Source organism: Ixodes scapularis, unplaced genomic scaffold, assembly GCF_016920785.2.
Source record: "Ixodes scapularis isolate PalLabHiFi unplaced genomic scaffold, ASM1692078v2 PGA_scaffold8__174_contigs__length_109621045, whole genome shotgun sequence".
Taxonomy (NCBI): Eukaryota; Metazoa; Arthropoda; class Arachnida; order Ixodida; family Ixodidae; genus Ixodes; species Ixodes scapularis.
The window spans coordinates 51,051,375-51,195,100 of NW_024609883.1; the positions used below are offsets into that span (position 1 = coordinate 51,051,375).

The window sequence follows — 143,726 nt, forward strand, 5'->3', positions numbered from 1 at the left end:
CTTCGGAATTGAGCGGAGTTGCCCTTTAAATTATGTGCTGCATGAGAGCGAGACACTAGTCTAGAGCGCTTGGTCAGCTTGGTTTCGAACATAGAGTTATTATAATAAACGCGTACATTACAATAACTAGGGTTTCGAAGTGCACGGGGCTTCGCGCTGTCCTCCCTGAAGGGGTAGCAGATTTGGCCGGGTTTTGCTGGCGACGATGGAAGGTCACAAAGAGGCGATTATAAGATTTGTGGAAATTATCTAGGAACAACTGCTAACATAGGTTCCGCGTAGCTCCGGCCCAGTCTCATGAAGGCACTCTATCTCAACACTGTTTCCCATTGGGTAACGCCGAGAAGGCCTGTCCAGAGAAAAATTGGCGGCTCCCTCGGCGTTGGGAAAAAGGTGGGAAGTGATGTTTTTAGTTGTTTTGCCCGGTCCCTCGAAGGCCATCGTGGTGATATCACACACCGCTTAGTGATAGTTAGGGGGCGGGGGAAAAAAAAAAAAGAAATCATGTCTGTTTTGTTTTTTTTAGCTTTGGCTAGGTAGCGCAAGCTACCGCCCATTACAACGGGTATAGCGAATAATATCCATCCATCTTTGCTATCCATTCATCAATCCATCAAATTTTGCAAAAAGACGGTTCGCCGAAAGTCGAACGAACCCGACGCGCCCGACGCTGCCCGACGTTCGACGTCGAGCATTGTGTGCGGGAAAAGTGCGCGACACCCCTATTTCCCCTATCCGTTCGCACTCGGAACGCGCTCTGACATCGGGGCACCCTACTCGGAGTGCTCGGGCAGCGCCTCCTGCTCCGCATTGTCCTGCTCGGAGTGTGAATAGGGACATCATCCATCCTAATGGTGACCTATTGCTCAGTGCCGAAATGCACTTCTCGAAATGCGCCTGGCGTCAGCTTTCACCGGTACCCAAAGACGCCATGGCTACGAAAAGCTTGGGTCTTCAAATTGAGAACGGGCAAGACACCGTCAACGACGGCTGTCGTCTGCAGCAAGCATTTCCAGGAGCAGGACTTTGTTTACCCGGTCTACAAGTCTCTGGGTAAGTTCTGCCCCGACCGCTTCTCTGCCCAGTGTGAACGTGCTTGTCACTTTTCTTTTTACAATTAGGCTACAAGTACCGAAGGTTAACGGCAGAAGCAATTCCGTCCATGAACCTTCCCGCGCGTCCACAAGGTGCGAGGCGATCGAGCGAGGGATCGGCGAAACGGCAGCGTAAGTGTTCCAGTCTGTGTAGTAAGTTTTCAGAATATTCGTTTGCACAAATGCAGCTTCCTCACTATACTTGTTTCCATTTCAAGAAAACAATGAATGTTTGTGCATTGTTCATACGCCGCGCGAAGTGGTTCTTGTAGGAAGAAGAGATGCCTTTGGCGTTTGAAACATGTACGTCTTGGTGAGATAACAGATATCCAATCTAAAATGCAGCTCCGCAAGAAGCCGGACTTCTTTTACTGCGGTTTTTGAGGTGCAAACGAGTGAAGACCGTTTTACTGAAAGGGGGCAAGAGAAAAAAAGGGGAAAGGGCTACCGGTGCTTTCCTTCTTGCTGGTGTGTTAGGAACGAGTGGAAAACCCGGATGAGCGCTTAAAGGCCCGTTCAGACACTTGCGAGTTTTTAAGACCAAGGGCTTTAGAACCTCTTAAAAGGGCCCTCTGCAAGGACTTTTTTACTGGTCTTTAATTTGCATCGAACCTGTGCGCACTTAAAGGGGCCCTGGAACAACTTTTTGACTGGTTTTTAATTTGCACCGAACCTGAGCGCACTGAACGTAGTAACTTAAAGAAACTCTTCTTTTCTCAAATTTCGCTTTATTTTAAATGTTATAGGCAAATTAAAATTACAAAAACAAGGAAACAATAACCTCCTTCATGACGTCCGTGGTCGCTTGAGCGGCCGGGAACTAGAGGAGGGGCAGTGAGCTTAGCGAGCGCCCACGCTAACGCCCTCCGTGTCGACAGCTCGAGAGGGCGCCACGAAAGCACGTGTTGGATAGGCTGTATGAAGCGGGCGGCCAGGGCGGCTTCCATAGCATTTGTGTCTCGATTAAAGACTAATTTGCATAGCACTTCATTGGCCACATACGACAGCAAACGCGGTGTAAAGATCAGTTCAGAACGGGAGCCACTTCGCGCTGCCATACCGCCAAATGGCCAAATCGCCAGCCAAGCCCGCGTTGAAAGCCTTCGGAACGCTTGGAACCGGTCGGATCCTCAAGCCAGTATATGACCACAGCGCCGCCACGTACATCCGGGACCTTTCTACGGTCTGTGTTTGTCGGAGCCTCATCCCACTATCCTTTTCTAGTATGCGCCGTTTTTTCCGCTCCTTGGTGGCGGGTTTGTCGACGGGTCTTTTCTTGTTTCCGTGCTTTATAAACTGCATTTGTTTCTTTTTTTATCTAAAATACAGAACGAAAACTAATTTCATACATAATTGAAATGGTTCGCGACACTTTTATTTTGTATTTCGACTAAAAAAAAGCTTTAAGCGGCTCTGACCAGTTGTAAGCCCAGGACCAAAGACGTCACATATTGCGCGCTTTCGACAACGCGGGACGCCCTCGTAGGTAAAGGAGGTTTCTGCGTCGTCCAGTTAAAATATGACTCACTGATATTTATTTACTCTCTCCGTGCCCGCTGGCTTGCTTGAACCCCAAGAGACGTGAAAACCGCAAAAAAGGTAGACGCTTAAATATGATTGCAGGGCCCCTTTAACGCAATAACTTAATTAAACTTTTCTCGAATTTTGCTTTATTTTAAAAGTTATGGGCAAATTAAAATTACAAAAACAAGCAAAAAATAACCTCTTTCATGACGTGCTTGGTCGCTTCAGTGACCGTGAACTAGAGCAGGGGTAGTAAGCTCAGCGAGCAGTCACAGCTGCCGCACTCCATGTCGACGGCTCGAGAGGGCGCCACTAAAGCATGTTCTGGATAGGCTGTATGAAGCGGGCAGCCAGGGCGGCTCGCATTGCATTTGCTGCGCGATGAAACACTAATTCGGCATGACACTTCATTGGCCACAAACGACAGCAAACACGGGTTAACAATCAGTTCATAACGGGAGCTACTTCGCGCTGCCATACCACGTTTATGGCCAAACCGCAAGCCAAAGCTGCTCACCGAAGGCCTTCGGAATGCCCGCAACCGCTTGGATCCTCCAGTCCATACGACCGCAGCGCCGCCGCATACATCCGGGACCTTTCTACGCTCGCCACTCATCGGTGCCTGATCCCACTACACCTTTCTAGTATGCGCCGCCTTTTCCACCGCTTAGTGGCGAGTATGTCGACGGGTCATTTCTTGTTTCTGTACTTTCTAAACTGCATTTGTTTCTTTTCTGATTTAAAAAGCAGAACAAAAACAACTTTTATAAATAATTGAAACAGTTCGTGCCACTCATATATGGTATTTCGACTAAAAAGAAGCTTTTAGCGGCTCTGACCAGTAGGAAGTCCAGGACCAAAGAGGTCACATATTGCGCGCTTTCGGCACTGCGGGTCCCTCCGGAAGGTGGAGGAGGTTTCCGCGTCGTCCAGATAAAATATGACGCACTAATATTTAATTACTCTCTCCATGCCCACTGGCTTGCCCGAACCCCAAGAGACGTGGAAACCGCAAAAAAGGTAGACGCTTAAATATGATTGCAGGGCCCCTTTAATATCTCTTGCGACGAGAGGACTCACTGGCGCCACCTATTGAGTAGCAGTGTAAACTTGGCAGTCCCGCATATTTTCTATTTCTCTCGCACATCACCCTTTCTTTCTTGGCTCGAAAAACTTTTGTCAGCATTATAAGCGGGACGAAAATACAGCGCAAACAAAACGACGGACCAGTAGAAGAGTATACACACAGACAAGGCGCTGACTTACAACTGAAATTTAGTAAGAAAAACATGAAGGCCACAAAAAAAAACCTGAACAATCCACCACACCTACGTCACCACACAGCATGTTCCCATTGGCCGAGATATTCTATCTCTTTTTGATAGAGGGCCACAGAGGGGGCGCTGACACACGTGCCCTCCCTACATCGTGATATGTAAAATGCCTCCGTTATCTCCCTCGTCCTTTTGTTGTTGTGTCGCATTGTTATTGTTGTCTCTTCAAATTTAGGGGCGATCACGCTGCCTTAACCGACGAGTGCGTCGATATACTCTTCTGTTATTCAGAAGAGTCATTTGACGGCTTCCGCGACGAAGAGTAGATGTGTAATCGTCACCTTTTTAAGTTGACTCAATAGACTGTTTATGCACTTTTTTCCGTGGAAGTCTCATATTCACACATTGGCATACTCTGGCTCGGCAAATGACGGCCATTTGCCAAGCGTGTGAAACGGCCACCATTTTGATTTCAGTGGTTGAAATGAACCAAGGAAGGGACCACCCAATGGTGTGCCCTTTCTGCATTTTCGCTCCTGGTTGTAGCAAGTGCCCATCCCCCAGTTTTCCACAATTATCTCCAAACTTTGAGCGGGCGCTCGCTCGGTATTTAATGGTAAAAGTAATTGCGCACGAGCTGGTGAATGAGCAGGGTAGAAAACCCTTCAGACCTTGTCGTGTTTGTCCTGGATTTTTCGTTCCTTAATCTCATGACTGTTCTGACGGCCGCAAACTATTCGCCTCCTTTCAAAATTTTTCCCTTCGCAGTTATTTGTATAAAATAACTATTCACTTCCTATTCGCATCAAATTAAAAAAATCATTATTTGCACATCTCTATATGGCATCTATGCCAAACTAATGGCGACCTTCTTCAAGCTGACAACGGAAGAAGCTGAAAATACTACCAGGCAAAGGATATATGAGGCCTGTACGTTAGAGACGTCAATACAACAGGACGCACAGATCGGATACAATGGCTGCGTAAGCGTTTGTTTCAAAGTGTTGTTCATTTCATCTCTTGGCACAAGTAACTCATGCCTTTTGACGGCGGAAATTTAATCGATGCGCTTACGGGTCGTCGCTCTGTACTACTGAGTTCTTGTGTTCACACCATTGAAACTAAAACAAATCAAGAAAGAACTACGAGGTGATCAAAGAACCAATTCTCGTCTGCCATTGAAGCGCGAAATCAGTAGTGCCCAATGAAATACTGTTTCATGACCACCATTTTGTCGAAATTGAAACTGCTTTTTAAGCCACTAGATGGCACTGAATTTTGAAAATTTTGTTAGCCATTGTGGAATGAACATCGGTACCGAAAAGCGACCGCCATTACCTTTCTTGCATTCGCGCCAGATGCCGAATGAGTCCCCGGCTCGACCCCGAGTCAGTATTGACTTTTGTTCTCATTTTTAATTGAAATAAATACTAGTCCAGTTTTTTTATAACAATTGTGAAAGTGCATTGTTTGGCTTGAACTGCCATTTCCAGATAAAAGAGGCGCTGCTGAACCTCCTCAGCTGCCACAGCCTCTGATCTCCCCAGAGCTGAACCCCTTGACAACACAACAGGATGCGAGGAACAGTTCCACTAACTGTACAGTGGAGTGTGCCACAGCCGAAGCAGCACGAGAGATGGAACATGCGGAGGACGACGGTCTGTGTACGAATAGCTTCTGGCATTTTTAGTAGCTTTGCAACAGTTTGATTTAGCTCAGTTTTTAGAGAAAAAGAGCAATATCCACTAATCCAACGAAAAAGAGCTTGCTGGTAAGGTTGCAAAAAGAAACGAAAAGCAGCAAGTTAACTGATGTCACCAAGAGAGCCCATCGGGACACGATTCAAACCTAGCGAAGGTTATTTGCAGGCAGGATGATCACTATCTTTCTGTCTTTTCCTCATTTGCTGTTAATTGTATTTGGGCTTTCTCTTAAGTGGTTCTTAATTTGTGGCACAGAAGTAAATACAACATCAATGAAAACAGTGAGGCTGCAGGCAAGTTAGTTAACGTTTGCAAGATGTTAACTAAGCTGAGACGGGCAAGAAGACATGTACAAGTCTATCGCTTGCATCTCCCTTTAACTTCCAAAGGTTTTTGGTTTTATTACACTAGTCCCAGGTTATTTAACTGCACGATAAATTTAGCATGTTGCTCTACCAACAGCTTTTCTATAGACCGACACGCGGAGCGACTCTGTTTACCAACACGGCCAGAAGGCCGCGCATGCGCGGTAGCTATGTGGGCAAAAGCAGCCCGGCTCTCCGTGTTTTCGCCATTGCGTTCTACGGCGTGCGCTCGCTGTGGACGTTGCAGGGAGGCTTGTGTCTTTATTTGTGCGTCGTATTTAATCACAACGTATGTCGTATGCTGTGCCCGACTATTTGAGCTCGCTGCCCGAGCCTAAACGGCAGCGGTATCGAAACAAACTGTGCGTGGACGGCGTTGCCTATGTGGATCCGTACGCCGTAAGCAAGGCCTGCTGGACTTCCGACGTAAAGTTGCTGCCACCGAAGTCGACGGCTCACGTCGTCGTTTATTTAGTTTTTTTCGCCAAGCCAGTTCACGGCCGACACGGTGCAGGCGTACAAGTCTCGAGGCCTACGATTACTTCGAGTCGGTTTCCGCACTGCCGGCGGGATCAGCAGACTGTGGGTCTGCGGAAGTGTGTGTATTCGTTAATTGATTAAATACACACGGCGTCTTCAAGTCAAGGTGTGATATTTTTCCTACCCTCATGACCACAAGGCATGACAAGCAGTAACGCTTTGTTTGTTCTGCAGTCTTGGCAATAACACGTTACATTAAGTAATGGCGTTGCCGGTAACGCGTTACTTTTTTTTACTACCGTAGTAACCTACTCGTTCCGTTTTCGACAGAGTAACGGGTAACGTACTTACGTTACTATTTCAAGTAACGTAGTTACGTTACTCGTTACTACTTCGTGTTTTAGGCGTCAAGCCATGTTTTTCTTTGCGTTTTTTCTCGTGAGTATTTAGATGAAACCGTAAAAAGAGATAAAGTAATTATGTTCAGTTTCTGAATGAACATAATGTTTCTTGATATATATGACCTGTATCGTCAAAACCGTAAAATGTGCTCAATCATAATTTAAAAAAAATATTAACACAGAAGTAACGCGCGTTACTTCTTATCAGTAGCGGTAACGCGTCCCTTTTATTTTTAGGTTACGTAGCTCAGTAACGCGTACCTTTTATTTGCAAGTAACGAGTAACGTATTTCGTTGCTTTTTTCAGTAACATACAACACTGCCGTTCTGTCGCCGATCCCCTTCTGCTGGGTAGAATGGGCGTACCGAGCCTTCGACGAGCGCTTGGCCGATGCTTTGTGCGCAACACTGTGGGAACAAAATCCGGGTGGTCTCGATCAGACAACGGTTTCCCTGCACATAAGCAAGCCTCGGGACGGAGATTGAAATGGAAGCCGCACTTGCCTTCAAGGAAGTGTTTGCCGCACAAACGGTCGTTCGCGCGAGGCGACCATTCTTTTCGATCCACGGACATTATCCACCTTCAATGCCTTTCAGAGTCTGCCGGGAACTTGTGGAAACACACTCCGCTGCTTTTCTTGTACATTTCGGTGCAATTAACGGCAACACAGCTTCGCGGCATGCTGAAATGCTATGACGCCCATGCGAAACGTGCGCGCTTTTGCCCACACCCCCCGGCTCCGGCGTGATCGCAGCGCCGCCGCAGCTCCGTGACGTCAAGCCCGCGTGTCGGTCTATACTTCAGTCTTGTATGGAATCTGTGCTTGAAGTGAAATAATACAGGCAACTTGCCCCAGTGCAATACCACACACAATTTGTCAACTCACTTAAAAAGTTAGTACCATTGATTGGCTGAGATGCAAACTTATTGTTAACCTCGCTTCTTTTCTTCTTTTTTTTTCCTATATCAGTGATTTCAAGACTATGTACCATCCTAACCCCTCCTGAAATGTCAGCTGGACCTTCAGCCGAAATGGGAGCAAACGCCTCAGTGGTCCCTGTGGAAGGTCTCGGTGAGCTTCTTGCAATATCTGAAGCTAGCTACTATATTGTTGCGATACTTTACCACTGGCTGCCAAAGCTTGCATGAAGTGTCGAGCTGGAGAACGACCAGCGGCTTAACGGGCGTCTGCCAAGTCGACCACTGCTGCTCTGACACTGCCAGAATTGTGGCCGGCAACGCATGACTCTTTATGACGTCATCGGGCGAAAATTAACGTCCTACTCTAGGACGCTGTAAACACACCAGTCGGCGACTTAAATCAGGCACTATAGCTTTCCTGCAGCTACAAAAATGGCGGATGTAGTTTTCGGCGCACTCTTAGGCAGCACTGTTCACTTTGCATATCGTCTGTTGGCAGCAGCCTGCTTGTTTTTTTACTCGCCTGAAGTTCTGGTTCATACATTTGTGTTTCGCTGTCTCTTGTAACCACTTGATCAATGGATGGACGGATGAAAGGGGCTGAACCCTTTTAATCGGGTGGCTGCTCACATCCCCTAGGCGAAGCCTTTATTTCAGCCATAGACCTTTCTGGAAAATTCTGCGAGTCTTCTCGTCAATCCGACGCTGCGCCGCACGTCACTGGGAATTGTGGGGCCGGTCTGGTCTGTGCTCGGGCTGTCTTGTACTCTCTGTGTGTCCTGGAGGTGGCTTATTTCCTTCTCTCTTCCCACTGCGAGTTCAGAACGCGAAGGAAACCGAGCAAACACATCTCAAAGCCTATACATACCCTGCTCTGTTACCATCTAGCTTTCTTTGCGTTCTGAAATCACGAAAGGGTAAGCAAACACAAACCACTCCTCGTGCTGTACGTCATATTGCCGTAGTTCGTCGAAGAGATGATGGAAGGTGCTGCACATTTCTGGAATGGATTAACTAATCTCCAATTAGAAATTAAATATAACTGTAAGGTTTAGCCTTTTAATGGTATGCCTCTCAAAGCACAAATAATGGAGCATGGTAAAGAAATTTGGATCCCTACTAAGCACGAGCATTCTTTTACCATTCTTCATAACCACATGTGTGTGCCCCTTCGTAACTTGTTGCACATGCAGTAACCGCTTGTTACAACAAAATCCTTTTTTTTTTTTCAAATTATCGCTTTTATCAAAGTTCATCCTGGTCCCGACCAAACTCCATGCATTTTTAACCGAATTACTTGATTTTTTGCTATTTACTAGATAGAGTATTTTAAGGGGTCCTTGAAAGGGGACCTTTACATGCCCTTAAAAGTCCATGAAAACCCTTGAAGTTTTTTATTTTGTAGCCTGTATAAACCCTGCTTAGAGGGAAGCTACGGAGCTTTTTGGAAAAAATGAGTTAGAAGTGAATTCTAGTGTATTTTTACCCCGTGATCCAGAATACCCAAACCATTTGCTGCGTAACTATTGTTAAACGCGAGAAAAACTCGAAAGACAGTCGCTGTCCGTGACGTCATCGACGGATCTTTTGGCTGCCCAAGGCTAGGGAGGCGGGGCTTCAGTCCTATTTTGAAATTGCTCGTGTGGCTCTCCGGCGCGTTGCATTGAAATATAATTTTGATATCTGTTATTCCAAAGGCCAAATAAACGCAATTCAAGCTTTTTTTCTCAAATGTAGAAGTGCCCCATCTTCCCTTTAATTTCCTTGAACTTAGCCACTATCCGTCTCAAGATCCTTTACCCCTCCTTCTACCTTCATAAAAGCCCACCTCAAGCTTCTCACACAGAGAACAAGCAGAGCTGCCCTTCTTCGCATCAGCGAAGCTCTTGACGTCCGTCCAAATAACACCATTGCTTGCACACTCTAATGTCTCCCATTGCCTTCCTGCCTTTACGACGCATCACCAGCTACTGAAAGAACCAGGCCTATCAGCGAGAAAAAGACCGCCAAAATCGAAATAAAGTCCAACTCTACTCCATAATCTAATGGCCGTGCAGGCCACCGGATCTTAGAGTTCTGGTCACTATTTAAATCTACCGGTACACTTGAAGGAACCAATACCAAAAAGGCACTTAGCTTCGCACATCAACCACCGCTCGGAAAATATGTCCGCTCTGGATGATATCCAGAAACCAAACTTCACACGGGTCCTTGGAAACCCTTGAATCTTTTAGCTATAGTTGCAGGTGCTGCCTTTCAGAGTTATAAACCACAATAACTATATTATGTTTTCTAACATTTATATTAGTAGGATTGTGAAAATATTCAGATTTTCAAAGAATGGTTAATAAGAATACGCTATTTGATATTCTCTTTGATATGAACTGCAATATTCATAGTTCCCCAAGTTGATCGCGGTGGGTTGGCCCCGTTGAGCGTGCTTCTTACCGAGCACCAGTCCTTTGTGGGGAAGTAACACCCACGGAGCTCACTTCCACGAGTTTTGCTTCTCTGCAGTGCATGCACTGGTGCTCGCTAAGGAGCGTGCTAAAGGGGGCTAACTTGCAGTGTCTTTGGAAAAGTACCAATGTCACAGTTGTTTGTTTAGAAGAAAAGCACACTTTCAAAGCAGGATGGTGCAGGCCAGAGCCGTATATGGGGAGAGTTTGGTCAGTCTATGATCTCGCCGCCGTAACGCTCTCCTCTCAAGTGACCCAATCAGCACGCGGCGTAGAGCGAGAGGCATGAGCGCATGCGCGTGAACTCCCGGCTGCTCCCACCTGAGTGGGGAGGGCCGCCATCTTCGATCATTCTCCCGGCAGAATGTGTGGGATTGGCATCTAAATCTCGGTTATTGCCTTTTATATCGCTGGCTCTGGCAAAGAAAATGACATTCTGTTATTCCTCGGTGGGTTAAAAATAATAAATGAAGATTTTTCGGCGTATGGCCACAAACTTTTATTCAGGCAAAAAAGAAGTCGGCCCGTAGCAGACGACGCGTAGCCTCAGCAGTGCTCTTCTCCGACCAGTCTCCGACGGCGTTGCTGAAAAATGGCGGCCGTCTCCTCTCTGCTCCCTTCTTTCTCTCTCGCTCCTTCGGCGCTCTCCTCCCTTTCATTTACTTTTCTCCTCTCCGGCGCCTTCGTCGCCACCCCCACTGGCCAAACTCTCCCAATATACGGCTCTGGTGCAGGCAGGCACCTGGTGTATATTAAAAAAAAAAAATCTTTAATAAGTTGAGTTCAGTAAAAATTTCAAAAATTAAGCTGAGGCTATTATTCAAGAGTAGCGTTAGGCAGAGATGCCCTGAAAACCTGCGTGAATCATTCGTGATTGTCTATACCCGTTTTCGCCTCAAGAACCATAGTAAAAAAAGTCCGGCGCCACGCGGACCATTACTAATTTCCCCTTTTATGTGGATAATTAAGATACATGTGAGTGAACGTTAGATTATATATGTTATCTTGTCCAGACGTACACGTTTCAAACGCCAAAAGCATCGCTTTTTCCTCCGATAACCAAATCTCGTAAGAACTATTTCGCGCCGCTTGTGAACAATGCGCAAAACTTGCTTTTTTCTTGAGGTGAAAACGGGTATATTTGCTTTTTCAAATTTGAGATTGAAGTAAGAATATTTGCATATAGCGAGAAGATTTATAAGTCTCCATTAATTAGGTCCAGCGGGGCATCCCTATTTGCATCTCCAGCTCGTTACTCGCCCTCCTGCGGCAGAAACGGGAAGTACTCTAGTGAGGGTCCCTCTGGTCTTCTGCTCAGCGGGCATGGCGGAACTACTCGCGATCATGGCTCGCGAAATGTCATTTTAGAATGCAGACAATACTCTTCACTGCCCCAATGTAGTGCGGCAGCTGGTGTGGGATTGTACCTTGCTATACTGCCTCTCATCCTGCAATGGACTAAAACCCAATACCACAGGCTGCTGGATCCAATCACGAGCCTGTTAGAAACCGCGTGGTATATTTGCTCTGTCATGCGTATCAGTGCGCCAAGACTCGTCATGCGGAGGTGAGCTTTTCGTCTGCTTATCGAGCCCTCCGTCTGCTTGCTACTACTGAATGGATTAAATACCGTCTGGAAGCAATCTGGCAAAGAGAACCCGGGATCAGAACCAGTGGCCATTAAGAAGTGAAGACGAATCGCATCGAGCGTTCGACACTGGAGCGTACGTACAGATCACGTGCGAAAGCGAGGTACAGGTCTGGGTATGTACACAAAGATTGGACTGGATTGGATTGTTATGGCTAAGGCGATAACTGACTTTATGTCAGTGTTGCCTGCGCACCCTCCAACTTCCCCAAGCAGTTGACGTGTTTACGAAATATGGCACGACTAAATACCATGTACCTTCACCTCACCAATATAGAATAGCAGGCTATCACAGAGAACCACATGCGTAAGGCTAGTGCCCTTCGTACTTTCACTATCGCAATTTTTTTTACACTCTTTTGCAATGCGCATGCAAGCTTTTCTGGTGTGCTCCGCCCATCAGCCTTTGGGCCTTTGTCCATTGTAGGGTGAGACAAAGTATAGAGAGTTTTAGTATTGCGTATAGAAGCAAACGCAAACACTGTGCGTTTGCATTGGAGTTGCGTGCTCCACGCTGCGCATGCACATTGTCATCGTGCTCCAATCCAAGATCACAATTTTGGGCTCCGCGCATGCGCAGTGTGAATCGCGCAATGCTAACACGCAGTGCTTGCGTTTGCTTATAAACGCAGCACTAAAACTCACAACTGTTTTACTGGTTTCCAAAGCCAACGAAACGTGCTGCAGCGAGCAGACGTGCAAGCGAGCCGGCGTTCCTTGGAAATGGAAAAACTGAGATTGGAGAAACGACAGCGCATAAAAATTAAAGAAACTAAATGTTCTGAAAAGACTGGTAATAAAAAAAAATGAAAAAATTAAATCATTTTTTTATGTAATTTTTTTTCATTTTTGGGCATTTGATTCGGAAAGATTGGCAGTGACTCTGGAAGCTTTGCCGGTTGCCAAAAGTCATGACTTTGATAGCACCATATGCTTTATCCACGATCATGTAATTTTACATGGATTTCTCAGATTAGCCATAATGTTTTCATTGATTTTATACTGGCCGGTATAACCAATTGTAATCAAAGTCGTAGGTCACAGAAGGCATGCACACAATATTAAAAATAGATAATAAATATGATGCCCATTTTTTGCGGCTTCTTAAAGCTGCAAATGCATTGTTTTGCGGGGAAAATGCAACACAGCCACGTGACTTCCGCCACCTCTTTCCTCCTTTATATTTCTTCTTCCTCCCCAGTCCGGTTTCGAGCAGTTGCATTTTTTCGACTTTATTAAAAATATATGTGATGCTGTAGCAAAATATTGATTAAGTAGTCTTCTGACACCAAAATAAGTCACCTGGCAAAAAATAAATTTTGGTGGGTGTCAGTGTTTCTTTAAGGGGGAACACTTCCCAAAAAAGAATTTTTAAAAGAAGTTTTTTTTTTTACAGATGTCTTGTTTACATCTGCCAACATCTAGAGAGTATTCCCAGAAAGTTCCATTTGTTTACAGCGCATAGTTACTTTTTATAAATTATTCTCAATCCACCGATGCAAAAGAAAAGGTAGAGGTTTGAGCGCTTTGAATGCGTTTTTCTCCAATCCACTTTTTGGCATAAATTCCACCTTATAAAACTATTGTTTCACTATGAAACTATAGACCTTTTCACCCTCCGCCACGTGGGCGCTGCCATCTTTGAATCACGTGATGCGGCCGCCATTAGGTTGCTTCCACTTGTTGCTCCGCTCTCCCCCCGCGCCTTGGCGGATGAGTTAAATTCGTGTTTTTCGTCGCGTTTCCCCACGTTTTGTACCTTCCTCTGGAAAGTGTTGTCTGATACTGTGGTCACGTACGCACGCACCGACCTAGCGGCTCCCGAGAGAACTTTTCTCCACTCGATCGAGCGGCCCCGGAGAGCGTCAGGTTACCTTACCCGGCTCAAGTGCTGCGTCGTCGACGGATGTTGCCGCACGCTTACATAAGTCCGCGCAACATCCATTGCACCACATTAGACAACATCTTGGCAATCACACCATAGCACTGCAAATACTACTGTATCATCTGGCTGACGTATTGCCTCGCGATTGCACCAGTTCACGCCATCGCGAGGTAACCCTCAGCTAGGGTTTAAAAAGAAGTCGGACAGAGGAATAAAGAGAGACGAGACGGAGTGAGCAGCGAGACGGCATGGGACCAGCGGCCTGAATAAACGCCGACAACACTCTTTCATCATTATTATAAATTTGGCCAAGTAATAATCAGTTAACGAAATAAAGTGTTAGTGTTCTCACCAACCGTTCCAGACCAAGTCTAGAACAACCCGAGATACTACAATACTTATATTTACCACGTAAGTACATTACATCATGATGTGGACAACTTCTGCAGTTAGTTTTGTAACAAGTTTTGACTATTTTTACCGTCGGCGTGCCGGATACGTGTTAAAAGGGTATATGGGAACATGAATCAGCATTAGCACTCACGCGCATTGAGTGCGTGAGCGCTCAATGTGCGTGAGCAGGAGGGTTCAAAAGTCGGAATCCTGTGAGAACTCAGGTTTGCTTACTAATAGTGATGGAACATTCGCAATAGGAAGAACAAGATAAGTTTATATATGATTGCGCATTTAGGATCTCAAGAAAGGTGACAAAATTACTCAGCATAAATAGCCACGTGTGTTTCCTGAAAGCATCGTGTTTTGTATTTAACATATTGAGAAAAGTTGCTTTTGATTGCGGTATAGGGGGGAACTCATGGACAAGATAGAGTACAAACATTTAATTTGATTTTTTTATGCTAGGAATAATGGTACGTCAACGTCAGACAGTTTGTTTACAATATCACCTACATCTGTTTGACGTTCTTAATCGTTTTTGCGGTATAAATATTCGCTTGATTGGTTTATATATGAATTCCAACAAACTGTATGCCATCCCATGCCTTTTAATTGCCTAAATGATTTCCTCAAGATAACCACAAAGTTAATTTCAATTATTTAATTAAAAAAATATTGCGACTCCTCGCGTAAGAAACTGTCGCAGACAGCTTGAGAGTGCCTGGGGTACACAGTATGTGACACCGAAGAGAACCTGTCCGCATGAAAATCGTCCGAGTGTAGCGTTGTTGACGGCGAACAGGGAGTTACTTTCAGTATCTGGCGACGCCGAAATCTACAAAGCGCATCGGTTCAAACCAGTAAAAAGCTTCCTACATAGGCCCATGGCGTACCTAGCTCCTGGCGCTCGACTTCAACCAAACTTTCCATATATCACTTCTTTTGTGCCCTTTAATTTATTTGGCATATATTACGAAAGATAAATTTCAGACTACATTTTAGGGGCTTTCACCTATCTTATAGCTTGAAGACATTGTAAGCAAATGCCCATACAACGAATAGTCTATTTCATGAGGCCAATATTGTGAAATGTTGTTAATGAGTACTTCAGTTAAAGACATTTTCTAGTCGGCCTAGTTTGGTCCATAAAAATATTTCTCTAACTTAATTTTTTAAATAAAACAGGCCGAGGCAATATCACTTCTTTTTTATATTACCTATGTCATTATAGAAGACTTTTCCCGTGCGAAGTTCATAAAAACTTGGCGTACAAAAACACAACATCGAGCAATAATCTCGTCCTTTCATCTGTTCTTCATGATTCAGGAGATAGTTAATCATGATGTCGACCTGCTTCTTCACTATACTCTGTTTCATACTTAGTGTGCAACGCTGTCAAAGTTTTTGGTGCGAGCATGGGGCTTGATCTCGTTGATCATTTGCACGCGGTTTCGCGCAAACAAAACCATAGATGAAGCCACGCGCTTGCGCCAGTAGCTTTGACAGCGTTGCACGCTAAGTGTGAAACGGAGTATAAGCGCTCATGCATTGTAGTTTGTTGTAATACAAGATGAGCAGTAGAATCTCTGACTTGAGCGCGAGCTATCAACCTGCCGTACCACACGGTGCACGAGCAGCCAAAGACACGGCGGCAGACGAGAGCGTGCTGGAGCAGCTGGAGGTGGAGCTTGTCCTGCTTCTTACTTATTTAATTTCCTAGAAACTAGTGTCCGCGGGTACGGCCGCGTGTACGGCCGCGCATCAGCGCGGTTGTTTCACCGCCTAATGTGGGCGAAATGAACGATGGACATAATCAGACGCATATGTTGTTCGTGAAAGTTCGCGTTATGTAGGCTTGAAACCACTTCCTGGTTCTCAAAGTGGCTCAGTACCGTTGTTTCAGTCGCTGTGTGCTACAATAAATAAATTTGTATCACAAAAGCGAAAACGGCATGAAATAGCAACACAATCGCGTGCACGTTAAAACCGAAATCAAACCAAATTGAAGCAACCTAATGGCGGCGAGTGTGCCAGCGCCCTCTACCCTACGGTCAGAAAACTGCTGAAATGAAAAGGTCTATAGAGACTTAATATTTGCTGCTTATTGGGTGAAATTTTATGGAGCCGGTTACTATGAGCTGAGATTTAGCATTTGCATGTTCCTTTATTATGAAAAATTGTAATTTGCAAAACTTGGTAAATGTAAAAAAGGTTTCTTTCACAATTCTTTTTTACTTGGAAAATTCATATTTTCTGAAATTTCTTTTCATGGTGACCAGCAACAGGTTTTCAGTATGCATTCCACCAGAAAATTATATGATTATCAGCACCATTTCTTAATGATAGATTCATTGAGCAGATTCTATGCAAAGCTATGCTTTACTTCGTTTGTGGGGGTATGCGGAGGGCAAGTTCGTCTGGTTCTTGCGCAGGGGGTAGCGGTGACGTCAGAACAGCAAGCCCTGATTGGCTGATCGCGAACCCCTATCTGAGCATCGTCTGCTCCTTTGCAACGTCGTCTGCTCGCAACGTTGTCTGCGTCGGTCTTACCTTTCCTGCGACTTTCGGAAGTGCAGAGGCCAGATTCACGAAACGATCTTACACCAAAAATGTGCGTAAGACAAAACCTAAGAACAAATTCGTATTCACGAAACGAAATTTTCGGAAGTTCTGCGCAGGTTACGACGAAATCCTACGACAGCTCCGAAGCCGTCTTACGCATTTCTTTCGATCAAATCAGCAAGGCCGACAGCGTCGCGGTCGCGACGACCCACAGACGTTTATTTTTCTATGTGCGCTTCTCACACGTCCCGACTTCAAGCAGCAAGAAAAAAAGTAAAAAGCACTTGAAACAGACCACGACGAACAAGAACGCTGGATCCACAAACACCCGGGAAAAGCTCCAATGGCCACGATTCCACCGAACGCGACCAAGCGAGCTTCGGCAGTTAGGCCTAGCAGGTACTCCGCGACTCGGCGACCGTCGGCCCACAACCGGCTGGTGTGCTGAATAAAATATGCCCGCGCGACCCTTGTGAACCCTTCCCGTATTATACTTTGATCGCTGACCTTAATTTTAGATTAAGAGGTCAATTTCTTCCTCTTGTTATCTCCTTGTTTCCCGAGGCAACGGTGACTTTCGCCGGTGAAAAAGCGGTGAATCTCCGACAGACGCAGGAAAGGTAAAGCAGCCATCGCTTTGACTAGCAGACGTAAAGGAGACGACGTTAACTGCGCCAACCCGCTGACGCCGTTAAAGAATGAGGGGTCTCGCCGCACACGAAAGGAGGGAAAAAGTATTTGGGAGGGAACTTGCGGACACTAACACGCTCACTCTCGGTTCTTAGCAAACAGACCTCGGCGCCTCGGGACACCTCGCCAGTGAGTCCTTTGACTTCCCTCCTTGATGCGCATCTGCTAGTTGTTAGACAAAAACAACGTACCGCTCGAGTTATTTCGTCTGCCCTCTCTGAAAAGCTCGCTCGTAAAGACCTGCACTTCCGAAAGTCGCAGGAAAGGTAAGACAGACGCAGATGATGTTGTGAGCAGACGACATTGCAAAGGAGCAGACGACGCTGAGATAGGGGGTCGCGATCAGCCAATCGGCTCGGCGTTCTGACGTCACCGCTACTTCCTTTCTCATGCGCAGAAGACGAAAATGAGCCCACTTGCGAGGCGTATAGAAACTCATAAAATTGGTTTACATGGCTAAAACTTTGCATGCCCTTCCTCTATGTGGCCACAAACACCACCTGCAAATATCACACCGATTGAGTGAGCGGTCAAAAAGTTGACATTTGCATGTAGTGTCTCCCTTAAATGGATACTACAACGAAATTTCAGCACTTATTTTTTGGTCTATTCTTGTTCAAAGGAGCAGTATCACATCAGGTATACTTAATAAAAAAGACACAAAAAGGAAATTTAAAACAAATTAAACGATTAGCGAAGAGGATGTCGCTAAAGCCTCGTTTGTGATGCCCGCCTAGGAACCTTGACAGCTAGTGACGATGCCTGTCTCACCTCTGGCCACCACTAGAGAAGAGGGGAAGGAGGAACTCCCCTCTCACCGGGACTCTCTTATGCGTGTCCTAGACGTCGCTATTGTCCCTCTACAAGATCATAGAAGATTAACCCATCACTCAAAATTTGTACAGAAGCAGCTTTTGTGTTAGTTGCGGTGGCCCGATCGGTTGGCGTGCTTCGGCCGCTTCAGTGGCTGGAACGGCTAGAACATACTGTTGTGTTGACGTCAGCCTCGCCGAAGCTTTGTTCATCCCAAAGAAATCAACGTCACGATTGCGCTAGATGTCACAAGTGCCAAAAACAAATCTCGCGCCTCTAATCATTCTTTGCAGCAGGTGGAGAACTCATTGTAGTTTACATAAAAATGTCTGCAGATTAAATAATGCTTTGAGTAAAAATGGCTCTAAGACACTGAGCATGATATTCAGCATGCAAATTTCTAGCGTAAATCTATTTTTAAAAAAATTGCTGGTTCTGGAAGCTTTGGTAGTGAGCGCGGTTATAGACCGCGGGCACCAGCACAATCCCCTGGCTTGAAAGCTCATGGCCACTTGTGAATTCGTGTAACACGAACATGTCTTCATGCCTCTCGAATTTCGAATTACAAAAGGACTGTGTCTTCAGATTCAAAGTAATGTCTTGATTGCCATTCTTTGGTTTCCTTTGGTAAATTGCAGACTGAATGCCACACTGAATAGTAAATGTGCCAGACTTTTATGAAAATTGTCTTTTTGGTGGCTAAATAAACAATTCTAAAGACCAGGACATGATATATACAAATTTAGCTTAAAAATAAGCAATGCTTACAGATATATACCCAGTAATAATGTCCTAGGACATATCGTCACGAATGACAAAGGATGAAGCGGTGAATAAATTGAGAAATAAATGTTTAATTGGGCAAACTTGTGCCCATAACAAAATGGAAGAAGGTTAGCGTCACTGGCGGCGTAACAGCAGGATCGAGCGCTGGGGCGAGATGTACTCCGGCTCGCTACGCGGAGCCCCTTATGTACATGCATGGGCCTTTAGAACGATCAGTGTAGAAGGTTCGGCACGTAGAACTTTCAGACCTCGAATAAACAACAGAATTCTTGAATGCACCAGGATGCAACACTTACAGAAATAACAAAAAGGTGCCTCTGCTCTGAGGCATCGAACCTTGGCCCTTTGTGTGGGAGCCAAGCACGATAAACATTTGGCGACGGACTGCCTATTTTGCTAGCTATATGCGCAAAAGTATTTATAAATGCCCCCCCCCCCCCCTCCCCCAAAGTGCACTCGGATTGTTGAAAAAAACAAAGAAACGCCACATAATGGCCGGTTTTATATACAAATGAGCTACCTGCCCTTTATATTATAAAAAAACGGCCATACCAGTCAAAAATTGGGCAGGTGGCAACCCTAGCTGATGGGGTGGCACACTGTTTGCTTATTTGGCGGGTTTGTTACTGCTGCTTGTCTGCAACAGCTTTTACACATTGGCCACTGGATTGACGAGGGCTTCTTTGGTGCATTGCTTAGGCAAGCCTAGTGTGCCCTTTGCATTGCAGTGCTAATTGTGCCTGTTTTTTGTCGGGACTCTTCAGTTTCTTTTTCGTAGACATAGGGGAAACTGAGTCACTTGAGCACCTTTTAAGGAAACCCGACATCACAACTCAAGCTGGACAGCAGCACGGCTGTTATCAGCTTACAATAGGTGAATGGGTATTAACGGTCGTATCTTTATGACGAGAGGTAGCTTGTGCCGCTTAGCCTAGAGAACAAGTATGACCTCCCCTTTTGATCTGCGTCGGAGATACACGAGTCAAAACATGCACGGACCTGCTCCCGTACAACAAAACGCAATGTCAAAAGAAACTTTTAACATTTTGTTGTTTCCGTGCATGCTGCCTTAGCCGCTGGCATACAGATGGCAGCCTAACTTGCTGAGCCCTTGGCGGCTCCAACGAGGCTTGGCACAAACTCAAGCCTGATATAGTAATGCCTTTTCCTCAAGTAGAGCGAAGTGGAATGAAGTGATACATGGACTTCATGCAGCACAGTCTGGTTAGATGCCTATGATTAAAGCTAGAGAATTTGTTTTTACTCTATCAGATACCTGCTTGGGTAGTTCTCCTATTCTTCCAGCAGATAAAACAAAGCCTGTAATCCAATTCAGTCCACCTTGTAAATGAATATGTTGTCAATGAAATGTCTCAAGAGCATGTTACTATGAAATGGCACAATGTCAACCAAATCTGTGTCCATGAAAAGCTGTCCATGAGATGAAACAATATGGACCTCATATTTGACTATTTAGGTCCTGGGATTTGGGCCCTATTAAAGGGGCACTCAAGTGGTTTTTGGGGAAGCTACTTTTTGGTGCGATGGCGTTAAGGAAGTGTCAGTGAATGAGTGTCTTCAGTTTTAGAAGGCAGGACCGCGTATTAATCTCGCAAGAATAAAATATGTGCGGACTCTTTTCTGTTCCTGTGCCGACCAATGAAGTTATCGTATGTTTGAAAATTTTGGCGGCCTTTGTAAAGTTTCGTTAAAGAGACAATTTTTAGTTCATTTAGATATGTTATGCATGATAATTTCACAAGATGTAAAATAGTTATAGTTTAGAATACGCGATACTGCAATTATTGTTTCACAAACAAGGGACTATGTTTTCTCCTTGCCTTCCTCCGCGGGGGGTGAATTTCCCGTTCCCTCGGGATGCGCGGAAGCGCACGTATCATGAACTCGCGCTTCAAACATGGCGTCGGTGGGGATCGTCGACGGGGATGGCGTGGTGAAAGTTCATTGTTCCGCGTAAAAGCGCTATCCTTGACTGTGAATTTTCGTCGTGTGTCGTTATGATAACCCAGCACATACTAGAAGGGGAGATCCACCTACTCGTGCGGCGATGTCGTGGCTGCACTCTCAAGACAGCAGAAACGTCCGTGCTGTCGTGTTTGTTTACTTCGACTACAGTGGTGCTTCCAAAGCATTTGTTTCCTCGAACATCGCCCGGATTTCTTATTTGGCGCATTTCATGCGTGTGCTCAAGTTCAAGGTATTACTGGTGCGTACCATATAAAGGATGCGAATTTTCACGCGTTTTCATCACCGGAGAAAAGTGATTAGTGTTAGCAATCCTGAACGCTCGCAACATCTATCTGATCACGAAATTATATTTCTACGTTGCTATATCGCTGCTAAGATTACATGTCTTTGATAATCGTAAAAAAGCCGTGTGGCGATATTTGTACTATTGGCAAAGTCGTGTATTAGAGTCGTGATTGTCCAAGACGGCGTAGTGAATCTTTTTCTTTTTTTCATCCACTGTACCCTGCGAGCCTATCATGAAAAAAATTAATAAATGAAGTTTTAGGCTATAGAAAACTGTCTGTCTATATTCTGTTAGGGCATTGAGTGGCAGTGCATCCCCTTTTTAGAGGCACCGCTGAAACAGCTGACGGCGGCTTAGAAGCGGTCGCCGTGCTGCCGACCCCCTGCGCTTGTTGCAGCGGTTGCAGGTGTGTGTATGCGCGGCGCAGAGCGGTCGTTCCGGTCACTCCGGTTGCAACAGACGCAGTCGTAGGTAACACGCTCGTTGCACAATTCTGAACCAGCCTGCCGTCCTCCCGAGGCGAAAGTCAACGTGGTGACATCGTTTGACATCACGTACCAGAGGTTACGCTGCAGTGACAAATGTTTGTTTGGTTACGGCTTGCCCTAACCGCAAATCGAAGAACGCCCGAAAAGGTCTGCGTTTCGTCGTCCTCGGAACCCAAACACGATTCCGAAGCCCTGCTATCGTCCACATCGCACGTCGGAGTGGCGTCATACGAAATCATCCGCAGGTCGGTTGTCCGCCGAAGAATTTCAACCTCTAACGGCGTCAGGTCCTCGAGCGTAGAGAACTCCGCCATGATCAAAGCTCGAATGACAAAGAGGTTCGGCCGGTGCGGCTCCCTCGGGATCACTGCGCGACGGAACGTCGTTCAACGCCATTGGTCCGAGATCGTTTTGATAGGCGAGCGGTGACCAATGAGTGTGGTTTCGTTTTCAAATAGATCCGAGGTTCGGCGGCCTTCAATTACATTTTTAGTAAAGAAATAATCACCGCATGACTACATTTTCTGGTTTTTAGGGATACTTAGAGTGCCTAGATTCAGTTATCATCAAAACGCGAACTCAAAAACCACTTCAGTGCCCCTTTAATATTCTTGACAATGTCTTTTCTAGGCCACAAAGGAGCACCTCTGGAGGAGACAACCTGCCCATTGGAAACTGCCAGCGACATCCAATTTAGCTGTTGTTTCTGCAACTATGTCACTAGAGAACAGCGTGGAATTGTGAGCCACCTAATTGCTCATGCTAACGAGCAACATATCAATACCCTGCGTTGCCCAATGTCATTTTCTGCAAAACAGGACTGCAGCATTCGCTCTACGGGCCACATGAATGAAAGGCCTTTTGAGGACCATTTGTGTCCGGCAGCATCCCATGAAAATGGTGACCTGTGCAGTTATGAGCAAGTGGACGCTCAAGAAAAGTCTAAATGTCAGCTCTCTCCCATGTCACAGAGTTCCCAAGAGCCCATTGCAGCTAAAAAAGTGTTTCAGTGCCCCAACTGTCCAAAGACCTTTCTTAGAAAGCAGTCCCTTGTACGCCACAAGTGTATACACACAGGAGAGAAACCTCACAAGTGTCCATACTGTTGCCGCACCTTTGCTCGAAGTAGCACTTTAATAACTCACGTAGAGACACACACTGCTGGAAAACCCTACAAATGCCAGCAATGTAATGAGACCTTTGCTACTAGGAGCCAGTTGGCCAGACACGCTACCATACACACAATCGACAAGCCTTTCAAGTGTCAGCTTTGTCCTAGCTCCTTTGTTGTGAAGAAAACTTTACAAGTGCACATTGGGAGGCACACTGCTGAAAAACCCTGCAGATGCCAGCAATGTAATAAGACCTTTGCTACTAGGGGGCTTTTGTTCAGACACATTGCCACACACAGAAACGACAAGGCTTTCAAGTGTCAGCTTTGTCCTAGATCCTTTGCTATGAAGAGAAATTTACGAGAGCACATTAGAAGGCACACCGGTGAAAAGCCTTTCAAGTGTCAGCACTGTAATAAGGCCTTTTTTTCCAGCTCTAATTTGATGAAGCACACTTACGTACACATAATCAAAAAGCCTTATAAATGCCCCCACTGTCCCAGAGCCTATACTCAGAGTGGCACTCTAGAAGCTCACGTAAGGATGCACACTGGTGAAAAACCTTACAGGTGCTGGCAGTGTAGGAAGGCCTTTACTCACTGCACCAGTTTGACCTGGCATGTTAACACACACATAATCGAAAAGCCCTTTAAGTGTCAGCTTTGTCCCATGAGCTTTTCTGCACAGCCTCTCCTGAGCATTCACATGCAAGGACATAAGGTTGCATCTCGTGGGGCTTCTGTGGCATCAGAAAAAGGGGATAGGCCTTTTAAATGTCCGCAGTGTCCCAAAGCTTTTTCTGTGCGATCTCGCTTGACCATTCACATGCAAGGGCATAACATTGAGTCTAATGGGGCTCGTACGGAAGCATATAAAGGTGATAGACCTTACAAATGTCTACATTGTCCCAAAGCTTTTGATTGGAGTACCTCCTTGGCCATCCACATTCGAACACACACAGGCGAAAAGCCTCACAAGTGCTAGCAATGTCTGAAGGCCTCTTTCTAGAGTACCTTTCTGGGTAGCCACATTTAAACACACACAGGCAAAAGGTCTTGGAGGTGCCAACAGTGCCCTAGGACCTTTGCCAATTAAGCTAGTCTGACCAGACAGATTCGAATCCACACACGCTTGAAAGGCCTTACCAATATGAGCAGTGCCTCAAAATCATCACTGTGCAAGGACATAATGCTGGTCAGTCTCATGTGGCTTGTATGGATACCTATACAGGGAATAGGCATTACAAATGCTTACATTGGCCCAAGGCCTCCAAGTGCCGTTCCAATCTGGCCAGCCATGCAAAGACCACCATGCAAGTGTCACGAGGGCCTCTCCTTGCAAGGCCACTTCTAAGAGGTGGGGGAAGGTGCAAGGGAGAGCAGATTGGTTTGAGAAACCAAGATGTCTCACCGACTGTCAACCCAAAGTTCAAGGTTCTTCAGTTGAAGGAGAAAGTCACCGAGGCCCATGGGAAAGCAGTGCCCCAAGTCAGACATCTGACAAGATGGGCCTGCGATGCTTTATGGTTCGTGCCAAATGCCAGGACCATCTTAATGCCGTTTACTACCAAATATTGATAAAATCAAAGCTGAGTTGAAGAAATTATGTGCTGCAGAGGGAACAGTCTTGAAAACAGTGATTTTTCACGGGTGGATTGTAAACAAAGACTGTTTGAAATAAGGACCTAATGCAGATAGCCAATTTTCTATCGGCGCCTGATAGCTTGATGTCCTTCACAAAAAGCATGTTTTCAGCTCACAATTTCGGCGAAGTTTCTTGTTCCGCGACATGGGGCTAAACTACTGATGTGCCGTGCTAGCTTCACATACTGTAAACGACTTTTCGCGGGCTCAAATTTTCGCGAATCGAGCCAAAGCTGAAAATTTGAAATTATTCGCGGGTTTTAATTTTCGCGAATCGAGTGGAGCTTCCATAGCTTTCACATATTGCCAGAATTTTTCGCGAAAAATTTGCAAAAATTAGGTCCTTGCGAAAATTTTGTCGTTTACAGTATGCTGTCCGAAAGCGATATGGACATGTCTAGAGCCACTAAACTATGCTTCGGTGTAGCGACACCAACCATTTTGTTGCTTAAAATCATTTCCGACAGTTATCGAACTTGCAGCAAACATTTTTCTTTCCCTTACGAGTGTTAGAACAGCCTGCGACGGCATAACTATATCGCCTGAGGTTACTGATGCCACATCTGGAGCTTATGAAGTTGCATTTTCGAATCAAGAGTATTGCCAATTCTGCTCTGAAGCATAGCTTATTGTGTGGGTCTAAATATGTCCGCAATCAACCCTCGTGACGTCCCCTCATCTTATAATAGAAGAATGTTTAGACAGCTTAGCCCCAAGATGTACCTCAGTGCTAAACGTCTAAACTGAACGTGAAAGCTGCCATTAAAAACACTGGATGGAAGGTGGGGAGCGGTGTGGAAAACCCCAGTTTTTACAAAGAAATGCTGAAAATTATTTAGCCTGTGATGCAAATGACTCCTTAGACGTAATAAGAATTCCAGTGATGGTGCTGTTTGAAAAATTTAGGGACAAGGATTTAGCAGTGTTACAAATGGCCAAGATGCAAGGCATTATAGTTTTGCCCTTTTCAGTGTTTTGGAATGAAAATTACCTGTAAAGAAGGGCGATGAGCATTTTTAAGTGTTAGAAATGTGTCGCCGGTTCTTAACGAATCAACCAGGAACTTCTTGTGCACTTTAAAAATTCAAGTACCAGCTTCCGAATTTTTGCTTGCTAGGGTTTGCTTTTGCAAGTTTAATTATTGAGACAGTGATTGAGGTAATTTTGTTATTTTTGACGGTTTTATCTTTCATTGCTGAGGTTTAGGCTTCCCAGCTGTGTGACCCTGCGGGAAGTGGCTGGAGGTGGTGAATTTGTGGCACCATGTCTGTTGTATTCTACTTTGCTTGCCACGGCCAAGGATGACTGCCAGTATATGAGAGTGTGACTTCACTTGCACTTCATGACACTGTTGGTAACAGGACTTCAGCACTTCCTTGTGTTTTGTTAAAAAAAAAACATGCCCCACCACACTATGTAGATATTGGAAATAATCGAGTTTCGATAAAGATACAAAAAAAAAGAAAGAAAACTGGCAATCGCTCTTTCGTGTTATTACTGTCGTGCTGTGTACATAGATGGTTGCATATGTGATGCACGTCATTGCTGTTGAAGAGAAAGCTTTTGACAATGAGTGCTGGAAATGTTGCAGCCAAGTTTTGAGACCCTTGTGTGCATTATCCCTTTATCTGTTCCTTAGACTCGGGTTCCCAAAGTGGCAAGTTCACTAGTTCGCCCATATTTTTTTGTCTTGCGCTTGAAGATCTCCGATCAGACGTATGAATTGCCAGAAAGATGGCTGCTCCGGTTCGTTGCACACGACAGTTCGAGACGCGCTTGCTACCTTGCTTCTGACGAGTTATTCCTTTCAGCTCTTCCCAATTCTTTCGGGTATCCCAATAAGGGAGGCTTGGCCACTATGCGTCAGCATCTCAATGGTGCTTAGCTGCGCTCGATCGTGGTAATACCTTCCCACGACAACGGACATTATGAGTATATGGTTTTCTGGTTTTTTAATTCTTATATTTCATTCAACTATGCCAGTCTTAGAGGATTTTATGTAAAGTTAGTATTTTTTGGCTCAACATTGCCTAATTAATGCGGCTGGGGGAATTTGGTTGACTCGTTTTCAAATGTTGGCAAACATGCTCCAGTTCACTTGCGAGGAACTCCAGTGGATGTTATGAGCCATCCTGGCAGATCAAGCACTGCATACATATCGCGTGACTATGCACCCCGTGCATTGCTGCATCTTTCCCCGAGGTCACGCGACGCTCGCATAAAATGCCAATGCGTGCAAACATTTCTACAATTGCTCCCATATGAAGTGCCGTTTTAACTAAATAAATATCGTAAAGAAAACATTATGAACAATTTTCCTTTCAAGGAATTTAGGAAGTTTTTGTGGAAAACAGAATTGCAATTTCTTGTATCATATCATGTATGTCCAAGTCACCAAATATCTTTTTGTCGTGTGAATCCACTTAGACATAAAATGTGTAATGAGCTATAGTGGTTATCTGCAATTATTTTTCTTTTCATCTTATGTGCTTGAATGTATATGCATTTTATTGTCTATTTTTGTACTATGTTGCACATTTTGTATTATTCACTTGTTTTTCATAGTTTCTGTAAAAATGCCGAAGTTGTGCAGTTTTTTCTGGTTTTACTTATTTTTTTTGATGAAACTTTGCTGCTGCTTGTATGGGCCCCCAGACACCCTCAAGCTGTCTTTGACGGCATTTCTTCTGGGGACCCCCAACGACATGTTGGAAAAATAAACAAATTGGAATGAATGGTTTGTAGCGTTAGCCGCCATTTATCGAAAGGTGAAATGGGAGTAGCTCATTTCTCCCAGAGCTCGTTGTTTGTTTCCCCAACACGAGGCCCGCTGACTCGATTCTTTATGTCTTCCTCCTCGATAGAGCACGGAGCACGGCGTAATGTAAAAGGAGCGTCAAATTGGAGGGACGCAACGAGCCGAATCTCCCGAAAACAGTCGTCGGAGGATGCAAGCTCGACCCATTTTTAGCTTCGTGTTGAGCAGGTGCTGAACATGTGCATGCTGCATCGTTCACACGGGCCGGAGTGGCCAGAACCGTATATGGGAAGAGTTTGGCCAGCTCTATGATCTCGCTGCCGTAACAACCTCCTCCCAAGTGAGCCTTCAGTCTGCAGCACAGAACAACAGGCGTGAGGGCATGTGCGTGAACTCCCGGCTCCTTCCGGCTGAGCGGGGAGGGCCATCATTTTCATTCATTCGCCTGGCGGAATGCACGGGATCAGCATCCAAATTTCGGTTCCTTCCTTTTATTTGCCAGGCTCTGGCAAGAAAATTATATATTGTTTTTGCCTCGGTGGCTTAAAAAGCTAACGAATGAAGTTTCTCCATGTTTGAACGCAAACTTTTATTCGAGCGAAAAAGAAATAAGCTTGTAGCAGACGACGCGTAGCCTCAACAAAGCTCTGCACCGACAGTGTGTTGCGTCAAAATGGCGGTCGTCTCCTTTTTGCTCCCTTCTTTCTCTCGCTCCTTGGGCGCACTCCTCCCTTTCCTTCACTCTCCTCCTCTCCAGCACCTTTGTTGCCAAACTCTCTTAATATACGGCTCTGGGAGTGGCTACACGAGAGCCCCTTAATTGAGTGGTGGAAGAACAGAATCCCCGGCCGAATGCTGTTTCATCGTTCGACCGTGTCGTCCTTTCCGTGGGAGTAGTTCTAAAGCTAGAGCTGCTAGGGGTGCGACGGTTTGGTTTCGTCCCCAATAGTAGTTGTGTCTTGGTGGTCCCAAAGGGTCGGCGTGGTACGGACGGCCAAAACGAGTCACTCGTTTTGTGCAGTGTACGAAAACTGCGTGGCGTTCGTTGCCTTCACGTATGCACCGCTTGCGTCGAGGGTAGGCCATTCTCTGTCCTTTTCGTGCCCAGCCATAAGTCTCAGGGAGCATGTGCAACCGCGTGGCATCCCTTGCCGCGTTTACAGGAATGCGACTTGGTCGCATCGACTCCAGTTGTCGCATTCAATGCAGTCGTGTGAATGGCATAAAGCCCTAGGAAAACACGTTGCTTTCTAGTTGCTAGACAGAAACGGATTGAGACTGCGAATGCGCATTCATTCGGCTCGTGTAAACGAGCGGTATAGCCAGGGGGGAGGCTTCTGGGGCTTCAACCCTCCCAGAAATCGAGCCGACCCTATAATATACACGTGCATTTTTTTTTGCGTCTCGTAATTTCTTGCAGTCAAAGATGGCGGGCACCATCTTTACGCTCGTCGAAAGGGCCTCCATGCCATATGCTTTAACCTTGAGATGAGACGCGGCAGGGCATCAAGTCCTTTGCATAGGACTTGATGGGCATCTATGTGAAGGCTCGTTCACACAGTTGCGTTTGACTGCATTAAGACTGCTTGCATTGAGCTGTTGCTGTGGCGACCCTTGCAACGGGCCAGTGGGGAGGAGCTGTGCTGTACGACGCAACGCAGTCGACGCAGCTGTGTGAACGTGGTGTGAACGAGCCAATGTTCACCAGTCAGCTTCTTTCTAAAGATGATTGGAGTCGATGTGCTTAAGTCACATTCATGTAACTGGGGCTCCTGTCACTTGCGAGTTGGGCGTTTGGGTGTAGGATGTGGCCGTTGCATTGCACTCTCTTTCATCCGGTTTATGTGAGTGGAGTGAAGGCGAAGCTGGCAATGTGCAGTCAGTCTCCTGTCACGGCGCTCAGCGAAAGGCCGCGTAGAAATGAGAGAGGGAGAGACTCGTGGAGAGGAGGAGAGATTTTCGAGGGAAAGAGGGCTTGACCACGCCACATTGTCTTCAAGTGCACTGCACTGGACGTTCTTCATCAAGGGAGTGCACCCTTCCGGTGTGGCTTTTCGTGGCCCGGACACACACAAAGAAATCGATGGTGAGCCGGGGTGCAGTCCCATCAAGCATTGCGGACTGGGCCCGTTTGCTCGAAGCCAGTTAACTTTTACCGTGGCAAAAAGTTCATCGCCCTTCCCTACTAGGTACTATTGGGGAGACATGAAATGCGAACGGAGGAGTGCGTGGCTCGCGGTACAGGCTGCACCACCTGGAAGTGAGAGAGAGAGAGAAAACCTTTATTTTCGTTCCGAGTCCGGAGCTCCCTGGAATTGAGCCTAGGGGCGAGGGTGCTTGGCCTACTTCGATGTGTTCACGCCCTTCGCTCTGCCCTCCCCAAGCTTCGGCATTGCGCCTCTCAGTGCGCTGAAAGCTATCACCGCTATCTTTGCTGGCTCAGCACGTGCAGTGCGAAGGAGCTCGCCGCACGCGCCGAGCGAGCAAAAATAGCGGTGATAGCTTTCAGCGCACAGAGAGGTGCACCGCCGAAGCAGCACAGCTTACTGTCATCGCCGAAGTGCCATGTGCGAAAGGAAGATGCGGCACATATAGAATATGTGCTGCGTGTAGGGATGCTTTAATTACAAGTATAAGCAGTCTTAAGGGACATTGACACCCCCCAAAAAAAGTTTTTTAATGTTTTGCCGGGCAATCATTATGGTGTACCAGAACACTACCCAATCATTATTTTGCCACAGTGTCACATATGTTTTTAATAAAGTAAAAAAACACAACTGCTTGAAACCGAAGCTGGACTGGGAAGGAAGGAGAAATATAGAGGAGGAGAAAGTTACCGGAAATCGCATGGGCATGCACGTCTTTTTTTCATTCAATGTATTTCCAGCTTTTTAGAAGCCACAAAAAAAAATTGGTATCATATTTTATTTATATTTTTAATATTGGGTGTGTGCTTTCAATGACCGACATTGATTCTATTTGGTGGTTGTGTCTAAACCATAAAAAAACGGCACGTGACCACAGAGAAAAGAGTGAGCGTGACTCAAACCGGCCAGTTCTTTATTGGCGGTTTTCGGGCAGAAAGAAAACAAATTTTGAGCCGCAAATTGTGCTCTGGGAAGTTGGTCTCTCATATGTCATGTGCAAATAAAAGCCTTGGCGAGCATAAATACCCTGTCAGCGTCTTTCACAGGGGTGAGAGATGGGAAGAACACGATCACTTCGATCTGATAAAACCTACCGGACGGAGCGCGCGCAAGCTTGCAAGGAATCCTTCTACGATCAACCATCCATCTCGCACGTGACATGTCACGCGCACCAATCGCCAGAGAGATTCACGTTGGGCCAACCGGAAGTAGTCTGGTCCCCCGAAGTTCCGCCGGTTCCGCCATTGCTTGTTTATGTTTACCTCGACCACCACGACGTTAGTTTACCAGGGTTTACCTTCAATGCTACCTTCAAGAACGAGGTTGAAAGGTAAGCATCTCGTGCCTTGAGCGCCTTGAGCGTTCGGCCAAGGTGCCGTAGGCGTCGTTGTTGTTTACACAACGACAACGAAATGATAACACGTGAAGAGAACAGTCGAGTCGGAGCCGCCTCGTCAACATTTTTGCTCCACGTTACGTGAGCTTCTTGGGGTTGATCGTGCCTCGCCCGCATTAACGCTCGTTCAAAATGAATATTTGCAAAAAGTCGAGAAGGCCAAGTCAAAGCCACAAAGCTACCCGCTGGTGGTTGTAGCCTTGTCATCGTGGTACAAAAATGTTGACGCCGATGTGTCTTTACCTGTCATTTGTGTGTCTGTTTCTTTTTAAATTAGAATGTATTTTTTAACCCATCCGTTAGAGCTTTTGTTAAGTGATTCGTAAACCGAGAGCATGCCTAATTTGCATAAATGAGCGCTGTACAGGCTCGTTCACACCGGCGATGTGCAGCAGTCGCGCGGTAACTTTCATCGTAAAAGCGACCATCGCTGAAAAAAAAGCGACGCATTTCGAGCAGTCGCTATAGCTGACCCGACTTTTTGCGATGCGATCTAGTCACGGAGTGGTGGAGGCAATGTCAGACGGGCCTATGAGCCTGCACCCACGATTGCCTCTATTTCTTCTACATCGCCAACACACACCCCCGTAGAGCGGCAGAGCCAATCAGCGGCGTTCGGAGCGAGAGGTTTAGCGACTCGCTCGCGCCAACGTAACCATCCGATATTTTTTTGTTTTTTTGCGATGCATTGCGCGCGTGCTCTACATCGCCGGTGTTAACGTGTCTTACCGGTTGGCGTTTGAAGCAGTACATTTTTAAGGACGAGACTATTTTGCCGGCAGTGTAGTCCGGGTGGAAAAATGCCGGCCGTTTCTTCCCATTGGCTGTCTGCAACCACGTGACTATACTACCGGCATATTTTTGTGGGGGATATTGTGCCGACAGCGGGCATTATAACGCGCCCCAACGATACACGTGCAACGAAATGTCCCTACAGCATGCAATTTGAGTAACAAGTATCAATGATATGTGCGTTTCGACAAAACTTGCGTTTATCACTGGGGCGTATGTTAACCTACCCAGCCCACCAGTTCATGCCGCAACTAGGTGACAGTATGTGGCGGCTCCTTACAAAAACGTTAACCCACCTGGTTTACCCGTACACGCCACTCGCAGCGGTTAAGTACCCCGTGGACTGTGCAGACATACTCAGCATAAACTGGAAATCGGCGACCGTACATGAGTGCAGCCAGCCAATGATAGGGCACTTCTGGCAGTATTTCTCCAGAGCTGCTGTGCCGGCTGCCAGTAATATATCCACTCCCAATTTGAACCGAAAAAAAACAAAAAACAATAAGGTACTAAGCGCGAGCACGCGCAGCGCATGTACCTACAAACTCGGCGTATTAACCAGTTAACCATATGACGTTCCAATCTGGTAAAAGGACTCTTGAATATATGTCGGTAGTTTCCGCTGCATACTCCACGGAGGCTTGAGTGGGATTCTAAACCACGTATGTAATGTGAACCGGCTTATCTGTTTAATAACTTTTGCTTAAATGGTAGCAGCACACATAAGACCTAATGTCAGTGGACTCGTTTGATTTACCTGCAGTGGTGAAGGTGATAGATCTTACGAGCTCGTTGTTCACCGCTTCACACTACTTATGCATTTTTTTTAGGGGCAAAGCTGCTTAGGGTCTAGCCGTGTCCGTCTGGCGTCCGTGCTCACATCGATCTTGCTGGTGCTCGTGCTCGTGCTCGTGAGCTCACGTGCTCACATGCTCGTGTAGGGCAAAAAAGAAGAAGAAAAGATGTTTGTGCAGTCGACAGGATTTGAACCTGTGCGGGGAGACCCCAATGGATTTCTAGTCCATCGCCTTAACCACTCAGCCACGACTGCGGGACGAGTAGGGGGCTCTGAGATGTGGTAGTAACTCAAGATCTGGGGATGTCATGGATAAAACCTTGCATGTAGCCGCTCAACGTCCATACAGGAGAGGGCGCTGCGGTCAAATGCGCGTATAATCATGTTAAGCTTTGCATGCATTGGCTCAACGTTTATAGACGAGAGGGTGCTGCGGTCAAATGCTCAAATGCGTATATAACCACGTTCCATACCACACATTCTATTTCTGACATGGATGAAAACGAACAAAGGCTCGGCATGCTGCGGCTCAGCGTCTACGCAGGCAAGCACTTCTAGAGCTTCGCCCCAATCAACATCATTCACCACGTAGAGATGCAGTCAATTTTTTTTTTTTTCAAAATGTGATTAATTAAATGCTTATATTCACTTAACAAAGCAGCGTGTGCATACATCTGCCTAGTCGTCAGGTTAGCGAGCTCGAACCCGTACGCTGCATGATTATGTTTAGATTTTGGTCTATGGCTATACATGGTAGCCCAAGGCAAACATAAACAAGCCGTGGCAAAACTTCCGGTTGCCTGGAATACTTTTGACCAGCTTCTTGTGTATGTTTGAATGAACAAGAATGAGCAGCGCGTCTTGTAAACTTTTCTCGGCGAAAAATCAGAAAAGATGTGTCGAAAACCGGACGTAAGATTGATCAATCTGTGTTTCTGGATCATACGGCACCAAGAAAAAGCATCGCATCTCGTTTAGTTTGACTTCCGTGGTGAAAGTTAAGTGGCCCTGCCTGATGGCCCGGTGGAAACTTGTGTACACGTGAGACATTCAACAAAGTTAGATGCCGACAAATCAACGGAGGCATGTAATTGTTTCCTGGTTTTCGTGTGCAAGAGAGCGTGTGCGAGCACAATGTCACTTTGTCAACTGCGCGTCGTCGCCGTGACTGTTCAAGCTGGCCAAAAGACAAACTATGCCACGTCGGATGTAGTTGGAGAAGTGTGTGAAGGATTGTGCCACTCGTGCTTGACCCTGACTGGGAAAAAGCGAGCGGTGCTTTTTCGTCGATGCGCAGAGATATCGTGATTGTCACAATGTCGACCTGTCGCGGCGATCCCGTGTATGATATTCACGTGGATGCAGTTGCAGACGCGGACGTGGAAAGGCTAGTTTAGGATTCTAGAACCCAGGCGATAAGGCAAGAAAACAAGTTTCGCGTCCGACTTGTTACAATCACGCGATGCTCCTGGGGATTCCATGTGTTCAAACCCTTTGTTCAAAGCGCCAGCGGGTAGCTTTGCTCTGTTTGTGCAGACTCAGACGAGCGCTGTTGCATTTGACGACGTGGGTGAGTAATAAAATCAAAAGGGGGGTACCAGTGGTTTTGTGCTATGTTTCACGTCTTTAATTGTGTCACAAACAAACACTTTATTGCAAGCTAAAAAGAAAAAGAAAATCTGGCTCTCAGAACTTCAAAATTGTTGTGTCTGCAATTGATATAACCCGAACCTGGGGTTTGGTTCCATATAAGAAGGTCCCTCCCATTCTGAAGTCCTCTGCTGACACTTGCTCTCAAAATTTCTGTTTTTCTCCTTATCTTTTTTTTTAGTTCATTTATGGGTTTTTGATCGAGTTTGGTCAGGACTTTCACATAACCCGTCTGTTCACTAGTGCACGTGCACCCAAAAAATTTACATCGGCAAATAAATTTGCTCTAAAAAAAAATAAACACTTACTTTAATTATGAAATATTTTATGCAGTACTGTGCAATCCACTTATGATGATACTAGATATAACAATGTACAGCTTATAACGATCAGTTTATGGAGTTTCTTAACTAGAAACACTAATTTTCTAGTCCAGAAACAACAATAATCAGTTACAACGATTGAATTTGGGGGTTTTCTCATTGTTATAAGTAGATTGCATTGTACCAAGTTGGTCTGTTATGAAAACTTGGGTTCAGGCTTAAATAATAAGTTAGATTTTTCGACGTCCAAATGTTTGAAATTGACGAATATTAATTAATCTTTCAATCAATCTTTAATTGTATAAGAACTAAAGTGTTATCTGTTAGGCGATGATGTATACCTAATGCTGAGCGTGAAATCAACGTTTGTTTGACAGAAACTGCTTGCACTTGACGGCAGTCGCTCACAGCATCTTTTATTTTGTGAAGATCTGCCACGACAAAGTTGCCCAGTCAATTGCAAAGCATTCCAGCACCTCAAGTAGCCAGTGGATGTGCAAAACATAACAAAAGGCCAATTTAATTGTGGTACACACGAAACATAGCAATGATATTGCCCTTTAAAAGCATGCAAACGGTACCCAAACTGGCAAAGTTCCTTGCCCCTTGTCATGGTAGCCAGAAGTGACCGAAATCCCAAAACACCAAAAAATTGAAAAAAAGTGGGACAGGAGTTGGACGCATAATCCAATAGATCATTGAATGGAATATTTTAACCACTCAAGCCACATAGGGGATCCTCCTTTGAAATTAAAAGAGCAGAAGAGGTTTTGAAATACCTTTTATGAAATTTTCATGCGTAGGAAGCCAACATGTTTTTATTTACTCCAGGGCCCAGGACTGAACCATGGTAGTGCGGTGCTGCATCCCTTCCCGCAGAAGGAGAACCCGAAGAGGCATCCGGGTGCGGGAAACAGGGGTGTCATTTCACCAGTTTCCCTCAGACTCGAAGCTCTTTCAAGAGTGGATTAAGGCACTAAATTGTGAAGGATTTACACCTAATTTTGATTGCCACAGAGTCTGCTCGGATCACTTCAAGCAGACAGACTACATTGATGGCAAAAGACATAGGTGCCTAAAAAGAGCTGCAGTCCCGAGTATCTTCAACAGATCTTCAGAGGACTCGCCACCAAACGAAGCATCGTGCTCAGATCATCCAGAGCTTCGAAAGGAAAGAGGTAAGAGAAAAGATAGGGCCACGTGGGATGAGCCACACCACTAAGGCCGCTGCATGGCATGTACTGCAGCGACCATGTGCTACAATATCGGTGACCGTTCGGCGCTGCTCCTTGCCTTTTTCTGGCGGTCGGGTGCTTCGTGGCTCCGTCAGGGAATCTACAGGCTTTATAGAATAAAGGAGGCAAGAATAGTAGTAGAGATTTGTAATACAAGTGGTACGGGTTGGTGGCACAGAGCAGACTCCTCAACAGTTGCAATAAGTGCAAGCACTGCATATAAATTTATAGTACAGTGACTGGGGACAACTGACCCTTTTTAGCGGTTCAAGAAGGTTTCCAAAATGTTTCGAGAACATCCAAACAGATTGTAAAAGCTGTGGCACAGCTTTGTGGTAACACGCCGGCTTCACACGCAGTGGACTTGGGCTCGAATCCCGAAGGCGGCGGGCATTCTTGTTTAAGCATTTTGCAATATCGACCACGAGTGCACTACGCTATCGGCAACATATCTTTTTACAACTGCCGCTTCAAAAAAATATGTTGTCGATGGAACGTCGCAGGAACATAGGAAACCAAAATTTATTGCTAATTGAACTAAATGGCGCGAGAGCTCTCTTTGTCGTGCATATATCCATTTCTGGTCAAGGTGCACAATGTCGTGCGTATGGCATCACTCTGTTAATAAAGCAGACTCTCTCAATCGTCACACTGTGTGCTTGAAATTATTTGCTGCAAAACACTTCATATTCCCGGTGCAGAATACAAGTTATGGCGAAATTCTCGTTAGACAATGTCACAGTTCTTAAGTTATACAGTCTGTATTTCTCTGCATAGATGAGCCCAGAATCTGCTTTTATAACTTTTCTTATCAGGTCATGGCACAAACAAGTTGTAATAACTGTCCAATGGAGCATGCGAGCAGCTGTAGCAGCACAAACAATGGAACGTGCGGAGGATGACAGCTCGTGTACGAGAGGCTTCTGGTATTTCATTAGCCTCGCAACGTTTTGAATTGGCTTAGTTAATTGAGTTAATAAATATAAAGCAATTAATTCGACAAGTTAGAGCACGCTTGGGAGGGTACAAAAATAAATGAAAAGAACACTTTATAAACACACGTTCACGGAACGTGCGTTTATGAAAAGCTGTCCATGAGATGCAACAATACAAACCCCATATGGGATTTGGGCCTGGTTAATTATTAGTTTTGACAATCTTTTCCAGGTAATGGAGGAGCACCTCTGGAGGAGACAACCTGCCAATTGGTAACTGCCAGCGACATCCAATTTAGCTGTAGTTTCTGCAACTATGTCACTAGAGAACAGCGTGGAATTGTGAGCCACCTAATTGCTAATGCTAACGAGCAACACTTCAACATCCAGCAGTGCCCGAAGTCATTTTCTACAAAACGGGACTGCAGCATTTGCACTAAGGGTGACATCGGTGAGAGGGCTTTGGAGGACCAGTTGCATCCAGCAGCCATTTGCACTAAGGGCGACATCGGTGAGAGGGCTTTGGAGGACCAGTTGCATCCAGCAGCATCCTATGGAAATGGTGACCTGTGCCGTCATGAGCAAGCGGATAGTCGGGAAAAGTCTTATCTGTGCCAACCCTCTACCTTATCACGCGGTTCCCAAGCGCCCATGACACTTAAGGAGCGGTTTAAGAAACTGTTTCAGTGCCCCAGCTGTTCAAAGACCTTTCTTAGGAAGCAAACTCTTGCAGTTCACAATCGGACACACACAGGAGAGAGACCTTACAACTGCCCATACTGTCCCAATACCTTTGCTCACAGTTCAAATTTAAAAGTTCACGTGAGGACACACACTGGTGAAAAACCTTACAAGTGCGAGCAGTGTAATAAGACTTTTATTAGCAGTTCCAGTTTGACCCATCACGCTAGCATACACAAAATCAAAGCCTCTCAAGTGTCAGCTTTGTCCCAGGACGCTTGCTCTGAAAATTCACATGGGGATGCTCACTGGTAAAAAACCTTACAAATGGCAGCACTGTAATAAGACTTTTCTTTAAAGCACTATTTTGGTCAACCATGCTTGTGCACACAAAATTGAAAGGCCTTTCAAATGTCAGCTTTGTTCCAGGTCCTTTGCACTGAAGTGTAAGCTAAAACTTCACGCTAGAAAAGGAACATTGATCAACCATGCCAGCATACACATAGTCCAAAGGCCTTTCAAGTGTCTTATTTGTCCCAGGCCCTTTTCTGCTCAGCATTGTCTCATCAAGTGTCTGCAGTATCCCAAAGCTTTTTCTGTGCAATCTCGCCCGACCATCCACATGCAAAGACATAATGTTGAAACTCATGGGGCTTCTATGGAAGCAGAGGAAGGGGCTAGGCTTTTCAAATGTTTGCAGTGTCCCAAAGCTTTTTCTTTGCAATCTCACCCGACCATTCATGTGTTAGGGCATAACATTGAGTCTCATGGAGTTCATACGGAAACACACAAAGGTGGTAAGCCTTACAAATGTCCACAATGTCTCGGAGCTTTTGGTTGGAGTACCTCCTCGGCCATCCACATTCAAGTGCACACAGGTGAAGAGCCTTGCAAATGCTAGCAACGTCTCATGGTCTTTGCCCAGAGTATTTGTATTGGTACCCACATCCAAACACACACGCAGGTGAAAGGTCTTAAAGGTACCAACAGTGCCTCAGGACCTTTGCCAATTAAGCTAGTCTGATCAAGCACGTTGAAATCCATACCTGAAAGGCTTTACCTATCCGAGCACTGCCCCGGAACCTTAACTGTGCAAGGGCATAAGGCTGATGAGTCTCGTGGCTTGTATAAACTCTCAGGTAGGAAATACAAATGCCTGCCATGCTCCAAGGCCTTCATGTGCCGTTTCCGTCTAGTCAGTCATGCGAAGACCACCACATGTGTCACGAGTGCATGAGAATTTCTTTTGGCTTCTAAGGGGCGCAGGGTAGCAGAGGTTGGTTTGAGAAATCAAGATGTCTTGCGGAATGTCGACCTGAGGGTCAAAGTTTTTTTTGGTTGAAGGAGAAAGTCATTGAAGCTTGTGGGAATGCCGTGCTTGAACAGTCTGAAGACGTTCGACAAGCTGATGCTTTATGGTTTGTGACAAATGTGGGCGACATCCGTAATCCGGCTAGAATCAAAGATGAATTTAAGAAACTACGGGCTTCAAAAAAGAAACAGTCTTGAAAACAATGCAGTTGCACAACCATGGAGATTGACGCAGCATGGCCTATGTTGCTTTTTGCGCCATTAAACACCTAATAATCAATCAATCATCTACCACCATGGAGATCGGGACATTGCAATGAGTGGTGCTGGCTTTACGTGTGCCATCTGAGAGCAATATAGACGTGTCCAGAGCCACTAAGCAATGCTTCAGATTAGTGGCACCAACCATTATGTTGCTTAATTTCTTAATTATCTGAAATGGCAGGAAACACTTCTGTCTTTTGGAATGTTAGAAAAGCCTGTGACATAGCAAGACTACTCCATTGCCCTATAGTACTTCCGACGCCATATCTAAACCTTATGAAGTCACATTTTTAAATCAAGACTTTCGCCCGTTGTGCTCTGAAACATAGCTTACTTTGAGTCTCTAGGCACGTCTGCGGTCAACCCTCACGACGTCCCTTCAATTTGTACTGGAAAAATGCTTGGCCGGAGCCCAGAGGCATGCCTTGGTGCGAAGCCATCTGAATTGGACATGGAATCCACCGTTGAAAACACTGGAAGGAGGGTGGGGAATTCTACTGAAAGCAGTTTTTCATGACGAGATGCTGAAAATTGTTTTGCATGTGGTGTGAATGACTCCTGCGGACGTGATTAGAGGGATTTTATAAACGTCGAGGAAACGCTAGGGATGAGGATTGAGTATCGCTACTCGTGGTGAAGATGGGCAACTGGGGAATTTATCCTTTGCATGTTGTGACCAAGGGGTGGGAAGTGATTGATATCCTGTTTATTTTGAGGTGCCAAAAAAGAATGCTATACTTCGTTTCAGCTTCAGTCCAGACGCAGCCGATGCTACAAGCGCGAGCATGTTGCCCAGAACAGTGCTTGCACTGCACGAGCGCGCGTGCTTGGCAGGGATGCTGAAAGCCCGGAGCTCGCGCTTGTAGCTTTGGCTGCGTCTGGACAGAAGCTGAAACGAAGTATAGAAGAGAAGAGGTGATGGAGCATTTCAAAGAATTAGCACTCTGTCGTCAGATTTTGAGCGCTTGGAAAATTCTAGTACCAGCCTCGGGGGGTTTTTGCTTGCCGGGGTATGCTTCTGCGATTCCAATTGGTGCGACTGCGGTTGGTTGTGGTGATTTGGTCATTTTTATCGGTTTATTCGCTTTTTATGGTCAATGTTTGGGATTTCTAGCTGAGTGACCTTGTGGGAAGTGACCAGAGACGGTCGATCTGTGGCAGGTGTGTGTTTTGTTTTGCTCGCCAGGGCTGAGGATGTTTGCCAGTTCATGGCAATTGTGATTTCACATACACTTCGCGACACTGTTAGCACAGACACAGTGTTTGGCAGACGTCAAATTTGACCACCCAAGTTATTTTCTCAGATAAGCACATTCCACCAAGTTATTTATTTTGATTGTGATGGAGACAAAAAAAGCAGCGATTGCTTGTTTGTGTTAACACTGTCTTGCGTGTCAAATGGTTGGTTTCTTGTGGTGAGTGTCATTGCTGTCGAAAGGAGGTGGGGGGGGGGGAAAGGGGGAGGGGAGGGGAGAGAAAGCAAGGGAAGGAGAAGGAGAAGCATTTCACGGTGAGTTGGAGTCTTCTTTAGGAATGTGGAAGTTGGGAATAAATGTGGCAGTCAAGTTTGAAACCTTTGTATGTGTTCTTCCTTTATGTACTCCTCAGTCCCAAGTTTCTGAAATGGAAAGGAGACTGTTGAGCAGGAATGGGGAGTGTTTTTATATTGCTTCCTTGTATTGCATTATCTATGCAAAGCCATTAATAACCTTACGAGTGGCCTCGGTGATGAGGCATTAGCCGAATGGGGAACACTTTGTGTGTTGTTAGGCAAAATGAATTTTCCGTTGGGAGCTTGTGGCCTGCATCTTGGTTTTCGGTCTGACCAAATGGGTTGGTCAGGGTGCGTTATCACTGGGATGTGACTTAGTTTCTTTTTCTAGCGAAGGTGGTATCAGTTGGTTAGTTTCAACCTTCTGATGGTCTGATTTTCTGTTTTGGGTAGCATGGGAAATTCCCATTTTATGTGTGTACAACCATCTCGGTAACCACAGCGCAGGCTATCGCAAGGCAAGGTTTGCCCAAACAGGCAGCATGTTTGTTACCCGTCAGTCGACAGTCTGAACTTTCTGTTTTTATTTCGACTCGGGAGAATGTGCCAGATATTATCAGTGTAGAATTGCTTTGCACTCGTCTTTTTATGAATGCTGGTACCTGAAAAATTTGAGAAACGCATATTTCAAGACCAGTATTTGTGCCACAGGTAAAGTGTGCTCTAGTTCTTCTATTTCTGAATACCCTTTAACCCCATTTTTGCGAGGGCCTAATTTGTGATTTTTTGGCGATTTGCAAAATATGGACAAAATGGACCATGCGAGCATATATTACCCCTTGGCAATGAATACACAGCGTACCACTCTGAAGCACAGAATTTTGTGTCCACGAGATATTCCCAAAGTCTTCCCTTTGCAACGTTCCTGAAAAATTGAGCCCGCAAAAATTAATTCGCTTGGAGCATATCCCAATTTTAACCCAATGCAATGTATTTTAATATTTGCATTGCCAAACAACATTCTAGTTTTTCTGTTCAACTCTGCTGCTCACAGATAAAGTGTGACTACTACTGCACTAAATATAACCTTGCCTAGTGCAAACAGCAGCACCACTTAATTTGATAATGCGGGCAAAGTAATGTGCGTAGAGAAAGTATGTCGAGTAAGAGAGTGCAGGGAGATTCGAGGCAGGCGACTCTTGAAAGTAGAGAGGAAAACTTTCTAGTCTAACCAAAATGGAGGCTATGCTCAAAACAGGCAAAGTCTACACGTACTTGATGCACGAGGGGTTTGAATACAAGACGGGCAAACCACGCCCAAAAGCAGAGGCTAAGTGATGAAGCCGAGCTAGAGCTGCTAGATGAGCTGAGCGTGATTCTCCGATTATCCTGTGGGTGCTGCCATCTTTGTGCCTGGCCACATTTACGATTTGAAAATGCATTTTCTCGAGCTTTAGATGCAGTCCAGAGGTTCGGACGATATTGTTTTGCTCTGTCGCGAACCGTTCCAACATTTGTGAAGGACGGAAAAGTCGTTTGCTGCAATTTCAGACGAGGCTTTGGGCGACTGACGATAATCATTTTGAGCACCAAGATGGCCGAGATGTCATTACTTTGAAGTGCAGCTTTATTTAGTAGAGCAAACCATCTCTTTGGAAGACAGAATGAAAGGAGCTGAAAGGAAGATGTGGGAGGAAAAGAATACGTGGAAAACCGGTTCTTAGCATGTACAGGCACAAATGCAAGAACTGAGGAACAAAAAAGAAATGTTAATTTCTCTGTTCATCTGACTGCTCTTTAAGGCCACAATGGAAGCGCTGGGGATAGAAGCATATAGAGCTAAATTTGAGAGTGCAACAATGGAAGATGAGACTTCAAAGCAACCCATGGGCCGAGAGTACTTCCATTGGCTGACAAGGATGGAAGGTAGGAAGATAGAAAGCGTTGCAGCCGGAAAGAGAGGGTGGAAAAGGTGTGCGAAAGTGTGAACACACAAAAATTATTGCTATAGACAATTTTCGCAAAATTTTGTAGGTGTCCAAATGAAACGTGGGTCCACTAACCTTTCGTCAATCAATCTGTCGCGGTGCTACGTATTTGAAAAGTCTTACCATTTGCAATGCGTTTTGCGAAACACACTTTCAACGCTTCAAGCTTGTGCGACGACAGCCAAGTGTCGTACTGGAGGCGCTTTGGATCGTGCCACGCGCTTTGCGTAATGTTCTCGTCGCAAGTTTGCGCCGGGAGTAGTGACGAGGAACGAAGCCAATGGGTAAACTGTGCAGTTTTTTTACTCCACAACAGAGAAACAAACAGTCTTGACACCAGGGGGGGCCCCGTTCAGGAGAGCTCGCAGTACTCCGTCCAGCCATGGTTGGGGGGCCCCAGGGGCAGGACCCCCACAGACCGGTCTTTGGAGGCTGTGATCAGGTCTGAATTGGGGTCGTCAGGGAAGCGTTCATGCCCAAAGACAGATGTCGCCTACCCCAACTCAGTTTTTGACAATTTCACGAATGCTAGCTGCACGAGTAATTTGGCAGTGAAATATCTAGAATTTCCTTTGACTTTGCAATAATTTTCTTGTTTGGAGAACATTTTTTTTTCACCTCGAATTCCCCGACGTTTCCCAAACTTTTCCGACCTTGACTAAAAGTCATCCGTTCCATTCACAATATTCATTTCCCCAAGTACAAAAGTTTTATCATTTGGGAATTGTGTTTCCCTCAAATTAACCATTTGCCAAACTTTTCTAGCCTTGACTAAAAGAACTTAACCTCCCATTTCTGCAACTTTATAAGAATTTCTGCAGGAATTCTCATAATTTTTCATCTGGTGAATGTTTTCCCTCGAAACTTTTGACATTTCCCAAACTTCTCCAGCCTTGGAATAAAAATCATTTCTCATTTCCCATAGCTTCAAGATAGTCTTCATTTGGGGAATGTTTTTCCTCCTCAATTTCCCCAACATTTTCCCACTTTTCTAGCCTTCGCTATAAATCACTCCTCCCATTTCTCAGTTTCCCCACACTCTACGAGAATTTCTGAATTAGAGAATGTTTGTTTTTCCCTCGCATTCCCGGACATATCTAAAACTTGGCCAGCACTGACTAAACACTCCAACTCCATGTCTTCCCAGTTCACTGGTGTTCATTTGTAAACAATTGAATCAGCACCCACTATTGGCTGGCACCTGTGCTCTTCGTGTTTAATTCTTTCAATTTTGTTTTTCTGCCTCTTGTTCTCAAACACATGTTACAATACTTAGCTTCCCACAAAGAAACATTGGCTTTCCGGATCGCGGTACATTGCGGAAGAACAAATGGACACACTACTGGAAGTCTACAGGGCACAACACCAAGGCCTCTCCTGCAATCGACCCCCGCCAAACACGGTGAATTAACGATATAAAAATTAAATAGCGCAAAAGTTAGACAAAGGACAAGGGACAGAACATGTAGACAGGACAAGCGCTAATTCTAGTCTTTTCAACTTCTTCTTTCTTTAAGCTCTAGTCTTTGCCTTCATTTCAGCATATTCCCCGGAATTAATTTAGTTACGCTGTTCCCTTTCTTTTCTTTCCTTTTTGTTTATACCTTTCAATTTTTTCGTTTTATTATAAATCTTCTTTCTCCCTTTTTTTGGTGTGTTTATATGCTGCTTCCTTCTTTTCTATTAAAACACCAGTTGTGAGTTAGCGCCTGTCCTGTCTACATGTTCTGTCCCTTGTCCAACCTTTGCGCTATTTAATTTTTATATCATGCATATCCAACTAGCCCACCTCAATATCTTAGTGAATTAACGGACATCCTAGCAGACCATGTTGTAACAAACACCACAATGTCCCTCTATGCTATTTGATGATTACACGAAAAAAAGTCTTAGCCAAACATTAAGAAAAGTTTTTTTTCTTTTTTTTAACTTAAAGGGGCACTGACACCCCAAAGGTCGTATTTATTTTTATTGTCTAAAACGATGCAAGTTGCAGTCATAGACACGCAAAAAAAACCGCACCGCAAAAAAAAATTTTGCCGCGCGCGCGCGCCTTTTTATTTTTGGCGTTTGATTTTCCCGCCTCTCGCCTCCTCGCTTCTTTTGATCGGTGACGTCAAAAATCAGGAAATTTAGAAGCTTTGTAGGCGACATCTCTATAACATTTAATTACGGCAATCCTAAAACATGTTTTTTAACGCAATTGCGAACGCACTACGGCCCTTCTTTTTGAAATACCAAAAATCGGGAGTTCGTTGTGGTGCCGTCTCCTGGATTTGTATCCTCCAACGGAAAACAGGCGACACCGCTCAAAACCGGTCCTTAGCAACGCCGCCGCTCACTCCTTTCCTCCTCGCTTTGGGTCGCCATGGCAACAGCAGGGAGTGGTGAAAGAAAGGGGACTCTCAGGTCTCCGCAATTTTTGACGTCAAGGCACCGGCACCGATCGCGCGGGAACTTCGAATTCGGCATTTGGAAATTGTTTTTTTACTTTACAAATACTGAATTCCCGAATTTCAAATTTTGAGGGTAATGTCCCGGCATCATTTTCAATCGTTTCGGATAATAAAAAAAAATATGATTTTAATGTGTCAGTGCCCCTTTTAAACAAGCTCATAGTTTCGTACCTGTGATAATAAATGTGCCACCTACAGACATCTATGTTGTAAATTGTAATGCGATATACATAAAGAAAAGGGCTTCTGCGGCCCCTGATAATGGCCAAAAGCACCAACAGATCCGTGTTGTCCATTGTCAAATTGTGAGGCAGGGCAAAGGATACACTCGTCGTAGGGAGAGAGGTCCATGTCCTGGATGTCCCCCTTGTGCCAGTACACCTCGCCCAGATACTCGTGCCGGTCGGGGTAACGTCGGTACCTGGCACACAGATGGCACCAGTTACCACTCTGCCGTCCACCAGTACTTCACTAAATTTCTCGTAGAGTGACCATACGAGCAACTGGATTACTTCTTGACGCAGCGAAACAACCAGCAACTGTTAGTTTCTCGGGTTGTTGATCATTGAAAAGGGGACGTGCTGTTCACTTAATATACTAGCATAGAACTGATAACATCAAATAAGAAAGTCTCACCTAGGCAACAAACATCTGGGCAAAGCATCCTGTAACTACCACTGGAATTGTTTTTATAGTGGTGCTTATATATAAAAGATGAGGATAAGTTGTGTGAACCACAAGCAATGAAAATAGTTTGGAGAGATGCTTAATTTGGAGTAATTGCTCTATGGTACCTGGCGTCCAGTAGTACCCAAGAAGTTTAATAAAATATCACTTGATTTAGTGGTATTTGATTCTAATTAATCACTTTCCTGGTAGTCTGTATATGACTATTAAGGAAACTAGACAAGATGATGCACGTAAACAGATGTGACCTGCAATGAAGTACTATGTAAGCAGCCCAAGGACACTGGAAAACATTACAACAATAAGTATTACAGGACTGCAAATCAAACCAATTACCTATGAGGACAGGCCTTAATTATGAAATAGTATCTATTAACCTTTTCCATGGAAAATAATAAAATGCAGTACAATAAGCCTCGTAAAATCACCGATTTCAACTAACATTTTTAATTATGTCGCATGGCAAACTGAAGTTTAAAAGAAAGTCAGTTTTCCACAAGTTAGGCTTGTTCTACAAGAATACTTCAATATTTTTGCGATACACCTTCAGGCTGAAATTCGAGAGAGGCAATTGCAGCCCAAACCTTAAGACATAGCCTTTCAAGCACATAGAAACCATTAAATTTTGTTTCTATTATCCAGGTACAACACATAATTTTATACTTGAACATCGATACATGTTCAGCGAAAAGCAAGCGTGCCTCAATTAACCCCCTCCTCTGTTTCAGCAAGGTAGAAACCTTTCCTTTCATCAGGAATCAGCTCCAATGGGACCAATGGCATTCAGGCACAGTGGGGAGAGATAGAGAGCAAGAAATAATCAGAAAGCATGTGGGGTCATGCTGAAAATGATTGTGTTTGACTCTCTGAAAAAAAAACCTTTAAAGCCTAACAAGGGTCTACACTTTCACGAAAACCTAATCTGCGAGGACCCCAACAACAACAAAAAAATACTTTAGTCTAACAAGCCAAAAAAATTTTTTCGGAAAAAGATCGCTATGAAGAACTGAACACTCAAGGCCTTTCCCCCCCTCCCCTCTTTTGTTTGGTCAGGTGTGATGGTGATGCAGAACTCAAAATGTTTTTGGGATACGAAGGCTGTCTAAGCCACAGCTTTATCATTAAGAATATTAGAATCAACAAAGCACAATGTTATGGTCCCCAAAACAAAAAAAATAAAGTGACGTAGAAAAGAAAAAAAAGAAATTTGAAAACAGGGCTAGAGAAAGTAAAACCGCCGAAGTGACTTGCAGAGTTTGAAGTGCCAGGGAGACTTCTTAGTCGTGACCAAACCGGTGACCGACCAAATGCTCGGGCCTCACCTCCTGACCACCCCGCGGTCGCAGGCGGTGTACAGCAGTCCCCCGTTGGAGGTGTAGCGCATCTTCCAGACAGGGTGGTCTCCGTGCTCCCGCAGACGCTCTTGCACCCCGACGTCCGGCACGTAGCCGGACACCGCGTCGCCACCGACCAAGAGCACGCCTGCATGCGAGCGTTGCCCCGGAGACGTGAGTGCCGGCTCTCGTCTCCGACACTACGGTCCGTAGAACGCGTCTCCGACAGGCGCGTTTACCACGTCCTAAAGCGGTCCCTCGCTTTCTGCCCGACGTCATAAAAGTATCACGTCGTTGCCTGCCGCGATTGTGGCAGTGTTGCAGCGGCGGTGGATGCGTGGCAGACGCCCGTCCTCCTGCAGGTCGCTCTCCAGCATGACGGTAACGGGAGCTCCAACGGCCCAAGGTTGAAAAACCGGAGCGACAGTGACCCTTGCACTTTTTTCTGGAACCTCCGCGCCCGACGACAAGGACTGCGACGTCCGACGGCGCGACACTTTGGCACTGCTTTCGACGTGTGGGCACAACAGGACGCTAAACGCGCCGGTCGCAGATGCGTTCTGGGCACCATACCGGTACTGCAGATGCCAAGTTCAACTCGAACGAGAGCACCGAGGCTGGTTTGCATACTGGCAACTGCTCACAACTTCTTGTGATACGCCAGGATTGCGGTAGTTCAGTTCAAACTTGGATATTTCAAACTTCTGGTTAATTCAAACAAATTTCAAAATGTTGGTTCTCTCGTTATGTTTTTAACGTATTCGTAAGCTACTTAATTCGAATAGCATTTTCGTGTAATTCATGCTTTTTTGATCTCGCGGCCCTGTTGAGTTTGCTTCTTTCCGAGTACCGGTGCATTGCCGAGGTGCAGCACTTGCGGTGCTTGCTTCCGCGGTTGTTGCTTCTCTACAGTGCACCAGTGTTCGAAGGCAAGCACACTCAACAGGTCGAGACACAGGAGCTACAAAAACGGGCACCATGCGAAAATTTCCATAGCAACTTGCGCAGACACTGCGACATGGCACAGGTCCACATTACGGCGTCCGTTCAAGTTGCTATAAAAACTGACGCACGGTGCCCATTTTTGTCGCTCCTGTGCCCCCTGCTTAAAGTACACATTGGACAGCTCCTTGGCCCAATGAACAAACTTCATTTTGTTTTCCATTGTCACAGGCTGTCTAAACAGTCCATGATAAAACAACATTTTTGAGGGATAAACAAACTTATGCCATACATTTCACAAATGTTTCATGTGTGGCACACCTGCTCATGTTCAGTAGGCCTATGAGAGGAAACCATAAAAATGTCTGCACTGTATCTGTAGCCATTTATAACTTCATCACGCATCATATTTAGATGAATTTCAGATGATTCAAACGAAATCCGCGGCTTCTTGAAGTTTGAATTAATCAGTCTACTGTGTAGAACGTAGAGAGAATGTGGATAACACATTCGCATGCTGGCACCATTTATAAGGTGGCTCTGGAACCGGATTTCATTGGAGCGGAGTTACGAGGTTGTTGTATTCCGGGGCAGGAACCGAGGCAACACTCTGCTTGGGCAGTCCCTTGTATGCGTCGCAGCTGCTGCCCAAGGGGCACATTTCGGTTGGTGCCTACGTACACAAAGACCTCCTGTTAAAAGAGGAAACCCAGAGAAAAGACATCGGCACCCGTCGAGCTGGGTGATAAACTAGCATCAGGTGCTTCAGTTTCTCAGAACGCGAGGTCTGCTGCAACGCTCGCCATCCCACGTGCTGGATATTTGGGTGAATCTTTGGCCGGCCGTGTGAGGGGCCCACCACTCTGTGGGGTGAAGAGTGGTGCCCGTGTGCGCCTTTTTTTCAAAGCCTTCCTCGAGCTCGGAATCATTGTGTTCTGTCGAGACGCCTGGGCAGAGCGGAGATCGTATTCCCACTTCCAGTTTTGAAATGGCGAGGTGTCCCCGTTAAAGCCTCAAAGGGGAGAGTGAGCTCTCGTCGGATTCAATAGGAGTGCACTGCCGATTGTACTCAATGGGATCTGTGTTGAACCTCTATTAGGCAAGACAGTTGGTGGCTCGCTGGTTTTAACCCTGGGGCAACCGCGGCAGGGTTGAGTCGCGAGCGAGCTCGTGTGGAGCTAACTACCGTAACGTCCCGTAAGGGCACACTACCCGAGAGATTGCATATCCCAATTTTCTGGCTAAATATTATGATGCACCGTGCATTCACAAGGGCGCCCATAAAACATCTCTGCCATCGTTGCCGCGAGGTCGCTATGCAGTTGCCTCGCCTCAGACACGATCCCATGGTCGTGTCGCTGCCGCGCCGATCGGGATCTCGAATTCGGCTCCCGACGTGCCGCTTTCTCTCCTAGCCACTGGATGGTGCTGCAGGGGCCCCAGGGCGGGCGAGGAGAAACCTCCTCGCCCATCGATCGAGATATAGTCGGTGGACCAGGGGGCGAACAGCCTCTTAGGACTCCCGGCGGTACCGAGACCAGGCAAGTGTGTGCGACCAGATCTCGGGTAATCGCGAGACACGAAGCCTGAGGGCCCTCTTTGTGTTTAGCTTTGGCTTTAGGTATGAGTGTGAATATTGGTGTAATGTTGCGTGCCTTTGTAGTTTAGATTGAGTGTTGTGTTTTATAAACCAATAAAAGGGAGCAGGATCCCGCTCTTGAGAAAGAACCAGGCAGGACTCGGGTTGTTTGACGGACCACGTGGGATCTGGTGTATCGGCCGCGGTACGCGATTTCTTACAATATCTACAACATAAAAATTCCAGAACATTGCCCACCCCCTATTCTCGTCGGCCAACGACGGGGATCGTGTCAATCACGTGATCTGTGGCACTGGTACATGCGACAAGAAATTTTGTGGCGGGTTTGTGCGTTTTTGTCTGCGATCTGCGCATACGATATTGGATCCCATGACATGCGAGTTATCCGTGCATGTTTATTCCACTGTGAAGCGCAAATCTGCTGTGTCCACGATTTGCGGTATCGGTTCCCATGACTTGCGAGTTTGCGGCAGGTTTTCGTGTGTCCTTTGCACCGCGTAAGGCGAATCTGCATCCGCAATGTGCGATGTCTTTTACCATGACGCAGGAGTTCGTAGCGAATTCTTGCGCGATTGTCGGTATTTTCTGTGCGCGCGATTGCCGGTACCAGTTTCGTTTCACGTGGTTTGTAGCGGATGGCCCGGTGTTTCATCATTTCTTTTTATAATGTTTTGCTGTCACATCCTCCAAGATATCCCACCCCATGTTTGTCTTCTCTTCATTTTGGGTGGGCGGCCTCACAGGATTTTACAGTATGCCCGTAAAATCCTGAGATGCCCCACCCTCGAAAGATAGCTTACCCCCGTTTTTGGTTTGATTTGCTATATTTTTTTAAGCACCGAAAGATAGCCCACTCCTAATAATAATAGTGTTGGGATCAATGTTGGCCTCGGCGTAAATGCGGAGAGTTAGCTATGGCGGGATATAAGCAAACGTTGCTGACTGGGAAGTATAGTCATCTTTGGTTTGTTTCCCATAGCCACTATAACAAGCTCGGAAGGGACAGAACCTAAAAATGACAATTTTATAAAACTTTTTTGATTGTACACTGAAAGTTAGCCCACTCCATATTTTTACCCGATTTGTTCTTGATGTTAGGTGGGCTATCTCTCGGGATTTTACGGTAGGTTCGCACTACCGCGGTGCGCCCGCAAGACTTTTGCTGTACGCAGCATGTGACCGAAGTTTGAGAGCCGCCTGCAATGTATTGTTTGTAACTGAATTGCTTCACGACCAGTAAACGTCTTCGTTGCTAATAATTACGCCGAGTCTCCGATTTGCGTAAATCCCCGCCGTCGGTGAGGAACAAGACTTCGAGAGCGTCCTCTAGCAGCCCGCATCACCATCGAGAAAACACCACTTTGAACAGGGAAAAGGGCCTTCCTTGAAGTTTTTTTTTCAGTATTTTCAGTTTTCAAGGTGAAATTTACATACTATCTATAAAAAAATTGTTGTTTATAACATCATCAAAAGATGTTTCGAGCCAATAGTGATGAAATGATGTGCAAAAAAGGTAGAAAATACACAGAAATTGCGAGTGTCCCATGGCAACCCGATGGATAGGACCAGCGCATCTCTCATCATAAGAGATCACAAGAGGTTGCAACGCCGTGCGTCCTAAACAGGTCACAAGTATGTGGGCAAGCTTTACATTTAGCACTGAGACTGAACAAAGTGGCAACTTACGGCCTTAATCACAGCCGAGATGCCAGTAATTTGACGGAGGCACGTTACAAAGAAAGTGCCATGCCCCCAATGATGGTTTGATTGAGATTCTTCAAATTTGGTGGAGGGTTATTGCGGAAGACGTTTCGGTTGCTCGTCAAAAAAAATCTTCATATGGTCAAAATTAGTCTTCAGCCCTCTGCCAGAGCATGCCAGATGCCCTTCATTGACTTGGAATGTAAACTTTAAAACTCTGCATTTGTACACTGTTATGTCGGCGGTGGTCGAGCGGTGGGCAAGAGGTGGACGGCAGTCAGCAGCTGCTGTACGTCCGTTGCCCTCTCCACATTTTGAACACTCTTTCGAACCTTCTAACTCGAGGTACTCGTAACATTTTGAGTTTGGGTTTGAACCTACTACAGCAACTGAAGATGCTTGAGCTGGCTCAACTCAAGCATTCTGTATTGCACTGTGGCATAAAATACAGTCGAATCTCGGTAATTCAAACTCAAAGGGACCGAAAGTTTGTTTGAATTCCCTCTCATAGGGACGCATAGGATGGGACCTGCATGTTAGTTTGAATTATCCGCAAGTTTGAATTAAGAGAGTTTAAATTAACGAGATTCGAGTGTAGGGCATTTTAGACTGCTCGAGCTGCACCGAGTCAACTCGTGCTCGGCGCAACTGGAACGATAAAGAGTGGATTCCAAGAAGGCCTTCCCGGAACCGCAGAGGCCTCCGTCGTGCGGTGCCACTCAACTGTAAAAACCGTCCTCCGCTCCAGAGCCGTAGGCCTCGGGGGTGGCAGTCACCGAGTTGGCGCCGTGGCCCACCTCGAAGCCATGCAAGTACCGCCCGTCCAGCGTCGTCACCTGCAACGCAGAAGGTGTCTCGTCCTGGTGCGCTCTGGGAGACGCTTGACAAGCACTGCAAGTTTAAACACCTACCAAACACTGTGTTGCCACACTCGGTAAACGTTGCAATGCTTGTTGAACATTGTGCTTAGATGCTTGGCAAAATGTGCTAAAGAGGCTCCAAAGACACAATGTGCTTTTTTTTTATTGAACTGTGTGTGGATATTCAGAATTTCAAATAATTTACAAATAGTGTCTGCTATTCGATTCAATTTGCGGAAAGCTTTTACTAACCAAAGTATTCGCGTTTTTTAAGTAATTCAAAAGTTATGAATTCCTGGTTTTTTAGGTGTCAAACTTCACCACTTTTATGCACCAGTGCTCTTGCTTCAAGCTTCACCACTCAGCACCAGCGCATTGTGCTCGAAGGTTCACTGATTTGCACCGGCCTGCTTCAAGGAACGGCTGCCGTGCCCGGACATTTTGGTTAATTTGATTCGGTCAAAAATTTTTGCTCTTTATTATGATGATAATTTCTTATTTTGGTGATAATTCGATCATTAATTTTAATGGACAGTGCCAGAAAAAAACATCAACCTACATTCAAATAAGTAAGGTAGCCACGATTTGCCCACTATGCTACATTATGCTTTACTGCAAGTCATCATACCAGGGTCTTTTCTTAATGCAAGCATCTGAAATGCCTTCCAAGCAACATAAGCTTCTTTCCACAGGAATGTTTGCTGAAAAAAGAATTCCAGCTGTGGTCTTCTAATTAAGCATCCATGCTCAACTCGCCTCCACTAAAAAATATTGGTATTGAAACATAATTGATTTGATTCATGGTCAATCATTCATATCTGTATTTGATATGTAGTTCAAACTATGATATTTGCACATCTCTGCATAAAGGGACCATAGAATGAAGCCTGGCAGCAGAACACTGAATTACCTCCTTTTCTGGCGTGCGATTAGCTCGTTGTGACACACCGGGCCCACTGCGTGGGCCCAGCACGTCACAATGTGTTACAAGTCTTGGTGTGCCAAGCTTTTTTTTGCAAAACGTAGCGCAGTTAAGCAAACACTGATGACTTTTCCATGCTCTTCAAAAGTGAAGCTCTTTTCTGAGCACCAACAAGCCAAAGCCAGAAAATTGTTTCACGGTTCCTCTAGTGCACTGTTCATTTCTTCTCCCGAATTTCAGAGTTATTTCTTCATGCAATGTGGTACAGAGACACGAGAGTTGAAACCAAGATGCTTGCTTAGAATCCCAGGGAGAGAACTAGTCAAATTGAGTGCGCTCAACTACTGAAGAGAGACCCGTCACCATGGTGTAAAAAACATGTTTAGGCGATGCCACTCCATTTAACAAAACGGTCAGACAAGGATCGGCAAAAGCATCTTTGAAAGGAAGTAAGGGCTTTCTTTCAGAGATGCCACGCACGACAATGCTCACGCCATCAAAGTGCAAAAAGTGAACCAAGTTCACCCATTGAACGTCGCCACGAAATAACACAATACATTCTGCATTTACACTACCTTTTGCAACGATAGTGTGGGAAAGGGGTGCATTTTGGAGGCGCTTTCCATACAGCGACGTTTTCATTACTTTACAAGGACACATAGCAAAAGAGTTTGAAATGAAGAATGGGTGCCGAGGGCCGGTTTTTTCCAGCACTTAATGTTTTCATGAGCCTTCCGCAAAAAACTCTCTGTGGTCACTTTTTTAATTGTAACACACAGCCAAGCTATCAAACTCCTCGATTGTTCACTTCAGGCTGGTTCGTACACTTGTGCCCGAGAGCAATCGACTGCATTGAAACACTCTTGTAACCGCTTACGAGAGAGCATAGTTGCACACTGGGACCACCTAGCAGGTGTCCCTGGAACCCTTCTGACCTGCATATTTAGACTAGAAGTTTTTTCGATACTTGCGCAATCAAATCTATGCGCTATCCATGAAACGTGGTCGCTTATAACATTGTCAGATAGGTGGCGTCAGTGCGTTCTCTCGTCGTAAGCGGCGATGAGCAGACATGGTGCAGTCGATTAACGCGAATGTGTGAGCCAGCCTTTCCTCGTCGGCTGCGCTCCAAACAAATGTGGGGCCCCAAGCTCTGGAAAGGAATCGTAACGCCACTTGGCAGGCGCACCTTGGAGACACCGTCGACGGAGAGGGACAGCACGGTGCTCTGGTGGCTGCGCACGAAGGGCCAACTGCTGTGCAGGAACAACAGGTCACGGATGATGTTGTTGTGCAGCTGCACGGGGGGAAACAATGGGACGTTGTCCGTCACGAGGCTGGACAGGACACTTTCCATACATTCTTTAAAGACGTCTTCCGCACAAATAACGGGATGCCTTCTGTATGAATTACGGGACATGCTTCATACAAATAACAGTTTGTCCTCTATACAGAGCAGAGCAACAAAAAGCAGCGGATATGCTGACTTATTCTGACTTACCCAAGCACCAACATTGATTGATCGTGCCGCAGACGCTCTGCTTAGGTGCCGGCGACACGCTGCCATCTTTGGCTCGCGGCACATCGCAAATTTGAACCTTGTGCCACTGACGGTCTGCCGATGCTGCCAGAATGCGAAGCCATATTCCGGCATGCCCCTATTGGTCTGTAGCGGCTACTGGCAACACTGCCATTTTCAACTCAAGATCACCCTACCATGCACCACCGTGGCAGTGCTTGCAGACGAAACAGAATTCATACAATGTTTTAGAGCCAAGCAAACTCGAGGACCACCTCTGTGCCACTAGAAGCGAGCACCTCCAATGCTCTAATAACTCTGTTCTGCTTGTTTGATCTGATGGAAAGGTATTGGACAACTTTAGTGGTTTGCCAGAACCCCTAGTTTATAGAGTACATTCACTGCTCTTGTCAAGTCTGCTTTGCACCGGCACTCTCGTGTCAAGCATTACCACTTTGCACCAGCACATATGCAAAAAGCTTCACCACTTTGCAACAGCTTCTCAGAGGAGCAGGTTGACAGGAAGGGACACCCCAGTCAGCTTTATGAGCTCAGATATTGGCGGAGGTGGGCACTTGACATGCCCTTTGCTTATATTTCTGTATTTATTGACTATACAAATCGTTAGAAGATGGTGCCGCCTAACCATCGTGTCACCGCCGTGCCCACGCCTGAGCATGGCAAAACAAACTCCCACAGTAGACTAACAGCAGCCATGAAAGCCGGTGTCACGCCAGCCACTTACGTTGCTGAATAAAGTTATCTTCAAAGACAAAAACATAGCAACTGGCGATGAAGTACTGGATCCCAGACATGCGACCAGCCTGGACAACATGAACCCCAGATTCAAGCGGGCAAGTGATCCGAGTTGCTATCGGTGAAGCAAAACTATGCGAGCTTCCTGTGTGGGTTCTTAGACTATGGCGATGTTTGGCGAAGGGAGGCATACGATAACAAAGAGCCTTGACTATCTTACATAGAACGGATGGACGAGTTCTTCGATGCGAACAACGTCGAAGACGACGAAAAGGAAAAGTGGCTTTTCCTGTCGACCTTTGGAAAGAGCACGTATGCAATGCTTCGCAGTCTGCTAGCACCAGTTAAATCAAAAGAGCAGTACAAGGAGCTAATGGCTACCCTGATCGACCACTTCAGCCTGCCTCAATCACAAACTGCCGCGAGCTTTCGCTTCAACAAAAGGGTAGAGCTTGAGAACAAAAGCGTTGTTCGTCGCCGAACTTCGGCAGGTGGCGGAACCCTGCAGCTTCGGGACAGCTCTCAACCACATGCAGAGGGACTGCGTCATGCGTGGCATCCGGGAAAAAATTGAGCAAGAATGGATGTTGATGGAAAAAGAACTTAGCCTTAGAGAAGGCTGTTAAAATGTCGAGGAAAGCGGAGGCCGCTGAAAGGAATGTGACAGAGCTGCAGAAAGGCCATGCAGAGGCATCTACTTCTGGGGCTCGGAAGAAAGCCAGCAATCGTTTGAAGTGCCACGAGAGAAAGCACCCACAGGTACCCACTGAAGAAGAGGGCAAGATGCAAAGCCAGTAGTGAAAAAGAAGCTTGAACCCTGTATCCATTTTGGCTCTTAGGATTACGAGCCTCCAGAGTGCAAGCACCTTAACTCAATGTGCTACAAGTTTGAGAAAGTTGGACTCCTCGCAAGCTGCTGCTTGTCTAAGACAGACAAGCCTGAGAAGCAGTCCACAAAGGAAGGGAACAGCCAGGAACAAGTTGATAAACTAGTCAAGTACTCCCTGCACCTACTGCAAGCAACGTCAACGTGGAAGCAACACTGCGAGAAGGAGCAGAGAAGGAGGGTAGGAGGAGGAGGAGAGAGTACAGAGGGGGAGCAAGGACATACCCTCCCCTCCTCAAGATCTGCGCTCTAATTTCGCATTACAGAGATTTGTAAACGTCTTTCATTTTTTGATACTATCCTATTCCATCACCCTACCCTGCAGTTGCATTGGGTAGGGTGACTTATTTAGTCCCATTTATTGGTCATCCCTTCCAAGACTTCGTCCAGGAAAACAAGACTTCATCCAGGAAAACAAGACCAAGCACCTCCGGACTCCTCCTTTTCATCCAAAGTCGAATAACTTGGCAGGACGAGCCTGTCCTGCCAAGTTGGGACATCTTGCACACAAAGCCTGGGATGTTTTCCGTACAAATAATGGAACATTCTCTACACAAGCGCCACTCACATCGTAGACGAAGTCCAGGGGCAGAGGCATCCTCAGGTCAAACAGAGTCAGGCCCTGGAAAAATAAAAAGGTGTTCTCCTACGTCTTTCCCCATTTACCAGCACACACATATCTCCCTTAACACTACCCAGAAAAGTCAAGTTCTGTAGCGTTTGCTTGATTTCAATCGAATTTTCAGTGGAAGTTTACATGAGTGGCAAGACCATCCCTGCCAAATTTCTTAGTCCTATATCACTTCTGAAACTTGTTATGAATGTTACAATATAGAAGTCAGTGTATTCGCTTAGAAAAACTATTGTTTTAAAATAAAATAAAAAATTGTTATCTCTATGTGTAACATACCCTCCGTGTGACGCAACCAGAGCGCCGCCGCGTGGCCGTTACCGAAGGCAGGCATTGAGAACCCCGACGAAACGAAATCACGCCGCATACTTTGGAACACATAGAAGTCGGAGCGGTGCAGTTGCACTGGGTTGACAACATGAACTGCTGCGTCGTTAGGCACTGCAATAGTTATGCGTAGTGTCTTGTGGGGACAAAGTTTCATAGCTGCTCAACTTGCCAATGTTTTGTGGGACAGAGACAATGACGGACCCGTGCCGTACACGACACAAGATATTTGGTATCCAGATCATATCTGCCACTGTGTCGGCACAGCTGACATTCTACACGGCCGCTTTGCGCTCTGCATTTGTTTTTGTAACATTAACGCCTTCATAGGTTAGTGGCGATGGGCGATCTGAAATACCTTGCCACACTCGCAGGTATGCAGTGCCAATTTTATTGGAGAAATGCCCTCTAAAAATGTTTCGTCCCCATCGTACCTGTCCATTATATTTCCGAACCAGTACGGCATGCAGTCTGTACTTCTAAAGAAAGATTCGGATGCTACAAAAAGGGACAAATAGAAATCTAAGAAAAACTATAATGAAACTTGGAATCACGGGACAATCGACGTTTGAGTATGGCAGTTCATCTGATGTACTTTCTTTTTTATCAGCCTTCTTTAGGACGTGGAAATCGCCTTTCTTATCATACGGGGTTGCCGGTAGGCAGTAGGTGACTGCAAAACAAAATGCTGGAATCGTTTCTGATCAAATTAATGAAAAATAACTAGTAGATTTCAATAAAAAAATTTAAAAAGAAAAATATAATTTTGCAAAAGTTAAATAAACCAGTTTCAGATATATATATACTCAACGACGTAAAATGACGTCCTTTGAACTCGGGCAGAGTTTGCGAGCTGTTTGATGACAATGACTTTTTCTTCCTGCTGTGTGCATGCAGCAAAAGCAATAATAGTGCGGAAGGTGGCGACGTAATTTTATGAAAAATTAGAAACCTTGTAAAGGTTTCTTCTAAAAGAAGAAACCTTCTAAAAGAAAACGTATATATACTGACTGATGCAAGCCGCCACAGCTTTGTACGCGCAAAGGCGCCGCAGGTTGCTGAATGCGTCTCAGTGTCAAATGCCAGCTCCTCCACTAGTGGCACTATGCGTGTTTTTCAAAGCGCCCCCTATAGTTCCCGCACAAAGCATATAGTCATAGGAATACCCATAGCACATACCCAGCTCGTTATTTTTCTATATTGCATTATTTTTCATAAGCATAACTCAAGATTAAAAAAAATGTTTTACATGTCTGCGCTTTTTTTACAAATGTAGATGTTTTTAGCATAAAAGAATGTTAAAGTAGAAAAACTAATCAGCCAGGCATGTTCCTCACAAAATTCTGTCCCAGAAAACCACCTAAAAATAATTCTCTATTGTGCAATAGGAAAACAATAGTTTTCCTAAAGTGAAATTTATGCCGAAAAGTGGAACGGAGATAAATGCATTCAAAGCGCTCCAATTCCTATCTTTTCTTTAGCATCGAGGGACCGAAAATATGGCATTTCTTCAAAATGAACCTTTGTTTTTGCAGAAATTGTTTTTTTCTAGTTATAGTGTCCCCCCTTAAGCATGTAAAATGACTTCGACAATTCACTCCAAACTGTAGTCATAGAACACTAAAACCGATTGGCATTCAGTACCGTAGCACTGGTATCTCGTACATGAGTGTAACATCGTGTTCTACCTGACAATAAAAGTGTCGGGTAGAACGTGCGCACGATCAGGCCTCGTGCAACAAAGCCAGATCCTGTTCGCTCCGTCGAGCTGCGGTGACCTTGACTGAGCTCCCCAAACGTCCCTTTTGTGCCCATTGCGGGCCACAGTCGTACGAGCTCGTCCAAGGATACCTTCATCCTGTTTCCTTCGACTGGTGCAAAGAGAATACTCTCGAACCGCTAGAACGACGAGCGATGTTACTTGTTTAAAAGATTGAGGCTTGCAAAATTTCAGGGGTAATTCGAGCACAACGCGTGGCTTCTGAACTTTTTCCGACCGTGTGCAAACATGCTTCAGACGTGCCCGAAAAAGAAAGAGAATGTTGTGCTGGAGAACATTAACTCTGCTAAACAAGTGGAGGGGCCCCTCAGTTGGAGTGAGGTTTGTGAATTCGACGGTCAGACTGTCAGAAACATCACGAAAGAAGGAGTAAAAAAGAAAAAGGAGCGACAAACAAAACAAAAATTGAGGACTCATACTCCTGCCAAATGATAAAATTTGATGCCAGTTCCATCGACAGACGGTGTTCAATTGCTCAATCGGCGTGCACCACTCCTGGTGCAGCGCAGTGCGTGCACGATGCTCATAGTCAGGATCGTAAACCTATTTCGCCAATCAAGTAATGGCAGCCGATGGTACTGACATTAAGGGGAGACGCGGGTCTTAAAATGGTAAAAAAACGCGATATTTCATGTTTTTCAAAATTCACATATTTGGATTAATTGTAGTCTAAGGTACCTGCCTGCAAAGTTTCAATGTCGAATTCAATGTCTAAGCATGAAAAAAATGATATTTACAATGTCCCCGCAGAGCCCTAACACAGCGAGTTCAATGAAAACAAGTGGAACTTCGCGCCCCGCGCGTTTCGCGATCTCTCGTCGGATTGCGGCCATCTTGGTCTTGTTGGAAAGCCGCTTATTTTCCCCACGTCCCCATGCCATTCGTTATCGCGACAACATCGGGGAACGTCCGCATTCCGCGGGTTTCGAAGGCCCCAATTGCGATCGCTCATTGGCCGGCTAGCAAGGTGCCCGTACGTCAGAGCACGCGCGGCGCCTAGCGCCCCTGCTATTGGCCTAAACGCGCCCCTCCGCTCTTTTTCTCCTTTCCTCCTTTCCGTTCCCGCGCTGCCGAGAGGTGCGTCGTCTGCTCCTGGGCCCGTCTCCTTAGGCCTGTCTGCTCTGTTTCCTCTGTGGTAGAGCGCACGTTTTAGTTCCCGTTTGCGCGCTTACGTTGAATATTGTTAGTTCGTTTTCCTACGAAGTCGCGCGTGTTTTGTTTTGTTTCGCTTCGAGTTCTCGAGATGCCGGACGACGCTCGGTTGAAATCGAGCACGCGGCAAGCGTTCGGAAGGAAGAGGAAGCGACCGTGGAACAAACAAGAAGCCGAAGCTGTCTGCTGCAAGTGCGCCACCGCGATCGGTACCGCTGGATGCCTTGGATCTTCCGAAAACATCAACCGGAGACATCGCGACTCCATGCAGCAGCGGCAGTTTGTCGAGCTTTGCGAGCGCGGTTCGTGTCGGCACCGCATACTACTCCACGGCCGAGCAGGCGCAACGAGTCGCACGATCGGACGAATGCAAGCGTGCGCTATCGGAAAAGTCGGCGACCCAGCGCAAATTCGACCGCGGCGTCACCACAAGAGGCCAGACGCGCGACGCTGGGACACAGTTCATTGTAGTGGACATGAAAGCTCTCAAAGCATGGAGAAGGACAATCTGCGTTTGCGTAAGGCCAACGCTGCCCACCAGAGCAGCAGCAATGCAAAGCAGAGGTTCTCCAGGCAACACCAAACTGGAACAGCTGGGGACTACAGTCCTGGACAGCTGTGAGGGGGCTCCCCTTTCAAGTGCTACACGTAGAAAGGCCCTTTTCAGGGCCAAACAAAATCTGCTTTCGGAACGTGCAACCCTTGGTGCCTCCTCCCGTTGTCCCTTATAGAGTCTACTCATTCTTTTATAACTTTATCTTACATTGCAGACATTATTTCCCAGTTTTATATTATTTTTTAAAGGTTCTTGTGAACGGATTGCAGAATTTTTCATCTCAATTTGTTCAGATAGAACTGTGCTTCATAATGCTGAACATTTTTGCATGGGATCCCTTACTCAATTTTATGCAATGAGTGTCAAAACTTCAACTGCAATTTTCTCAGCTTCGCATTTTTCGTCTACATGCCTAGCCTTACGGTTGTTTTCATGAAATTATTCTTCAAGGATTTCTATAAACTTTATACCGTTGAATTCAGAAAGAAGTGAACTGCAGGGTGATGCTATTTTTGTATGACAGTATGGGCCCGAAATTTTATTATTAGTGATAATGTGACCTTGTTAGGCTTTGTAAATAGTGTACTTGACCTAATTAGACTAGTTTTATACAATGATCTATCTTTACAAAAATATAAATAGCATCATCTTGCATGACAGGTCTTTAGCTACAAATCCATATCACTTATGCAAAAAAATTCGTATTAGAAAGTTCCTTAATGAGTCGTAAGAAATGACCTAATTAGGCTTCATTATTTTCTTCGTAACTCAAAAAGTAATTGAGATATTGCAGAACTAATTGGATATTTGAAAAGAGGAAGCCAAAACACATATACACACTGATTTTCACTATAATCCATTAATAAACAAAAAAGTCGGTTTTAGAACCAGTGTCTTGCCTTAAATTTTACTGTGTGGCATGGGTATTATTTATGGCAGGGGGTCTCCAAACAATTTGGCTGAAGGGCCGGATTAGGAACCTGTCGCAGTTTCGAGGGCTGGAAAATAGATGAGATAGTATAAACAAGGAAATGCTAAATCAATAAGCCTAAATCAGCATTTGAGAACAAAAATTTTAAGTACATAAGCAACAAAAAAAAAGTAAGGTGGATGAGTACATATACTTCACTTTTTAAATCCAGTTCTTGATTCTAATTAGGACATAAAAAAATAATTGTGACCCAAGAAACTCACAAAACATAGATCAAAGTGCATAAAAACTTTGGCTTATTAGAGTGATGGATCCAATGATCATAACTATGCAATAGTTATGACAGAGGACACTAAACACGATATACATGAGAACAGATAGAAATTATAACACAGACATAAAACAGGAGACTATGAATAGTAATATTGCCGATTACAATGTACTGCAACAAATAATATGACGAGAGAACCCGCATTTTAATGCAGTTTCCCCTCATTCTTTCCGATTTATTCGTTTGCATTTTTATGCATGCCGCTGGCACCGTTTTTTCTTCGTTTAGTCTCCTAACCACGGCCTCTGTGGGCCGCGGTTAGGAGACACCCTGTTTATAGAAACTAATTCAAGGCACAGACAGCAGGGACGGAGAAAATTTAAGCCATCCAAGTAAAAAAGCAAGACAGAAAGTAAATGTGCTGGCAAGCTTTCAGGTCATGGTAGTACCTCTTGCATGCCAAAGGTTCTGGTGACGGGCAGGAAAATGGCAACATCTATGCTCATTCGAATAGCAATATCAAGAATGTTTAAAAGGAAATATAAACTTCTTGGAAGCCTCCCATGGCAGCTGACTGTTATGCAAGGAGACAGCTGAAGGAATCAATTAAGCCCCTCGGCTATTTTGGGTCCTCTGTATGTCGGCTGCCAAGAGTTTTTGCTCTATCAAAGTTCTTCTTTCCAGCTTCAATCAACCTCATGTTTTGTTATAGAATAACCAATTTATATCTATCAAAAAAGGTGGGGAAAAAAAACTAAGGCATTCCTCCGGTCTACCACTCAGGCGTCCCATCTGCAGAATGCATCGAGGTCGTGTGACGTGATGTCATGCCCCGACTTGACACCTAAAGTCACTAGATCTAATATCTTTATTGACATTGTCACGTGACACGACATCACACTGCAAGTCACGAGACACAGTGTTGTCATCCAGCTGTGGGACCACATGCCCACTGCAGCGTCCCGTTACGTTTAGCAGGACGTTAGCCCGCTGAGTTCGGCTGATGATGGTTCCTTCCATTGGTATGATATGGCTACGATAACGAGACATCTACGCAAACAGCGACCTCACATCTATTAAGATGGATTCTACATAAGAAAAATGTTTTCACCGAATATTGACCAGTACTCTGCCCCATTCCAAGTCACAGCAAACCGGCGAACATGTAGAGTGAACAGTCGGGCTGTCTGTTGATATTTATGAGATGCATCTGTTAAGTGGGAACACTACGTGAAAATTGTGATTTCTTTTTAAAAGTCCCATTTCAAACAAGTGTTCTTATCAGCTTTCAAGTATCCTAATGAGCATGGTCAGAAACTTTCACTCCTGCAACTAAAGTGTTTTTTATGGAATAAATTATTTTTGACATGCTGGCACCATCTAAACTGCAGCATTCTGGACTTTCGCACATATTTATCTCAGTTTCACTCTTTGGCATAAAATCTTGGTTCAAGAGAACTATTTTACAAAGAATTGATGTGTACAGCCAGTTTCTGAAGCTCCCATAGTGAAATTTTGTAAGGAGCGTGACCGTGAGCTTAAGTTCTGCATTTTCATATATTTTTGTTATGAAAAGTTGCAGTATTTTCAAGCAAAAAGATAAACTTTTTCTTCTCATTTTTATTTTCTATTAAAAATTACATAATTTTTCTAATTTATTTCAACAGTTGCACGACATGAGTGTTATGCTGTTTATTTCACCAAAAGAACTCGCCATTATCATTACCTTTTTGAAATGTTAGTTTTTCTCAGGGGGTGCAGTGTTTACTTCATACGCTTTTATGTAACTCTTTGAAGGATAAATTTGTAAACTGAAAGATCTGCATGTCATCCTCTTTCCCCCCTATGAATGTGCCCTACAAATTTCATACAAATAAGACGAAAGGTTAAAAGGTTCACCTCCTTAACCAATAGGAACAATAATCTGATTGTTTGCTAGAAAGATAGAGCCAACTCAAAGGAAGACTTCAACAATGGCAACATTTAGACTCATTCCCTCTGCACTGTCATTTTCTTAAAAAAAAGTTTGTCCAGCATGGTCGCTGCACTTCCAATTTTTGGGGTGCCCAGATACAACGGAGGTGTATGGCAAACAAACTGTAATCATGCGACTACCCACCTTCCCGTTAACACAGCTGCAGACGGCCATGTTGGGGCAGATGGGATCTGCTGCCAGGCTCGCTCGATCCCGTCCGTTGAAGGCACCTTGGAGCAAGAGCATGCACCTTGTGACACCTTTGTACCTTCCTCATGCCTCTCTATGTCGCTGATAACTTCAACTAGCAAACATTAAGTTCCAAAACTTAGCCATCTGGTTGGGACTGTGGGCACTACATTTTGGCAGGGATTGAGCACTCGGCAATGCATAGTTTATTGTTGCGGTGTGGAAAACACAATTCTTTCTTTTTCCAACCACAGAATAGTTTATGAATATTACAGCAACAAAGAGGATTCCTGTGACAACCCCCTAAAAGGGACCATTTTTGCCTGAATATTGGCTTAGAAATTGGTCAACAATTAATTAAGGGCTAAGCAATTGTTCAGCAATTAATTGGTAAGATAATCGCTGACCAGTCAACATAATTAGGCAGATTAGGATAATCTATATGTTAATCAATTAATTTCACAGCCCTAGTACTTACCCTAGCCCTTTCCTGACTGCGCCCATAGGCCATCGATCATCAGCGATCTATGGTTTCCAAGCGCCGTCAAGAAATTAAATTTAGGATGGAGAATTATGTTCCACAATCTCGTAGATAACCGCAGAAGTCTAGTTTCAGTTCCAAGGTAGGTTTAAGCTTCATCACAAGCTGGTGGGCTGTCAAAAAGAGTCCTGGGAACGGTGGTTGCACTTGTCTAACATGGCTAGCTGCTTGCATCAGTCTTCGTAACAAAGACAACATTATTTACATAATTCAACTGTATTGTGGAATACTTTTTAGACCTCAAGAGCTACAGGGACACTTTAAAAGATGTTATAACCATTGCTCAACAGATGGTTGTCGGTAAGCATCACTGTAATTTCCAATGCTGTCCTGAGCCAGCGTGCACGTTTTATGTTCCCAACAAGGCGGACGAAAATGCTAAATATTAAGGAACTGGAATCAAGGCTATGACAAAACCAATGCAGAACACAAAAAGAGCTATCTGCTGGGGATGTGGGCTGTATTATCTCTGCTACAACAATACAACCGTTTCCTCATTGAAAAGCACACGTGTTACGAAGGCTAACTCTCCAACGAACCAACAATAGACGTCAGTTAGGGTACACCCACTTTCAGAAGTAATAGGTGTAGGTGTGGGGCACATTTTATATAGTCTGAATTTTTATTTTTTTGTTGTTTAATTTGACACAGCTGTAAAAGTTTGAGCCTTTATATGCCTTCCACGCATATTTTGTATTGTCAAGAAATAAATTTTTTAAATACTTTTTTCAGATTATACTAACCTGTTTCTTTTAAAAGAACAACTAATTGGCCATATTTTTAAGTGTCATATACCTCCATACGCAAATTAGGAGACAAAAGCGTTTGCACGGATCATTTGAATATTACTGCTGTTCCAAATGGTTTCAGACAAGTCTGGTTAAAAAGAAATTGCAACTCCTTGCGGGCCAAAATGAATGCAGACTAACATCATATACATAAATTCAATGATAATGGCATGACCCTTTCCTGAATGACACTGATTTTAGTACACTGTGTAACACTTAAAGCAAACAAGCGACTGCTGTTTCTTGTTTCTCTCTTAGAATCAAAAGGCTGCCTTCAAAGTAACTAATGCAGCTTGGAGAGCTCAATTGGGGTACAAGCCTAAGCAGTAAAAATTGGTCTTCACCAAGCCCCTTTCAAAGTAAAATTTAAAAATGGCACCAATGTTGTGTTCGTAGTAGCAGTGTCCAGCAGACACTCTAGAACACTAAAGCTAATGTGGAGTGCAAGTTTGTCTGCTTCTTTTGCAGGGGTTGTGGTGACGTCAAAACGCCGAACTCTGATTAGAGGATAGTGGGCACACATCGAGGCAACTTGCTTTGAGGTCTACCCACTACCCTTCCAATCTGAGCCAATCAGGGCTCTGCGTTTTGACGTCACCACAACCCCTGCGAAAAAGAGCAGACAAACTTGCGCTCCGCATAACAGGCGGGAGTTCAAATGACACTGTGAGATTGGAATGATCGGTAAATCAGTTTGTGATCCCATGAGTGCCATGGATGGTTTGCCATTGCACAAATGACATTTGACTAGATGTCATTAGCATTTCTGTCCGATTATGGAGCTCTAGCCCATCTTCTGTAGACACATGTCAATGGGTGCCGTTTAGTTTCCTGTAGTACCATGTTTTCACCAAAATGTTGAGGGTTAATTGAATGTTGTTCAGTCGAAAGCACTTTTAGGCAAGGGGTGGTGCTTAGAAGAGTCCCAGAATCCTTGAGCTTAGATACTGATAATGAGGGCAGAAAAGTGTGATGCAGATTGTGCTAGGGTCCTAGTCAGGCAACCTCTGTCGCTGCTTCTTGCCTTGGCTCCGAGGCAATTTCATATTGTCCGAAATTCACGATAAACAAATGAACCAGCCGAAAGCTGCATTCGCTAGTCTCACCGGAAGATTCAGCGAGGCTCGCACCCCGAAGGTGGCACGTCGTCAAGAAATCAATTTATTTACAAGTTTCTTTGACCCTGGCTCCCTTTCAACCACAAAACCCGATGACAAAAAAAAAATTCCCAGTTTCACCTGTTTACGCCATTAGAAGAAAGGTTGGCAAAACACTCACAGTTGTCATATGTCATAACCTGCTCCCCACGCTCCACATCGATGACCGCCAGTCTCCGCGCCGTCGTGGCTGCCAGGATCTGAAGAAGGAACGGACGAATGGTCACTTCCTTTTACACGAGAAAGCAGCTGGTGCTACCCGTACTCCATTTCAGACTGAGTCCGACCACGACTGGCGCTACGACCTGATGGACCCTATCAAGCGACGGCGAAAGCGCATCGTCGCAGCGTTCGTCGTCTTTGTGCACAAACTGTCGCGGGCTAAACTGATCGGGCAAGGGGAACATGGTGCAGTGATTGGGCACTTTTCTTTCTGCACATCATTGGTTCAGCTAGTGACAGCAAACGCACAAAGACGATGAACCTTTGGTACTAGTTGAATGGTTCCGTCAGATCGGATTGGATTGACTGCGGTGGAATCTAAAGCGAAAGGGGGTACGTAGCCGAACCTCCGGAAACAATGTGGGCTGAGCAAAGACGACAGACTTTCGCCCTTTCGGTCACGCCGACTACGGAACTCACCCGAGAACCGTCGCTGGTGAAGCGGACTGCGTTGATGTTGCGTGCAAGGCCCATGGCAGTGATCTGCAAGGTGGCACAAAGCCCCACACAAAGGCTCACGTAAGTGCATAAAACCACGAGAAAAAAAAGCAGACTTAATTACACTCATGTTTCGTTAATATGGATCTTTTTAATATGGATACCCTCCTATATGGACACCATTTTCGGAGAGAAACTGGGAAAATACATGCTTTTTTATCTCGTCAATATGGACAACTCACATTATGGACGATTTTTTGGGGGAACAGAGGCGTCCATAGTAACGAGACATCACTGTATAGTTTAACACTTCCCTAAACCGCTCATTCTATATTGTGCTCGTATAGGAACAGCTAGAGCCACTGCGTAAGCTAAGCTTCGAAGCAATGACTGTTCAGCCATATTGTTGCATGAAACCCTTACTGCCGGTTACTCAAAGCATTATCTGTAATGGCAGGAAACGATTTACTATCCCTCATAAATATTGAATGTTGGAGCTTCCTGACAGTGCACTTAGAGTTCAGGAAGGCGCATTTTCAAATTGCAACTGTCGCCAATCGCGCACTAGCCAACAAAAGGGCAGTGACCACACCACTGTCGCGCAATCTAGCATCTGGAGTAGCCATGCAGCTTGCACGGCAGGTAGCGAGCAGCAATAGAGCAGCAATAGATAATAATCTGAACTCGTAAAATACAATAAGGGTGTCTCTAACTTTTTTTTTTCCCAGAACAATTTGAAACATTGTTGGACATAAAGTGGCAATGAAAGAAAGGCCGGAGGAGTTCGAAAGAGAAAATCAGACAGTTTAATGTTTAGACGGTGCGAGGTCGTTTACGAGGTATTTCAGCCTGTTCAGCACAACTTTTAACCTGAGGCCTTATAACTTGCATAACGCAGCAACAGTTACACTAATGAGCGCTAGTACTCGACTGCCCATATCAAAACAATACTGCCTAGCTACGTTGTGCTTGACCACTAGTCACTGGCTCTCTGCAATATTGACCGCTGGGATGTCCTTTTAAATTTTGAATAGTCTGCGGTTTAAAAATTATTCTTAAAAAAATGTATGTTTTTTTTTTTTAATACATACTACATAGGCATTGATGACATATGCCCCTGAACATCTTCTCTCAAGCTCTTATGAAATGCAAATGGCAGAGTGTGTGGCTCTCATCTCATGTTGCATCATCCAGAGGCTCCTGGAAGATCATAAAAATGATCAGCAGAGATGGTGGCTGTGAATGTGGGTCCTGCTGACACCTCATAGGTAGCAAGGTCATGGTACTGAGTCACTTCCACAGCCAAAGAGCAGGCTGCACAAAGTACAAATTAGACACCAGCGCTGCGTGTCAGCGTTCCGCTGGAACTAGTGGCCCGACCGATCCAGCAGATCGAGGCCAAACACAGACTCGGCACTCATATCCAATATGTTGCCCACGCCGGTTACTTGGAGACGACATAGGAATTCATGCTATCAAGGAGCTACTGGTAAAACCTGCCCTGCCACCCCCCCCCCCCCCCCCCCCCCCGGCTCCAACTCTACTGCACACTTTTATCAGCTTCCAGGGACCTCAAAATGGTGCTGCACGTATCGGAAGCCACATGCCCTCTCGTTAGAATCCTCTTAGGCACCAATCTTCGTCGACCAACAAGTTCGGTGAACTGAAAGTCAACTGATGGCCTCTTGTATGGCGGTGATTGAGGCTATCACACTGCACGCCTTTGAAACCTCATGTCTCTCAAGCCAAGAGTATTTTTATACGAAACTGACAAATGTTTACCTGATAGCACATGAGCAGCTCCATCTGCTGTGCCGAGTAGAGGTTGACCTTGCCATCGTACGCGCCCGAACAAAACAGGTACCTGTCCTGTTGGCATTCAATGAATGGTGTTCTGTTAGTGAGTGACTTATTCTAACTTGGGACATCTCACTCTGCAAGATGTAGATTCACACAGCACCAACAATTTTCGTGGCACAAAATAAACACCAGCGAGTAGTTTTCCCGGCAGCATACACTCGTAGGCAACTTATGGAGCGCGACGAGTTCTTACGAAGCTGTCACAATAGTGGACAATGAACATTCATACTGGCAATAGAGGCTAATCATCCGCCTTCACACAAAGTGGTGACCACATGGTGCGCGTTAAAGAAGATCTCGCGCAATCTAGGAAGTATGATAACACCTCGAAACGACAGTGAACTGGGAGTGATAGCAGGGCGCTTGTCACATTTTTATCTGGCCCCTGAGTCACTCCTATACTAACCAGACAGATTGCAAAACGGATTACATACCCGAGCTTAGAAATAAGCTGTTCGTACGGTTCCAAAAAGCGGGCCTTTACCCGCTTGCTAAAGCGATGAGCGCTGGACTATACTTCTGTTGCGGTTACCAGAAGGACATTAAACCGAGCGTGCGCAACCTGCAACACTCATATCAAATTTACGAGTTGCGCGTGTACATCAGCGCAGTGGTGGTGGAGGGAAGATATCAAGCAGTCAATTTCAGAAATAGACTGCCTACATCTTAAGAATAGAAAAGGGCATTTGGCCAGTACACCTGAGCCGTCTGAGCGTCGATGCCCTCTGTTCGCGTATTCAGTGGCTGGCTACGTCGTCGCGCGCTGGGCGAATTGCGATCACGACGGGACTGAAAATGCACTTACCCTGGGGCTGAACGCGACCCCACGCACGCTACCTTGGTGGTACCGCAGGAAAACTGGAGTTCCTTCCCGCTGCATTGCCCCTGGTCGACCGAAACACTTTCACTACGTGACCAAACTGAGTCCGCATCTCCCCGACCGTGCGCCCAGAGTCATGTCGCCGATCGCACGAGCACGGGCGCCTCGAAGACCACGCTCGGTCGGGTCGTCGCAACCACACAGCTGACCCGTTCACAAAGTTACGCGCACGGACACTGCGAGGCCATACGGAGGATGGCATCACGCGAAGACGAACGGCCGAGATGTTGTCGAACGCCTTGCGCTGCCAGCGCGTTCATCCTGATCGCGTGGTTCGCTCAGCGTCGCTGCTGGTGCTGTCGTCGATGGCGAGATGACGGGGGGTCGTCAGTCAGACGAGAACATTTTTGCCTTTCGTCACTCGGGGATCAGGAAGAACGCAGCATTGCTGTGGGATCGAAGAGGACGCGAATCGGACATCCGACGTGAAACACTGACGACGGACATTTTGATGCGGCCATGGCGATGGGACGGCCGTCGACGGTGGGAGTTTCGTTCGCTGACGCGGATAGTTTCGGTTTCGATGCTGCAGCGTTGGGCATGTGCACGTTCGGGTGGTTTATATTTACGGTCGGTGATAGGAAATAAACTTTCGCGCAACGCAATGTACAGAAACAAATAGGACATATTGAAAATTATATTATTTGGAGGCAAACGAGAAAGTGGTATCCGTAAAACGCGCGATGTTGGCTTGGAACTACAGTGCTTTCTGTGAAGTATCTTATGAATAATTAGTTCCCAACCAGTCACCCACACTCAATCACTCACATGTGATGCCGCCATCGTGTCCAATCTGTGCACTACGCACTACGCATTCACATTGAACAAAAAACGCGCGTTGCGGTCCATGTCGGAAAAAGACGAAGCAGTCACACAGGGCCCCCTTGGGGCCACCCGACGTCGACGTCTTCTCGGCGATCCTCGCGTTTGTCGAGAGAACACAACATTTTTTTTTTATTCGTCTGCTTTGTACATTTGGAGTTGCCTTGCCTTCCTCTCCACTGAATGGATGTGCAACGGCGATGATTATACAGGGTGCGGCCGTAAAAACTTTCAGATTTGGCACGCCTAGCAAAAATCGAATTTCGAACGTACATATCTGAAATTGGGCACGCGAACGTCATTTATTCCAAAGTTTTTTGCCTATTTTTTTCAGACGTCAACTCAGGAGTAGCAAATTATTAGAAAGATAACAAAAATGGCAGATACCCGCCCGTTCGCAGTCTGCTATCTGGTTCGCAACGCCGCTCCCAGGTGGCGCACTGAACGCAAAAACGCGGGAAACGCCGCACGAAAGGCTGGTGTCGGGCGAGATAAGCGCGATAAAAAGTGATTTGAACGAAATATATGAACGATTGTTGAAATTACCTGTTTTAAGTTAAGTTTTGACAGATCGTCATGCAAGCAAGAAGCAACACTACTCTTTTCTCCTAAACGCATCTCGATACAAGTCATCTGGTTCCCTCTCGCGTTCAATGTCACCGAAGTCCTCTTGGAAGGCAAAACAAGCACATAGGTGGTCACACGCGGGCGTACCGGGCCAGCTGAGTTTTGTCGACCACGCGCGATGGATCGTGCGTGGCCGGCGTGACGTCCGTGGTTTTACAGCGAAGCTGTTATGCGCGAGGATCTGGAGAAAAAGGCGTCCGCGGATGTTGACAGAAGACACCCCATTGGTCTTGGCAAGTACGAATAAATAAAAATAAAAGAAGGGGCAACCTATGTGAGTCAGCCTTCCTTGGCATTATTAGGCATCGTCCTCGAGGTCGTCCGAGAAGTCTTCCCCGAGGTCGTCCTTGAGGTCGTCCTCTAGGCATCGTCTAGACGTCGTAAAAATAACAGCTTCGCTGGTAAAGGGGCTCTACAATTTTTATTTTTTTTTTTATGATTTACGAAACACGCATTTCACTTTTCAGTTATGGCGAAAGCAAGCGGTGCCCCAATGAAAGAGAAAACGTGCTCAACAGCGATCATGTCATCGAGTGCAGCATTGCCCCAGAGCCGGCGATCAAAGCTCTCTGCAGACAGGGAACCGATGAAAACTGGAGGACCGTTCACACTCTTGCGATCTCTTAAAACAGGGTTCCTTGAAACATCTGGTGGTTAAACGTTTTTTTATTAATGAAAGGGTTATGTCAAGGCTTCTTGATAAATATCATCTAGCCTTCTTGAAACATCTAATAGCGAGTTCGTTTCACGGCACTCGTGCCCACGCGTGCCCACTCGCAGCGTGGAATGGGTTCGTTTCGGCCGGCACTCCACGAGTGGTTGCACTCTCCGAGTTCGTTTCAGCGCTGACACCCCACGCGTGCATGCACTCGCTGCACCGAGAAAATCGGGAGTGCGCCAAAATGCAATCCCGTCATGCCTCGCTCCGGTGGGGCCGGCGAGGAGCGGGAGCAGACGACGAGGGTTCGTCTGCTACGATGTGTCGCGGAACCGAACGAAAAAAAAAAGAGATTTTCTGATAGAAATCGCGTCCCGCGGGCAACGAAATCAAACGCGAGCTTGAATTGTGAGCGTCTGCTATTTCAGGAAGGAAGCAATTGACAACCCGTGATTTATTTGCAGGTTTTAAATCGCTCTGCTGCCGCACAAACGCTGAAATATACCAGTGTGTAAAGAAATGCTCAGAACAAACGCAACAGCGGCCCCCGAGATGTCTATCACCATCCGTGTGCGGGTGAAAAATTTAAAATTTGTCGACAAAACTCCCCCAGCAGAAACCTCTGACTGCCCAATAAGCATCAGAGAAAGCTAAAGATGGAGACTTTACCTGAGGATTGGGCAACATCATCATGTTTAACGTTTACCTACGTCAGCTAACTTGCCCCGTCGTATTTTGTTCGAGAAAGCTCTCGTTCTCGACGCCCTTACCAAGGCTAATATCTAATCCTGACGATCCAAATCGAAAGTCCCAGTTTTGCTGGATATTCCAACAGGCTAGTTTTAAGCCGTACCCTTTCAGTGGTTCACGAATAATACCATGCTCAAACGGATCAAGCTTCTGCTCGGACAGCATCATCAGTTTTCTTCAGTGTAAACGGTTATAAGAATTGAAAGATAGCAACCAGCTGCTTTGTAGACAGCTGGTTGCGGAAATTTACGCCGTCTGTAATTATCTCTACGGCAGCCTAGCTGCTTGAAGTCATCGCAACTATAAACTACAGGTTGCAGAGACCAACGTTTGTAGATAAACGTTGGTAGCGACTGCATTCTCGCATTCCCACGCATCACTCCGAACAGAAAAGCTCTAGTTTTGGTTTGAAGTCGGTACCTCTTCTACAACATAGATGGCGGCAGCGTCAGTCTTCTGCACTCGGTGCATTTGGCGAGTTCGTTTGAGTCCAGTTTTCCGTGCAACACTCTGTGAGTGCGATGCATTCTGGGAGAGAACTTGAACGGTGCCAGTGCGTGTGAAACGAACTCGCTATTACAACGAGAGGACACACTGGCGCCACCTATTGGATAGCAGTGTAAACTTGGTGGTCCTGCATATTTTCTATTTCTCTCGCGCATTATCCTTTCTTTCTTGGCTCGGAAAACTTCTGTCAACGTTATAAACGAGCCTTTCTTATAGGTATTACGCACATTTGACTTCGGAAATCCCGCAAAACCTTCGCTCTTGTGAAATGCAGTTCCAGGGTCACCGCATAGATGGCACCAGAGTGCCAGTGTGTCCTCTCGTCCTAAGAAATTTTAAGAGGTTTAACAAGTTTCGTCTCTCTCGGTCGTACTTGGTTGCAAGAGTGTGAAAGGGTGTTTATACCCCATTCAAAAGCATCTGCGGTAAGCATCAAGTGCGCACCATATTGCTACAAACAAATATGCAGCGAGTGCGGACACGATGCAGCGATTCCGAAATGCAGAACAGAACTCGTAGAGGCTGAGACAGGGCTTAGCAGTGGGAAAACGGGTGTGTTGGTATCGGTAATCACATATGAGGAAGGAAAACGGAAAAGGATGCACAAACATAACTTTCGTTGTATGTGTTTAAAGGGGCACTCACACCCCAAAGGTCGTATTTTTTTATTGCCTGAAACGATACAAGCTGTAATCAATAGACACGCAAAAAAAAAAAAAAAAAAATACCGCATCGCGTTTTTTTTTTTTTTTTTTGCTGTTTTGCGCGCGCGTTTTTTGATTTTTTTTTGGCGCTTTTCTCTCTGCTTCTCACCTCCTCGTTTCTTTTGATTTCTGACGCCAAAATCATGAAATTTAGAAGCTTTCTAGGCGACATATCTAAAACATTTAATAGCGGCAATCGTAAAACATGTTTTTAATAGCGAGTTCGTTTCACACGCACTGGCACCGTTCGAGTTCTCTCCCAGAATGCATCGCACTCACAGAGTGTTGCACGGAAAACTGGACTCAAACGAACTCGCCAAATGCACCGAGTGCAGAAGACTGATGCTGCCGCCATCTATGTTGTAGAAAAGGTACCGACTTCAAACCGAAACTAGCACCTTTCTGTTCCGAGTGATGCGTGGGAATGCGAGAATGCGGTCGCTACCAACGTTTATCTACAAACGTTGGCAACTGCAACCTGTAGATTATAGTTGCGATGTCTTCAAGCAGCTCGGCTGCCGTAGAGATAGTTACAGTAGGCGTAAATTTCCGCAACCAGCTGTCTACAAAGCAGATGGTTGCGATCTTTCAATCCTTATAACTGTTTACACTGAAGAAAACTGATGCTGTCCGAGAAGAAGCTTGATCCGTTTGAGCATGGTATTATGCGTTAATCACTAAAAGGGTACGGCTTAAAACTAGCCTGTTGGAATATCCAGCAAAACTGTGACTTTCGATTTGGATCGTCAGATTAGATATTAGCCTTGGTGAGGGCGTCGAGAACGAGAGCTTTCTCGAACAAAATACGACGGGGCAAGTTAGCTGACGTAGGTAAATGTTAAACATGATGATGTTGCCCAATCCTCGGGTAAAGTCACCATCTTTAACTTTCTCTGATGCTTATTGGGCAGTCAGAGGTTTCTGCTGGGGGAGTTTTATCGACAAATTTTAAATTTTCCACCCGCACACGGATGGTGATAGGCACCCCGGGGGCCGCTGTTGCGTTTGTTCTGAGCATTTCTTTACACACTGGTATATTTCAGCGTTTGTACGGCAACAGAGCCATTTAAAACCTGCAAATAAAGCACGGGTTGTCACTTGCTTCCTTCGTGAAATAGCAGACGCTCACAATTCAAGCTCGCGTTTGATTTCGTTGCCCGCGGGACGCGATTTCTATCAGAAAATCTTTTTTTTTTTTCCGTTCGGTTCCGCGACACATCGTAGCAGACGAACCCTCGTCGTCTGCTCCCGCTCCTCGCCGGCCCCGCCGGAGCGAGGCATGACGGGATTGCATTTTGGCGCACTCCCGATTTTCTCGGTGCAGCGAGTGCATGCACGCGTGGGGTGTCAGCGCTGAAACGAACTCGGAAAGTGCAACCATTCGTGGAGCGCCGGCCGAAACGAACCCGTTCCACGCTGCGAGTGGGCACGCGTGGGCACGAGTGCCGTGAAACGAACTCGCGAACGCGCTACGGCCCTTCTTTTCGAAATACCAAAAATCGGAGTCCGTTGTGATGTCGCCTCCTGGATTTCTATCCTCTCTCGGAAAACATGGCGGCGCTCGACACATGTAGCAGAAGGTGATCGGTGAGTCGGGGAATCGGACAAAGTGGTCTTTTTTTAGGTGCTTGGCGACCTCTCAGATTTGGAAAAGGAAATCGTCAAACGGTCGAAACAACTGGGTTTGGTGTCTGTGTATCGTAGTTTCGGTTGACTCCGCCGGGGCAGCGTCGTCTGCTCGAAGCGATAGGCAGCACGGCACGCGCGCAGGAAACCGATTTCCCGGTACGCCGGCGCTCTTTTCTCCCGCTCCTCACATCTTCGCTTCGGGTCGTGACTCGTGGTGACACGTTTCGGAGCGGAGGCGTGAAAGAAACTCGACTGGCAGGACCCCTCAATAATTGACGTCACTTCACCGGCGCGGATTGCGCGGGAACTTCAAATTCGACATTTGGAATTTTTTTATTTTTTTTATTTCACAAACACTGAATTCCCATGTTTCAATTAATTTATTATTAATCAATTAATAAGACAGGTAGGAAACGCCAGAAAGCCAAGGTGGAGTGGTGTAGAGGTTAGCACACCCGACCGGACATTGGGAGGCCCAGAGTTCAAATCCTGGCTCCGCCGATTTTTGGCTTTCGGCGGGTTCCTGAAAACTTTGATTCTTTGATTCATTTGATTAAGTACGGTTCATTCATCTGCACATATTCGTTTATATATATATATATATATATATATATATATATATATATATATATATATATATATATAAATTGGCGATTGAATTAGCGTGTGACAATAAAAAAATTGAATTAGTGTGCCATCATGTGTGTGTTGTGTATGTGTCATCTGTGTTCAAATTTCTTGTCTCTGCTAAAATGTATAATACGCGTGCAAGAATACGTGTGCAAAGGTGAAATAAGCGTTGTTCATATGTGAATGTAATCAGCGTGGAAACGATCTACCCCAGCGAGAACATATTTTTTACCAATTTCGAATTTAACGTTGGTTAGCGTCACCTAGGTGTGTAAGGGCGCAATTTAGTAATAAATGAGGTAAGGGCGCAACATTTAGTCCCAGTGGCCTAAATGGATGGGTGCAAAAGTTAGTCCTGAGGGTTCAACTTTGAGGGACTAACGGTAGGGGAGAAAAGGTTGCTCTTGTTAGCGTTGCTCCCCTAGGGGAGCAATGGTTGTGTCAGCTCATTTTCTCCCTTGACGGAGAAAGTCACGCTCCCTTTTTTCTTAGAGTGTATGAACTAGCCATGAACCAAGACTGATCAAGACTTCAGATTGGGCGAGTTGACACTCCTGCCGAACACGGTGCTGCTGTTGAAGTAAAAGTAGAAGCCGAAGTTTATCATGCGTTAGTGAGCGCTGTGTGAGTGTTTTTTTTTTGTGTGTGTGTTTAGAAGCTTGAGTGACAGTTTTTTGAGTGCGTCGTAACGTCGACCAACATAAGACTTACCATGAAGACTGCGCAGCGCGTGCGGTAGTCCTTGGCGTTACCTATGCCCCTTGTCGCCCCTGTCGGACTGCGGCTAAAGCCCCTCTATCCTGGGAAGAGTGGCGCCATTCATTGTTGTAGAAATGCTCGAGGCACGTGCCGCGCGCCACTTCTGGGAAATTCATGGCGTCTGAAATCTGGCTCAGGGCTGCGCTGTGCCGCCATGGTCTTCCCAAGGGCTGCACGCTGCACGTGCCTCGTGCATCCGCGCACCTTGCGCTACTTTTGAAACATGAAGGGACTTTAACTGCGGCTGGGGCTGGCGGGTGTTGTGTTCGGTGGTGGGCCGGCTGGGAATTGTGTGGCGTCTTGCGTCGACAGCACGTTAGAGCCTGACGCAGCACTGTCTCTGGCGGACTCATTACTAGACCGGGCCGGCCGGGGCTTTGGTCGCCTTCCGTGAAAGGAGAAATGATGTATAGCTTGACTTTCCTCAACCAACATCCCTCCCCTTTTTTGTTCCTTCCTCTTCCTCCTCTTCCTTTATTTCCTTTCGTTGATGCATACGTATGCACTTACGGGTCCCAGGTTGGGTACACAAGCCATTCCGGTATTGGCAGCGTTTGCGCAGTCGCCAGGATTCGAACCTGTGCGGAAAGACCCCAGTGTATATCTAGTCCATCGCCTTAACCACTCGGCCACGACTGCAGGACGACTAGGGGCCTCTGGGATGTGGTAGTAACTCAAGAGCTGGAGATGTCACGGATGAAACGTTACATGTAGCCGCTCAACAGGAGAAGGCGCTGCGGCCAAATGCGTATATAATCGCGTTAAACTTAGCATGCATTGGCTCAACGTTTATAGACGAGAGGGCGCTGCGGTCAAATGCTCAAATGCGTATATAACCACGTTCCATACCACACATTCTCTTTCTGACATGGATGAAAACAAACGAAAGGCTCGACATGCTGCGGCTCAGCGTCTACGCAGACAAGCACCACCAGAGCTTCGCCCCAATCAAAATCAATCACCACGTGGAGATGCGGTAATTTTTGTATTAGTATTTGCGCCGTATATTTTCCTACAGCGCAAGACCAAAACGATCTTTTAGCTTCCGCATCAGAAAAGCTACAAATATTTCGAGGAGTTTTTTTTTTAGGTTCCACATTAATGTGCTGCCCACGGACTTGTAGATCCCTCTCAATGGTTTCCAATCTAAACTGTTAGAAGTTCCAGATTTTGATACACAAGAAGCTACGAACGAATCTATACAGGGCGTTTCCGAGAGCTGCTCGGGCGTAAAAAATTACGTATAAACAAGCCAAATAAACTGAGTGTAATTAAACTCTTCGCAAATGTGACTTTAGATGGTGCAATTATCATACTGAAATTTTGTAGGTGTAGGTTGCAGAGGAAAGAAAAAAGTGCGAGAAAAGAAAAACTTATTATTTTCCATAGAGGGAGGAAAACAAAAGCAAACCGCCGGACTGACGCTGTTTCTCATATACAACACCACGTGGTACAAAAGCTTTAAAGCTTTTGAAAAATGAATATTTTAAAGGAGATCCAGCGTATCTGAGCGTGTGTGGTATAGGACAGGTGAGTAGAGGCGTGAACCACATGTTTTATTTCCTTTTTCTCCCGTTTTACGGCAAATAGTTTATTTCTTGTATTTTCTCCTCAAGCTATACACTTAAGCAATTTGAGTAAACCCTGAACCGGCTCCGAATATCTAAAGCCGGGGTCGCACTGCATCATGCAAAAGACAGTCGGCATACCGATTCAAACGCGAGCCACCGCGAGATCCGTACTTGGAATATTCCGCGTGGCAATGAATTCAAGGAGAAACTTGGCACGCGGCATTCGAACCACGGATATTGCATGCGGTGACGCGTGTTTTCAGACTCTGCTTTGTCTGATGTATGAGCAGTGTGACCTCTGCTTCAGACGCGCGCGACGGTTCTCGCGACGTTCAGAAGAGCATGTCGTCCTTAGGGTGCCTTCATGTGCGAGGACATTGAGGCACCCTAGTCGTCCTCATCGTGCATCTTGCATATTACACCATACCATAATCACCATTACTGGACGCGGCACCACGTCCAGACTGGTGCTTGAAGGCCAACCGGTAGGGGCCTCTTGCCTTTCTGCCAACTCCCGACTCTCCCGAGCCAAATAAACGAAATAAAATGAAACGATAAACAACGCACCACCCAAAGACCGCTTCGTGGGAAGTTTATTTGGGCTCAGTTAGTTGGTAGGGCTTGTTTGCAAAACTTTTTGGGCCCCATAGCTCTCGAGAACTGCATGTACAGAAGAGCTATAAAAGACACCGCGCAGAACCCTACGTTAGGAGCAGATCCTTCTCAATATCAAAGTTTGGGCGGAGTAGTCCCCTTCTTGACCTCCTCCCTTCCCGACGGAACGAGCGAACCCCTTCGGCGGACGCTCAAGTCGACGCCCGGTCGTCACAAGAACGATCGGAGCCGTACCGTAATGTGGATCGTCCGCGACCCCGAAACCACGACTCCGACGGCGGCAGGTGGGCAGCGTCACGCACCGCGCCGTGGCGAGGTTGCGTTCACCGGACGGGCCCACGCACTTCGTTCCTCCCACCTGTCCCCCGACGACTCGGGAGAAGCTCCGATGGAAGTTCTGCGGCGACAGCTGTGCTTCTCCAGGGAGAGCAGCGTCGACATGGGCTCTGACCACGTGAGTTCGTAGACCTCCCCCACCCCGGAGCACAAGGACATTCCTGGACAGAATGAGCTGGTGTGGACTTTAGCGGGGGGCAGTGATGAACGGATGCTTGACAGTCGCCGCTTCTCCAAGTCGTAAAAAGCACTCGCGTCAGGTGCACTTCCTCGTACGTGGGCCCACATCTCCAGTGGTTTCTTTCTTTTGCGCTGGGGTGGGGATTCTGCAGTTCGTGGTGTAGCTGGACTTAGAAAGATGTTTTTTGCGCGGCTAATACTGACACGAAAAGGACGATTTATATATTTTTCAGAAATTATCGTCGTCGCGGTTTTTGCTCTCGTGTTGGAAAATCTCCAACGGTTCAAGACACCGAGAAGGAGGGTAATATTTTCCTGACCAAAGAAGCTTGTATATGGGTTCTTTACACTATAATTCTACTTTGAATCTTGGAAAGTTTTAGAGCGCTATGATCATGGTGTTTGAATGCAAGATAACCTTATGTTGATTGTGGAAAATACAGGCAAGCGTGTGAAAAGCGCTTAATAAATGTAAAAAAGTATTTTCTCTCTCTTCCCTCTCACTCTCTCGGTACGCCACGGTGAAGGTCTCCCCCTTTCCGCCTCCAATTTTTTTACAGTGCCGTCAGCCTTGACATGCAGCATCACCGCCATTTTTTTTCGCATTTAAATGTCTCATGCATGGTAACGGTATTTGAGTTAGTCAGTTTTGACGTTGTCACTAGAAAACGGAAACATTTCTCACCACGTATCTTTCGCCGAATAAATTTAAAAAAAAAGAAAAAAAAAATGCCCCGCACACTACTTTTAAAAAGTAAACTTAAAGCGTAGGAATCTAAGATTGGTAAGTGTGCATAGAACGCTGAAAGACTTTGAGTATCTGTAGTAACTTCCGCGCTCCAACTAGCTCCGTCTCACAATTAAATGAAGAAATGTTGATATACATGGCTATTGAAAAACAAAGTAAGACTGCTTAATTATTGAATGAACAAACTGACATACCACAACCGTCATGACGCGAAAAACAACAACTTCCCATGTTACACATATGCATATTAGAAACTATTATGTTGACGCCATTGGTGACACAGATGCGAATAAAACGCGGAGAGGAAGTCGTCTGCTTTTTGCACAGGAGTTGCGGGGATATCAGAACAACGTCGACTCGTTGTTCTGATGTCACACATAACGCTGTAATTCAGAGCACAGCCGACATGAGGAGTCAGTGTGTTAAATTCATTGATCGCGGAGGTGAGAACGCCCTCTCTAGGAGATTTATGTGCACCAGAAGCACGGACATGTTTTTCTGGTTTTTCATGTGATTACGGATGGAATATGTCTGCTTATTTAGGAATATGCCTGCTTTATTTTTGAACACTCAATCTTTTTAAAATGGTCCTCTACTCGAAGTACCAATCATTCCCTGTTTGTAAAATTTCTACCAACAGTCTTGAAGCATTGCAATAATCAATGACCGGAATTGATGCGCGTATATCTTCTTTTTGTAGATGCGATAAATGATGGGGACAGGCCACCAGAACAACCTGTTAACATTACCTTTTAATTACATTAATTAATATTTCTAAATGCTCTTTGATAATATTTTGTTTTGTTCTGAGAACATTTCACATGTCGCGTGATGACCGCATTGACATATCTATACCCTGTTTCACCTTTGATGTACCGCAGGAAAGGCTACAAGCGCGAGCTTCTTGCTCTAGGGCACATCTTGGTGGCACAAGCTCTCGTGCATTAAGGGAAGCTGCCAACGCTGTAAGCTCGCACTTCTAGCCTTCGCTGCGGTACAACATAAGGTGAAACGGAGTATAGACTTTGATTTCACTTGATCTTTGTTTACATATGCTCCACCAAAGATTCAAACGTTCCACGCCTAAATGCGCGTTAAAAAAAAAAGTGGTTTTTTTTTTTTTTTGCTGTTGCTTTTTTGCGTGTTTTGACACCTTTGTGTTTGAAATAGACTTGGAAAAAAAAAAACAGAAAATGATTTTTATAAGAATGATACCTGTATTTGAACTCTATAACCGTCCTGTGAACCTTGTCATGGTTCACGGGCCAAGAGTATGTTGAATTCACATCAGTATGTTTGTAGCCATTGACAATCCAAAGGACAACAGAAGGCATAGGGATCGCGCGCCGGAGGCCTGGCGTTCGAGATACGCGTCTTATTCTTTCTCATTCTTTCAGCAATTATAGCCGTTGATTGATAGATATTGACAATAAATGAGAAACAGTAAAAACAACCTGGGCGTTTTTGTTTTTTTTGCAATAGTATTTTTTTTGTATTAGAGTAAAGGAAGGAGGAAATAAAGACATATGTGAGAACACGCTCTCTTTTATTAGAGAGTTTTAGCAGATCGTTCCCATGACTCCGATAACGATACCCGATACTCCGCCACCGCCTCCCTTGTGCATGCATAGTATCGTTATCGGGGATATCGGAGGTATCGGAACGATTTACTAAAACTCTCTATTATCGCTGGATTGGTGGCCAAGTGGGCTATCACGCACACATTAGCCCGGAGCATGTGGAGCGAGAGGTCGCGCTGCAGAACCCAGGGTCCTGGGTTCTGCAGCGACACAGCATCTGGTGTCACTGCAGTCGTCGCATCACCGACAGAGCATCTGGTGGTGGTACGGAGATGTGAGTTTGTTTTGCCGGTGAGTGGATAGCAAAATCTCGGAATACAAGAAACGTCTCCCAAAAGCTACCCGTCACCAGCGAATCTAAATCGGCTCACCAAGAACGGAGGGGTCAAGAAGAAATTGCTCATTTCACGGACCAAGATTGCGACCATATGGTGGGCTTGGTGCTACTTTCCCAGGATACAGTGACTTTAGCCAACCCCAGCGCATGGCTAGGATCAACATTGGCGGCATATAATCGACTCCAGGTCACGAGGCCGCTCGTTCTGGTCGTTATTTGAAAAAATAAGCACTGCTCGTTTTTTAAAACCTTTTTAGCCGCGACTTCTATTGCTTGTGGTCTATGGTGTGGTGAAAAACGAACGCTGTTTCGTAGGCCAATAACGTAAGGGATTGGTTGTAAGCGGTATTTCCGCAAAGTACGAAAATCCTTGCATCGCCCTTTTAAAATGTCCGATGTTTCGGAATTGACGGAGTATTCCTGGATCACATTTTGAGGTTGTCGACATTCTCCTGCAGAGTCAGCGCGGTGGCAACTTCCCGCTAGACATGAACATGTACGCCACCCGCAAGACGCTGGCCCAGGGCATGCTGGACCTAGCTCTGCTCTCGGCCAACGCCTGCCAGCTGCGGAGGGCGCTCAGCGTGCCGCCGGGACAGCGCTTCTTCGGCGCATCCGTCGCCTTCCTCGGCCTGTCCATCGCACTCCAGGTACGCTGCAGGTCTTGACTGCAGGAGCGTTGCCCTTCACAAGATGCCCATGAGAAAATGGGAAGCTGCACGTGCGGAAAAAAAAAAAGAGGTGTCGCTTTCGACGATTTAGTTGTGGCAGCTAATGTTGCAAACGCAATTACATCAAACACTGCTCCTAAGATTGAGACTCATCCAAAAAAAGGTACGTGGGGTACGTATCTGTATTTTCATTTAGAAATGTTCCCGAATACATGCAAAGGTACTTAAGATATATTAATTGTGACGAGCTTTGTTATCCCGGTTTACTGACATAGTTCGTCAATGATGGTTGCGAATTGCTACCGTTAATGCTGCGCAGGCCCCGCGCTACTTTATCTTGTGGTGGCATTGCGTTTCACTACGACGACATTCGGTTCCTTGCCGTTGTCAACACATTTTACGGCTTTTTGTTAAATCTTTTTAGGTAAAGGGATCACGATTAGTTACCACTTCAATAGTGTACTGAACCAGTGACAGTTAATAAGGAGCTTTAGTAAATCGTTACCATAACTCTGATAACGATACCCCATACCCTGCCCGCTAATTCGTGCATGCATTGAATCGTTATCGTGTATCGTCGTCGCTGCTATTAAAACGATATACTAAAACTCTCTGAGGAGGTAGAAACGCAAGACACGGCCCCCACATTTCAGCGTTAGTACGAGAGCCGACATTTATGAAGTTCTCAACATCGCACGCCCGGTGGGAAACTTCCAACAATGCACGTTGATAGGGAATCACCCAAACACACGAAAAAAAAAAAAAGACTTTCAGCTTTTGCATTTTGGTGAAGGAAGACCAGCGTAGCTGTTCTATGGTAAGAATGAAGTAATGGCCGGCCGGAGGTCAGCAACCCAGAGTGGAAAGGCTGGAAAGGTTGCCGCCATCTTTGAGCGACGGCGGCAACCGGCAAAACCGGTTATCTGGTTTCCGCTGTCATTCATAGATGGCGGTAGCTGTCCAGAGTTTTTTGATGATATACCTTTATGCACTCTTAGAAATAGGGGGTGTATAGAAGTACACCCATTGTCCCATATGTAACACGTTAAAACTATATTTGGACGTTCAGTCCACTGACGTCGAGCTGGCGATACCAACTTTCACGAGCGGCTTGATAGCTGTTGGATATAACGTACTAAATAGCTAATGTGCGAATGAAAGACTAGGGAAAAAAACACACTAAGGTTTTGCAGCAGGACCAAAAAAACCTTGAGTGTTTTACTGTAGCCTTTAATGCTTGCATTTGCTATTTTAATGGGTTGTATCGGTCGACTATCAAGTCGCTTTTGAAAGTTGCTATCGTCGGTTCGACGTCTGTGAAGTGAACGTCGGATTGTTGTTTTGGAGTGTCACATATGGGACAAGGGTGTATCCATATGCACGCCCTATTTCTTAGAGTGTAGCCCTTAACAGCTCCGCTGTAAGAGATATCTTCATAGCCTTAATTTCGGAACACGTAGATGGGATAAATTCTTTTTCTGCAAACTTCCTCTCGTTGCAAAAATGGTTAGCTTTAGAGAAATCTAAATAAATAGAATCGTAATTAATATTTAAATAAACCAAAACAACACTTACTTTAATAGCAATCTTGATAATATTTAAAGAGCGTCTAGAGAAAGAGTATACGTGGTCTTGTAAAGGCCGAAGTCACAATTAAATGAAGTTCATTTAAAAATTGATGCTGAAATCGGCGCTGTCGCTATGCTGATCCTCGACGAAATGTGTTAGCATTTAGCGCAGGTGTTCCGACTCCAACCTCTTTACCAACCAAATTCCAACCTCACAGCGTTTTTCTTTTCGCTTGGACGGTCTGTATACTGTTGTCTTGGGAGAGCCAGTCTCTCCTCCTGGGCGTCGGCGATTTCGGATGCAGCCACCACAGCTTCCATCGATTGCCGCCTGCGGTCCGCATCCCGTTGTATTGACAATAGCTCCCGGGTGTCGGCGGTTCGCGCAAACAGCGTCGTTGCTGCGCCTCGGTCTTACGTTGTCGCGTACGTTGTGCTATCGCCACGGCCGCTCGATCCCCTCCGCCTCCGCGGTGCGTCAATGGAAGCAGTTGGAAGCGTGTCAGAAGACACTTTCCCTCTTGTAACATGGAAAGTGAACGTAACAAGAAAACAAACGCCCCAACGCTAAAAAAAAAAAAAAAAAAAAAAAAAAAAACATTGAACAGTAAAGCAGAAGGCTTGTTATACGCAGGAAAAATCACGCCTACGTGGACTGGTTTGGTTTGGATTGGACTTTGAGTTTATGACCTGTAACTATTATAACATATGGTAAGGAGGCAAAGGAAGATGAATGCATACCATTACCAGTCTCCCCTATAAAACATGTTTTTGTAGGGCAGTAATGGGCACAGGTGACAATTAAGTCTTCATAATGAACGGAGAAAGTCAGTGATGTTTAAAACTTAAAACCTGCCTGAAAGGAACGGATAATTCGTTGCAGTGCAGTAGCACTGAGTGCAGATGGACATGCTACCCATAGAGCGGAGAAAAGTGGGATTGTCGTTTTTTGTCATAAACGGGACACTCAACAAGAATCTGCTTATGAGCTGTGAGTAGGGTTCCGTGTTTTCGGAGTTTATTTTTCGTCAAATTCCGAAAGCGCTTTTCGGAGTTTTTTTTTTTTCCGAAGATTCGGAGTTTATCGGAGTTTATATTTTTTAATTCCCGATTCTCCGAAATTTGGAGTTTAAATTGGCTGTGTTTTCTAATAAAAATAAATAAATAAATAACAACCGAATGTAAACGTATGCAAGATAAAAAAAAAAAGAAACCGGCTTGTATCAATTGATATATCTTCAGTTGAATTTGGCGTTGGTGCCATTGCCATTGGCAATACTAATTTATCCACGACAAAAGTCATACGCAAGTGGCGCTTCGATAAACGCCGATACCTTAAAATCAATATACTCCCGGAGGTAGTCGATAGGAAGCTCGTAGTCATCCCATCCAATTCCATCAATCTAGCCCGCGGCCGCGCGAGGTGGAGTGGTTAAGGAGGTAATAGAGAGTTTAAACTGTCCCTCTTCCAAATTTTATCCAATTCCTATGGTTCATAGCTTTCACTGTTACTAAACATACCCTTTCCTTTTTCTCAATTACAAATCGCATGGCCCAAACTGGAAACCAAAAAGAGTGGCTTCTGTCGTGACCCGAATGTACAACGAACGACCTGTTGCCCTGAATCAATCTCGAAGAGACAAGCGGCAAGACCCCTTTTGACAACGGTCCGAGATTTGAAAGATAATTATGGTGGAATTTTCCCAGGACCATTGGCTGAGTGCTGATCAAACTGTCAAAAAAAAAAAGTCTTTTACTTTTGTTTTTTGCCGGTTTGGGGGGGGGGGGGGGGGCAGTGGCATTGACACATAATATTTGAACTTTATCGAATAAATCCGAATTGACCAAAATTTTACCGGCGGGTGTTTCTCGGAGTTTTTCGGATTTATCCGAAAACACGGAGCCCTAGCTATGAGGCATATCACAACGGTCACACGTGTCGGTGGTTTCGAGCAAACGGCGTCGTTGCGCGAAACCGCCGTCACAATTCAGAGCGCAAGTTCGTCTGCTTCTTTTGCAGAGGTTGTGGTTAGGTCAGAACGCCGAGCGCTGATTGGGGCATAGCAGCGTATTCCATACGGAGAAGGTGGGTCAGATGTGTGTAACCGATGTAGCCACGAAGCAGGAACAAAGAAACGTTTCTGTACGCAACCTGTTGTAAACCTCGGCCTGCCAGTGGGAATCGTTTCGTGACTTGGCAGAGACACTACGGATATGCGTGAACGGTATACTGTCTATGCCATACCTGTGCTAACGCAAGAGCGAGTACCATGAGCCTCCTTATTGCCTGGAATGCCCACATGGCTGGGAAAATGACTATTACGATTCTACGTCGGCCCTGCAGGACCATTTTCTTTGAACCCCATTGACGAGAGCGTTTATTTAAGACACTTGTGAGGAGATGGCTCGCAGAGCACTGCGGGAATTAGAGAAAACAACTTCGAGGAGAGAGAAGTTCCATTGATAAACCAATGACAAAGCAGCACGCACGAAAAAAAAAAAGAACTTACTTGATTTTAGAAGTATGAAAAATTGCATAAGCTTCACTGCGAGCAGCCAGTTCATAAAGTTTTTGCAGAAAACACAGCATCTGGAGTATACTTTTACGGCGACAGCCGTTATTGACGATGTTTTGCAGAGGATCTCGGGCCGTTTCATGTTGTTCCGATGTCGTAGTTCGAAAATATTTTCCACTAATAGCCGATTCATACGATGGACCGAACCGCGATTTTCGTCCGCGGACCGTGTACCACGTGACCGTCACATCACCGATTCCTAAGACCTTTTTTTTTTTTTTTTTTTCTGTAGTGTATATTTTTGTGCACGATCGCGGAGTATTTGAAGGCATCTCCAAACGCCCCTCCGCGAGCCCAGAACCTTGTCGCCTCTATGCCGAAGCCCTCTCGAGCAGGACCTTACCTGTGTCACCGTCAAGTCTTCGGTTAGTAAAGCTAGTCGCGCTTCGCGCGAGGCCTATCATGGTGTTCTGTCTCTCTCTGCACGAAACAGCGGAGTACGATTTTTTTTTTTTATCGTTGTAGTAAATATCGATTGCTCTCTTGAACAACGGCGCCACAGTGCGATGTTGGAGTTTCGCGGCACTATAGGGTGGCGAACAGGTTCGTTCCGTCCTCGCTGGCGTCTGCGCGTCGTCTCCTTCGCGTGGATGCGCTCGGGAGACGGACGATACCGCGGACATGTTGTCACGTGATCAATCCGTCCGCGGTTCAGTCCATCGTGTGAATCAGCCATAAACGTTATGATGTCACATGACGTCATTTGATACCATGACATCGCGTGACGCTATGACGTCACGTGGTATCGTGGAGTCACGTGACATACGTGACGAAGTCGTAATTAGTGTGCAGCATGTTTGTGTGCATTCTGCGCTCAACAGTGTGCACCACTTCGGCCGTCGCCGCAATTCATTTGCTGGACACGGCAAGGAATCTGGAAATCTTTTTTTGTTTGTTTGATTGAGTGAGAGGCATTGGAACTGAATCCTTTTATGGTTCAACAGAGCAAGGAACCTTAAATGATTTGGATATATTATCTAGTCTAACTAACCCACGAATACAAAGTGAATACATCGTGTTATGGGCGAAGTTCTTGGTGGTGGATAAAGACCAACAGTCTTAGGACTGCTAGCCTGGACGACCCATAAACAGCGCTGCAATGGTCTTGACAGGACGTAAGGAGTGATAGATCTTCAAGAGGAACACACAATCGGAACCCCACGATTTACGAGCGAGCGCAGAGACGTGGGCTTTCAACCGCAGGCCTTTTATGGAAGCATTAAACACGTACATGTAGGGAGAAAATTGAAGTTAATTAACGCCTTCCTATTTTATAACCCCCCCTGTCAATTCTTATATAAATACTTCGTTCACAAATTGTGTGTGTATATATATATATATATATAAAATATTGCTACATGACACTGGAATCTGAAACTTATCGACATATATAGTACACTTAACAGACGAAGGAACTGCACGAGAAATATTTTATTTGTCTGGAAACAAGCTGGCACAAGGCATTCCCCCATGCGGAACGCTATATATTCTCTTGTAGAAATGTTTGGCAAAAATAACGTTTTCCGACAGAAGATGCAGTTTGCGCATGCGCAAATAACTCTCGATTACAGGAAGCACGCGACAACGAAGACGATTATGGAACAAATCTTCCAAGATGCAGTAAAGTCAGGCTGTGTCGTACACAATTTTCAGATTACAGAACACAAAGAGGCAGTGCCATTTGCGTAAATAAAGCCTTACGCATGACTGTTAAAATAAAATACAACTAGGGTCGCATCTAGTTTAAAGCATGTAACTAATTAACTTATCTTAAAAAAATGCTACAAAATTGCTGCGCAAATTTACACTGGTATGCAAGAACGTGATGTTTGTGAGAGCAACATCAATAACCGCCAGACGTTGTGACATAGTGACACATTTTCCCCTTGTTACGGGGAAAATAATTCTCCTGGGCTAAAGTATCATTATCACTATCAACAATCCAAAGAATATTCAAGATCAGACGCATGTTTTGGAATTTAAAACATGCTGGAAGGATCCCTTTCCAATTTTCAATTGGTTGTACGAAAATGTGTATTTAAAACTGTTGTCATCGGGTTCTGCTCTGTCACATCGGCAGTATCACGGGAGGGGGCAGCGCGGGATTCCCGATTCCGAGTCAAGGGGTCCATTGCGTCAAGAGGTCCAACGAGCCAAGAGGTCCAATATTGGGCCTTTTGACGCGTTGGAACTCCTGAAGTGTTGGACTTCTTGACTCGCCGTGGACCTCGTGACTCGTTGGACCTCTTGACGCGGTGGACCTCTTGACTTATATTGGATCTCTTGACTCGTGCCTCGATGTGCCAAGAGGTCCAACGCGTCAAAGGGTCCAGTATTTAATATCTTGACTCGTTGCATGTCTTGGTATGAAATATTGTCAGAACTTGTGCCAACCAAAAATAAATAACGAAAGAGCGTCGAGGTAGCAGAAAAGCGGGCGGCGGTTCGGCGGCACTACAGAGCGCTAGCGAAACTGGGACTGACTCGACAAGGTCGCGGGAGCCGCTTATCTACCCTGCGTCACTATCTCGAAAGTTCGGCAAAGAAGGTTCGAGCGTCGCGCGCTCGGGGCGAGGATGAACTGGCACTTTCGAGAATAACAAAGCAGAAGGAAAGTTACGTCTGCTGCGAGAATGACCGGGAATCTTCTAGAAGACCGTGACCGAGCGTTGCCTTCTCGGCTCTGCGGGTGGCAATATGTTCAGGTAAGGGGTGGTGAAATAAGTACAGGCAAAAAAAAAAAAAAAAAAGAAGAAAAAAAAAAGAAAAACAAACTACGAGGGCACCGAAGCTTTCTCTTGTGACGAGAGAATGCGTGAGCACTACCTTTGCCCGAGTTGTGTTGCCGCACAATAAAGAAAAAAAAAAGAGTTGTGTTGCTGCAACAGATAGCGCGCTAGTTTCACGATCAAGAGGGCCTAGGTTCGAAAGCAGGCATAGGTTTGAAATTAGGATGGTTTCGTTCAACGTATCAAGATAGGTTAAGTGGCAAAAGCTTTTTTTTTTACAGTTCGGTCACGTGACCAGAGAGATCACGTGACCAGAGATAACACGTGACCAGAGTTTTTTTTTTCTTCTCTTTTGATTGTGTTGGATTGTGTTGGATAAGTCACGGATTTCGCCGACGGCTTTTTCGCTGACTGAGCCAGGTAATGCTCACGCATTAAAAAAGCAGACAACAGGGATGCTAACAAAATAAGGCGGAGAAGAAAAAATTTGGAAAAAGAGTAAAAAAGTTAAGCTGTGAAGACTTCCACATGGCAGGGAACCCTCACGAATACGGCTTTGGTACATCGTTTCTGGCCGGTGATGTGACCAGTGTTCGTGCGTATGACCCGTGATTTGCTTTGTTTCTGAAGCGACAGATGCGCACGCGCTGGGCTGTAGGGATGGCATGCTGGGCACTGAATTTGTAAACACTGGAAGTCATTGTTGTTATAAACTGTCAAACTAATAGCAGCACTGGTTTGTTGGGGACCTGCAGCCCTGCAGGGCTAGATGCCTTTGTTTTTCTACCCCTGAACACAAAGTCGTAAATCTGCATCTCCTGTGTTGCTCTCCCTCCCGAATATCGAACACGCCATCGGAAATATCTTAACATTCCACGATTTGAGATTAAAGTTTTGTTTAGGTAGCGACTACTTCGACATCCTGGTTCAAAATAATTTTAAAACTACTTTGAACATATCTTTCGTCACATACGAAAGATACGAAAGATATGTTCAGTTTGGGGATCATCAGGAGGCCGTAGCGAGCGCTTCGATTAATAGGTCATCTTCTAGCCTTGCACAAACATCATCATAGCAGATTAACAGCAATAACAGCCATCGTCCGCCTGTTGAACAAACTTCGATTATTTTTGCTAATATACGGAGTGTCATGAAAAATTGTGACGCACTTAATGCCGTTTTTGAATCATCATCTGCTGATTTAGTTATTCTCACAGAAACTTGGCTCTCTGCTAAAGTACGTGACAGCGAAATTTTTTCGTGTTGTAAGCGTTTCAATGTGTATCGCTATGATAGGGAATTGTACGTTAATTGCTGTATCTGAGAATATGGCATCTTTCTCTGTGAACATTCCAACTAATCTTGAGTTTCTTTGTGAATGCGTTAGTGCAAGGCATAAACGTATTGTTTTTTGTGTTTGTTATAAACCGCCAAATTATTCTACTACCTTCCCCAACGAGCTTCACGACGTTCTTAATTTGATTTCAACCAGGTTTCCTAACTCTTCCGTCTTTCTCTTTGAGATTTTAACTATCCTAGTGTTATGTGGACTGGAGTGTGCCCCTCTGTTGCCTCCAATTCCTCAGAATGTCTCGATTTTCTAAATGTATGCGCTGATTTCAACTTAGCTCAGCTTGTCACAAAGCCTACACGTGTTACAGTCACAACTCCCAGTTTGCTTGACCTTGTATTAACTCCCTCACCCGATCTTGTTTCTGAAATTTATCATCTTCCCGAGCTCAGCGATCATTTTACGTTACACATCACCTTAAATTTACCTGTATAGTTACTCCCTCGAAAGGAACGAAATTCATTCGAGATTATAAGAAAGCGGATTTTGACGCCCTTAACAATGAACTCGCTCTCATAGTGGATGGCTTCATCGATTCTTTTTCACAACGATCAGTTCAAGAAAATTGGAACCTTTTTAAAAATATTGTTAAATCACTCACGGATACATACATTCCTCTTCGATCGATAACGTCCCACACTAGTTCTCCTTGGCTCAATGTCCAACTCAAGCGGCTTTCCAATAAAAAAAAAAAAAAAACACGTTTGTTTAGGGCCGTTAAGTCCTCTAACAAACCGGATCGCTGGTCAGCCTATCACGACGCTCTTGTGGAATACAAATCTGCTATTCAAAGCGCCAAACATTCTTTCTTTAATATCAAATTGCCGACATTACTAGCTACTAGTCCTAAACAATTCTGGAACACTGTTAACAGTAAAGACAAGTCATCTATTTCCCTTTTTGTTGATGGTTGTTCGATCCCCAGTGATGTTTGTGCAGAGATCCTGAACAATGTTTTTGCTGACTCATTTTCAAGTTTTGTTAATCCGCCATCTTGCTTACTACAGGAATAAAATTTTATACCTATGGACCCCATCGCAATTGACCCCACTAATATTGTTAAACTAATAAAAATTTAAAACTGTCTTCTTCAGCTGGTCCTGATAATATTAACTCAAAGTTCTTGAACAACTCAATTATGTATTCATCTATTATATTTTCTAAACTATTTTCTCAGTCGCTTGAACTTGGCATTTTACCTGACGACTGGAAGGTAGCCAGGGTGATTCCATTGCACAAAGGAGGTGATAAGCATTCCCCCTTAACTATCGTCCAATCTCGCTTACCAGCATACCATGTAAATTACAAGAGCATATAATATACTCCCAACTGGTTAATTTCCTGGAATCAAATTCTTTTTTTAACAAGGGCCAACATGGTTTCCGCAAATTTCATTCTTGTGAGACGCAGCTTTTGTCGTTTACTAACGATCTTCATTCTATCCTTGATTGTGGGTCCCAAGTTGACTTTTTTTTTCTAGATTTTAGCAAGGCTTTTGATAAAATTCCTCACCAGCTGCTTCTATTAAAACTTAATAAATTAAGTATTGATCCTAAAGTAGTTGCCTGGATAGCCTGTTTTCCTAACTAACCGATATCAGTTTGTTACTGTTAATGAGAACACATCTCCCCTCACTTCCGTCACATCTGGTGTTCCTCAAGGATCCGTATTAGGCCCTCTACTGTTTCTCATTTACATCAATGACCTACCTAATTGCGTCTGATCATTAATTAATCTTTTCGCTGACGACTGTGTAATATATACTAAATCTACTAACGACTCTGATGTTTTAAAGCTCCAGACAGATATCAATGCTGTTTACCATTGGTGTGAACTTTGGAATATGGAACTTAACGCTACTAAATGTAAAGTCATGAGAATATCACGTACTAGTCCTAATGTGCCCTTCTACCATCTCAACAACGTCCCTTTGGCACCTGTTTCTTCTTATAAATATTTGGGCGTTCAGATTACTTGTAACCTTTCATGGAAACTGCATGTTGAATATGTCATCAATAACGCTAACCGCATGCTAGGTTACCTGAAAAGAAACTTTGCTCTTGCACCGTCAGTCTTAAAATGAACACTGCATAAATCTCTCGTTCGCTCCAAATTAGAGTATGCTTCTTCTATCTGGGACCCCAGTCAGTCTAATCTAATTAATGTTCTGGAAGCGGTCCAAAACCATTCTGCCCGTTTTATTCTAGGTAACTGTCACCGCACTGCCAGTGTTAGCTCCATGAAAATCACCTTGTCCCTGCCTAACCTCTCTCTCCGACGAAAAGTTGCTCGTTTGTGTCTTTTTCACAAGATCTATCATGCTAACCCGTACTTAAAGCAACGTCTTTTCATCCCACCGTTCTACATTTCACCTCGCATCGATCATCACCTCAAAGTTGGAATTTGTAAATGTAATACCAACGTATTTCTACTATCATTCGTCCCTAAAACTTCTTTGGAATAGAATCACCTTCCGACTTCCGTAATTTATATTATTGATACCCAAATGCTTAAAAATGCTATACAACACTCTTTACTGTCCTGAGCCACCATGATATGTTATGTACTCTGCCCTTTTTGTTTATTTTTGTGTGTTCTTTTGTTACTCCCACTCCCCTCTTTAATGCCGATTGGCCTTGAGGGTATTTAAATAAAGAAATATATAAATAAATATGTCGATAGTTATTTGCTATTTCGACGTCTACCATCACACTAAAGCACTATTACGGCGTTTGACGTCAGGATAACTGAAGATAGTCTTTTTTTATTTCTTTGGTATCTTCTTCAAAAGCTGTAGTAATTGTTCAAATTTGTTCACGTCCCGTGAAAGTAGTTTCCTTGATATTTTGAAGTCCTTAGTCTTCGAATAGCTTGAAGAGACACTTCGCCCTCGCGCAGCATGGCATGTAAAATTAGTCATTTTTTCATTGGCCATGGCCTAGCAGTGGACACACTAGATCTATCGGCTTCAGAGATCGACGTACTTTCCGACACGAACAGTTCTTCAATCGACCTCAATCTCTATGATCCAATTTTGTTTAAAAATGATTGGGCAACTAACCCACCAACTTACAATTCCACCCGACTAACACATTGCGCAATTTCAACTAAAAATGAATGATATCGACAGACAAGTGTTCGGTAATTCGTGTCAAGAATGCTTAATTATATAAAACGTTTCGTTTCATGATTTATTTCACAGCATTCTCAAAAATAAAGAGCGGTAAAGGAGTTACATATCGCTAGCATGAGTATTTGTAGCTGGTCCGTACTTTTGAGTGAGCCAACGGCCCAGATTAATCCGTTAGCTTGCAGCGGTCATAACGTTTCAAGAAGACAATGCTCGCATTCATTTGCAACACTCTATTTGACGCCAAGGGGCGTGATTTGGGCTCGTTTAAAGAATCCCTCCAATGATATTTGAGCTCCTTTCCATATTATGTAATTTACCTCTTCAGTGATTCGGCGAACTCAGTGAACAAAAACTAAAGCATAAAATAGTAGCGCATAATATTTTTAATAGAACATACGAGAACCCAGGACTGGACAAAGTTACCCAAGGAAGTATTTGCGCTTACAAATACTGAGATACATGAAAGGGAAGGCTAAACGCGAGATGGCTGAGGTACATTTGTATTTTAAATCTCACGAATTTGAGAGACATCTACTTCCGTAGAAATGGCATTAATGTGTCCTAGAGCAGAAAGACTGGAATACAGATACTTAGTCCTACAAGTCCAAAATACGTCGCCAGGCACTATTCAATATTTAACACTCAAATACATATACATTGTGGCAAATAGTATCTCTACTTGTCGCCAATAGCTATGCAGTAGTTGTATTGTCCAAAATCATTCAAATAGGTCAAACAGTCAGTAACCGTCACAAGCAGCCACCCCATTGATAGCAATGTAATTATAAACGGAGAAGATAAAAATAAGGCTCGATGGACCTCTTGAGGCGTTGGACCTCTTGACCTGTTGGACCTCTTGACGTGTTGGACCTCTTGAAACGAATTGGACCTTTTGACTGGTTGGACCTCTTGAAGCGTTAGGTCTCTTGACTCGAATTGTACCTTTTCACTCGTTGGACCCCTTGACTCGGCTGTCACGTGGCTATTAAACCTCTTGACTCGTTGGACCTCTTGACCATAAGCGGGGATTCCCCCCCCCCCCCTCCCCCCCTCTTTACCTTGTTCTCTTTTCCGCCCACTCATGATTGTTAGCGTCTGAAGTCATAGTAGTCCCCCTCTCCGTCTCTGTAACAACCCTTCTCCCCCCCGACCGATATATATTCCGTTGTGTTCGAATTAACCGTTATTGCAGTTGTCTCAAGCACTCGCTTCGTCTGTCTGGCCGCTTCGTCTGTCTAGGCGCAACCACCGGAGTCGGTGGCGATGTAACAAAAAACATATATCATATATAATGTTTCAACGTTTGTTGTGATTTTGTCTACTTGACCGTTTTTACGCGCGTTGTAGATATTGTTTAGTATACATTTTAATTCTCCGCTATGAAGTGAGAAAAGTGACTCTAACCACGCAATTCTCGGACTTTTTTGACTGGCTCAGGATCCTAGTCAGTCTTTTTTCTTGCACGTAAAAATGATAAAACAAACAGCCACCCTTTTAATTTTTGTAATTTATTTCGTCACCCTATTAAGAATGTTTTTATAGACATAAAGAATCGTGCTATACAATGCGGTGGATGCTTGCTGAGCGCCGAAAATACGGAATATGCAGTCGTGGAAGTCACCTTGCGAGCCACTGTGCTCTGATTTTGCCGCCACCCACGCATATCTAAGAACAAGCTCGAAAGGTGGCGTTGCTGTGGTTTTGAATCGCGTCAAAGCCGAGCCGCATAGAAAAATGTTGGTGTCCGCAACTATAGGACGTTCTCTACACTCACGATTGCGTCACCTGAGCCCTCCCGCGGGTAAAAAAATATATACATTTTTTTTAAAGATCAGTTTAATTAGGTGCATTTGATTTAAATCAGATTTATTTAGTTTAAATCACTGTAGATAAGAAATAGTGAATATTTATCACTAGATGTTTATTTAAACCTGACTGATTAATTGATAAATCCGTCTGATCACTAAAACAATGAAGAAGAGAAAGTTACAGTAACCTAAAGTGCAATTTAATTAAAAACGTTTTAGTGATGCGAACCCAACCACATTTAAACAAAACAAAACAAAAAATATTTCTTTTTTAGTTAGATATAAAGCCTCATTTACTTCTATTTTCGTGTTTTGATTTGTTTGCAAACCTTCGATTTGTCCTGGAGCGCACAGCGTTTTTGCTCGTGTCCAGTCTGATATAAATCTTTCTTTCTTGATCAATATTTGAGCTATATATAAAACAAAAGCACATAAAAAGCATTAAATGATAGACAAAGAGTATATACAAAAAGGATTTAAGGAATTATGTTTGCGGAAAGGTTTCACTTAAATCGTATATAAATCACGATTTAAATCATCGTCAGGTTTTGCTTGAGCTAGTTGGTACTTATTGGATAGGGTCAGCTGAACATTTACAACGCAGAAAAAACCGAAAGGGGAAAAGACATACACACCGCTGTGTGTATGTCCTTTCGTTTCTCGATTTTTTCTACGTTGTAACTGTTCAGCTGACCCTATTCAATTTAAATCATTTTCATTTTTATTCACCCTGGTGGCTCTTCCGATGGCAGTGAGTGAGTAAGAAATCGTTTATCTAGCAATGAAATTATGGTGGGCGGTTTTACTGCTGCAGGGCCCTTTTAGAAAGAGGGGATTAGAAGGATCGTCCGAGGCCGGTGTTATCCAAGTAGGATGATACCGACTCTAGCAATTTTAAACAAATTTTCGTTGCCCTCCGGCCTAATTCACATTCGAGGAAACTGGGTTCTTTTCTCGTCGTCACCAGTGCTTCTCTTAGTTCCGCCGCGAACTGCTTGCACTCCCAAAGAAGATGAGTGAGGTTTGGTGCGGTTGGGTCCCCTTGTAGCGCTTACACTCCGGAGTTTTTCTTCAATTTATTCTTGCGTCCTCCTATTTCTTGAAGACGTGCGATGTTATTGCACCGCACACGCCTCGAGAGCTCCGAATGGTATTTCTGGAATCCAGCCGGGATTTGGTGAGGGTCCTCCGGGAGCCTGCCCTAATTAGTTCTGCTTTCATTATCCTCTTCTCGTTTGCAACGAGGGTCTTGAGGCTGTCCTCAAGCCCCACCCCCTTTCAGTTACTGAGGGAGGCGGAGCATTAGTGGTCCGGGGGCAGCCGATCGACTTTGTCGGATTGGAAGGCTCGACTTACTCTCTCGCATCTCTGTTGGCAACTTATTTTTCATACTCTGGCGTGGCCAGCAACCCAGCATAGCTGGAATCGGGTGCCGTGCCTTTTGAGAGCCAAGATCGTGGTAAATATAATTCTTCGTACGGTGTGCTGGTGCCTTGGTGTCCCTCGCGTGCCCTGCGGGAGTGCCTGCTCCTGGCGAGTTCGTGCGCACCTCATTAGATGGCGCTAAACTCTGCCCTCCTCAGAGCCACATGACTCTGCCCTCCTAAACACGACCTTCTTTATACTTAGTATAGAAAAGGTTGTGTTTGTAACGATCCTCCAGTTACAGTACTCTGGTCTAGGCACATCGCTAATGCGCCGCCGTATTTAGAGTAGGATTGTGAAAGAAATTGATTCGTGTGTAGATCCAAGAAAAGCAACCGAGCCAGAAGAATTTGTTGACGAACATAACGCTTGTAAAATATATTCATAATATCTGATTGATTTAATTCAGAGTGTCATCGACGACAAAGCTGTTTTAACAGTCAGTTGTACTCACTCCATTGCCGTCTTTCTATCTTCCATTGCCCACCAACTTTTTACATGTTTACCAACTATGCGTCAGCATCTCCAAACACTACATTCGTAATGGACGCTAGTCGAACCCTTTCTATTTCAAGAGGCATGGAGCAGGAGACAGTTTCCGTATTTTGTGAATAGTGTTCTAGAGTTCAAGCCCCTGCAACATTGCGGAGGCTGCGCTAGCCTTCACGACGTAGCACAAAATAGTTGAGGCCGAGCATGGGTTAAGTATATTAATTGCCGCCTGCATGGCCTAGAGGAAGAGCGACACCACACTTCTAGAAGATTCGCGTTTACTCTTACCCCGAACTTGCGACGCTGGAAAATTCTAGGGGGAACGTTCGAGGTGCCGAGAGTTAAAGATAAGGAGGCCAACATGACCTTGCCGAGTTAGTCTCCCGAGTGTTCGACGCTCCAACATTCTAGACCTAATTTTCTAGATAGCGAGTGTAGGAGGCCATGGCCTTACCGACTCACTCTCGCGCTAGCCAGCTGCAATGCCGACATCTCGACGCTCACTGCTGCTTCTTGACGCTCGTTCTCTCTTTTGTTTCTGGCCCAAGGTCATCGATTAAACCTTTATTTTCAGTTTTACGCGTGTCTATACTTTTCCATCTGGGACAGCAAGGTGGTCGTTGCACACAACTCTTTGGTCATGAGCTCGTGACTCTATCCTTCTCGTGGATGTGCGATATGAACCTGCTTTTCAAAAACGACATAATTCCCACAGTAAAAAAAACATTATTCCGACGGCATGTCCAAAACAGAGGACGTGTACTTAAAACATATAACGGCTTGAAAAGTGGGCTTGCCAAGACGTGATCAGCGTTTCCCCGCACCGTGTTTAAAGGAGTAAACGTCTTTGTTGTTTTTATTGGTGTAAGTGCTCTACGAAGTCTGAAGGAGGATTTGCAGGAGGTTAGAAAACTGAGGTTCAGTGTTAGCCGACTTGAACATTTGTTTTTGATAACATAAAAAAAAATTGATGGTGTTAAAATGCACGCCGACAACCGCATATAACGCGGCAGTTCTAAAGACGAGTGACTGACAAAAATCGGAAGATATCCAACAAGGTATCTGCAAACTAGAGGGGACAAAGCGAACTTGAACCACAAAGGACCTATGTGGTTCTCTTTGACTGCTCTCTCTACATTCGCTGTTCTTATGGTGTAAATTGGCCAAAACTAGCTCAGCAATCAGCTACTATAAAGAATATGCATTTTTTGTTTCTTTTTGTGAAATTGTTATTATTTTTATATTGAATACTGAAATGTTATACTCCTGAGTTGTGCACCTGCAGTATGAACTCCGCGGTTAAAGTCTCCCTAAGCTTGATGATGTAAACACCAATTTATTACGCCAAATCGTGTAAAAATCAGACGCGGAAACCTAGAAATGCACACCGGGAATAAGCTTTACGAATGAAAGTGTCGATTCATGCTGAAGCAAAAAACGGATTGTCTCCTCCACAGCTGCTTGCCGGATTTCTGCTGGTGTTGCTCGGTCGCTGGAACATCAACTGCCCATGGGAACAGCGCCGCGCGGACACGCTGAACAACGTGGTCGTGCTGCTCGCCTTCCTCATCAGCGTCGTGAACGTGCTACTGTCAGCTTTCTCGCCGGACATTCAGCCACCCGAAGATCCGCACAAGGTGTACCGGCCACAGAACGGCTGGTTCGACGCGCCACAGTAGATGGACCCGTTCGCGGACTCTTTAGTCGAGCGGTACTTCTCTCGACTCCTTCTTACAGCTTCGCGCTTCAGTCACGGGGTGTCCGCTAAGATTTTAATATAAAGATAAAAAAAAAGGTTCAGAACAAGATAAGCTATTCCCGCATAACCCTCCACTCTTTCCACTTTAGCAGAGGGAACGCTGCATAGGAGGCTGATAAACCCGCCTTTTCTCCGGAGTTCACTCGCTACCTTCTTCAGGGAACTTCTTCAGGGAAGATGTTAATTCTCTTAAATACCTCTCTGGAAACAAACCAAGTTCCTTAATGATAGTATCTGCAACAAAGACGCCAAGTTTCTTAGCAAAACGTAGGCTACCACACTGATGCATCCAGAAGCATTGCTTTCGACTTCTTCCGATCAGCTTCGGTCACTTTCGGGCTTGGACATTTCTTGTTATAGTCACTAACAGCATATGAAACGGAGCACGTGTTTTACGGCGTTCACGCTTGATTTGACTTGCAGTGTTCTTATCGGACAGTGCCGCAAGCCTGTTGGCTGCGGAGTGATAAGATGCGCGGGAATCGCCACGCTGTGCGTTTGTTAAGTTGTCAGGGATTATAGGTGGCGCAAGTTGCCGTCTAATTCAAAGGGTTCAGTCGTGTTCATCGATCTAGCCATCATATGTGGGGACTGTACGGCGCACTGGGTCGATAAAGGTAGCACGACAGAGTGGCAGCAGCTCTCTACGCTCGAATGCTCAGAAGGCATAATAACTTCCCCGAGGCGCTATTAACACCGTGACGTTGTCAAACCAGACGACACGACCTCGTTGGCAAGATGTGATTTTTTTTGTTTTTTTTTTTGTTTGTGACCGTGCACTTTACAGATCTGCTGTTTTTGCACGTGTTGCGGTTCGTTTGTGAACACGTACCAAATTTCACGGCATCTGCATAGCGGCCAATATTTGGACGTTTGAAAGAGGATCGGTAATGTTTCGCTGGACTTGCTGAAAGGCCACGCGACTCGATTTAATTCAAATTAATTGTTGAGGCTGTTTGCCTCAACAATATTGAAGAGAATACTGTATTGTCGTGTAGATAAACCACACTCTTTCCTCATCTTGGTCCGCACCAGTCATTTTAACGTAACGCCCATTTATTGGCACGTTACGACGCCTAATTTTCGACAGAAACAAGATGCACCTGGGCCCGTTTGCTCGAAGCACTAACCGCGGCTAAAGTTAGCCGCAGTACCTAGGAGAGGGATTTTGAAATCACGTGACTGGCTCGGTAGGGATGCGGGGAAACATGGCGGCGTCCCAGTGAGTGAGCGCCACTCGCTTTGGAAATAATATGTCGTTGTAGCTGCAATATCGGGCGCGTTAGTCAGCAACGAATGATGCAGGAGGCTTTCGCTTTGCCTTACCTCACTTAAACCGCAAAGCATGGGCAATGACATCACCGCATTTTTCAGATAGTGTTTCGATTCTGGGCATTCCTAAGCCTAAATGAACGCGATAATTGTCGGCATGGCAACGTCTTTGGGAAGCGAATTGCCCTGACTCAATCGGCCGGGTATTGATAGCGCACAAAAGCAGATAGCGACCCAACAGACTTTCTTCTAAATTATCCAAGCATCGTGAGGAGAACGCTGGAAGTGTAATTCTACGGTCCACACGCTTGCCTTCTTGCAATAAAAGATTCGAAGTAAAAAAAAACATAATAAGGCTTTAACGAACGCCCGTGCAAGGTAAAATTTGTTTTATACTTTTTGCTTCAGAACGGTTACTACTGCAGACACTAGCACGTGCGGCGCGTGCAACTACAGTCGTAGCGTGCACCTCGGTGCTTGGATAATTTAGAAAAAAGGTCTGTTGGGACGCTGTCTGCTTTCGTGTGCTATCAACAATCCGCTTTCCAAAGACGTTGCCATGCCGACATTATCGCGTTCATTTAGGCTTAGGAATGCCCAGAATCGAAAGACTATCTAAAAAATGCGGCGATGTCATTGCCTATGCTTTGCGGTTTAAGTGAGGTAAAGCAAAGCGAAAGCCCCCTGCACCATTCGTTACTGACTAACACGCCCGATATTGCAGCTACAACAACATGTTATTTCCAAAGCGAGCGGCGTTCACTCACTGCGGCACCGCCATGTTTCCCCGCATCCCTACCGAGCCAGTCACGTGATCTCAAAATCCCTCTCCTAGGTACTGCGGCTAACTTTAGCCGCGGTTAGCGCTTCGAGCAAACGGGCCCTAGAGTGCCTTCATACACACGCGCGCTTTTGCTTGAGTGGTGACATCTCAGCCATTTTTCCGCCCGATCGTTTTTTTATGCATTTTGAAGTGCGCCCAATCCGGTGTCACTCAGCTCGAGCGCGTAGCTTTGGCTAATGCATAGACGCCATTTTACCGTTCGACTCATGCACCGAGTGCGCGAGAGCGTCACGTGCTGGCAGATTCAGGGCAACAATAAATGTCTTCACCCTGAGACAGACAGACATGTAGGCACCCTAACGGGCCCAGAAGTTTAAGTAGGTTTCAGCTTCCGAAGAAGCGAAGATCGACTGCGGTAGGCTCCCAAGTTACTCTCTGGAAGAGCACAGAAACAAGCAAACACACGCACACACGCGCGCACGCCAGAACTGACTAATTGAGTCGTGTGTGCGTCTTGGAAAAAATATATCGTGTTTTGATATACCGAAGTTAATTACATTAGTGATCTGCTGCCAAGTTCTCTATGACGGCTGCCCATAGGCACGAGGTGCGCGGCTTTGAAAGTAGCAAGAACTCCTCTTCGTCTGTGCACCTCTTCTTTTGGGGCAGCCTTTTTTCTGAAATGGCGACGCGCATACAATCTGGCATGCCTCAGCGCTTCCTGGAGTATTCTACCGATATGCTATTCATACCATGCAGCATGAAGCTTATCCACGCGGTGCACAGTGTGGACGTTTTTGTGGTGGAAATGCTAATACTGTTGGCAATGTATGTCTCGAACAAGCCGGAACTTTAAGAGGACAACGAACAGCTAGATAACAAAAAGAATAAAACATAGAGAGGACGAAACACAGACGAGCACGCTTTTTCAACTCACAACAATGACACATTCGTCTGGGGCGCGCACGGCACCGAGAAAATGTCGCCCCCAAGGCAACGCCACTGTGTAGGTGCACCACATGACGCACTACCTGGCGAACGCGAAGCATCCCGCCGTGCGACACGCTCGGTGCGGTTACTGCGAGGGCTTCTTCTTTCTTTCAAACGTCTTTATTTACAGACCAAATGAATGAGCGCCCTATGCGCTCTGCTGTATGGTCTTTTATCTCGTCCTCTTATGTGGCCCTGGTGTTACCAGGGGCAGAGAGACGTCGGGCGGCGGCGATGATTGGCTCGTATTGCTTGAGCAGCCTGGAGCCGAGTGGGGGCGCCTGCGGGTCCTCTAAATATCGGAGGATCGCCTGGTATGCCGCCAGGACACGACCAGGGTCAGGAGCGGATGGGGGGTTGAGCCACTCAGTAAGAGTGGAGGGGGGAGGTGAGAGGGTTGAGAGCGCGCGAACGCGGGCTGTTGAGTGGAGCGGGCAGTCCCACAAAAGATGGGGGAGACTAGCAGGAATGTGGCAGTGGGTACACTGAGGGTTGATGTGGACCTGGGGATACATCTTTGCAAGCAGGGAGGGAGCGAGGAGCGCTCCTGACCTGGCTTGCTGTAGAAGGGAGGTCTCGTGGCGAGTGAGAGGAAGGTGGGAAAGAGAGGGGAAGTCAAGGGGGTTAGCCTGAGTAGTCAGGTAATGACGCCATCGGCTGGCGTGCTCCTGCCGGGCTTCGTGTGAATCGTGAAAGGAGCCAGGTGTGAGCTCCGGTGGCGTAGGAAAAGTAGGGGCCCCGGCTCGCGCGGAGAGAAGTTTAGCGCGCGCAAGTCGGTGAGCCCTTTCATTGCCGGGAATGCCGCTGTGGGCGGGCACCCAGTCGATGAGGGGATGGTGGCCGGCTGTCCGGATAGAAATGGCTGCCCGATGAATCTGAATAGCGATGGCAGATGATGGAGATGAGTGGCGGAGAGCACGGATGGCTTCTTGAGAATCTGTATATATTACGATTCTGGAGGAGGGTACCAGGGTTGAAGTGTTAACGGAGGTTAAGCAGTGCAGTATAGCACAAAGTTCAGCGTGACTAGAGGAGCAGGGGGTCATGAAAACTTGTGTACCGCGTCGATGACCGTCGACATCGCACCATGCCGTGCTGAAGATTGGAGTGGAGTTATTGTCCACAGCCGCGTCCGCGTAGAAAACTAGAGCCGATGAAGAGCGAACAAGGAGAGAGTGGAGATGTCGGCGAGCAAAGTCGCTGCGGCGAGCTTGCGCTTTTTCACCCATGTTCCGAGGGAGGGGACGGGGTGCTGTGAGAGGGCAGAGCTCCCATGGCGGGGGTGGGGTGGGTAAAGGTAAGAGGTGGTCGATGTTGTAACCTAGCTTACGCAGTGTGAAGCGCCCCGCTAGAGTGGCTCGGAGTCGAGTTTCTTGAGTTGCGATCTGGGTGGAGGCCAGGTCGTCAAGGCTGTTCATCTGGCTGCAGCTGGTGAGCGCATCGATTCGTGTGTATCTCGGAAGGCCGGTGACAATTCGTTGCAGTTCCCGATTAATTATTTCGAGCCTGAGTTTTTGGGTGCGGGTAAGGTGGTAGTACGGGTAGCCGTACATAATGCGGGACACCACGAAGGCCCTAGCAAAGATACGGAGATCATGTTCGTGCACCCCGCGGGAGCGGTGGGCTACCCTGCATAACAGGTGGTTCAGCTGTTTCGAGGTGCTGATGGTACGCTGAAACCAAGTCGCCGCCCGGCTGTCTTGGTCGAGGTGAAAACCAAGAATCCGGATGCTCGTGCGGCGTGAGATGGGAGTACCTGCGAGCGTGAGCTGAATGCACTGTTTTTCTGCTTCTTTTGCTGGTGTGCGACGACCGCCATGAATAACGACGAACTCCGTCTTGTCGGGAGCGGGAGCGAGGCCAACAGACTGGATGTAGTCGTGAATGATGTCGAGCCCAGCTTGAATGGCATCCTGTTGGTAACCGGGTGAGCCAGAGTGGGTCCACAACGTAATATCGTCGGCGTAGATTGCATGTTCGAGGTTAGGCACCTCACTAAGGCGGGGAGGAAGGCCAGCAAGGACGATATTGAAAAGTAACGGAGAAAGAACGGACCCTTGTGGAACGCCCACTCGGTTTGTATGGGTGATTCCGTGGGATGAGCCGACGTGAACAGTGAAAGTGCGATCTTCGAGGAACGCCGCGATGAAGTTGTATGCCCGACCGGTGATGCCTAGCTGTTGTGCCATTGAGAGGACGGAGGAGTGCGGGACGCTGTCAAACGCCTTGCGCACGTCGACCCCTGCCACAATACGAAGATGCGGTGATGATGTAGATAGCGTATCGTGCTGGAGGCGGCTCATGACGTCCTGAGTGGAGAGTCCAGGGCGGAACCCGTATTGCGATGGGCTGAGCAGCTGGTTGGACTCAAGCCACCACTGCAGACGGGCGTTCAGCATGCTCTCAACTGTTTTGCAGAGACATGAGGGATACTGGGCGTAGATTTGTGAGAGACGTAGGTGGTTTGCCGGGCTTCGGAATAGGACATACCGTCGAGTGACGCCACTCGGAAGGGACGCACCCAGAATCCCACACCAGGTTGATCTCCGTCAGTACGGTCTCTTTTAGGGCGGTGGGAAGGTTGCGAAGTTGCCCGACGGTGATGTTGTCAGGGCCTGGTGCACTGTGTGTGTTTGCCCTATCCAGGGCGGCCTCGAGTTCGTGGAGGGTGAACGGGGAATCCAAGCCGATGGGCTCGGGAACAGGGTGAATACGAGTGTAGCACCCAGGGTCATGCCGAGATGGTTGTGGAAAAAAGACATCAGACGCTCTTTCCGCTAGCTCCTCGAAAGAAACGCCTTCGCGGAGGGCAACGGCAGCGGCAGGTTGTCTAGGTTTGCGGTCTCCAAGGAGAAAGCGCAGAAGCCTCCATACTTTGGAGAGATTGGTATTACCGGAAACGGAGCTGCCCATGGAGGTCCAGCGGTCAGAAGCCAGTTCCGATGTGTATCTCGAGATGGTGTCTTGCACCTGGCGCAAAACCCTGAGGAGCCGACGTGGTCTACCAGATCGGCGGTAGCGAGCCAACAGGCGTATGCGGCGGTTCCAAAGGGTGAGTAGATGTGCATCAGGTGCCGGAGCGTCCCCGGGAACGGTTAGGCGTTTGGTGGCGGCCTTGTGGGCACACTGGATGGCTTGTATAATGTCTGAGAAACCGGTGACGTCCATGACAGAAACCAGGGCTGCCCGAAACTTGTCCCACTTGGTGATAAAGGTGCCCCGACGGGTGTTGTGGTGAGATAAATTTGGAGATGGGAAGTTATAATGTAAAGTGATGGGAAGGTGATCGCTGCCGAGGTGATCGCTGGTGACCTGCCACTTCCAGCGTTGAGGGAAGCGAGCCCAGGTCAGGTCGGGGCAAGTATCTTGTTGCCGGGAGGTTTGGCCGATACGTGTAGGTGTGTCTGGGGCATTCAGGAGGGAAAGTTTGAGTTCGGTGAGGTCCGCAAGGAGCCGTGTACCGCGAGGAAGGTCAACATCGTAACCCCAGGCCGTATGTTTTGCGTTGAAATCACCGCATACTATAATGTCGTCCTTGGGGTAAAGACGAGAAAAGTGTTTGATGAAGGCGACATTTAGCGGCTGCCTGGTGCGACGATTTAGCGACGTGTCGGGGGTCACGTACACAGAGAAAAGAAGAACAGGTCGGCGAGGAAGGAGGAGCAGTCGGCAACCCGTGACGCTGGTGATGATGGAGCACCACTGTGATGTGTCGAGGGGAGTGAATGGGACTGAGCGATGGACATACAGTGCGGCGCGGATACGAGGCAAGGAGGCACTAGTCTCGGCGTCCGGAGCAAGTCCGTCGTACTGTGGCAAAGCCGGAAGTGGGCCGTTGAGTTCTTGTATAGCGAAGGCAGCGGGTGTGTCAGATGGAGAATGAAGATGAAATTTTTCGATAAGGTCTGCTTTTTTGCGTCGGAGCGAGCGACAGTTCCATTGAACAATTGTGGGTGCGCTAGTCATGCTTAGGCGTGGATTGCGCGGGAGGGCCGAATGGAATGATGCCCTGCATCATGAGACGCTCAATGACTGCACGGGTGCAGGTATCCACCAAAGTAGAGATTGACTGCTGCATGGCAGCAAGCTGTTGCAAGGCAGCTTGCGTTTGTTTTGTGAGAAGGGCCATTTGTTGGGTCATGGCCGTTAAGTCGTCTACTGCCGGAATTGGGGCGGGCGTCTCGCGAGCGATGTTGACAGCCTTCACGGCTTCTGCAAAGGATGTGCGAGGCGGTTCCGATGTAGGGAGCTGCGTGTGGGTGACAAAGGCGCTGAGGGCCGGCACATGGGATTTAGCGGCGAGAATCGGGCGGGAGTCCGTCTTGGGCGTAGTAGTTGTCGATGAGGCTATTGGGATCGTTAGAGCAACTGGCGGCATAGCTGGAAGTGTGAGGGTTGGAGTCGGGGGCACCGATGGTGGTGGTGGTGGTGGTGGTGGAGGAGGCTGCTCCTTCGGGAATCCTCCGGGTGGCGGACGACGCTGTGGAGCCCCGCGGTCTCGTTGAGCCATCATGCGTTGAATTTCTTTTCTTTTTGGGCAGGAGCGGGCTGTGGCGAGATGGGTCCCGCCGCAGTTCCGGCACTTGGGTTGGGCAGACGAGCACTGGTCTGTGCCGTGCTTTGGTGCGCCGCACGTGGCACAGCGGGCTTTGTCACTGTTAGGGCATTGCGTACTGCGGTGCCCGATGCAATGGCAGGTGTCACATACATGAGTTTGTCGATGGAAAGGATATACACGCACCGTGAATGAGCCCAGGCCCACGCGGAACGGGAGGCTGGTGCCCTCGAACGTGATTAACGCCGACCCAGAGGTGCCGAGAGGTCGTGCCTGGAGGATGGTACATTTCCGACAATGAAGATGCTGCAGGAGCTGCGCGGAATCCATACCACCAGCGTTTTTGATAAAGCCGCGAGTCTGGCCGCGTCGAATAGCCTCGTAGGCTTGGACGGGGACTTGTTTCTTGTCGATCGGTATGTATGTTATCTTGAGTAAAGCGTCACGCACTTGAGAAGAGGTGGCATCGACCGCGAGTTGGTTACTGCGGTCGAGGTACCGTACTTGGTAACGGGGTTGTAATGATGGGTGAGATTGGAGGCCCGTTTGTGTAGCGATGGCGGAGTCAATGGTGAGGAAAGGTGCGTCCATGATCCGACATGGTTGGGTTGGTCGTAATATGACGGTGTGGAGAAACTCGCTTTGGGGCGAAACGGCTTGAGGCATCCCAGACTGGGCCGTCTTACGGCGGCGAGACACGGTATGCCAACCATCCTCTAGAGCGGACGAGGCATCATTGGAGTGAAATGGACGGCACGCGGGTGTGGCGGTGAACTTGACGGTGGAGGAGCCGAGGTGCGTGTTGCGAGCACGTTTAGTTCCATCGGCGGCGTAGCGGATGTGGTACGGGCTGCCAAGAGGGGGGAACTCACCCGTGGGATCATCATCACCATGGGATAGAGAATGGATTCCGAGTAGTGATGGCAGTTTGCCTCGACGCGGCACTGAGTGATGCGTGAGGCAGTGAGATGCCTGCGTTAGCGGCAGCAACGGCGGTGGGTGATGCGTTCGGGTTTAGGGTTAGCGAGGCGGTTGCAGCCGGCGTAGGCGCCTCAATGGGCTGAGAATCCATATCATCAGGTAGAGGGAGGTCCTGAGGGGTTCCGACGGTGCCGAGGGTCGTCATGATGTCCTTACGGAAGTGTGAGCCGAAGCTCAGGCGTAAGGAGAGCGAAAAATGCCAAAAATTGAAGGAGCTGAATCGAGACCGGTAGGAAGAGATGACGTCTTCTTCTTCTCTCCACTGCGAGGGCAAAACATGAACGGGTGGACGGTGAAAAAATATCCGCAAGTGATGATGATGATGATGATGATGATGCGGCTGTTCCCTTTAGATCGGGCGGGCTCGAACAATATTCATGCCCAAGCCTGGGGGCATTTGCGTGTTATTGCCCCCTAAGGTAGATCTTTCTCCACCAGTCCTCTAATCGTCTCTTTGTTGCCTCGACAGACGGCCTATGTGGGCCACTGGAGGCCGTAGTCTCATTCGAGGCAGGCCTGTCCGCTGGTGCGGCTGGCCTAACCTCACTGGTTTGGTGTCCATCTCTAGTAGCCGTGAAGCCCAATACTTCGGCAAGCTCCAGAGGGCTTTGAAGGTCACGGTCGTTGTCTCGTGACTGGGATGGCCGGAGTCCTGCGCATTCCAGTACAATGTGTGCTACTGTTTCGTCGTGGGCCCCGCACACCCGGCACACGCTTATGGTCACGGTAGAATCGAAGTGACGTCTGTAAGACAGAGTCCTTAGTGCCCCGGCTCGTGCCTCAAATAGCAAACGACTACCCAGGCTATTATCGTATAGCCTAGCCTCCGAGCCGATGGTCCTCTTGTTTGCAACATACACATCGAGCGTAGTCTTCAATTGGGCATCTTTGAGCCACTGCTTTGTTTCCTGGTCGCGAACCTTTTTCCGGACCTCTCTCTCCCATTCCCTGGCCGACGACGCTTGGACAGGGTCCGCAAAAAAACCGTACTTGCTTTCGAGCTGGTATAGGCGTTTCTGCCAGCGGGTCTGCAGCCCAGTCAGTTGAGTGTACCTGAACAGCCTTTTGGCCCACCGGCAGGTGTCCATATGTCGGAGACGTCCGTCGTAGGCGATTTTGCTGGTAGCTTCACGGGCTTCAAAAGAGGACCATCCCAAATCACCCTGGACAGCCTCATTTGCTACTGTACCATGACAGCCTAGCGCTTGACGCCCGACCTCCCTCTGCCTACGTTCTATGTGAGCTCGGATATCTCCAGGGACACACACCACAGCGTTAGCAAAAGTCAATCCTGGTACCACCACCGCCTTCCACAGCTCCCGGGTCACAACGAATCTATTGCAACTCCAGAGATTCCGTCTGCGCAGAATGCTGGTTCCTCTGATGGCTGCTTGGCGGAGATGGGCGTGATGCTCTTGCAAGTAGTCCTCTGTATTTGTGAGTGTAATGCCCAAGTACCTGTACGAGTTCATTACAGGTACACAGTCCACCCCGAGTCGAAGACTGCCAAATGTTGGATCTTGTGGACCTGCAAACAGCACCGCTGCTGACTTGTTAGTGTTAAATTTCAATCCAAGTTCCGTTGCTACCTCGGTACAGATATCTAGGAGTTTCTGCATGTCGCAGACTGATGCCGCGGTCAGTACTACATCGTCTGCGTAGGTAAGTCCGGGTAGAACCCATTCGACGGTCAGACCATCTTCTAAGTGAGCCAACGAGAAGCCCAGTCCAGATCGGATCAGTTGCGTTTCGAGTCCGGTTACGTAAAGCATGTACAATAGTGGAGAGAGTGGGCACCCCTGGCGTAAGCCTCTTGTCACCAGCACTTCCTCAGAGTTAGCCTCACCTAACTTTGTCCTAACCGTGTTGCCACTGTATAGGCGGTGGATGAGGGTGACCCACTCTGGTCGCATGTCAAGATGTTGTAGTCGACATATCAACTGGACATGTGGCACACTATCATAGGCCTTGGCGACGTCCAGAAAACAACATATTAGGGTCCTCTGCTCCTTGCGGGCAACCTCAATACATTGTGTTAGCGTAAACAGATGATCTTCCAACCGGCGACCTCGACGAAAACCTCCTTGAAGTTCCGTAAGCAAGCCTTCTTCCTCTGCCCATGCAGTCATGTGCTCCTTTAGAATATGTACGAAAGTTCTATATATCGTGCTGGTCACAGTCAGTGGTCTGTAGTTGCAGAGGTAACGCTGGTCACAACCTTTTTTTGGAACAAGAACGACTTTGCCTCTCCTCCAGTCTCCAGGAACTTCTTCTATTCCAGAGGCAATGTTGTTAAAAATTCCTGCCAGCTGATCCCTTGAACCTTTCCCTAGTGCTTTGAGGACGCTTGCCGGAATCTCGTCCAGTCCTTGGGCGGTGTTACTTTTTAGGTGAGTCAAAGCGCGTATAATTGACACCCTGCCGATTTCTCCACCGTCGACATCAACCGGAGTACCATCCGGATTTTGATGTGGTAAGATGTCCTGAGGTGTTGGTGCTCCCGGGGGCGAAAATATCTTCACTAGGTGGTCTGTAAGGCTATGCCCAAGTTTGTCTGCTGTCATCCTTTTGTTCTCGTCGAGTATAGCCAGCTTCTGATCTCTCCCGTCCAAGGTTCCAAGGTATCTCCAGAACTTTCTAGGCGCATCTCTCCCGCTTGAGCTAATGTCTCTCATTGTTTGCAAGTCAGCCTGAGACATTTTCTCCTGGACAAGTTGCTTTGCGGCTTGCTTTTGCGCCTGGTACATCTGCCATTTTACTTCGACTTCGCCTCTGGTCCCCATGTGAAGGGCCATGCGGTGTTCTCTGTTCAGTTCTTTCCGTACTCGGATGGCAGCTTGAACCTCAGCGCTTTCTCCGCCTTCGCCCATTTCGGGCCTTCGTGGAGTGTTGCTGGATAATTTGCTTCAGTTCTTCTACGCATCCCATGTAGTCAGCAGCACTTTTCCTCGTGGAGCTGTTTTCCAATTCCTCCACAACTCTTTCAACTGCACTTGAAGATAGCGTGAGACATTTTGTTGGATGGAGCTTTCGTCTTGTTGTTATCCACGTTGCTTTCGAGAATATTAGCTTAATTCGGTTATGGTCGCTTCCGATGCTGTGTTCACCAGCCTCGTCTATGTGAACTTGAACAATATAACGAGCAAGTTTATGTGACACTACTGCGTAATCAATGCATGTTTTGCTTGCGCGAGCATTCCAAGTAAATTGACCCTCACATGAACTTCTTAGATTAACTACTTCCAAGGCGATATCTTCACTCATCTGCAGCAGTAGCCGTCCATTTTCATCTTCCCAGCCATCCAGTTCGTGCAGATGTCCATTGAAGTCCCCCATGATCAGTAGTTCTTTCGTATCAGCCAGGGCCCTAGCATCATTCATCACGCATGTTATTAACATTTGGTTCTCCTCTCGGCGGGCAGCTCCCACCGACAGGTACAGTACGCAAACGGCGACCGGAATACCGAGTATCGCTCCTGTTACCCAGATGTGATCCCAGCACTCTCCTGGCTCCTTGTGCCATACGGATGAGCTATGCCACACCACTCCCACTCCTCCACCTCGACGCGTCCCCTCCAGTCGGTTGCGTCCAGCCCAGTACCAGCTTTCCGAAGTCGGTGGTTCTTCGAGATCCCGAAGGTGCGTCTCAGCTACTCCGAAGAGGGTCATGTCTTCTCCCTCCAACTCGCGGTAGAGCTCTTCCCATTTCTGCTCCCGTCGCGCTCCGTGGAGGTTGAGAAATCCCACCGCTTCTGTGGTTTTCTTACTGCATCTACGTCGCCTTCGTCTTTTTCTACCCCGTTCGCCGCTTGTCTTCACCACCTTGCCTGTGAGCCTTCTCACTGACGGTGCCATTGGTCCAGGTAGCTCAGTTGTTGCCTTACAATATCTGCCACCATACTGCGCAGGTCTTGCGGATGAGGCAGAAGAGGCTGGCATAGTGGAGCAACACGCGCAGGTGTCGGGAATGACGGAGATTGCAAGCAATGGGTCGAGGGCCCTCCATTTGGTAGCCTCTTGTGCTGGTGGAGTGCCTTCGTTTCGGGAGGCCACTCCGGTGATACATGGTCGTATGGTGGCGCACGTGTGGTTATCCACTGTTGCAACCCTGGAGCTTCTCTCGCCGAACGCAGTTGCATCTCCGGGTCTACAGTGTGCGATTGCTGTGGGAGCCCACACACCGGGGGTCGGTTCACTGGAACAGAGTAGCGCGGCGGTTGTCCCAGCTGCGCCGGTTCCAGATATGACACCGAAGTATTCGGTTCCTTTGTCCTGGAGGGCAGCATGACTGGGAGAGACGCTGGATGGTTCTTTGCGGGCAGCTGTTCGTCGGAGCCTCTGTGATATAAATGGCGTGACGGCTTGATCAGGCGGGAAGCAGTCATCCGGTGTCCCCCTGGGAGATGATCCCTGAAGCCTGGAGGAGGTTTCTTCCACTTCTGACTGGTTCTCCAATGATAGTCGCGCATGTCCGGAAGCTTTCTTTTCTGTCTTTCGTTTCCGCCAGCGCTTTTTCCGGCTCCTCTGTCTAAAAAACGACTTGCGACTGAGGCTAGTTGCTGGGCCACTAGTTGGGCTCCTATCCTCCCGTAGTGTACGCCATCTGTATCCATGGTATTTTGATCATCTGTATTTCGTCCTAAATCCACGTATCGTGCGCGTATCTTCTTACATAGACTTTTGAGTTTGGCGTTGAGCAGCATCGTCACCGCATGCACTTCCTTTCCTTTGGTCACGACTTCTGGGACCGAACAAATAGTGAGTGCCGATTTACGTGAACTCCATCTTTTTTGGAGACATTCCACCACATCCTCTGGTTTGTCTCCCCTGAGCAGATTGTTAATCCCCACATGCAAGATGTACATGCGAGGTATCCTACGGGCATGTTCCTCGTATTCGTCGATCATTGCATGGACTCGTTCAACTGTTGCCTTTCTTTGGAGCAGTATCTCCACACAGCTCCTGTTGTTTACCTCAGACTGGAAGAGGTCAGCAAACCGCGCCACATTACTGTCTCCAGCGACCAGGACTTCCCGTGTCACACCTTGGGGAGGTCTCTGGGGAGGACTCATCAGTCGTGGCGTTCCCTTAGTAGTCTCGTAACATCCTGCTGGTCGAGACCGCTTGGATACGCCTCCACTTGCGTCCATATTTCTGATAGCATCTGGGTCTTTTGCGTCGTGAAGTTCATCCGCGTCTTTGTCAGTCCCTATGTCGCTGCTGCCATCTATTCTTTCGGCGTCTGGTTTTAAAGAAGTATCCAACGCTTGCGGTTCGTTGACACCTTCATGGCTATCAAGATATTCCTGGGATGCCCTATTAAATGTAATCCTGTTGTCCAGCTGGCCATGGACATCTACATCCAGACACACACGTGATTCGCACGACTGCTCCTTCGACATCGATGGCAGTGTCTCGTTGCTAGTAGAAGGCATTACTTCTTGTGATTCAGCCGCCATGCCTCGAAAGGTGCCATTTCGTGTCGTAAGTTCCTTCAGCTGTGTCTCTATTGTTGTTATCCTTCGGTGCAGCTGTTTTAGAGCGCTGCCATCCGTTTCTGTTCGTAGGAGACGCTCAGCGAAGCCGTTTAGCCGCACCCCCAGTTCCTCCAGCGTTTTCTGCTGCGTCTGGCACAGCTGTTCTAGCATTGCGCAGCCCTTGCAGGAGATATTAGTCAGAGGTTCTTGCGGCTTAGTACTTGGACTGTTGATCAGTTCTATAACATGCTGTGGAGCCTGCACATTGATCTCTTCATCTGGCCGGCACAGGGTCCTCGTGGCTGTCCGCCGTTCTGAAGACAAAAGCGATCCGTCCTGGATCTCACCAGGGGTAGGCAGTGACTCCGGGGGTGTCAGAAAGATTCCCTCGATGTCACTGACCCTTGCGGCACCCTCCTTATCTTCGGTAGGAGAACCTAGGTGCCCCTCCGGCAGCAGCACATCGGCGCTCAGCTCCCCGTCGCTGTCCAGTGATGGTTCTTCACACTGTGCAGTTCTCAGCAGATTGCCAGGTACTTCCGCAGCGGCTTGTAGTCGATCTAGCAGTTCGCTCTTAGATCCAACGGTTGAAAGTCCCCTAGCTTTAAGCGCCCGTTTAAGATCCATGACCTTCATCTTCTTCCTCGGAGCTCTACAGAAAGTAGCTCGGAGCTCTACAGAAAGTGTGGGGCAGCGGCTCGCGCCATCTAGCGAGGAATGAAAGTAACAAATGGTGTTTCAAGTGGATGGTTCAAGTGTGCACTTGTAAAGGCCCGTTTGCAACACATTTCCGGCAGTACGAGGCAAGTCCTAAGAACGAGCGAAAATCCTCGACGCTCAAAGGCTGTGGCTACTTCGAGACCTTTTCTCTTTTCGTCTCGTCGGTTCCGATTCCCATAGCCGAAATTTTGTGGCCCAAGTACAAAACGCTTTTGCTGAAGAAGCGGCACTTCGAAAGTTTCAACTTGAGACCTGCATGTCTCAACGCCTACAGAACTTGTCGAAGGTGCATGATATGTTCGGCTTTCGTTTTGCTGAAGATGATAAGATCGTCGAGATAGCAGAGACAGGAGTCAAATTTTCCCACGATCATTTGCATCAACCGTTGAAACGTCGCAGGAGCGTTGCACAGCCCAAATGGGAGGACATTAAATTCGAAAAGTCCCTGATGTGTGGCAAATGCTGTTTTCTCTCGAGACCCCGCCGACATCTCCACCTGCCAATATCCTGACGCCAGATCGATGGTGCTGAAATATTTAGCACCGTTCAGGGTTTCGACAGTGTCGTCGATCCTAGGCAGTGGATATGCGTCCTTGTGTGTGACCTCGTTCAGCTGACGGTAATCTACACAGAAGCGTAAGCTTCCGTCTTTCTTTTTTACCAGAACGACCGGCGCAGCCCATAAGCTGTTAGACGAACGAATTACTCCCGTGTCCAGCATTTCATGCGTTTTCGCGGTCACAACTTCGCGGCGGCTCGGAGGTAAGCGGCGCTGGGCTTCTTTGATTGGGCCTGCTGCACCAGTGTCGATTGAATGCGTCAGAACTGACGTTCTCCCGAAGTCCCAATCACCTTGAGAAATTATATCCTCGAAGTCAAGAAGCGTACCTTCGATGAGTTTTTGTTGGTCACCCTGGAGGTGTTGTGATGCGGCAAGCTCATGTTGCAACGAGGTGAGTGTCCGTTTCCTTTTTTTCGTCGCAGAGCAGACGCTGTCTCGCGCCGCCTGCGCGTGCCTCTTGTCAAGTAGAGCAGCGGAGTACTGGCCTTCAGGGTGGTCAAAAGCGTGCAGGGTTCCGAGACTTGTACCCTTGAATAATACCCCTGTCAGACGGGCTAGTTTAGTGTCACTACAAGCGAGTGCACTTCGCCCTTAGTGTCATTTCTGTAGTGTGCCACACGGCTCCTTCCTTAGGAAGGAGCCGTGTGGCTCCTTCCTAAGGAGCCTTCTCTCTTTTATTCCTCACACCCCTCTCCCCCAAAACAAAGTAGCAAACCGGGACGAAATACCCCAGGTTAACTTCTTTGTCTTCCTTTCTGCCCTTTCTTCCTTCTTCCTTCCTTAGGAACACACTTGGCTTGGAGCACGGTGTAAGGTAATACTCTTCAGGTGAGGACAGCGCGCTCCTCGCGCAGTGCAGGTAAAGTTCGCTTTACACTCTCTCTCTTTCTCTTTCTTACTATGGTTTCAAGCGGCGCCGGCAGATGACTCGTCGACCCGTGGGCACGCTGTGGGCACGGCAAAGACGGCTCGTGCCGCCTCATGCTCCACACGCGCAGGGCTCCAGCGAGGTTGTCGCTCGTACAGAAAGACCACGGTGTACCGGGTTGTCATGGCAACGAGATCATTGTTTTCGCTCTCACACAGTTTCGCTGTATGGCCGCCCGCGACATTGTCAGCCGCGGGCACGGTGGCCGCGGAATAATGCAGCCTTTCGGATGCCCGTCGAACGAACACTATCTGATTCCTCGCGCCGCGCGTTCAGACCCGCCGTGTCCTCACCTAAAGAGTGTATCTTACACCATGGCTTGGGGTGAGTTTGGCGAACTCACTTCGCTCGATCGAGTACGTGGCATCAATAGGAAGTATTCACTGGCGGCCATAGCTGTGTGCACAACTGCTGAGCGCGTACTGATGGCGAGCTTCCACAGTGCTCTTGTAACGTGCATTTCGCACCCTCAAGATTGCCGGTTATAGTAGCCTATTAATGTGGGCTCGTTCAGAGCATGCGCTCTAGATATTACCCACAAATATGGCGCCCAGTGGATACACCTTATACATTCCGTGCGGGAACTATAGGGGGCGCTTTGAAAAACGCGCGCAGCGCCGCTAGCGGAGGAGCTGGCGTTCGACTGTGAGGCGCGTTCAGCAGCCTGCGGCGCCTTTTCGCATGCCAAGCTGTGTCGGCGGAAGCGCGCACGGACGAAACTTTTGCTTTTTGAGCCGATAAGTTGAGGGTAACGTTGCATGAGTGCTGGGGCAGAAGGGCATTTAGTTGTTTTCCACTTTTTATATATTAAGTTTGAGTCGTTATTAGGGGTAATTTCTCTAGTTGCGGCCGAAAAAGAAGTTGGAGCAATTTTCCGAAAAACAAGACGGCCGCCTCCATAATTGCTCTGAGTGGGAAATTTATTTCGCTCGTCGCTGTAAACCTAAGACTGCTGGAACGATGATATTTGGAGTCGAGTGAGATGTTCACTAAGTTTGTGCACGAAGAGTGCCAAGTTTTTTTAGTACAGCAGGTGTGAAAGTTATGTTTCTAACGAATAAAGAAATAAAGCTGTACGGGATATCCAATATTGAACCCAAAATGTTGTGTTATAGCGGGCTGTGCAAAGTGCAGATTTGGGCACACGGGTGCTTGGACTTGACAGTAACATGACGCAACACTTTTTATACAAAAAAAAAAGGTGGCATAGGGAAACCAGGTGAAAATTTGGTTTGGGCGGCGTAACTCAATGGGAACCGGTTTTGACCATGAAAAGGCTGTCAAGAGAATACCACTGGTCGGGGGAGGTGGAGACTTTACAGGTAAAAGAGGACTAGTAGACTGTACTCCCAATTGAAACAACGTTACGAAAGGTGGTTCCAAAGCCGAGAAAACAAAGTTGTCGGCCAACACACGGTTTGGCCGCCAAGGGCTTTTGCGGTCAGCTGTTGTGTAATAACCTGTTGTGCGAGGTGTTGATTTTCGGCGCACAGGTACTTTGACATGACCGTACCTTGGCACAACACTTATTATAACAGAAAGAGTTGGTATAGCGAAACCAGGTGGAAATTTAGTTTGGACGGCGTAACTAAATGAGAACTGGCTTTAAGCGTCAAAGGCTGTCAGAGAATACCACTCATCGTGGGAGGTGCACACTTTACAGGTAGGAAGGGACCAGTGGACGGTACCTCCAGTTCGAACCACTTTGCGATAGGTGGCTCTAAAGCCGAGAAAAAAGAATTGTCTACAGAACTCGGGGTGTCAGCGTCTCCAGATCCAAAAGGAGGCTGATCAAGAAAGAAAGCACACCACATAAACTTCCATACTCAAACGTCGATTCTCCAGTCATTCCGAGTTTCATTGTTGTTTTCTTTAAATTCATATTTGTCACCTTTTTACCGTTCGAATCTTTCTTCATGAAGTACAGATTGCGTGCCATACTTGTCCGGAAATATCATCGACACGTATATGGGGACGAAACTTCTTTGGAGGGCATTCCTCCAACGAAATTGGCACTTCATAGCCGCGACTGTGGGATGGTATTTCCGTTGCAGGCGTTACTGGTACGGAAACAAACGCAGAGCGCAAAGCGGCAGTGTAGAATATGTCAGCCGTGCTGACACAGTGGCAGACATGATCGGGAGACCAAATTTCTCGCGTCGTACGGCACGGCTCCATCGTTGTCGCTGTCCCACAAAACATCGGCGAGGTGAAAAACTGTGGAACTTTGTCACCACGAGATACGACGCATAACTATTGAAGCACTTAATGACGCAGCACAGGCAGCACTTCATGCTGGGAACCCAGCGCAACCGCACCACTCCAACTTCAATCCGAACCAACGTACGCGGCGTGGTTTCGTTTTCGTTTTCTCTGGGGTTCTCACTGCCTACCTTCGGTACCGGCCGCGCGGCGGCGCGCCGGTCGCGTCGCACGGAGTGTATAGGTGTGTTTCAACAATGAAACATAACAACACAGAAACCAAAAGGGTGGCGTAAGTTTTATTTTATAAAGGAAAATAAATTTGTGAAAGGGAGGACATGTAGAAGAGTGGCATTGCAAAATATAGTGGGTGAACTTGGAGTTTAGGCTGATCTGAACCAAGATTAGCGCAGCGTAAATTGAAAAAAAAAAAAAAAAAAAAAAAAAAAAAACGACAACAAAGTCAGTCATTGAACGGCTATCTTGGTTAGCAGAGAATGATGGAGCCGACATTTGTTTCATCATGTAACTATTCGAGACAACAGGATAACTATGATCTTATTAGGCAGTTTCAGGGCCTCCTCGCAGACTCTCATAAAACGAAGCAGAACGCCAAAGTTGGATATGCTTCGTTCTTTATCTTGGCTTGCGATGATCGATGAGAATCATCCAATTGGCGTAAAAATCGTTCATTATGTAACGTTGTTTTTGAGCACAGCTCCTAGGAACCCATTTCTGAGTTGAGCCGCATCGGCGTAACCGCGCGTTGCATTAAGGGCTGTTTCCCAAAATCACGTCACGTGTATCGTCACGTGTGACGTCACGAAGATAAAATTTCTCGCTAAATTTTGCGGTAAAAGTTTTGCTAAGCTTGGTGGAAAAGTTTTCTGCTAAATTTAGAGGGCAAATTTTACCCGTGTGACGTCACGTGACGTCACGCTTAAAATTTTAGGTGACGTGTCATGTGTCGTCACACGTCAATTCAGCAGAAAAATTTCCTGGGTTAATTTAGCGGGAAATTTAGCGAAGGTTTTACGCTAAGTGGGATGGGAACAGGAGAGGAGGATGGGAGGGTACGGAGGGGAAGCAGCTGGCATACCCTCCCCCTCGTACCCTTCCCCCTCCTCTTCAAGAGCTGTGCTCCAATTCGGCATTACAGAGAATTGTAAACGTCTAATTTTTTTAACGTGTCTTTCTTAAGGGGTATCGGTGGCCGAGGGGGCTAGCGCCCACCAGATCGGAGTACGTGGAGAGAAAACTCGCGCTGGAGAACCCAGTGATCCTGAGCTCAATCCCCAGCCCTGCCCGAAGAACACTGTCCAATAAAGTGAGTTCGGGGAGCACACTACGCTCGGTCCGGTAGACCAAGTGGTTAATCCCGATAGCAGTGTTTAAGGAATAAAAATAATAGAAGAAATTAACGCTGTGTAAAATTAGGATTTTTTTGATAGGAGTAATATTAGATGCGCACTTGTCTTCTGTTGGCAGGAAAGTAGTGCATTGTAGAAAAACAAGCGGCTAATTTAGTTTCCAGCCTTGGTCCCTGCGCGACGGCCAGTGACGGCCAGGAGGCACCTGCAAGACTCCACCAGGAATCTCAAGGTGGCAGGAGAGACGCGAAAGGCTTGCTTGATATGGAACTCGCCCAGATGGGGCAAGGTGTCTTCGAACCTCGTTCCTCTGGAAAGTCCACCGTTCTCGACTGATCACGGGTAGGTTGGCGGTCATGAGAGCGGCTATGGTGAAGGCATTGGCCTGCAGCTGCTTATCGATGTCACTTGAAATTCTTGCCTTTGCGTCGGCATCCAGGACCAGCTGCCTCTCATCTAAAAGGCGTTGAGCTCTCACGAGCTTTAATCCAAATTTAAATCCAATTTGATAATTACGATCAGCCATTACAAAACAAGTGATACACGTCTGCACGCCGGTACGATGCTCATCCAGATGGAAACGAGCAGGGGTAGGGTTTGAACCCAGGATTCCTGCGTTCTGCAACACGAGCTTTCGCTCCGCGTGCTCCGAGCTAGTGTGCGCAAGCCCACTCGGCCACTCGCCACTCGCCACAACGAAACATCATGGAGTGTGTGGAGGACGAGCTGGAGGGCGATATCCGCGATGTTGAACAGTGAACGCGCGTGGTTGGGTTGTGTGGTAAAGTGTGTGGTAACGTGTTTCTAATAAGTCGACGAAGTTATTTATAAAATACCTATTCACTTTAATATTTTGCGTGCCCATTACTTCACCCATCATCTTTGCCATCATTTTGGAGTGACCAAGGAGGTTATATAAGAAGGTTATATTAGGCTTTAAAATATAACCTCCTTGGGAGTGACACTAAGTTTTCCCGTGTATCACCAACACACTTGGAGTGTGTTTCGACGGGTTGAAGTGCACTCGCTAGTAGTGTCACTAAACTAGCCTGTCTGACAGGGATATGAGTCTTCCCGTTTCTCCCGTAGCATGCATTAGCTCGTGTCAAACGATAACTGCTGGTGGTGCCGCTCGACCACGGCAATACAGGCCTCCAGCCACGATACAGCCTACTAAAAGATCAGTGGTGCCAGCGCTATTAGACCTAAATCATTTTTTTTTGCTTTCAATTTTCGTGATGACAACTTAAACAGCACCACACTGCCAAATCTCGAGCAAAGCCTGTCGTCTGCAGCGTCTTCAGCTTCACTTCTCATGCGTCTTATAGCAAACAGAAGTACCAAAGCCCCACCACGCGGGACCGGTTCGATGAGAGTTTCAGTAGTTTCAGTTTCGTTTTCGAATTCGTCGCCTTTATGACGCAGGCATGTAAACTTTTTTCAGACAATACGTTCATTAGAATTAGAGTCGACTGAGCGTTTCTGGTGCCCTTTGACGCAAAATGTGGCAGTAGTTTTATCACTGCACACATTGATAAAAAGTCGTCTGCAGTCGTTGCAACGGGCAGACAGTCGATTCTCCGCCGCCTCGAAGTCCGGACGCCGAACGAAGCTCGTCGCAGAGTCAACGCACAACGCCTTTCGATATCCGGTAGTGTCGCCGAAAGTCGTCGTCGGGGAGCAGGGGTGGATCCAGAACTCCGTTTCTTATTTGGGGGGGGGAGAGGGAGGGAGGTGGGGGGGGGGAGCGGAAAATTTGTAAGGATGCTATTCTCCCATTCTTTCGTGTGCACCGGGGGGGTCCACCCATGTCAAATTGCCCTCCAAGAAATGGGAAGGGGGGGTCGACTTGGTTTGGGGGGGGGGGGAAGCAACCGCCCCGTCGCCCCCCACCCCCCCTTGGATTCGCCCCTGTCGGGGAGTTGAAAAGTGGTCTCGGCAGCGACGCCGATGGTGGCGGAAGATATACTCGGCTGCAGCGTACGGCACCGCCATGTTGACAAAGTTTAACTTCGCCTCGATCCGAAGCGAAGATTTCGAGTTCAAACCCCGGCTCTGGTAAAGTTCTGAAACGTCATGTTGACGTCATCGACAACTTTGACAAACGAAGTTTCTAATCACTTTTTTTTTTTTCTTTTACGCGATTTTTGGAGGGATTTGGAGCGTCAGCAGGTCGCCTAGAGGCAATCTGCAAAGTATTAATTTTAGCTTGGCGTAGGGATGTAGGGACAAACGGACGTTACGTCATCAGCGAAGCCGGTCAATCAGCGGGCTTCTCGCGCCTCTCACGCGCTGCAGGCGCGCCTCGACGAACTTTGCTGCATTCTGCTGCTCTCAAAGAAATGAGCGTTCCAATCACTGATCTCTATTCTAGTAGGCTGGATCGTGGATCCGGAGCCCGTCGGTGTCGCTGGGTGGCGCCACCGGCGGCCATTGCTTGACACAAGGCAAGGCACGCAAGTCTATGGGAGAAACGCACAAAAGTAAGGATATTGAAGCATGTACGCTGTGCTCGGAGGCGAGTATTTTATGGTGCGCTGCGATCCTTATGTCGGGTCTTTGGAGATTGAATCGGTATTTGTCAAACGTTCGAACGCCGATTAAAAAAATCAAACGTACCGGAGCACCTGTGGCTGAGCTGGCAAGCTTGTCCTAGTATTGGAGTAAACAAAAGAACTTGCCGTCGATGAGACCGTCCTCGGGGAAGCCCAGAAGTTGATGAATGACAAAGAAGTTTAATCTCGACAGCCGCTTTCTGGGAGTGAGCGAATTCCGCGTAGCAAAGCCTTCGAGCTTGTCGTCTGCTAATTTCAGCTCAACGAAACCCCCATCAACTCCGCGGAAACTCTAGGTAACTCCCGCCTCATTGAGCTGCACCACAGTGAAGTCACTCTCGTCCATAAAATATTTATTGATAATAACTGCGAGCGCTGTCAGTTTTAATGTTTGTACGCAAGCTAATGGACGGGCTTATCGAAAAGCATCCAAAAAGTTTCAGTGCCGACAACAGCTTAGAAAAGGGGGAAACGGCACTTTTTCTCGTTCTTTCCATAGAGTCCCATGCATTGGCTGGTGTCAATCAATGGCCGCCGGGGGCGACACTCGGCCTCAGCTGCCGAGACTGCGGTCCGCGATCCAGCCTACTACAATAGAGATCAGTGGTTCCAATGATTGACACCTCGCTCGGCGCGACGTCAGCGTCGCGAGAGTCCAATAAGCGCGTTCAGCAGACTTCGGGCACAAAGTTGTGTTCCACGAGTTTAGCAACCCTGGTTGAAAGTCAAACGGATCGTATGTATTTTCTTTGTCATCTCTGCAACAAAGATGCTGTTTTAGATATACATTCAACGGACCATTTGCTATATTACCCAAGCATCAAAGAGAATGCAGGGTGTTCCACGTCACACGCGCAGGCCTTCCCGTGCACGTGAGGGCCGCGAGGTCTTACCACGTTATTTAACGTGAGAACATAGAACGAAACAACGGAACGTGTCTGAGGACATTGAGGCACCCTAGTCTGCTTGTGATGGCGGCTTCAGAGCATTCTTTTACGAGCTCTCCGAGGCGCGTGCGTGTACTGCGCCTCGAGCCATCTCTTTTATTTTTATAAGAAAGATATGGATCTGTGGGTGCGTTGCACAGTACAGATATCTCCCCCCCCCCCCCCTTTTTTTAGCGAGAAGCCCCAACGAGAGATTGAATAAAACGAAAAAAACAAAAAAAAACAAGAACATACAATTGGAACGCTAGTTGTGGTCATGAGTTTGTCCAGTCACGCCAGTGAACTTGAGCACACTTCTTCCGAGACTTCGGACTTTTCTCGCGCGTCTCACATGTGATGAGGTTCACGGGTGCGTGCTCTAGATGGGCTGGCTTTAGACGCTCGAGAGCGATGGTGTCTCGTCGTCCATTGATCTGTACAACGAAGCCACTTGTCTTATTTTCTAGAACCGGACTGTTTGGCGCAGGAACACATACGTTGCACTGCGCAAATCTTGAGAGACGTAAGGCGCTTTCGTAGATACCGCTCGCGTTGGCACTGGTCGAAGGTCCGCGAAGATGTTTTTCACCTTTGCGGCGTAGTCTTCTGGCCTTGTGTTTGTAGTGGGGTCGACCTCGAAAAAGTCAGATGGTAGTCGCAGGGCCGTCTCATAGACGAGCTCTGAAGTTGCACAGCCGCGGTACCGCTTCAGCGCCGTTCGGACCCCAAGCAAGACAAGCGGAAGCTGTTGTACCCACTCGCTGGAGTTCGCGTGGGCCATGAGTGCGGACTCGAGGTGATGATGTAAACGCTCAACCAGGCCGTTAGACTGCGGATGGTATAGTCGTCCGAGATCTCGTTATGCCTAGGATTCGGGACAACTCGGTAAACAAGTAGGATTCGAATTGTCACCCCCTGTCAGTGACAATTTCAGAGGGGCATCCCAAGCACGCCACCCAGGACGACACGAATGCCTCGGCGAGGGTGGCTGCGGTCATGTCGGGCAATGATATAGCTTCCGGCCACCTTGTGAAGCGGTCGATACACGTCAAGATGTATCGTTGCCCTTGAGATGTCGGAAGGGGCCCGACCAGGTCGATGTGGACCTTGTCAAAACGGACATCTGGTGGCAGGAAGCTCGTGGATGGAGGTACGGGATGACGGTGAACCTTGGCTCGTTGACATGCCAAGCAGGTCCGTACCCAGTCACGCACGTCGGACTTCAGCCGAGGCCAAACGTAGCGATTGGCGACAAGCTTCTGTGTCGCCTTGACGCCGGGATGCGACAACGAATGAATGGCATCAAAAGCTGCGTTCGTATCGCAACCGGAACAAATGGGCGATGCTTTCCTGTGGACGTGTCGCAGACGATGGTGATGCCTCCTGGAAAATTGATGTCCCCTAGCTTGAGAGAGGTGTTTGATGTAAGGAGCTGCTGTAGCTCCTCGTCAGATGCCTGATAACGAGCCAGCAAGGTGATGTCTAGTTGCAGAGCAGGCGAAGTTACGGTGTCAATTCGGCTCAGTACATCAGCGGGGACGTTTGATTTCCCTTTGATGTGCCGGATGTTGTCGTAAACTCTGACAAGAAAGCCAGCTGACGGATCTTCCGAGGGGTATATAGACAGAGCTAGAGTTGCGGATGGCGTAGGTGAGTGGTTTATAGTCCGTCCAGATGACGAAGAAGCGACCTTCGACAAAGTGTCGTAAGTGCCGGACGGCCAACTACGCCGCGAGCAGTTCTCTTCCAAAGACGCTGTAGCGGGTCTGGGCGGATTTTAACTTCTTGGAAAAGAAAGCCAGGGGCTGCCATTCACCGTACACTTGTTGTTGTAAGACCGCCCCAACAGCCATAGCTGAGGCATCAATCATGATCGAGGTTGTGGCCTCTTGTTGCGGATGTCGCAGAAGTACAGCGTCTGAAAGTACAGTCTTTACTTCACAGAAGGCTTGCTCCGCGTCTTCACTCCAAGGTAGGTTGGAAGTGGCACGTGCAGACTTTGCCAGGAGCGAATCAAGAGGTTGGACTAGCCTCGCGCAATTCGGAATGAACCGGCGGTAAACATTTATAAGGCCGAGGAACTAGCGAAGCTTTGTGATCGAGCTAGCTAGGTCTTGCAAAGTCTCTGATCACTTGCACTTTCGACGGCAAAGGTCTGATGCCGTGTCGGTCCAGTCGATGTCCCAGAAACTAGAGTTCTGATCTCCCAAACTCGCTTTTTGTGGCGTTGATGATGATGTCGTAATCTGAGCGTCTTTGAAAAAGAAGACGGAGGTAGCTGGTATGCTCCTCCGGTGTTGAGCTGGCGACCAACAAGTCGTCAACGTAGGCGAATATGAAGGGAAGCCCGCACTTGACGGCGTCGATGAATCTCTGGAATGTTTGAGCCGCAGTACTGAGGCCAAAAGGCGTGCGGAGAAACTCAAACAAACCAAACGGAGCGGTAATGGCTGTCTTAGAGATATCCTCGTCAGCGACGGGGATCTGGTGGTAAGTGCGGGTAAGGTCAACCTTCGAAAAAATGTTAGCGCCTTGGAGGTTGAGGGTAAAGTCCATGATGTTTAGGAAGGGGCATCTACCGGGCACTGCGCGCTTGTTCAGTGCGCGACAGTCGCCACACGGTCTCCGATCTCCGTTTTTCTTGGACACCATGTGTAGGGGAGACGCCCAGCTGCTTGACGAAGCTCGCATAATTCCAAGCTCGAGCATACGCTGAAATTCTTCGCGAGCTATGCGGAGTTTTTCTGGAGCCCGACGAAGGGGTCGAAAGTGAACCGGTGCGCCTGTTGTTTCGATGGGAAGGTGGAAATCGTGCGAAATCGGTCTGGTCCAGTCAGGAGCTCGCTTGAGGCTTGAAAAATTTTGCAGAAGAGGTCGGAATCGCCCGTCAATTTTAGAGCAGACTGACGCGAACCCTGCTGGCGTTGTGGAGTCAAGCAGACGTTTCTTCTTGACGTCTACGAGGAGCCTGTGGTGTTGTAAAGCTTGGTTCACATGCAGCGGTTTTGGCCCTATAGAGCGGCGCGATTTCTGCCGTCGCGGCGCTCTGGCCAGCACCAGCGGTTAAGCGGCACGAGCGCCGCGACGGCAGAAATCGCGCCGCTTTAGGGCCAGAATCGCTTGTTAAAACAGAAGTTCGGGCGAGTTGGTAGTTCATGACGCACGAGGACACAGCGCACCCGTAACAAACACTAGGACAACGTTCACAATCACACCAAAAGAAAGGGACACTAAAGGGCCACCCACACTAGCGAGAAAACGCGCCCGGCGCGCCGATAAATCGGTTAAGCGGCAAGATAAAGGGCGTGTCTCTGCACGCGCTCGTGGCGCTGACTGTGCTTCGGCGACATTTTGTTACTTGCCGCGATCGGCGTGCCACGCGCGTTTTCTCGCTAGTGTGGGCGGCCCTTTACACAGCGCTGACTTCAACTCTTTGTATATTCCCGCCTTTTCTCTTCTTTCTCGTCTAATGCATAACCTAGGCCTCATCTTTTTCTTTCTTTGCTAAAGGTTAACTGTAAAAGTTTTAAGCCAGAAATTGAAAATTAAAAATTAAATGAAAAATTAAATGAAAAATTAAAATTGAAATTACTGTAGATCAATGATGCAAAGCTAAGTAATCCAGCTCTTTTTGTGACAGCGCTATAGATGGATTACTAATACACCTGCTGTTTTGCCTGGCAATGTTCTCCGCTTCTATTATTTCCCTTGTGAGCTGGTCTCGGCTCCTTGCCAACACCACACACTTGTCAAGTTCCGCTGTGCACCCACAGTCCCGAATGTGTATGCCAACATGTCCAGAGTTCTTGTTGATGGTGGACAAGTTGTGTTCTCTAAGGCGGTGGTTTAAACACCTACCCGTCTGTCCGATATATGTTCTTCCACAGGACAGGGGGAAGGAGTAGTCCACATTTTCAGTGCATCGAACGAACTTATTTCTGTGATTCGTTGTGCAGGGCGTCGGTGTTCTTGAAGGAGTGTTTACCCTCTTGCACAGGCTATAGAGCTTGTTCGGAGCGGAGAAAATAACGTCCGTGCCTACTTTGTTTGCTATTTTCTTGAGGCCATGAGAAAAATGATGGAGATATGGCACAATCACTGGTCTTTTTGCCCTGTCTCGATAACTTTTCCTGAATCGCTCATCATGCTTAAATTCTCTGAAAAGTCCTTCCGCCACTGATGTTAACAAGGATGGTGGATATCCAGCGCGTTTTAATCTCGACACTTGCCCATCAAAGCTCCTTTGGATGGAATGGAAGCATGACTTCGTAAGAGAGTTCTTAAGGCACAACCGCGCTATGCCTCTCTTTACGAGTTTTGAATGCGCTGAGTTGAATGGCAGAAGTGGCTTCTTTCCCCTTGGCTCGTAAGTCCAGCACGTATGGTACGGTGACGTACAAAGACGAAGATCTAAGAATCTCAAACTTCTTTCACTTGGAAGTTCGTGGGTAATCTCCAATGGGTTCATGCACCTTTTGAAACTGCTGAGAATGTCTGGTACCAAGGCTGTCAGATTTTGGTCATCGGTGGCGAGGACAATTAAATAATCGTCGACATATCTGAATACTTTTTTAACTTTTGACGCGTCGAGAGTTTGGTTTAAATTCCTGTCAAGGTGTGCAAGATACAGGTCACTGAGGATAGGTGCAATGCACGAACCAATACACACCCCTCTCTTCTGTAGATACGTATGTCCATCCCAGGTGGCGAAGGTAGATTTTAGATAGATGTCAATTAAGTTTAAGAATTTGCTTTGGGATAGGCCTGCCGCATTCTGAAAGGCGGTAATGCCATATGTGTCTATGCAGTCCTCGATACACCTTAGGAGATGGGGTTGGGGCAAGGAATAGTAAAGATCCTTAATATCGATGGAGAATGCTCTTAGATCTAGGTCTCTATTTTGATCGAAGAAGCTGATGACGTCATAAGAGCTATGAATCAAGTAAGGATCATCGATGACTAGCAGCTTCAGTCTTTCTTGCAAATATACACCTACCGACTTCTGCCAAGTTTCCCTTTCTGAAATTATTACTCTAAGAGGGCATTCCGGTTTATGAGTTTTGGCGCTGAAGAATAATTGAAGGCTCAAGTTTTTGCTGCGTTCAATTCTGGAGCAAAGTTGATTCAAATTCTGTGACTGACAAAACGTTTTTGCTACCCGTTTCACTTTTTCCAGGGAGATCTCGTCGTGGCTGCTGAAGGCAGATTCGACCGCTGTTAAAGCTTTTTCTCCGAACGTCTCCTTGTGCATGAGCACAAAACCGCCCTCTTTGTCAGCTGGCATAAGTGTCAGTAAGTGTTCTTTGACGTATGCTTCTACTCTCTTGATAGGCAGAGGTGTAGCTGAAGGCTTGTAACGAACGAGCATGTCCACTCCCTCAGAGGTGCATCGATCTATCTCGGTCTCTGGAGCTCGTCGCGACACTTGCCTAATGATGGAGAGTAGCTCCGGTGCCGTCTTCTTGGGTTCCACTGCAAACTTGGGGCCCAAGCTTAGAACGTGCCTCACAGAACTCGGTTACGGGTGCGCTGTGTCCTCGTGCGCCAGAATCGCTGCATGTGAAACCCGCTTAAGAAGTCAGCACCGATGATCGCGTTGCTTACGTCTGCGACCAGGAATACCCTTCGGTAGACTTGTCTGAGGCCAAGATTTAAGATGATGGACCGTTCCTTGTAGACGGGAATCGACGAGTTGTTCACAGCCCAAAGGTAGTAGATGGGCTTTTGTGATCGATCCGCGCGTTTTGCAGGAACAGCGCTTACCTCAGCCCCAATATCGAAGAGATAACGGGTTCCAGTAGTGCTGTCGGCGATGTAAAATAGGCGACTTCCTGGTAGGCTCTGACTACTCGTTGCCTCTATCGGTTTGCTCCAGGAGCAGGGACGAAGGCAGTGCCGGGCGTTGGAGCCAAAGCGGTGATGGTATACGCAGACGTCCGCTGAACTTGCCGAGCACAGGAACGGTCAGCGTTTCTCTAAAGAGATGTTGAACGCCCACGTTGTTGTTGAGTGCGTGTACGATCTCGCCGGCGAGTTGCTGCGGTAGCAGTCTGTTCCAACCGCTGGCAAAGCTGCTCGAGGTTGCCGTCAGACGACGGAGTGCCTGGCAGGGCAGGCATCGCTTCGATACCGTCTTCTGCCGCCGATGTAACGCTGGCGACGGGTGGAGTGGCAACCTCAATAACGGCGTCTGCCAGGGCTGCGATGCCTGTGAGACCGAGAGCCGTAGCGGTGGCCAACACCATCTGAACGTCGGTTGGCAGGCGCTGAATAAATAGCTCCCTCAGCAGAGCGTCGTCGATCGTGTTGGCGCTATATCCAAGGAGCTGAGCCATCCGCCTGAACAGCTGGGACGAACGTCGATAGCCGAGTTCTTCCGCCGAAATAAGTTTTTGGAGGCGGGAGCGATCTGATGCCTCGGCTCCCTGCAGGAGAGCCGCCGTCAGCTGGTCGTACGAAGCCGTGCCCGAGGGTTGCGCAAGGATGTCGTATAATTCGTCGGCTGCTGCCAGCGACAGCGCCGAGGCGACATGGTGGTACTTGCTTTCCTGGCTCGTCAGGCCGCTGAGATGAAATTGGGACTCAGCCTGCAGGAACCAGACCCTCGGGTTTCTGTCCCAGTACGGTGGAAGTCGGTCTGCAACCGACGAGATGGAAGCCGGGGATCCCGCTGCTGCTCCTTGGGGTTCGCCGTTGTCCATGGTCCTCGACCGGGTCACCAAATACGTGGGGGCCGCGAGGTCCTACCACGTTATTTAGAGTGAGGACATACAGGGTGTGATAAAAAAAAATTTACACGTTTGTTTTTACCTCAAAAATAAACTAGGCATCACCGAACGCTCATTCTCCGCCCAAAGGTAGCGCTAGAGGTCACAACCAGATGCCAAAGTTTCAGCCGAAACGGACACCTTATTCAAAAGTTATAAGTGATTTTTTAAAAATTTCAATGGGAAAATGGAGCCAATTTTCGCCCGCTTTCGGTTTTTGACGCCATGTATTCGAAAACTCCCTCGGCCGCCATTTTCCCATTGAAATTTTTAGAAAATCGCTTATAACTTTTGATTAGGGTATAGGATCGGCATCTGGTTGTGACCTCTAGAGCTACCTTTAGACGGAGAATGAGCGTTCTGCGATGCCTAGTTTACTTTTAAAATAAAAAAAACAAAAAAAAAACGTGTAAATATTTTTTTTGCGACACCCTGTAGAACGAAACAACGGAACGACGTGTCTGCCTGTGATGGCGGCTTCAGAGCATTCTGTTACGAGCCCTCCGAGGCGCGCGCGTGTACTGCGCCTCGAGATCTTTTTTTTATTTTTATAAGAAAGATGAATCTGTGGTGCGTTGCACCCTACACCCGTATTAAAGGTTCAAAGTAAATCACCAAAATAACCCGTTGACGAACGCGCGTGCAAGATGCCATTTGTTCTAGGTATTTGCTTCAGAAAAGTTACAGCTGTTAACGCCAGCAGGTGCGGCGCGTGGAACAGATATCCCTGCATTCTCCTTGATGCTTGGCTGATATACCAATAGGTCTATCGTGGTTTTCCTGTTTCACGGAAAGGTCAATTCTAGCTCTTAGTTCTTAGCGGCGGTTTACGAGAATGACCTTTGTTTCGTCTTCCGAGGTGTCTGTTTTTATTTCGCTTCACAATAAGTAAGAGCGCAGCCAAAATCTAGAAGACGTACAAACAAAGACGCAGACACGAAAAGCTCAAGGTCAAAGTGCATTCACTGTGCTTCACGGTTTGGCTGTTTATACCGCACGTGGAGAAAGACGAAAAACGCCGTGACGTCGCGGTTTTGGAGCGGAGTGATTGGCCCAATTAAATGGCAAGATCGGCTACACTTTGACGTACGGTGAAACAAAGTATAAGCTGTTATTGTTCAGAACTTTATCCATACGAAGGCTACCAGGGAGCTCCCTAGAAATAGGGATATAAAAAAGCCGCCAGATGCCTCACATCTTACACTACCAACTACCTCGTAGAGTTATCTTCTTTTTCTTTTTAACGAGGAAGCATACGGTAAGCTCTCTACGCATTTTCACGTTTTTAGATAATTTGGTGGTACAGAGCAGTACTGTTTGAGGCGCACCAAGTACATTTGTTCTAATTGAATTGTACATAAAATATGTATTATATCATTACTGGTCTCCGAAAGTAAATATCTTAGGTTATAAGTTCGTGTTCTTGGGACCGTTTTTTTCTTGTTTTACGCATGATCCCCACAAAATTCGCTTACGCATGAAAGCTCACACTAATTACGCGTGAAAACTTAATACTGTAAAAGACTTAATTTTAGCGAGGACCTAATTTTCGCGAATTTCGCGAAAAATAGATTGCCCGCACAATTCCGGTGAAATGTAAACACATTAAAATTTTGAGATCCCACCGCTTCGCGAAAATTAGAACCCGCAAATTATTACAGTACTTTAGCTTTCACCTGAATCGCGAAATATTGAGCCCGCGAAAAATAAGCCGTTTATAGTATATTCTTACGAGTTTCTCAGTAATGTTAAAAACTGACTCGAAGAATTTTATTTTCCATTCTAGTGCATGAATTGTGGAAGAAAGGGGGAAAAGATCTACAAAAGCTTGACGGACCCCCTTTTTCTCTTAATTGTAGTTTCATACAGCATATACAACACCAACATGTACATACACAGCAGCAGCATAGAAACTCAATAGGGCACATAATACAAAAATATTCGCTTTTTTCTAGTTAAACTTAATCTTTTGACGTGTTTTTTTTTTATTTGAAATAAGGTCGATTGTATTGTTCAGGAGAGCATTCAGCGCATTAGGTATGTTTATTTTAGTGGTTGCACTGAACAAGTATCAGGACCAAGGTGCACAGTTCAAATTTCCTCCGATCGAGTTGTGTGGGAAATAGTATATGCTCTTTCAGATCAGCTAAATTGACTAGGCCACCGACGTTTTTCTTTTCTAATTTAAAACTGTGCTTCAGTCTGTAGTTTTACTTATTTTAACACGAAATATATCGCATTTTAAAAACGGTGCTCGAATTATAGGCTGCATACTCGATGAGAAGCCCTTTTGCAATAAACACATGTTTTGTGTATATGGATGAGTGGTTGTACCCTATATTATATAGCGGTATCGTAAATGAGAGAGGAACAAAGCATAATATAAAAAAAAATGTTTTACGCTAGTCGACAATCTAAAACTATTCAGAAACACTACAGGTTTTCCCGCTCATAATAATCCAACTGGCACTCGAGCTTCCCTAAATTTAATCCAGCCTTTTTTTTTTTGCAATTTAATTGAGATGATCACCAATTTAATTCAAGCGTCATTGAATTTAATTCAAGGTGTCACCAATTTAATCCCAACGCCACCCATTTTGATCCTAGAGTCACTCAATTTAATCATTTCATAACTTTGAAATAACAATGGCTGCCGCTCATCAGTCAAGACTGTTTGAGAGCTCTGAGGTGCTTGCAAGTCATGAATGCATTTTTAGTGTATATCCGCGTCTAATAACTACTGCTCGCATACACTTCAAGGGATTTCTTAGACAGAATGATGTGGATATCTTTTCGGTCATCGAAGAATTGTGAAGTCTATACAATATGCCTGAAGAATTTAATTTTGATTGTAATGATGGTCTTATCAGCAATGTGATTACTTGAGGCCGTCAATGCGGGGAGTCTTTCACCTTATTCCTGCATTGCTCCTTGCGTCTACGTTTGCAGCATCTGCCATCGGTGCCGGTGGCAGGTGACTTTTGCACCAAAACTGTCGCAATGCTCCAACCGTTGTTTTTTTTCTGTCACAGGAACATTCAGGTTGCCTGTTGTTTTTAACCAAACGGGAACTGCCGTATTATCGTCTGCAACCGCGGCACGGCGCATGCATACCGCAATTTTTTTTGCAGACGATATTAAGTAGCAGACTACGTCCATTGATTAAGCCGCGGCACGGCGCGAACATACCTCGAAAGCATGTTTTTAGAATACGAGAAAGTAATCATGAAACATGCAAAAACAATTAAAATTCATTCATGAATTGTAAGCACATCAGACCTCTAATACAGTTCTAACACATAAGCAGCAGTAATTGTTAATTCACAGATATGATCGTATTGAATTTAGTGACTCTAAAATTAAAACGAATGGCATTAGAATTAAATTCCTGTCAACTTAGATGAAATTCACTGCTGCTTCAATTAAATTGGAGTACTACTGAAATGAATTCAAAGATGCTCAGATCAAAAAAGCAGGCACTTCAATTATTATGAGCGGGAAAACACGTAGTCCGACGACCATAGAAAATCTAGTGAGTAGATAACATACATACTGTCCCAAGACAAATAAGAATTAAATATAACGCCTAGAATTAAAAAAAATATATGATCTTAAATTTTGATGTTTTTAATGTCTAAAATAAAGCTTCGTCGAAATGTATTTTTTTAAATTTCCGGTCGGAATATATTTGCGTAATTTTAACGGAATTGATTTTAGCGCTCCGTCCAAGTCCAATTATATAACACAGTTAATGTCTCATTCGCTCAGTCAATGAGGTCTCCACTAGTCTTGGACGAAAAATGAGGCTAGTGTAATTTTTATATAACATTTTTAGCTAGTGGATTTATGTTAATTGTGTCATTATAATCACTGTTTAAATTAAAGATACAAAATACTTCCCTGCGGTACTCATACACTTTTGACTTTGTTGCTGACCAATAGCCATTTAAGTTATTATACTGTTTACGATGATACAGGTATGATTGAAGCGAAATGTTTGGAACGTAAACATATTCGACGGAAGTCTGTCTGGTTGGTTTGAGGCTATGAAAATAAAGTGCAATTACCAACCGCGCACTAAAGATTCATGGTCCCGATGTTTCTAAACCGATTCGGTGTCTTTTTCAGGCGTTGACTATCTACAAATGAGGAGCAGCAGCTTAGTTTTTTTTTTTCTTCTACGCTTTCACTTCTACGAAGAAGGCATAAAAAAGGCCACCACCGTAGAAGAAAATGGAGCTGCTGCTCCTCCTCATTTGAAAATAGTCAACCCCCGAAGAAGAAACCAAATTGGCTTTCGAAACACCAGTACCTTGAATCCTTAGGGCGTTGCTGATTATATAAATTATTTCCAAAGCAACATATTTGCTTGACTCCTAATGCCGTAGATGTCAAGCTCTTTTTAGTAGTGATCTATTATTTAAATAATAGAATAAAACTATAACAACCATAAAAACACCAAAAGCGCCCAAAACCATGAAAATGAAATATTTTTGTTCAAGAAAGCAAGTCCCGTGGACTGATTTTTTTCTGAAACCGAATTGATCATTACTCATTATGTTGTGCTTATTTCTAAAATTGGAGAGACAAGCATGCATAATTTTTTTTTTTTACAACTGGAACATGCTGGCAGATTAGAAATAGGCATGTAATTGCTTAAGCCGTGTCTTTTATTTTTGTGCAGTACGGACGCTTTAGCCATATGCAAAACCTGGCGGAACACTCCATGCCAGAGACACTAATTAAGAATATAAGTAATGCAGAGAGTTATATGCTGTATAGCCTGCTTGACTGGCCGAATCTGCAGGTTATGAAAATCAATACTGTTACTGTTTTTTTAAAGCTTTACGGGGGACACTTTTCAGAGGTTTCGACCTCGTGGGTTTTTTTAATTTCATAAAACAGTAAGCACCTCGACATCAATTACTGTGCATAAAAATTGGGCTGTTGTTTTGAAACATTGCATTTTCACACACTCAATCACTATAACTTAAGGATAAATTAATAGAACAGTATGTAGATGGTTGAGCGCGCTGGTTTCTAATTTACAATAACGAGAGAGGGACATAAGTTGAATGCGTACGAAGAGAACAAATGCTTCCGATGTTATTGACACGTTAGCCTCGCTCTACAGAATAACTTAAATAGTTAGACATAAGGTTAGTGCGACCTATTCATGACGCGAGAGATGTTTGGCAATAACGCTCCCTGGCCTTTCTCAGTTTATTTCTAAGTTCAGCACAAAAACGTTTGAAAGCCTAAAGATCATTGGGATGTCTAGACTTTACAAACATTTTATAGATCAAATGATACGTTTATTTTTTCAAGTACGTCTGTCGTTATCCATGGCTCTCGAATGGGTTTCTAACTTTAAATAGTTGTTAAAAACAATTACCCCTACAAAGATTTTTAAACCTAGAAAATGTGCGCCTTCTTTGGGTCCTCCAATCCGTAAGTACGGTCTTCATGTTCGGTCGATACAATTTGTGCTAACTTCTCTAAACAGCCCGCCGTAATGCATTAAAGTGGCGCAGAGTAAACTAATGCTTTCGAATTATGGAATTGATCTTGATACACATAAAACGGGAAGATAATCCCTAAAGTGACAACTCAGCACTCTAAATATCACACAGCTTTTCTCGTAATTAATAATCGACATATTAGTCAAGTTTTTTCGAAATTTCCTTTACCGTGGACAACAATTTGATCAAACCACGACACTTCTTTTTTATCATAATTTTTTTATTATGATAATCGACTCCGTAAATTTTATATAGTTTATCATTATTCGCAAAATAGAAAGAGCACAAATAAAATTCCAGGGGACCAAAGCGCCACTTTGGGGGGAAGGGAAGGGCACATAACAAAGCCTATATCGTGCTCAGATTGTCTTTCAAAATGTAGTAAAACATATGGAACAACTCACAAAAAATGCTCGATTTAGTCACAACTGACACATTTTCTTCTCGGTTTTTTTTTCTGTGATCAATGAGAAAAAAAATTATTCGCAATTAAGTAATCAAAAGACATCAGTAGTAGTAAAAGTGTACACGATCAGCCGAATAACAAGTCAATACTAAAACATGTGTTTCCCATGAGAACACATGTTCTTGATATCGACATGTTTCCGATATCCGAGTACATGCCCCCCCCCCCCCCCCCCCCCGACATCGATCTTATCCGGATATCTCACTGCTCGCGCGCCGCTCGGTCTTACGTAGGAGCGCACGAAAAGTTTAGCCGGAATCCTAACCTATCCTAACCTATTCAGATATCAGAAACATCTGTTTTTGATATCTGGAAAAAAATATTTTCAATAATCGATAAGAGATTAATAAATTGATCATCGACCGGTGACCAATCATTGGTCGATAGTCGATCATCGCTCAGGTAATAGATCCATCGGTAGTCGATAATGTCTGTGACGTCACGTCGAACCAGCGATCTCTCTTTCAGTAGTCCGACGCTGTACCTCTTCGCCACGAATGCAAGTGTCTCTGTTGTGCTTAGACGTCGTATACAATCGTGGGAATATTGCTTGGACTCGTCGCTCTGTTACGCGATGTAAAATTCAGATTATAGTAGTTGGTATAATTCTACAAGGTGGTGCTTGAGTTGTACTCGCGCTTAAGATGTACTCGTGGGAAAGTGTGGGGACACGCATCGCTGGATGTCGCCATGTCCAGCTTGAAGCAGTTGGTGATATTCCCACGAGATGTCACGAGTAGCGTGATTAATCGCGTCAGTTGTGCGGCGCCGCCACACCAATCAGCGTGATAAAAAAAAATGCGCCAACTTTACTTTTTAAGATTCACAATTTAATCAAACGTTTCTTCTACCATGCGGGAAACATCATCAGTGAAACCTTCAAGCATATCCTGCTCAAAGGTTTCACTGCTGATGTTTCCCGCATGGGAGACGAGTTTTATAAGTGTTTGGATATGCGCCCATGGTCCCCGATCCGGAAATTCGGTTTCTTGGGTGGTCCCGACAGAGGTGGGAAAAGATGAAGAAAGAAATCGATCTGATTCTCCTCGGTGACGTCGATGGGTCGAGCACCGAACGTCCTGTGGTAGCTGGAGTTCTAGGATTTTACAATTTTGGGAAGGACCCCTAATAATCGCCTCGTTCTTGCATGCTCAAAGTCTATATAGATCCAACTCATAACGGTTCTTTGCACGCGCTCTACTATAAAAGCCTTTTGCTTTGAAAACGCAGAATACAATTTAACTCCCTCTTATTTAAGGGGTAGTGAAACGAAATTTTAGCGCCGATCTTGTTGCATAAATATGGGCTAGGGACAGGCACCACCTCGGAAATATAAATATTGCGCTGTAAAACACAGGAGAACTAATTTTAAACATAATTAAACGATTTCAAATTCTCATCTGGTGGATGGGGGGAAGTTCTCGTGACATCACTTGTGCCATAATAGCAGCGCCGTTCTGCGGCAATACGGCGTGCCGGCAGAATTCGTCTAGGCCTGAACGCGTTTGCAAAGCCTTGGCGGAGAAAGCCAAAGCGTGGTTGGCCACAGTGAGCTCGTTCTCGTTGCGGCTCTTTGCACGACACGACCCGAGCATGCTTCTGGCACGGCCGGTATTAGTTGCTGCGAGTCGCGAGCCGACGTTAAAAAGGATATGTTTGAACTACGAGGGTGTCAGCAAGAGCCACGCAAATACCTGTTCACACTCGGAGCGGACACGCGCGTTTGATCGAAGTGCTGGATTCGCTCTGTTAAACCGCGTTTCGGTAAGCGCTTCTGGACCGATCTTTTACGATTGCAACTCGATACTGACATGACACTCGGCAAAGAAAGGTTAGACCGACATCGCGTAGCTCCCACGAACTGCTATAGCTCGACAGTGACGTAGCGTCGAGTCAGAATAAAAATGGCATACTAATAACAGAGTGTACATACCGAGTTGCGAAGGTAATCCGTATGGCGTTTATTTGAGCTCTATATCACACAAAACAAGGAGATAGAATCAATGAGAGTCCCTTTTCGACGACAGCGTTCGTCACCGCTGTCTCGAAAAACACGGAGATCGAGATGACAAGGGGAAAATATTGACCTCTGAAATTTAGTTCAGGGATCAAACTACTCATCCGGTAAGGGTCCACAAGGGTCGCGCGGGCATATTCCATTCAGCAGGCCAGCCGGTCATGGACAGACGGTCTTGGCCAAGGACCGCCGGAGCAACGGTGCGCCGAGTCGATGTTGCTGCTAGGCCACTATATTCTGCCGAGCTCGCTCGGTCGGCAGAATCGTGGCCGTCAGGGCCGTACCCAGAAAAACATTTCGGGGGGGGGGGGGGGGGGGGGGGGGTTTCGGGGACAACGGCGGCCATTTTGAAAGTGTCTGTTGTCTTATTTTCGCCTATGAATCATGCGCATCGGTGGCATATAATGGAGAGCTACAGCAAACTGGAGAACCGGTCCCGGTTTGGTACCCGGTAGCCGACCGGCGCCACTGCGCGTGCGCAGAGGTGGAGATTAAAATCGGCTGGCTGCCTGTGCACCGACCAGGGCCGTACCCAGAAAAAAATTTCGGGGGGGGTCAGAACCCCCTATCCCCCCCCCCCTGGTTACGGCCCTGGTGGCCGTTGTAGCTCTTCTCGTGTGTTTGTGGATCCTGCGTTCTTGATCGTCGTGGTCTGTTTTAAGTACTCCTTCCTTTTTTCTTGCTGGTTGAAGTCGGGACGCACGAGAAGAACACGTAGAAAAATAAATGTCCGCTGGTGGCCGATACCAAGTAACTGAGCGACGCTGTCGGCCTTGTTGATTTGATCGTAAAAAGTGCGTAAGACAGCTTCGGAGCTGTCGTAGGATTCTGTCGTAACCTGCGCAAAGGTTACGACAATTTCGTTTCGAGAGTACGGGTTTTCTCTCAAATTTGTCGTACGCACTTTTTTCGTCGTGAGTTCGCTTTGAGAATCCGGCCTCAGAGCTGGTTTTGTCAGTGCTGCCGTGGTTGCCGACTTGCCGTGCATGGGGCAGCGTGCGTGCAGCCCTTGCACATCTCAAACGGCCACGTTGTCACAGGTCGTAAATCGTCGACGCGCCACCAAGTGGCAACGCTCGTAACCAGAACATTCACGCCGTAGCCTTTCCCGTCTGGCACAAGTGACGTCACGAATGCGCCCAATATCCCAAGACGCATCGCGCTCTCCGATGGCCGATTTTTGAGCGCGCGCCCAATCGGGCCCATTAGGGTGAAAAATATAGCCATCCGTTCAAAATACAAACGCGCGATTATGATTTATGAATATCATTGATCATATTGAACCTATTTCTGACCATAATAGGTGTATTTCAAGTTTCGCTTCAGTATCCTTTTAAGATATGACCCGACTAATTTCCCGTAAAATTCGTGGCCGTGGTCCGTGCATAGAAACCTACCTTTTTTCATCCTGCAGTTCGACAAGCGAGAGCTAACGTTCCATCCAGTGACTCGTTCGTTCCTAACAAAGAAGCTTCTCAAATGTTCGACCTCGATGTGAACGGTTTTTACGCGTCAACATTGAGTTTTAGCGAGTCGTTTTTCAAGCACACGGTTCCGAAATCACGAACGGTACAGCTGGTCCGTTCCGTGAAACCGTACGTCAAATTTCACATACTTTAGCGAATCGTGAAAGTGGCGCGACCGTGTAAACGATGATGATGATCGTACTTAACGATGGCGCCATCTTGTAGTAAACATGTGAAACATTCTGCAACGTGTAAATCCGTGCCGACGGTGGCGGACACTGTGGTGGCGCCTCGTGTTTCCGGCGTACGACTGATGTAAGCAAGACGGCCGACGTAACGTTTGCCGGTCGGAATTTCAAGAACTGCGAAGCTAGATAGAGTAAAAAGTGTCTGAACGACCGTAAAGGTATGTGGTGTGTCTCCGTCGTCTTGAACTTGAAGGATCGTTCACGTTGTGTGTCGTCGAACCAAATCATTTCGTCTGCTCGCGGTCGCCACGGCAGCTAGTCTGCCGCAGATCGCAAAAATTTACTAGCATGCGCAGTTTACAGTATTCACGATCGCTTACCATTGTGAGTAGTCCTCGAAATGATTTGGTTCAACTCTCAAATGAAGCAGACGAACAGGACGGCAAATCGCCTCCCGCTGTCCTAAGCCTAACGCTCGGCTGGGTCGGCGAAGGCGGTCGCCGAACCGACCGCCATCTTTTTTTTACCCGAGTCGTGAACGGTGCTGGCTGCGTTGCGGTGACGACTCCAGCGGCCGGAATGGGAGAAACGAACGAGAAGAGCCTCCCGACTCCCCGAACGACTCGCGCGCGCATGTGCAGTGGCGTCTTGGATGCGTTCGAGGGCGAACCGTTCGTGTGGAAACGACCTGCTAAAACTCCCTATGAGACAACCGATTCCGTACAGCAATTTTCGATGGCTCGACCGCGAAGAAATCGATGTCCTTCAACCCGATCAGGTTTCAGACGACTCGCCCGCTGGTTACATGTTGGAGGTAGACCTAGACTATCCGCACGAACTACAGGGCTCGTATGCAGACTTTCCTTTGGCTCCGGAAATAACGAGGGGTTCCTTTCGAACGGCCTTTGTTTTATCAAAAAGTGCTAGTAAAAAAAAAAAAAATAACCTACCTGAGAGAAAGTCTGAACCAGACTTAATTGCGTTATTCCTTTCCGAAACCTAAAGTTGTACCTGCAGCTAGGGTTAAACTGAAAAAAGATTAATCGCGTCCTGCAGTTCTCCCAGCGAGCCTTTCTTAAAAATTGTTTCGACTTCAATCATGATTTGAGCAAGCAGGCTACCAACATCTTTCAGAAAAACCTGTCAAAGTTCTTTATGAACTGGATTTACGCAAAGACGATTGAAAATCCTTGCCAGTACAACGAAATCGTCATTAGCGTTTCCGATACCGAAGTAGTAAAAAATCTGATTTGTCCGAATTCGGTCAATTTTCACAGAAAACTTTGCATTTGGACAAGCCTATTTACGCAGCTTTTTCTATACTAGAGATGTGGAAGATCGTCGTGTACGATTTCTTTTATAATCAGATCAGGAGAGTTTTTCCGGATGTTCGCGCTGCATATATCGACGCGGATTCCTTTTTCCTCCAGATCAGCGGTCGAGACGTCGACAAGAGGCTCGCAGACCTTACCGACAGCCACCTAGATACTTTCGGCTACCCGTCCGAGCACACCTTATATTCGCTTCAAAACAAAATATGACTTGGAGTTTTCAAAAACGAGCTGTCGAAAGACCACATTCTACGATTTGTCTGTCTTAAACCTAAACTCTATGCGCTCGATCTAGTGTCTCGAGAACACTGTGTGAGAGTTAAAGTAGTAAAAAGAGGCGAGTCACCGTAAACTAATTTACGATCTTTATCTTCAGACTCTCAAGACCCAAACTCTGCACACTATCAGCCAAAGAATCATTGCTCGTAAGAAAAATGAAAACAAAAGTGTCGTTGTAGAAAAAAATCGATTGAACCCCTTCGACAACAAGCGTTTTATCGTAAACAACGGGCTTTCAGCACTTCCTTACGGACTTTTCTTACTCGGGTTGATGTCCTCCGCCGAGACAACCGGGTGTGTTCGATAAAAGTCATTGCGGCAGTGTATTCGTTTTGGGAGTGAGTATTGATATGTTTCAAATCTTGGCAATGTCAGGCCCCCACCCTATATACTCGATAAAAATGTAATTCCAACACGGTATTTTTATTATTTTCAAAGTATATATTGATTTGTTTTCCTTTTGTTTTTAATCCCGTTTGACAATGTTTCCCCACAATAAAATGTCATTGTGCTAGTGTATTTTTATAATATGTTATATTGAAAGCGTGTATTCATGTCTGTTTTTATGTAGAGCGTTTTCAATGCGTATGAATGCATGCAATCATACTGCTCGTGCTTTACTTTTTTTTATTTGACTGAAAAGAGATTACAAAACGCTGCTGCAGGATAGCTCCAACTTAGGAGATGGAAATTGTTTACGCGCAAGTACACGTATCAAACGATCGTTCCATCGATGATCGTTTGGCGTAAACGTCTTGGTGCATTTGCGGAGTGGTACACCGCAACACAGGAGAGCACCGACGTATAGACAGTAAAGTTCACAGGTCCTTGACCTGACTCCTTGAATTCTTTTTTTTTTTTTTTGTGGAACAAGCTGGAAACGTTTCCGATAAAGTCGTAAAATTCTTCGCGTATTGGAATTATACCATAAATGTGAAAATAGCCAATCAAATCGTCCTTTGGAGATACGAAAAAAAAAATCCATTGCTCGCCGGAAGATTATCTCGGTGCCGTGTTAAGCACAAAAAGACCCTGGGTTGGCTTCTCCTGGCCAATCTCGTCTCAGGAAAATGTACCGCGAAACCATGAACGCGTACACTGGTTCCCTGCAAACATCCAATATATTCGCATTCTTCCTTTCCTTCAATTAGCGATCCTGACCCGCCTCTGCTTGTCAATTTCCAAAACGCGCGGTGTTTCTGACATGAACCGGATTGTGACTGCCTTATTTAAGTCTTGCTTGAAAGTCAGGGTTGTTGTTGTTGTTCACGTTTTTTTTTTTATTGATGCCCTCACCACCTTGATCTCAGATCATTTGTGGGAGCAGATGAGCGATGGGGATGATGTCGGATGAAAATATGTTAAAATAGGTGGCGAATGCCTGCCTCCCGAAGGAATTTCAGGAGGGACTGAAGCACTGCCTCTCTGTCTGCTTGTTCGCCGTCGGGACTGGTCCATTCTTGGAAATTTGTAGGACGAAGCTGGATGTGGTAGTCCGCGGAGGACACTTTGGCGAATACGCTCTGTCGCTGTGCATCCCCAGACAAGGTGCTCCCCCCCAGCGTAGCTTGCTGTCTGGACTTACACCGGTCGCACTCTCCTGCGACAACGGGTGGCGGGTCGTCCGGGTGTCCTCGTCGTCTTGTGAGGCCAAACTTATACCGAAGAGCCGGAGTCATGGCGGTACGCGTTCTAATACGCCGCAGGATTACCCTATCGGCCCGACTGAAGCGTGTCGGTAGGGTTCCGTGAGGGTCTGGTGGTATTTGGGCAGCGAGGGTTTCCCTTCGATGCTTCCTTTTCAGTGACAGAAATGCGTCTCGGTTGAAGGGTAGGACATTATTTTCTCCTTCACGACTGACACCCTGTTGGTCCTGATTTGGAAGCACCGGCGCAGATTCTAGCGCTGTTTTGGCCGCGTTGTGAGCCTCTTCGTTTCCGGGGATGCCGGAATGACCCGGCACCCACCTAACCTGAAGTGTTCGCCCATCAAGGGCGAGGAGTTGAGCGAGTGTCCTCAGCTGGCGGACCGTCGTATTGTATGAGCTGACGTCCTGGCACTCAGCGTAGGCGTCTCTGAAATCGGTGAAGACCCATGTAAAATCGAACGGATCCTTGTACGCATTCTGTTGGCACGACCTGACGTGCACCCTCAAGGATTGCCTGTAGTTCCGCTTCTTTCGTACTCCGGTCTTCATTGATTCGGCGGCTTGATGTGGTCATGGTATTTAATATATGTATTCCAACGCTCGCTTGGTGAATCTCACATTGGCTGTGAGGATTGAACACAAACTCTACTCTTCCCTGTTGGTAGTCAGAGTGCAGTAGAGAATGAACACCTTTAGAGAACGGAACGTCTTTTCGATTGAGTCAATGCAGGAAGTTCATATATAGGCCTTCATATAAAGATACTGTTTAAAGCTTGAAAGTTTTTGTCTGCTGAAACACACCGGCGTCTGGTACGGACGTTCTCAGGTTAAAGTGTTCGAATTTGAAGGGGTCGTGTTCGCGACTTCCCTAAAATGATTCACTCTTTACGAACGCGACGACGAGCTTAAATGGAACCCGATGAGGATAGAGATCGTCGATAACGATATATGACACACTGGGTAGAAACGGTTCTGGTTTTGATCTCCACTCCACGTAACAGGTCTCACATTATACCTGTATAATGGGGGCAGTGGCGCACCAACTTGTTTTTGAGTGGAAGAGAAAACCAGACCCCCCCCCCCCCCCCAGGGATGGGGGTGGTGC

General features: G+C 46.4%; 4 protein-coding genes and 1 non-coding gene across 6 annotated transcripts; 3 read left to right on the plus strand and 2 right to left on the minus strand.

The window, feature by feature from the left end:
* Positions 1-624: 624 nt before the first annotated feature.
* LOC120841460 (zinc finger protein 883) lies at positions 625-27,248 on the plus strand. 2 transcript variants are annotated; one of them, XM_040501641.2, is made up of 5 exons: positions 625-1,053; positions 1,122-1,226; positions 5,386-5,556; positions 7,813-7,914; positions 22,396-27,248. In XM_040501641.2, the coding sequence occupies exons 1-5, from the start codon at positions 852-854 to the stop codon at positions 23,859-23,861; spliced, it is 2,046 nt and encodes a 681-aa protein (XP_040357575.1). In that variant the 5' UTR covers positions 625-851; the 3' UTR covers positions 23,862-27,248. The 2 variants fall into 2 exon arrangements, with proteins under 2 accessions (XP_040357575.1, XP_040357576.1); XM_040501642.2 differs by having other exon boundaries at positions 633-1,053; positions 5,386-5,550.
* A 3,400-nt stretch (positions 27,249-30,648) lies between these two features.
* LOC120841487 (zinc finger protein 717) lies at positions 30,649-37,548 on the plus strand. Its single transcript, XM_040212391.3, has 3 exons — positions 30,649-30,755; positions 35,214-35,560; positions 36,785-37,548. The coding sequence occupies exons 2-3, from the start codon at positions 35,230-35,232 to the stop codon at positions 37,546-37,548; spliced, it is 1,095 nt and encodes a 364-aa protein (XP_040068325.1). The 5' UTR covers positions 30,649-30,755; positions 35,214-35,229.
* Trnas-aga lies at positions 32,583-32,664 on the minus strand. The gene has a single exon. It is a non-coding gene; the product is annotated as a tRNA-Ser (tRNA).
* A 5,025-nt stretch (positions 37,549-42,573) lies between the features above and the next one.
* On the minus strand, positions 42,574-70,129 carry LOC120841461. Its single transcript, XM_040212355.3, has 11 exons — positions 69,575-70,129; positions 68,692-68,778; positions 66,892-66,954; positions 66,371-66,449; positions 63,719-63,804; positions 56,520-56,573; positions 53,980-54,087; positions 51,733-51,844; positions 46,754-46,913; positions 45,071-45,165; positions 42,574-42,732 (listed from the first exon to the last, which is right to left on the minus strand). Exons 1-11 carry the CDS (start codon positions 69,647-69,649, stop codon positions 42,641-42,643), a joined length of 1,011 nt encoding a protein of 336 aa, XP_040068289.1. The 5' UTR covers positions 69,650-70,129; the 3' UTR covers positions 42,574-42,640.
* A 9,192-nt stretch (positions 70,130-79,321) lies between these two features.
* Positions 79,322-99,534, plus strand: LOC8042195 (ninjurin-1). Its single transcript, XM_029994949.4, has 3 exons — positions 79,322-79,375; positions 82,561-82,752; positions 99,313-99,534. Exons 1-3 carry the CDS (start codon positions 79,361-79,363, stop codon positions 99,532-99,534), a joined length of 429 nt encoding a protein of 142 aa, XP_029850809.4. The 5' UTR covers positions 79,322-79,360.
* Positions 99,535-143,726: the final 44,192 nt, after the last annotated feature.

What these genes read in the sequence shown, in the direction of transcription:
- LOC120841461 (XM_040212355.3), bottom strand. Translation starts at nt 69,649, where the DNA reads ATGCAGCGGGAAGGAACTCCAGTTTTCCTGCGGTACCACCAAGGTAGC. An exon ending in GGGTCGCGTTCAGCCCCAGG is followed by an intron (nt 68,779 to 69,574) that starts GTAAGTGCATTT and finishes GAATGCCAACAG; the next exon opens with GACAGGTACCTGTTTTGTTC. An exon ending in AGCTGCTCATGTGCTATCAG is followed by an intron (nt 66,955 to 68,691) that starts GTAAACATTTGT and finishes GCCACCTTGCAG; the next exon opens with ATCACTGCCATGGGCCTTGC.
- LOC120841487 (XM_040212391.3), top strand. Translation starts at nt 35,230, where the DNA reads ATGGTAGTGCGGTGCTGCATCCCTTCCCGCAGAAGGAGAACCCGAAGA. An exon ending in AGAGCTTCGAAAGGAAAGAG is followed by an intron (nt 35,561 to 36,784) that starts GTAAGAGAAAAG and finishes AATCTTTTCCAG; the next exon opens with GTAATGGAGGAGCACCTCTG.
- LOC120841460 (XM_040501641.2), top strand. Translation starts at nt 852, where the DNA reads ATGGTGACCTATTGCTCAGTGCCGAAATGCACTTCTCGAAATGCGCCT. An exon ending in CCCGGTCTACAAGTCTCTGG is followed by an intron (nt 1,054 to 1,121) that starts GTAAGTTCTGCC and finishes TTTTACAATTAG; the next exon opens with GCTACAAGTACCGAAGGTTA. An exon ending in GGGATCGGCGAAACGGCAGC is followed by an intron (nt 1,227 to 5,385) that starts GTAAGTGTTCCA and finishes TGCCATTTCCAG; the next exon opens with ATAAAAGAGGCGCTGCTGAA.
- LOC8042195 (XM_029994949.4), top strand. An exon ending in GCCTGTCCATCGCACTCCAG is followed by an intron (nt 82,753 to 99,312) that starts GTACGCTGCAGG and finishes TCTCCTCCACAG; the next exon opens with CTGCTTGCCGGATTTCTGCT.